General features: G+C 40.7%; 1 protein-coding gene across 1 annotated transcript; it reads left to right on the top strand.

Annotated features, from left to right (window-relative positions):
* Nucleotides 1–58,644: 58,644 nt before the first annotated feature.
* Nucleotides 58,645–111,273, top strand: LOC147623598 (zinc finger CCCH domain-containing protein ZFN-like). The gene is made up of 7 exons (XM_086820168.1): nt 58,645–59,003; nt 59,422–59,588; nt 59,708–59,770; nt 59,857–59,976; nt 78,182–78,487; nt 95,773–96,117; nt 110,353–111,273. The coding sequence occupies exons 1-7, from the start codon at nt 58,805–58,807 to the stop codon at nt 110,755–110,757; spliced, it is 1,605 nt and encodes a 534-aa protein (XP_086676294.1). The 5' UTR covers nt 58,645–58,804; the 3' UTR covers nt 110,758–111,273.
* The last annotated feature ends 32,906 nt before the right edge of the window (nt 111,274–144,179 follow it).

Raw genomic sequence — 144,179 nt, 5'->3', positions numbered from 1 at the left:
ACCTACATCTACATGCATACATCCACATCTCCATTCACATCTACCTCTATACATCTACATCTACATGTATACATCCACATCTCCATTCCACATCTATATCTATACATCTACATCTACATGTATACATCCACATCTCTATTCACATCTACATCTATACATCTACATCTACATGTATACATCCACATCTACATCTATACATCTACATCTACATGTATACCTCCACATCTCTATTCACATCTACATCTATACATCTACATCTACATGTATACATCCACATCTCCATTCTCACCTACACCTATACATCTACATCTACATGCATCCACCCACCTCCACATCCACATCTACATCTATACATCTACATCTACATGTATACATCCACATCTCTATTCACATCTACATCTATACATCTACATCTACATGTATACATCCATATCTCCATGCATAATAAAATTCTTTTAATTAATCTAGGATGATAGTTCCTAGAATATGGTAGGAAGTCCTCTTTTTATGCTTTGAATGAATTTATTTTATGCGTGATTTCTATAAAAATTTTGCCATAGCTCCGCTACTATGACTGATAAATCTCAATTTTTTTTTCTTTTTCTAAGGGATAAAGCTCATTATTAAAGAAATAATTAGAATGGTCTCTAATTGGATCATCAATCCATAATGGTCTCTAATTGGATCATTGAGAAAACAATTAGAATGGTCTCTAATTGGGTCATCAATCCGTAATGGATTGAATCATCAATGTGCATAAACTAAAAGCATAGAAAAAAGCCATTAATTTGGCCTCAAGCATAGCTTAATCTTGGATTAAGGAAAAGCTTTATGAAAAGCTTCATTTGGATTGAGAATGGGTCATGAGTATGACTATTTCTTGAGTGAGAGAGAGAAATTACATAAAAACCATTAGAATTTCAACATAAATGGAAATTAACTTCAATAGCATTTATTAAATTATGTAACTCTTCACTACTTTTCACCAATTAACTTCAATAGCATTTAAAAAACTATACCAATTAAACTTCTCAAGCTTGAGAGGGGTTGAGAAGAGAGAATCATTGAGTAATTATAGAAAGATCAAAATTCAATATACTTACCTTATAATTTGCTTGATTCTTTATTCACGGTAGAGGCCCCCAACCAATCAATTGGTTTAGTGTGTTGATGGAGCCACCAATGGGGATTGAAGAAAGAGAGAAGTATCAAAAACTAGTGAATTATTAAAGAATTCACAGTTCTTGGCTTAGGTAGAGTAGAGTAACAATGCCTAAGACACTCTATATTTTGGCTTAGGTGGAGTAGAGTAATAAAGCATAAGACACTCTATATTTTGGCTTAGGTGGAGTAGAGTAACAAAGCATAAGACACTATATATTTTGGCTTAGGAGGAGTAGAGTAACAAGGCATAAGACTCTATCTAATTTGGCTTAGGTGGAGTAGAGTAACAAGCATAAGAGACTATATATTTTTTTCAACAAGGGGAGGCTTCTATTTATAGGAAAATTTGAGCTCCTAACCAAACAAACTGTTTCTAGAATTTTCTAAGTCAGTTTGGTCACTTTTTGACCATTTTTAGGTCAGTTAAGCTAACTTTCTGGAACTAGACTTGAATGAGGAGAGAGGAGAGATGAAATATCTCAATTTTTATGAGTTTAAAACTCATTCAAGCATGTGAAATATGCACCTCCTTTAAAGAATTCCCCTTCCTTACATATGTGTCAAAATTGTATTGCAAACCTTGTACATTTTCAACTCTTCATCTTATTTGAAATATGCACCTCCTTTAAAGAACTCCTCTTCCTTACATATGTGTCATAGTTTTTTTACTAATAAGCCTTGTACATTTTCAACTCTTCATCTTATGTGAAATATGCACCTCCTTTAAAGAACTCCCCTTCCTTACATATGTGTTTATTTACTAATAAACCTTGTACATTTTCAACTCTTCATCTTATGTGAAATATGCACCTCCTTTAAAGAACTCCTCTTCCTTACATATGAGTTTATTTACTAATAAACCTTGTACATTTTCAACTCTTCATCTTATGTGAGCATTTACTCATTTTTGGGTATCTTCTTTTACAATTTGGATTTATCTCCTCCCTACACATGGATTGATGCTATTGGCCCATAGAAACCTTAATTGGACCATAGTCTAAAGATTTCTGAAAATCTAGGTCCTTAGACTAAGGTTCTTTATACCTATTTCTAATTAATTCCAATTGCACATTGGAAAATTCTTTTTGAATTTCTGATTCAGGGGAACTTATTTTAATAAGATGAGTTATTTTTCTATCCAAAAATATTCATAATCTGAATATTCTCTCTCTAGAATAATTTCTCTCTCTAGGTTAAAACAGTTAGAAACAAGGTCTTTATATTTCTGAAGAGGGATTGATTATGGGGGAAGATACTAGACATCAAAAAGGGGGTTGGGGGAGGAATCTTACATTCTACCCCACTTAAAAAACGCGAGATGTCCTCATCTCGCAACTTGGGATAATTTCGCAAGATGCACGAATATGAGACTTAGAGAAAATTTTTAATCAAGATTAACCACCAAGAAAAGTCTTAAAGAGAGTAAGATTCAAAATAAGAACAAGATTTAAACTTTATTCATTCACGGGACTTATACAGTAAAGATAGAAGAACTTTTTACACTTCCATAAGCCCATCCATCATATGGTCACAAAAGCAGTCCTCACAAGCTGCACAAGTATAGGGTAACTCATCTATGGGAATGATTCTGCTGGTTATTGCCGCACCTATCTCAGTGGTATGAGGTGATCTAACAAAAGGACCTCTGAGAGGCAAGCCAAAAACGGGGTAAAGGCATATCTTCTCATGAGGAAGAAAACATGCCAGTAAAAAGACCCGCTCAGAAAACCCAAGATGCCTTGATCTCATGACACAGTAGTATCGGGGACCCAAACCCAAAGCTTCAATAACCATGGCCAAGCGGACATTGTTACGAAAGTGTTGCTGACCCCAGGGTGTTACCCTAGTTATGTTTTGATAGGTCCGCCATTTGGTCTGCGCTACAGAAGTTCCTAGGTGAGGAAAAAGTGAGCGCTCATACTGTTCTATAAAGTCTTTCTTCACAGACTCTTGCGTCTTGAAGGTGAGAAATCATCAGGGATAAAACTAATTCCTGTTGCCAAGCCATGAAGGAGATTAAGAAAGAAAGGAGATTGATGGGAGTAAGATTACTGTGAGCGATAGTTAAAGGTTACGACTTAAATAAAGGAAGGAGCTAGCGTAACCTAGAAGCCAACAGTAACTTGCCACTGAAGTTTTACCGTCTTTCCATGATTCGTGTTTGACACATTTTTCTATAGAAGGCATTAATAATTTTGAGATGAGGAGATAAAAGAAGCTTGTAGGCTAAGTCACCTATTTTCATTGAATTCAGATATAAGGGTCACAATATTTGGGGGATAACTTCTTATACTCCCCAAGAGATAAAGAACTTCTTTTGGGCCGTACTCGAATGAAAACCAAAACCTTGGTATCCAAAACATCGATTCTCACTTCTGAACTCATTGTTCTAAATCCTTAAAACAGGTGGGACTCCTGAGAAGTATTCTAGGGAAAGGGTCTTCCTTTTTTTAAACAGAAACTTTCTTTTATTTTAGAGAGGGAATAATTATAAGATCAGAAAGGGAGATTCTTACTCCTGTATACCTCGAAGGCTGGGGAGGAATCTTACATTCTACCCCACTTAAAAAGTGCGAGATGTCCTCATCTCGCAAGGTAGAGGACAGCTCTTTTTCTTAAGATCCAATTTTATTCTGGGGTTCCTTATATTTTGGTCAACCCAACAGAACACTGGGATAAATATCCCTTATATAGAACTCATCATTAAATAACAATTCATTTAGGTCATATCATTCATATCTTTAACATGATAATGGTCCATTAGACCGAAAAGTTTCCTTCGGAACATTCCTCCACGGAAATTTTAGTCAAGTAAGTTCTCAATTTGACATCCCTTAACTTGATCTATCGGTCAAGTATTAACAGTAGCAATCTGACAGCACAACCCACTAATCTCATAGTGATTTGCTGAATTCCTTATCATCATTCTAGTTATGAATATCATCACAGGGACTCGTCCCATTCCCCCTCATTGTGGTTTCATTATATTTCAACTAATTTTTTAAAATCAACATTTTTCAATCAGCATTTTCAATCAGAATCCAAATCAATTCATCAATTCTCAAACAGAATTAAAAATCATATCAATCACATTCGAAATCATCATCTAGATAGCATTAACGCTTATAATTTCAAGTCTTAGATTTACTCGTATATACTGTCAGTAAAGAGCTGCAGTATACTCTCGGTATATACGCGTAGTCACGGCCCTTGGAATTATAAGGTAAATACTATCATGTCTAGGCCTCAAGCAAGTCAGGGATTCTATATAATTGCGGCACTTCCATCTGAAGACCCAATTACCAAATTACGAGTTTCAGTTTGAATATCAAATTGTATGAATTATATCACACAATTAAAACCTTTTTGTGTTTCTTGATAAATTTTTGATATATTTGTCTTCTCAGTTGATCTTTATTAACCAAATGCTCTGATACCAACTGTAAGATCCCTGTTCCCACCGAGCAACGGATTCGGGGTACTGGCAGCGGAAGTAGCGCTTCTCGCGCGGGACAGGGGTCCCACACTCGGGGCCTCGCCCACGGATATCCGGATAAGAGACTAATCCGTCGGTTGTTCCAAAACCGAACCCGGAAAAACTTCCTTTACCGGAAAGCACGGGCGATTCCACCAGGATAACTTTTTACTCTAACGTAGTCAAGATCATTTCTGATCGAGATGATCCGATTACATCTATAAGATACTTAGTCAGTTCAAGGAAGAAACTTGCACTTGGATCATTGGGATCAACGCTTTTTTCCCCATTCAAGAGGCACAGCCGTTGATTCCTATCCATAGAACAGTTACTGTCCGGGATTTATTTTATTTTTTTTTTCTATCGTAAAAACAAAAGTTTGAGTCTCGGTTTACGGATCCATCAGTCCAGCCTAACCCCATCCAGTCCCATGGGTTAGCCAACCGCCCAACCACTGTAGTGATGGGATCCAATTAAGAATTTGGTTAGGTTTTGTCCCGGGTACCAAGGAAAAGAGTTCCAAGGCCCCCTAGCCGGATGTTCATGCAAAATAAAACTAGTCACACCACTCACACACCCAATATGAAATTGCCTTTTTCAACCAGATTCAACCAGTTTAAAACAATCCTTTAATAAAACCATAGTATCATTGATCACCATCTTCCAATTTATCCAATTGATTCTTAATTTCCCATCATTCCTTCATCAGAGTATCTATGGCATCATTGGCAACTAGAACGCTCAGGAGCCGTTTCGATAGTTCCTAGCCCATAATACTTGGCAATATAATCACTTAACAAGATGGACTCTCGTTGAAGATCAGCAAGATCAACCAACAGATCCATATAAGGAGCCATGGACTCATCCATTGAAGACCAGCAAGGTCAATCAACCAGATCCATGCTCGATTTCAGAAAACAACTCCAACTCTGTTCCAATATCTTCCTCGACGCACGCGTGGGTATCCTAGGCGACCCAGAGCCCGAGCACCGTATGGTCAGCACCCTCTAGGATCCTTCGCAGGTAACCTAGCGCTTCACGCATAGGCCGCTTCCTTGGCCCCTCATCCACCGTACCGGAAGCTCACCATTTTAATCGCACCGAGGCTGGTCAAGACCTCGGCCGACCTTGCTACGCGAGACGTCCTTCATTGACTCCCCGTCAGCAGTTGCAACTTTCTCATCACGACCTTAATCACAAGACGGTCAAAATGCTCCCCCCAGCATTCTTGACATAAAACAATCATTTACAAACAGCATTTACAAACAGCATTTACAAACAGTTTACAATACAATTTCTATTTTAACTTCCATTTTTCCACATTATCCCTCCTCAATCTACATTACTTATTCCATATTCCATTTATATGTATACTCATCCCATCACATCATTTCCATCTCATCACTTCAGATTTCCTCACATCACAATCGTATATTCACATCCATACATCCACAACTATATGCGTACATTCACATCTACATGCATACATCTACATCCCTATGCATACATCCACATCCACATTCACATTCACCTCCATACATCTACATCTACATGCATACATCCACTCCACATTCACATCCACATCTATACATCTACATCTACATGCATACATCCACCTCTACATCCACATCTATGTCTATACACCTACATCTACATGCATACATCCACATCTCCATTCACATCTACCTCTATACATCTACATCTACATGTATACATCCACATCTCCATTCCACATCTATATCTATACATCTACATCTACATGTATACATCCACATCTCTATTCACATCTACATCTATACATCTACATCTACATGTATACATCCACATCTCCATTCCACATCTACATCTATACATCTACATCTACATGTATACCTCCACATCTCTATTCACATCTACATCTATACATCTACATCTACATGTATACATCCACATCTCCATTCTCACCTACACCTATACATCTACATCTACATGCATCCACCCACCTCCACATCCACATCTACATCTATACATCTACATCTACATGTATACATCCACATCTCTATTCACATCTACATCTATACATCTACATCTACATGTATACATCCACATCTCCATGCATAATAAAATTCTTTTAATTAATCTAGGATGATAGTTCCTAGAATATGGTAGGAAGTCCTCTTTTTATGCTTTGAATGAATTTATTTTATGCGTGATTTCTATAAAAATTTTGCCATAGCTCCGCTACTATGACTGATAAATCTCAATTTTTTTTTCTTTTTCTAAGGGATAAAGCTCATTATTAAAGAAATAATTAGAATGGTCTCTAATTGGATCATCAATCCATAATGGTCTCTAATTGGATCATTAAGAAAACAATTAGAATGGTCTCTAATTGGGTCATCAATCCATAATGGATTGAATCATCAATGTGCATAAACTAAAAGCATAGAAAAAAGCCATTAATTTGGCCTCAAGCATAGCTTAATCTTGGATTAAGGAAAAGCTTTATGAAAAGCTTCATTTGGATTGAGAATGGGTCATGAGTATGACTATTTCTTGAGTGAGAGAGAGAAATTACATAAAAACCATTAGAATTTCAACATAAATGGAAATTAACTTCAATAGCATTTATTAAATTATGTAACTCTTCACTACTTTTCACCAATTAACTTCAATAGCATTTAAAAAACTATACCAATTAAACTTCTCAAGCTTGAGAGGGGTTGAGAAGAGAGAATCATTGAGTAATTATAGAAAGATCAAAATTCAATATACTTACCTTATAATTTGCTTGATTCTTTATTCACGGTAGAGGCCCCCAACCAATCAATTGGTTTAGTGTGTTGATGGAGCCACCAATGGGGATTGAAGAAAGAGAGAAGTATCAAAAACTAGTGAATTATTAAAGAATTCACAGTTCTTGGCTTAGGTAGAGTAGAGTAACAATGCCTAAGACACTCTATATTTTGGCTTAGGTGGAGTAGAGTAATAAAGCATAAGACACTCTATATTTTGGCTTAGGTGGAGTAGAGTAACAAAGCATAAGACACTATATATTTTGGCTTAGGAGGAGTAGAGTAACAAGGCATAAGACTCTATCTAATTTGGCTTAGGTGGAGTAGAGTAACAAGCATAAGAGACTATATATTTTTTTCAACAAGGGGAGGCTTCTATTTATAGGAAAATTTGAGCTCCTAACCAAACAAACTGATTCTAGAATTTTCTAAGTCAGTTTGGTCACTTTTTGACCATTTTTAGGTCAGTTAAGCTAACTTTCTGGAACTAGACTTGAATGAGGAGAGAGGAGAGATGAAATATCTCAATTTTTATGAGTTTAAAACTCATTCAAGCATGTGAAATATGCACCTCCTTTAAAGAATTCCCCTTCCTTACATATGTGTCAAAATTGTATTGCTCATAGTTTTTTACTAATAAACCTTGTACATTTTCAACTCTTCATCTTATGTGAAATATGCACCTCCTTTAAAGAACTCCTCTTCCTTACATATGTGTCATAGTTTTTTTACTAATAAGCCTTGTACATTTTCAACTCTTCATCTTATGTGAAATATGCACCTCCTTTAAAGAACTCCCCTTCCTTACATATGTGTTTATTTACTAATAAACCTTGTACATTTTCAACTCTTCATCTTATGTGAAATATGCACCTCCTTTAAAGAACTCCTCTTCCTTACATATGAGTTTATTTACTAATAAACCTTGTACATTTTCAACTCTTCATCTTATGTGAGCATTTACTCATTTTTGGGTATCTTCTTTTACAATTTGGATTTATCTCCTCCCTACACATGGATTGATGCTATTGGCCCATAGAAACCTTAATTGGACCATAGTCTAAAGATTTCTGAAAATCTAGGTCCTTAGACTAAGGTTCTTTATACCTATTTCTAATTAATTCCAATTGCACATTGGAAAATTCTTTTTGAATTTCTGATTCAGGGGAACTTATTTTAATAAGATGAGTTATTTTTCTATCCAAAAATATTCATAATCTGAATATTCTCTCTCTAGAATATTTTCTCTCTCTAGGTTAAAACAGTTAGAAACAAGGTCTTTATATTTCTGAAGAGGGATTGATTATGGGGGAAGATACTAGACATCAAAAAGGGGGTTGGGGGAGGAATCTTACACATCCCAACACTTGGATTAATCTTATTGGTCCATAGGAACCTTAATTGGAGCATAATCCAAAATTTTGAGAAAATCTTGACCCTTAGGCTAAGGTCTTTTAAATCATTTTTAATTAATTTCAATTGCACCTTAGAAAATTTATTTTGATCTTCTGTTTTAGGGAAACATATTTTTGATATTTGTAGGATTTATATATCCAAAAATATCTCAATATTGAATTACCACTCTCTAGAAATTTTCATCTCACTAGGCAAAAACAAGGAAAATTGATATTTTCTTGTATTCAAAAATAGGGAATGATTATAGGGGATTGAAGTAAAGGCTTATTCATTATTCAAGCTGAGGAGAAATCTTACAGTACTTCCCAGATACAATAGGGTGGTCTTTACATAACTTTATACCCTCTTGATATTTATATTGAGGAGTCCCTCTCCCGCCAACAATTCACTTATGCTCTCTCCAAAATCCCCCTTTCCTCGATACCCTAAGCCTCATTCCCCATTTTTTCTTCCAAGGGCTGATCACTTTTCAACACCCTCATGACTTCTTTGAACTCCCCTTCCACCCCTACAAGCCACGCTAACCGTGCCTGGAGCCTATTACTACGCTATGGTTTCCCTACCTCAGCCTCATCTAACCTCATCGAGTTATCCTTACCAGATGGTGTCTGCCCCCCCTGCCCTTATCTCCCCCTCCTCTCAAGCTAGGTGCTGTTGTACCTCTGCACCGCTGGTTGGCACCTCATACATGACTCCTACCTCTCCCTCCTCAATGATCCTCTATCTCCCTACTCTGCACCCGGCCTCCTCATTCTCTACCACCATTGCTTCACCCAAATTAAGGTCATGGAGGCCACTGGAATATGCTAGTTTGATGAATCGCACATCGCCTTTCCATGGGATTTCAGCAAAGCCGAGATTGCCCTTGTAGTTACCTTCTTCTGCGCCCACGGTCCTCAGCATGCCGTTGTAGTTGGCCTTGCCTCGATGACAATGATGATGGCACAGATGGGCAGGGCAGCTTGCCACCTCCAAACCCACAAGGCTTTTCACCACCACCCCCTCCTCCACCATATCAAGACCCTCATTGACATCTCCTCAGACACAAACCCCCACCCCCACCACCCCCCTCGAGCACCTCCACACTTCTACTTTTTGGTGCCTCAACTTCTTCTCCCCCCCTTCACTTTCCCACTCCACCCCCCATCACCCACACCCCCCTTGCCACCTTCACTATACCTCGGGTACACTCAGCATTCAGGGATATTCCCTCCACCTCTGCTAGACCCCCATTGTTCCTCAACACGATCCTCACCACCCAACCTCTATCATTGACACCCCCTCCACCACTCAAAGAAGGGTAGATCCCACCACCACCAACATCTGAGCGTGAGGAAGTCGACTCTCTGCCAAACCCCTTGAATTGGCATGATCCTCTGTACTGCATGGAGTTCGAGCAAGCAATCACTATCCTGCTCGATCAACAGCTCCATGATCACCCCATCATCGACCGCCTTGATCTCCATGTCCTCCGCCCGTACCTGGATGCCAAGCACACAACATGTGGCATGATCACCCACCCCGAACCCGCAGCAGCTACCACCGGCCCCTCTCGCTCCTCGTCCCATCACCTTTGATCTCATGGGCAAGCAACCAGCCTGGCGATGACCCTTCCTCAGTAGGCCCTTTATTTGGGAGGTTTATTGCAACGCATCCCACGCATTGAGGATTAGCCCAAATTATCTCCCCGTCCACAGATAGTGGGCCCAGAAAACCTTCCATGCCAAATAGCAAAAGAACCTGAAGTTGCAATTCAACTTCCCTTGGTTCGCGCCCCCGTCGCCCCACAGCAAGACCCAATGTATAAAAGACACCATGTTCAGGCGCTTCCACGATTTCATCTGCCTCTATGACCAGGTCCCAGACCCAGCAGTGATTGTTGCAACAACCATCCATTTCTTCAAACTTATCACATCACTTTGCTGGAGACCTCCTCCCAACAAGGGACCACTACTTTGAGGGAGCCCAGGGCCTTGCACTCAACATCAACAAAGGGCCCACACTCAAGTAGCTGTTCAGCTACTTTGAGGGAGCCGAGGGCCCACACTCAAGTAGCTGTTCAGCTACTACGAACATATCATGTGGATGCCTGCTTGGCGGCTCCAAACTTTCGAAGACATGATGGAGACAATGTTCTGGATGAGCTATCGTGTCTTCCATAGAGCCCCTCCCGCCCCTACTTCAAGATGGGACTTCGTCTACACATACTCTATCTACTATAGATAGCTTTTTTTTACCAGTTCCGAGGATAAACCTGTATCGAGAGGGGGGTATGTTAACCACTCTGGTTAACATGACCTTTCATATGGTGACTACCACATTACTCTTGTAATCTATCTTTTTTGTAACACTAAGTGCCAATTATAAATGAGACAAGGGATGACCGAGCTTACGACTTGTGTAATGCCGGTCATGAAAGGAATTGATGTACATAGAGCTAGTTAAACTAGGAAGACTAGTTTTGGGCCCCCATTTAGAATTGGGCGGGCGGCCATTGTAAAAAGTGAGCTCATGTATATAAGACATTTTATGGAATATGAAAAGGGACAATCCCATTTGTCTCAATTGAGTTTTTCTTTCTCTCTCTCACTCTCTCTTGAGCTTATGGTAGTTTGCTTGCTTGTGATTGTTGGTGTATATGAATAGGAATGGTGTTGCTCTCCCTTCTCTCCTTCACTCCCTTCTCATTTCTCTCCACCTTGTCTTGTTTTAATATGATTGGCATGAGGGGTAAAGGTTGAGCTCTCCATAGCTCCTTACCTAGCTTGCTTGGATCTCTCTTTGGGTGACACAAAGAGGCTGTAGAGTGAGCCCCTAGCGGCCTCACATTCGGGGAGTTAACCCTAATAGGGTTGGCTAAGTGCAAATCACCAGATTCGACCCTTGCATCATGCAGTCTCTTCTTCTTCTTCCTTGTGCTTGTGAGGTAGCATGTTAAACCATTAGTAAATGTGCATTCAGATGTATGGGGTCCTTCAAAAACTACATCCATGGGTGGCTATACCTATTATGTAATATTCATTTGATGACCACACAAGGAAAGTGTGGGTGTATTTCATGAAGAAGAAGAGTGAAGTTTTCACTCATTTTCAAAATTTTAGAGAGGCTAAAAAGCATACAAAGAAGCATGTGAAGTGCCTAAGGTCAAATGGAGGGGGAGAGTACTTCTCCAATGAGTTCTTCGATTTCTTGCAAAAGAATGGCATTTAGAGACAGTTTACATGTAGATACACTCCACAGCAAACTGGAGTTGTTGAGCAAAAAAAAAGGCACATTGCAAAGATAGCACAAGCATTGATGAGACAGAGAAGAATATTTTGCATACCTATTAGGCTGAAGATGTTTCTACAATAGTTTATATCATGAACACGACTCCTATTGCAGCCATATATGATGTAACACGAGAGGAGAAATTCAGTGGTGGCAAGAAACCTGATTCAGTGGTGGCAAGAAACCTGATTCATCTCACTTGAAAGTTTTTGGATGTGTTGTGTAAGATTCCTCCCCAGCTCCTCAAGATGTCCAGTTTCTTCCCCTATAATCAATCCCCTTTTCAGAATCATGAAATGATCTTGTTTCTACCTATTTTGGCCTAGAGAGAGAAAATGTTCTAGAGATAGGTAATTCAGTTTTTAGAAATCTTTGGATGGAAAAATATCCCTTCTTATTAAAATAAATTCCCCCAAAACAGAAGTTTAAAAAGAAATTCTTAAGGTGCATTAGAAATAAATTATAATGTGCACAAAAGACCTTAGCCTAAGGGTCCAGATTTTCTGAAAATTTTGGATTAAGGTTCTTATGGACTAATAAGATTAATCCAAATGTAGGGAGGAGATAAATTGAAGAATAAAAGAAAAACCCCCCAAAATGAGTAAATGCTCACATAAGATGAAGAGTGGACTAAGGACCAAAGAAAAGAGTAAAAAATTTAAATTTTGACACCTTAGAGTGGGGATCTCCCCTCATGAACTAGGCACCTTTTTTCTCATCATTACCCCCAATTTTAAATCAATAAAATGAGATATTTCATCTCTCCTCTCTCCTATTTCAAAACTAAATCCCCAAAAAGTAAGCTGAACTGACCCAAAAATGGTCAAAAACTGACCAAACTGATCTAGAAAATTCTAGAATCAGATTGCTTGGTTAGAGGCTCACTTTTTCCTATAAATAGAAGCCTCCACCTTTGTAAAAGCTTAATGGTGTTTATGCACTATTACTCTACTCCTATCCGGAGGCATCTACATTGAATTTCCTAATAATTCAATTGTTTTTGGTCTAATCCTCTCCAAAAAGTGAATTGGTGGCCACTCTTGCTTCAAACAAGAGTAGAACCCTCAATCCCTCAAGCCAAAGGAGAGCTTACGAGCTTCATGTAAGCTAATTTTCTTACTTATTTACAAATTTTAAATCTATGGTTTTCTTGATTTTTATGTTTTACAGTTGATTGAATTAAATTCAAATGTTATGCCTTCATGAAAAGGCCACCCCCTTCTCTTCTTTACATTCCAGCCTTTCTTAATCCTAGAAAGATTAACTAAGAGATTAATTAAACTCTTCTTATTGTTTACTCTCTTGAATTTAGAAAATTGTGTAGATTAAAGTTCTATAAATCTAATTTGGGTTAATTTAAGTCAAATAAAGAATGATAAAAATGAGAAATGGTCAGCCATACAAAGGAGGTTATGGCAAAATTGTCTAAAATTTTGTGGAAAAGAAAGTTTATTTTTATGTTATTCCAAAAGAATAATTCCCACCATTTTTGCATCTAAAAGAAATATTCTAATTACTCCATGTACATATTCACATATGAATATGCATGGATATCACTGATATTAATTATTACAATTGATTTCTATGCATAGAAAGATGCATAATGGAATTTTTTTTATTATAAAAGTGTTATTCTTATTAAATTTTATTTCTATGCATAGAAAGATGCATAATGGAATTTTTTTTATTATAAAAGTGTTTTTCTTATTAAATTTAATTTCTATGCATAGAAAGATGCATAATGGTAATTTTTTTAATTATAAAAGTGTTATTTCTATCCACATCCATCTCATTCACATCCACATCCATTTACATCACATCACATCTCATCCACATCTCTTATCACATCCACTTTTAGTACTGTTTTTTATTTTCAATACCGATAGGACTTTTCTAAGTTTCTGCCAATTGCTTGGCCTTGTAAAAGGTACTTTTTCTCAATCCCATTGAATCTATGTGAGAGAGTATTGTTGAAGGTTTAAAAAGGAAAAATAAACCTTATCAGAATTGAATAGTAAAAATTTAGAAAGAGCATTTAAGTATTGTATTTTCATTCCTTAAGCTTCATTAATAAGAATTAATTCTAAACTTCCGTTTACTCATTAGATCCTCCCAGGGATTCCAGATTCTCTTTTCTGAATAAGAATTATCCAAGTTTTCTCAATAGATATTTTCATATTCTTTCTCAAATTTCTCAAGTAAACTATATTCAATATTCTTCTTTTCGAGTAAAAGATTCATGGGATTTACAAAAATCAATTCTACCCATATTTCCCAATAAAATTAATAATGCTCAAAATTTTGCTTTTGTTAAATACTCATAATTTGAATTATGCCAAAAATTCCTCTTTTACCATTTAATTACTTGGATCTCAAATATGATGGAAATGCCTCTTTTTGCATAAAAATAAATTTACCAAAAATTACTCTTTTCTCATAGTCAATTAATTATGCATAATTACAAAAAATTATTTCTCATGAATATGATGAAAATAATTCTTTTTGCATAGGATGTCCAATCCTAGAATATGGTAGGAAGTCCTCTTGTAGCATTATGCATAAAAATAAGATATGTATTATTTTCTGAAAGTTTTACCATAGCTTCACTGCTATTACTAATAATTCTCAATTTTTCCTAAAAGAGTAAAAGCTTGTAATGAAAATATGATAGTAGTTTCTCTTTTATGCTTAAAATCAACTATGAATTTAAATCATAATTTTAACCATAAAATTAAACATAACTATGATTATCCCACTAGATTGAGCTAATTTCAACATTGCTCTTTTCCCAATTTGTTAGGATAATCCATTTCTCATTTAGAATGAATTAGAGTAGTTTTCAACTACTCATAAACAATCTAAAAGAATTTACCATTATTTTAATAGCACAAAATCATGAAAATATCATTTTCTTAATCTCTAGCTTATCAAGCCTAGAGTTTAGCTTTGAATTAAGAGACTATATTGAGAAGCATCCTTTTCCAAGGGATTTAGCCATAAGATGGCTATTCTTTTAGAGAGAGAGAGATTTACTTAAAGAAAGCATTACAAATAAGCATAAAGATTAACTTTCTCTTAATTAAACATTAAGACTTTAAGGGAAAGCTTGATTTGAATTAAAACAATCATTTTGAAAGCTTCTCAAGCTTCAAGGGGATTGAGAAGAAGAAAGTTATTGAGAAAATTGGAAAAGACCATAAAATTTAATTTTACCTCCAAGTGTGGCTTGATTCTCTAATTGCAGTGAAGCCCCCGACCAATCAATTGGTCCACCAAGAGGAGAAGAGCAACTCCAAGAGTTGTTGTTGAGAGAGAGAGCTCCAAGCTCCCAAAGAGAGAGAAAAATTTAAGGGATAATAGAAAATATAACTATTTTTAATATAATACTAGCATGATATAGCTCCAATATTTTATCACAAATGACTGAGGGTCTATTTATAAGTGAGAAAGGCCACTAACCAAGTCCAACTGGGTTCTAGAATTTTCCAGATTCAGTTTGACCCAATTTGGACAAGATTTCGACCAGTTTGGCTTCCTTTTTTATTTGGTTTGATCTAGGAGAGAGGAGAGATAAAAATATCACAATTTTTTTAAATTAAAAATCCTTCCACACATGTGAAAGAGACGCCTACCTCAAGAGTCCCCCTTTCCTTACCAAGGTGTCAAAATGCATCATTATTCCAAAATATCTCATTTTTTTCGTAATATCTCATAATTTTTAACTAATAAACCTTGTACTCAGTCAACTCTTCATCTTATGTGAGCATTTACTCATTTTTGGGTATTTTCTTTTATTCTTTATGATTTATCTCATCCCAACACTTGGACTCATCCAATTGGCCCATTGGAACCTTAATTGGACCATAATCCAAAAATTTCTGAAAACGTAGACCCTTAGGCTAAGGTCCCTTATACCATTTTCAATTAATTCCTAATGCACATTGGAAAGTTTATTTTGAACTTCTGTTCCATAGGAATCCATTTTAGAACTAGGAGGATTTTTATATCCAAAGATATTTCAATTTTGGATTATCTCTCTCTAGATATTTTCTCTCTCTAGGCCAAAATAGGGTAAAACAAGATCTTTCTTCTATTTCAAAGAGGGGAATAATTACAAGAACAGAAGGGTAGGTTCTTACACCTTTACACCTCAAAAGCTAGAGGGAGGAATCTTACACGGAGTGATGATGAAGTAAAATCATGGATAAAAAAGGATATAAAAGCCATTGTCATCATTGGATTAAGTCTTGGGGATAATATTATTCACATCAACAACAACAGAAAGCCTGCCAAAGAAGGCTATAATGAGCTAGAGAAAGTATTTGGTGCCAAGCCAAACAATTCAGAAATAAATCTAAAAATACAGTTTTATATGGGCTTGATATGGATTTCAAAGACTCATTTGTGGAGAATTTAGGTAAGATAAAGAGAATTATGATGTAGCTTGCACGTATTAAGACACCCGTGGATGAGAAAGATACAATTACGGTCTTAATCAAGAGCATGCCTCAAGAGTTCTCTTCGGTGATAAACAACTCTTACTGATCTTCCAAATCTTGCTCTTGAAAGTGTTGAATCATCTTTGTTTGAAGAAGATAAGAAACTAAAAGGTACACAACAAAGCTCAACAAACAACAGGGATACTGCATTCTTTACAAATCCAATATCAAATGTATCCACCATTGTAGAAGGATGGGTCATGTAATGGCCCATCCTTCTACAAATCCAATATCCAATATCCACCATTGTAGAAGGATGGGTCATGTAATGGCCCAATGTCATCATCGAAACAAGCCTAAGCTTGTATGTGATGCATGTGGCAAGGTAGGCCACCTTAACAAGAACTACTGGTCAAAGGAGAAACAACAAAGCAACTAGATGGTGAAAGCAACTCATGAGGATGCTCCACAAGAACACATTTTCTAGGTGTAATCATTATGTGATATCATGTCTTATGTTGATGTCAACCTTGGGATTGGGAAACCCTTGGTGAATATGTGTCCATATGTATGTGGATGTGATGATGTCTATGTCCATGTCCATAATGTCATGTCATGTTGATGTAATCACCTCTAGCCCCACTGATGGCATAGGCTAAGTGATGTATGTGTGTGGTCTCCATTAAGGGGGGGGGAAATGTCATGTCTATAGATGTTACAATACCTTCTTGGGATGACACGCATTTAGGAACCAAGGGGGGGTATTGAAATATGGTACCCCCATCATGTCATGTATGGGGCACATGTATGTGGAAGCAAGGTAGATGGAGCTTAGGATGTCATAAAATTGGAATGGATGAAGACTAAGGTTATTAGGATATATGATTGGATGAATGTAAAAGGGATTCAATGGTCAAAAAGTAGGCACATGGAAAGTGCAAGGGTGCACAAGGCATGTGGGCATTTATGAACACATGGGGTGCATGGAGAAAAAATGTGAGCATATGATTAACCCAAATCCATATCTTGTTTATCTTCATTAGTGCCAACATTATGCTCTAAGTATGTCTTCTTCCATCTTCCATCCACCATAGCTCTCACCTTCATTAATTATGCACTCATATTCTCCTCAAATCCACTTCACTTAACAAGACCTTGGGCTGTATGCACTTTTGTTTGAGGGTAGAGGTATGGCAAGAGTCAAATGGAATCTTCATTTCTCAGCAAAAGTATGTAAGAGAAATTATGAAGGCATTTGGCATGGCTAAGTGCAAGTGAGTGGTTACACCCATGGAGGTTGATGTGAAGCTTTTTGTTGAAGATGCTTCTCCACCAGCGGATATAAAGTAGTATAGGAAGTTGGTGGGGAGTTTGATCTTCCTATGTAATACATGACCTAACATAGTAGCTTTACAGTTGGTGTCCTTAAGAGATTCTCAAATCAACCTCGAGAGAACCAATGAAAGGCAGGGATATGTGTGTTGAAATATATTAAAGGTACCATTAGGTATGGCAACACGTACAAATCAGGCTATTCCTTGACTAGATTTTTATGACTCGAATTGGGCGCAGGAGATTGTAAGCGAGAAATTAATTTTTGGTTATTGTTTTTTTATTAGGTCTGGAATTACATCCTAGTAAGAAGCAGCCCTATAGTGATACTTTCTTCTACAGAGGAAGCATCCTTTTCTTCATGGGAAGTAGTCTAGTTAAGGAGAATCTTAGGAGATATGGGTGTTGCTCAAAAGGGAGCGACAATGTTTCTATGTGACAAATCAAGATTACATGGCTACCTAGTATTTCATGCTTGTACAAAGTACATTGAGATTGAATATCATTATGTGTGTGATCTTATCATGGATGGAGAGGTGTAGCTTGTCTATTGCTAGATAATAATTGTGTAGATATCTTCACAAAGGCTCTTCTTGGGAGAGATTTACTAGATCACCATCTTCATCGACTTAACATTGGACCCAAGATATAGTTCACCTATGGGCGGACATTAAGGGGGGGTGTTGGAAAAGCATTTGCTCAATGCTCCACTCTCGTGATGTTTTTTATGGGTGAAAAATGTGCTCGTTTTTGTAAGGTCCCCTTTATGTGGAGTAGCCCTTATTGTGGTGAGCCCTCGCGTACCCGATATTTCCCAGTTTAGACATTGGATGGTGGCACCTGGTTAAGTGTGGCCAGATGGTTAGGAGATAGCTTATGTAGACTTGGAATGGAAATTCCCAGTTTAGACACTGGATTGTGGCATCTGGCCAAGTGTGGCTAGATGGTTAGGAGATAGTTTATGTACACTTGGCACTCTACCAAGTAGGATTGGATCTTGTGCAAACTAATTGACTGTATTATTTGGGCATTGGACAGCAAACCAAGGACACACTATTCTCGGGTTGCGAGGGGAGTTCATAGTGTTGGAATTAGGGTTGCAGGAAAGCACACAAAGCTTGGAGAAGAAGAAGCAAGAATGCACACAACACAAAGTGTATTAGATTGTGTCAATGTACAAAATATAAGTTAGCCCTAGAGTGATGGGCGTATATACAAGCCGGGGGAAAAAACCTCCTAAAGAGGGAAAAAGTGCCCCGGCGGTCCTAAGTGTGTTCACACACATCACTGCCTATATATATATATGGCAACAAATCTCCCCTGGGAGTGATGGTGTAAACGAGAGCTAGCACTCATGTATAGGGGAGTGCCATGCCCGAAGTAGATCAGTCCACAAAGGGGAGCAAGCCCAAAGCTTTGCGGAAAGCTTCGAACTTCTCACGAGGAAGCGCCTTTGTGAAAAGATCGGCGAGGTTGTCCTGTGTTGGCACATAGGCCAAGCTGATCTCTCCTACTGAGAGTCTCTCCCTGACATAGTGATAATGCACCTCAATGTGCTTTGTGCGAGCATGAAAAACTGGGTTTCTCGCAACTGCCAATGCGCTCTGACTATTAGTGAAGATAGAGGTGGCAGACTCCTGTCCAACACCCAAGTCAGCCATAAGCCATCTGAGCCACACACACTCAACCGTAGCTGTGAAAGCTGCCCTGTATACTCAGCTTCACAACTAGAAGTGGCCAAAGTAGGTTGCTTCTTGCTCAACCAAGATATGCATGAGCTACCGAGCATGAAACAAAAACCACTTGTGGACACTCTTGTGTCATAGCAACCAGCCCAATCTGAGTCCGAAAAAGCATGTAAATCTGGCAGCAATGATCCCCCCTTGGGATAAAACAACCCAAGATGTATTATGCCACTGAAGTAGCGAAAGATGCGTTTAACTGCCTTCCAATGCTGAGACCCTGGGCTATGCATAAACCTGCTCACCTGTGAGACTGCAAACTGAATGTCCGGCCTCATAATGCATACATAAATGAGGCAACCAACAGCTGTCTGATAGAGTGTGACATCAAAGTGATCTCCAACATCATGAAGACTCAACTTCAAACCTATCTCCATTGGAGTAGCAATAGGCTTGCAGTCTTCAAGGCCAAATCTCCGCAACAATGTCTCAATATACTTTGTCTGACACAAAGCAATACCTCCATCACACTGCTTAAATTGTATCCCCAAATAATGATGCAAATGCCCCAAATCTGACATCTCAAAAGAGGCATTCAAATCAGCCTTAAAATCAGCAATATGACTCTCATTTGGTCCTGTGAGCAGCATGTCATCGACATAGAGAGCAATGATTAGATGTACACCATCCACACGTTTAACATACAAAGTGCTTTCTGTTAGACTATTCTGAAACCCATGTGCAGTCAAATATGCATGTATCTTTTCATACCAAGCTCGTGGAGCTTGTTTTAAACCATATAAAGCCTTTTTCAACCTGCACACTTTGTTTTCCTGCCCTCTTTGAACAAAACCACGAGGCTGCAATACATACACCTCCTCATGCAAATCTCCATTCAAGAGCGCAGTCTTTATGTCCAGCTGATGTACATTCCAACCATTATGAGCTGCCAATGCACAAATGCTACGAATGGTAGTCATACGACAAGTGGGAGCAAAGGTCTCATCAAAATCAATGCCCTTTTCTTGAGCATAACTCTTTGCAACAAGTCTAGCCTTATAGCGATCAACACTGCCATCTGGCTTTCGTTTCAATTTAAAAACCCACTTACATCTAATGGCCTTTTTACCAATAGGCAAATCACACAAAGACCATGTACCATTCTTCATTATAGCATCGTATTCACTTTGCATTGCAGCCAACCAATTTTCTGAATTTTGTGCCTCATCAAATGAGAGAGGTTCTTCCTCTTCGCACATACTAGACACAGCCAAAGCATAACAATCTGATGCATAAGAGGCATGCTGAAAACCTGAACGAGTACGACTAGTCATAGGTGCATCAATCTTACTATCACGCAAGGTTTGCACCAACCATTTAGGCATACCTCTAGCCTGCTCATTTTCAGCCCTATCCTCATGAATTACATCCTGTAAATCTGCATCAGAAATAGGCTGATCTATGATGTCGTTTGAAATCTGCATAGGCTGAATATTTGCCTCATTAGGACTTACATTTGAATTCCCACCTGTAAACAGAGGCAACAATGTATCAAATACATCCCGTGAGCTCACACCTGTCTCTTTGGTACATGATAACAAAGGCTGCACAACATCTTCCACAAAAACAACATCTCGACTAATCAAGATACGCTTTGACTGCGGATGATACAATCTGTAACCCTTGCTCTCAGCATTGTAACCAACAAAAATGCATTTGACAGCCTTATCATCCAATTTTCTGCGTTGTTGCACAGGCACTAAAGCATAGGCCAAGCAACCAAAGACACGCAAGTGACCAATAGAAGGCTTCCTGCCATGCCAAGCTTCGTATGGAGTAATAGACTGCAAGGCCTTAGTGGGACATCTGTTGAGTACATATGCAGCACACATGACAGCCTCAAGCCAAAACGCATGTGGCAAAGCTTGGCTCTTGACCATACATCGTGCCATCTCCATAAGTGACCTATTTTTCCTCTCAGCAACACCATTTTGCTGAGGGGTATACGGCACTGTACATTGGTGTTTTATTCCACGACTAGCCAGAAATGCATCAAACTCTTTAGACATGTACTCCCCCCCTCGATCAAAACGGAGGGTGCCCACATTACAATTGGATACATTTTCAACCATAAGTAAAAACTGTTTGAAGCACAAAAACACTTCGGACTTTGCCTTCAGTGGATATACCCATGCATGCCTCGAGTAATCATCAATGAAAGTCACGAAGTACAAGTGTTTACCAAATGACAGAGTTTGCATAGGCCCACATACATCACTATGTACAAGTTGCAATTTGCGAGTGGCCCACACAGAACCATCCTTTGGAAACGCAGAACGCTGCATTTTGCCCAAAATACAACCTTCACAAACATGTTTCAATGGTGCCTCAAGAGGGGGCAATGAAGCAACCATATCAAATTTCTGCAAACGCAGCAAACTAGCAAAGTTCAGATGACCAAAACGAGCATGCCATAGTTTTGCATCTGAAACTGCCTTTTCATCAGAAATTGCATTTGCTGAATCTTCCACACACTTGTCATAAGAATTGAGCCTATATAGCCCACGAAACAAGGTGCCAGATGCAATAATCGTATCACCAGAAGTCAAATCATGAACAGTACATCTGTCATCCACAAATTTGACTACAAATCCAAGTCTAGCAAGCGCAGAGATAGACAATAGATTCTTCTTTATCCCTGGCACATACAAAGCATCTGAAAGTGTGAAAGCGCTGCCATTTGCAGTAGTAAGCATAATTTTACCAATGCCCTTCACTGGGTAAGAAGCATTATTGGCACATATGACAGTATTCCCATTAGGGACAGCCTCAAGAGAAGTGAACATATCACGATGCGAGGTAATGTGCTTTGTAGCACCACTGTCAAAATACCATACATAAGAGTCAACAGAAACTGCCAAACATGCATCATGTACAGATGGGTCATACTGGCAATACACGCTAAACGCCCATTCTGTATCCTGCATAACATTTACAGAATCTGCATTTGTTGAAGCATCCGCTATTGTGGCTGCATTTGACTCTTTCTTCTTTGCTTCTTTAGCCTTTAGCTTAGGGCAATTCTTAATGACATGATCATTTGCCTTACAATAGTTGCACTTGGTCTTTTTCTTGCCTTTATCAAGAGCCTTCTCAGACTTATTGTTGCTACCTGTGGAAGGAGAAGAAGTTGCAGACCTACTAATAGGAGAAGAAACAGTGGAAGGGGCTGCCTTACCACTTCTTCTCTGCTACTGGGCAGCAATAAATGCTTGATCAACTGAACGCTGCCTGGCCCTATTTTGCCTGGACTGCGCTTCTTGCAAGAGCTTGTTGACTAAAGTATCATACTTGACAGCATCAGGTCTGTCCTCATTAAGAAGTCTCCACGTGGAAGCAAAAGTCTGATATGTCTCAGGTAAAGCATCAAGAACAGTCTGCACAAGAGAATGATCAAGAATAATCACCTGTAGAAATCAACTGGTCTTTGAGATCTTTAATCTCAGCAAGAAAAACATTCATGTCATCATCTTCTTGCATAATCTTCAATTCTAGCTCTTTACGCAGGTAAGCGATTTTTGCCTCGTTACGACCTGCATACAAACCAGCTAGAATATCCCAAGCCTGTTTTGCTGTTTTAGCTGAATGAATATGTGGGGTGATGTTACGTTTGACAGAAAGTGCAATCAAGGCATGAGCCTGCGCATCTTTACCATCCCAACGAGCTTGTTCAGCGGTGGGTAAAATAGCAGCAACAATAGAGCTGCTAGAACCTACAACATTCTCAACAGATCCTACATCCACAGAACCTAGACGTACATCTGTACCCTGCACAATGTTCCACACTCCTTTTGCAACCAAAACATGCTGCATCATGTATGCCCAAAGTGGGTAGTTGCTGTCTCCATCCAGTTTGTCTTCAGTAGACAACATGCGAAATACATCATTGCTGTTATCAGCCATGGCCACTGACTGAAACTGATGCAAAAGCTACCTGTAATGAAGCAAAGATTGAACAGAAGACAACTTGTGCTATGTAGCACGGTCCACAATAGAACACGTATGCCTGTTTTGCAAAAAACTGCACTGTCGAAATTTCTACAGAAAATGACGAAAACACCTGTGTAGAACTTGAAATGCAAAAACGGAGCCCGAAACGACCTCAGATGCAAATTCTGAGAACGCAAAGTCCTACGGGCTAATTTGCAGAGTTCAGGGACCTGCAAGCGCTCGTGAAAACTCACCTCAATCGGAGAACATGAGTCGGAGGGTGCTAGCGGCGTAGCTTTGGGAGCCAATGCCTGCTCTGATACCAATTGTTGGAATTAGGGTTGCAGGAAAGCACACAAAGCTTGGAGAAGAAGAAGCAAGAATGCACACAACACAAAGTGTATTAGATTGTGTCAATGTACAAAAGATAAGTTAGCCCTAGAGTGATGGGTATATACAAGCCAGGGGAAAAAATCTCCTAAAGAGGGAAAAAGTGCCCTGGCGGTCCTAAGTGTGTTCACACACATCACTGCCTATATATATATGGCAACACATAGTTCAAACTAAGGACACACTATTATCACATTGCAAGGAGTTAATACTTTATACTGTATAGTTCATAGTACATATATCCCATCAACAAATACATGTGATCATTGGGGGTAGGGTCGATGATGAACTGACCTAGCATATGGGTACTATATATAAGGGGACTTGTGGAACTCCATAATCATCAAGTTCATTGTGTTCAAGCACTCTTGTAAGCAAGACATCCTCTGTCTAGATCACCATCAAAGATCCTTACCCCCAGAGCACACGGGTGGGCAAATGCCATCAGTTTGTAATCACAATTTTGCAAGTAGTAGTATTGTTTAGTCTCCACTTCTCTTTGTATCCAGCTCCACTCGTGTGTATTCTTACAAGATCCAAAGCTTAGATCTTATATCATCTTGAAGTAAGCTTTATTGAAAACTAGAATCTCAACAAGCTTGAAAATTGGTTATGAACTAACAAGGCTATTCTAACATTTGTGTTTGATCATGATTTAACAAAAGAAGAGCAACATTAAACTTGAAAACAAGGTTGATAAATTCCTTGAATAGGATTAGCAGCAATACGGTAATTTTTTCTCATTTTGATTTCAGTGGGTAAGGTTTCAAGAGAAGATTATTAGTAGATTATGGGTGATCACTAATTTGATTTGAGCTTCTAAACTAACTATGTGAAAGCATTTTAGTCAAACATCTAATGAAAGAGACCTTTTTATGTCTTCTTCGACTTATATATGCTTAATACATAAACATAATTAAAAGAAGATTATGATCTATGTGAAAGAGAACTTTAATCTTTAACTTTTAAGCTTAAGTCTTTTGGTACTTAACCAACCTTTATAAGCATGAGTACACTCATAAAGTTTTAAGCTTACTTGTTTATGCCATACTTATATGTAACAAAGATGCACACCGATTCCTAACATCTCATAACATGGCTATGTTATGATCACTTAAGCTTTAACAAGTGAGGGATTCACCATGTGGGCTAATCTGAAGCCAAAACTCTTTCATTACTTAGTCTAAGAAAACATATAACATGGCTATGTTATGATCACTTAAGCTTTAACAAGTGAGGGATTCACCATGTGGGCTAATCTGAAGCCAAAACTCTTTCATTACTTAGTCTAAGAAAACATATAAATAAAAGTGAGACAAAAGCTTGAGTACAACCCTAAGCAAGCTAAAAGACAACGCGTACAAGCTTATACATGGCTCTATTAAGCTTTAGAAGAAGAAAATCACACATGGAAAAGAGACAATGCTACCTTTATATTCAAAGAAAGAGAAAGCTTAAAGCCTTTCCTTAATCAAGATGTTAAACTTCTTAAACTTCTTCATCATCTTAATCTCATTAGTAAGCAAGCTGAAAATAAAGCATACACTCTAACATTGAGAACTCTTAGAAGCAACATGAAAAAAATGTAACCAAAACTTCATGTAATCACTTGAATAAGCCTTTCCTTAATCAAGACATTAAACATCTTAAACTTATCCATCATCTTAATCTCATTAATAAGAGTCTTGAAAAATAAGTCATACACCCTAACATTGAGAACTCTTGAAAGCAACATGAAAAAAACGTGAGCGACACTTCATGTAATCGCTTGAATAAGCCTTTCCTTATTAGTAAGAAAATGATTCAAAGAAGTAAGAGGGAAAAATGCGCCAACTTGCAACCTCACAAAGAAAAGTAGAAGACTTAATCAAAGTAAAACAAGAAGCTTAAGGTGATTGGCAAATAAGCAAATGAAGAGTTCATCCATGCCTTGATCAAAATGGAAGAGATCTTGAGCTTCAACAAGAGTAGTGAATTTCACCAAAAACAAGCTTATTGTATAAGAGAAAGGATTACGTGAACTTAAGAGAGACCTCCTTTTTATAAGCAAAAAATTAATGCTAGTTTTCCTCACTTCTTTATTTTGTCATGGGATCATTTACTTTTGTCATATATGCCATTATTTGAGCGTTGAGGCTTTTCAAATAAAGGCTTATTTATCTAAGGTTTCTAATACTGTCATTTTTCTTCAAGTTAGAAGGACTCATTGTGATTCTTTTATTTACCTAACCACACCTTTTTCACACAAGTTTTCTCACTTCTCTAAGGTCTACCATTCTGGAGAATTACTTATGAAGATTTTCTTTGGAGTATTTGATTTAAGTATATAAATTTATAGCCAAAACTCTTTCATTACTTAGTCTAAGAAAACATATAACATGGCTATGTTATGATCACTTAAGCTTTAACAAGTGAGGGATTCACCATGTGGGCTAATCTGAAGCCAAAACTCTTTCATTACTTAGTCTAAGAAAACATATAAATAAAAGTGAGACAAAAGCTTGAGTACAACCCTAAGCAAGCTAAAAGACAACGCGTACAAGCTTATACATGGCTCTATTAAGCTTTAGAAGAAGAAAATCACACATGGAAAAGAGACAATGCTACCTTTATATTCAAAGAAAGAGAAAGCTTAAAGCCTTTCCTTAATCAAGATGTTAAACTTCTTAAACTTCTTCATCATCTTAATCTCATTAGTAAGCAAGCTGAAAATAAAGCATACACTCTAACATTGAGAACTCTTAGAAGCAACATGAAAAAAATGTAACCAAAACTTCATGTAATCACTTGAATAAGCCTTTCCTTAATCAAGACATTAAACATCTTAAACTTATCCATCATCTTAATCTCATTAATAAGAGTCTTGAAAAATAAGTCATACACCCTAACATTGAGAACTCTTGAAAGCAACATGAAAAAAACGTGAGCGACACTTCATGTAATCGCTTGAATAAGCCTTTCTTTATTAATAAGAAAATGATTCAAAGAAGTAAGAGGGAAAAATGTGCCAACTTGCAACCTCACAAAGAAAAGTAGAAGACTTAATCAAAGTAAAACAAGAAGCTTAAGGTGATTGGCAAATAAGCAAATGAAGAGTTCATCCATGCCTTGATCAAAATGGAAGAGATCTTGAGCTTCAACAAGAGTAGTGAATTTCACCAAAAACAAGCTTATTGTATAAGAGAAAGGATTACGTGAACTTAAGAGAGACCTCTCTTTTTATAAGCAAAAAATTAATGCTAGTTTTCCTCACTTCTTTATTTTGTCATGGGATCATTTACTTTTGTCATATATGCCATTATTTGAGCGTTGAGGCTTTTCAAATAAAGGCTTATTTATCTAAGGTTTCTAATACTGTCATTTTTCTTCAAGTTATAAGGACTCATTGTGATTCTTTTATTTACCTAACCACACCTTTTTCACACAAGTTTTCTCACTTCTCTAAGGTCTACCATTCTGGAGAATTACTTATGAAGATTTTCTTTGGAGTATTTGATTTAAGTATATAAATTTATAGCCAAAACTCTTTCATTACTTAGTCTAAGAAAACATATAACATGGCTATGTTATGATCACTTAAGCTTTAACAAGTGAGGGATTCACCATGTGGGCTAATCTGAAGCCAAAACTCTTTCATTACTTAGTCTAAGAAAACATATAAATAAAAGTGAGACAAAAGCTTGAGTACAACCCTAAGCAAGCTAAAAGACAACGCGTACAAGCTTATACATGGCTCTATTAAGCTTTAGAAGAAGAAAATCACACATGGAAAAGAGACAATGCTACCTTTATATTCAAAGAAAGAGAAAGCTTAAAGCCTTTCCTTAATCAAGATGTTAAACTTCTTAAACTTCTTCATCATCTTAATCTCATTAGTAAGCAAGCTGAAAATAAAGCATACACTCTAACATTGAGAACTCTTAGAAGCAACATGAAAAAAATGTAACCAAAACTTCATGTAATCACTTGAATAAGCCTTTCCTTAATCAAGACATTAAACATCTTAAACTTATCCATCATCTTAATCTCATTAATAAGAGTCTTGAAAAATAAGTCATACACCCTAACATTGAGAACTCTTGAAAGCAACATGAAAAAAACGTGAGCGACACTTCATGTAATCGCTTGAATAAGCCTTTCCTTATTAGTAAGAAAATGATTCAAAGAAGTAAGAGGGAAAAATGCGCCAACTTGCAACCTCACAAAGAAAAGTAGAAGACTTAATCAAAGTAAAACAAGAAGCTTAAGGTGATTGGCAAATAAGCAAATGAAGAGTTCATCCATGCCTTGATCAAAATGGAAGAGATCTTGAGCTTCAACAAGAGTAGTGAATTTCACCAAAAACAAGCTTATTGTATAAGAGAAAGGATTACGTGAACTTAAGAGAGACCTCTCTTTTTATAAGCAAAAAATTAATGCTAGTTTTCCTCACTTCTTTATTTTGTCATGGGATCATTTACTTTTGTCATATATGCCATTATTTGAGCGTTGAGGCTTTTCAAATAAAGGCTTATTTATCTAAGGTTTCTAATACTGTCATTTTTCTTCAAGTTATAAGGACTCATTGTGATTCTTTTATTTACCTAACCACACCTTTTTCACACAAGTTTTCTCACTTCTCTAAGGTCTACCATTCTGGAGAATTACTTATGAAGATTTTCTTTGGAGTATTTGATTTAAGTATATAAATTTATAGCCAAAACTCTTTCATTACTTAGTCTAAGAAAACATATAACATGGCTATGTTATGATCACTTAAGCTTTAACAAGTGAGGGATTCACCATGTGGGCTAATCTGAAGCCAAAACTCTTTCATTACTTAGTCTAAGAAAACATATAAATAAAAGTGAGACAAAAGCTTGAGTACAACCCTAAGCAAGCTAAAAGACAACGCGTACAAGCTTATACATGGCTCTATTAAGCTTTAGAAGAAGAAAATCACACATGGAAAAGAGACAATGCTACCTTTATATTCAAAGAAAGAGAAAGCTTAAAGCCTTTCCTTAATCAAGATGTTAAACTTCTTAAACTTCTTCATCATCTTAATCTCATTAGTAAGCAAGCTGAAAATAAAGCATACACTCTAACATTGAGAACTCTTAGAAGCAACATGAAAAAAATGTAACCAAAACTTCATGTAATCACTTGAATAAGCCTTTCCTTAATCAAGACATTAAACATCTTAAACTTATCCATCATCTTAATCTCATTAATAAGAGTCTTGAAAAATAAGTCATACACCCTAACATTGAGAACTCTTGAAAGCAACATGAAAAAAACGTGAGCGACACTTCATGTAATCGCTTGAATAAGCCTTTCTTTATTAATAAGAAAATGATTCAAAGAAGTAAGAGGGAAAAATGCGCCAACTTGCAACCTCACAAAGAAAAGTAGAAGACTTAATCAAAGTAAAACAAGAAGCTTAAGGTGATTGGCAAATAAGCAAATGAAGAGTTCATCCATGCCTTGATCAAAATGGAAGAGATCTTGAGCTTCAACAAGAGTAGTGAATTTCACCAAAAACAAGCTTATTGTATAAGAGAAAGGATTACGTGAACTTAAGAGAGACCTCTCTTTTTATAAGCAAAAAATTAATGCTAGTTTTCCTCACTTCTTTATTTTGTCATGGGATCATTTACTTTTGTCATATATGCCATTATTTGAGCGTTGAGGCTTTTCAAATAAAGGCTTATTTATCTAAGGTTTCTAATACTGTCATTTTTCTTCAAGTTAGAAGGACTCATTGTGATTCTTTTATTTACCTAACCACACCTTTTTCACACAAGTTTTCTCACTTCTCTAAGGTCTACCATTCTGGAGAATTACTTATGAAGATTTTCTTTGGAGTATTTGATTTAAGTATATAAATTTATAGCCAAAACTCTTTCATTACTTAGTCTAAGAAAACATATAACATGGCTATGTTATGATCACTTAAGCTTTAACAAGTGAGGGATTCACCATGTGGGCTAATCTGAAGCCAAAACTCTTTCATTACTTAGTCTAAGAAAACATATAAATAAAAGTGAGACAAAAGCTTGAGTACAACCCTAAGCAAGCTAAAAGACAACGCGTACAAGCTTATACATGGCTCTATTAAGCTTTAGAAGAAGAAAATCACACATGGAAAAGAGACAATGCTACCTTTATATTCAAAGAAAGAGAAAGCTTAAAGCCTTTCCTTAATCAAGATGTTAAACTTCTTAAACTTCTTCATCATCTTAATCTCATTAGTAAGCAAGCTGAAAATAAAGCATACACTCTAACATTGAGAACTCTTAGAAGCAACATGAAAAAAATGTAACCAAAACTTCATGTAATCACTTGAATAAGCCTTTCCTTAATCAAGACATTAAACATCTTAAACTTATCCATCATCTTAATCTCATTAATAAGAGTCTTGAAAAATAAGTCATACACCCTAACATTGAGAACTCTTGAAAGCAACATGAAAAAAACGTGAGCGACACTTCATGTAATCGCTTGAATAAGCCTTTCTTTATTAATAAGAAAATGATTCAAAGAAGTAAGAGGGAAAAATGCGCCAACTTGCAACCTCACAAAGAAAAGTAGAAGACTTAATCAAAGTAAAACAAGAAGCTTAAGGTGATTGGCAAATAAGCAAATGAAGAGTTCATCCATGCCTTGATCAAAATGGAAGAGATCTTGAGCTTCAACAAGAGTAGTGAATTTCACCAAAAACAAGCTTATTGTATAAGAGAAAGGATTACGTGAACTTAAGAGAGACCTCTCTTTTTATAAGCAAAAAATTAATGCTAGTTTTCCTCACTTCTTTATTTTGTCATGGGATCATTTACTTTTGTCATATATGCCATTATTTGAGCGTTGAGGCTTTTCAAATAAAGGCTTATTTATCTAAGGTTTCTAATACTGTCATTTTTCTTCAAGTTATAAGGACTCATTGTGATTCTTTTATTTACCTAACCACACCTTTTTCACACAAGTTTTCTCACTTCTCTAAGGTCTACCATTCTGGAGAATTACTTATGAAGATTTTCTTTGGAGTATTTGATTTAAGTATATAAATTTATAGCCAAAACTCTTTCATTACTTAGTCTAAGAAAACATATAACATGGCTATGTTATGATCACTTAAGCTTTAACAAGTGAGGGATTCACCATGTGGGCTAATCTGAAGCCAAAACTCTTTCATTACTTAGTCTAAGAAAACATATAAATAAAAGTGAGACAAAAGCTTGAGTACAACCCTAAGCAAGCTAAAAGACAACGCGTACAAGCTTATACATGGCTCTATTAAGCTTTAGAAGAAGAAAATCACACATGGAAAAGAGACAATGCTACCTTTATATTCAAAGAAAGAGAAAGCTTAAAGCCTTTCCTTAATCAAGATGTTAAACTTCTTAAACTTCTTCATCATCTTAATCTCATTAGTAAGCAAGCTGAAAATAAAGCATACACTCTAACATTGAGAACTCTTAGAAGCAACATGAAAAAAATGTAACCAAAACTTCATGTAATCACTTGAATAAGCCTTTCCTTAATCAAGACATTAAACATCTTAAACTTATCCATCATCTTAATCTCATTAATAAGAGTCTTGAAAAATAAGTCATACACCCTAACATTGAGAACTCTTGAAAGCAACATGAAAAAAACGTGAGCGACACTTCATGTAATCGCTTGAATAAGCCTTTCTTTATTAATAAGAAAATGATTCAAAGAAGTAAGAGGGAAAAATGCGCCAACTTGCAACCTCACAAAGAAAAGTAGAAGACTTAATCAAAGTAAAACAAGAAGCTTAAGGTGATTGGCAAATAAGCAAATGAAGAGTTCATCCATGCCTTGATCAAAATGGAAGAGATCTTGAGCTTCAACAAGAGTAGTGAATTTCACCAAAAACAAGCTTATTGTATAAGAGAAAGGATTACGTGAACTTAAGAGAGACCTCCTTTTTATAAGCAAAAAATTAATGCTAGTTTTCCTCACTTCTTTATTTTGTCATGGGATCATTTACTTTTGTCATATATGCCATTATTTGAGCGTTGAGGCTTTTCAAAGAAAGGCTTATTTATCTAAGGTTTCTAATACTGTCATTTTTCTTCAAGTTATAAGGACTCATTGTGATTCTTTTATTTACCTAACCACACCTTTTTCACACAAGTTTTCTCACTTCTCTAAGGTCTACCATTCTGGAGAATTACTTATGAAGATTTTCTTTGGAGTATTTGATTTAAGTATATAAATTTATAGCCAAAACTCTTTCATTACTTAGTCTAAGAAAACATATAACATGGCTATGTTATGATCACTTAAGCTTTAACAAGTGAGGGATTCACCATGTGGGCTAATCTGAAGCCAAAACTCTTTCATTACTTAGTCTAAGAAAACATATAAATAAAAGTGAGACAAAAGCTTGAGTACAACCCTAAGCAAGCTAAAAGACAACGCGTACAAGCTTATACATGGCTCTATTAAGCTTTAGAAGAAGAAAATCACACATGGAAAAGAGACAATGCTACCTTTATATTCAAAGAAAGAGAAAGCTTAAAGCCTTTCCTTAATCAAGATGTTAAACTTCTTAAACTTCTTCATCATCTTAATCTCATTAGTAAGCAAGCTGAAAATAAAGCATACACTCTAACATTGAGAACTCTTAGAAGCAACATGAAAAAAATGTAACCAAAACTTCATGTAATCACTTGAATAAGCCTTTCCTTAATCAAGACATTAAACATCTTAAACTTATCCATCATCTTAATCTCATTAATAAGAGTCTTGAAAAATAAGTCATACACCCTAACATTGAGAACTCTTGAAAGCAACATGAAAAAAACGTGAGCGACACTTCATGTAATCGCTTGAATAAGCCTTTCCTTATTAGTAAGAAAATGATTCAAAGAAGTAAGAGGGAAAAATGCGCCAACTTGCAACCTCACAAAGAAAAGTAGAAGACTTAATCAAAGTAAAACAAGAAGCTTAAGGTGATTGGCAAATAAGCAAATGAAGAGTTCATCCATGCCTTGATCAAAATGGAAGAGATCTTGAGCTTCAACAAGAGTAGTGAATTTCACCAAAAACAAGCTTATTGTATAAGAGAAAGGATTACGTGAACTTAAGAGAGACCTCCTTTTTATAAGCAAAAAATTAATGCTAGTTTTCCTCACTTCTTTATTTTGTCATGGGATCATTTACTTTTGTCATATATGCCATTATTTGAGCGTTGAGGCTTTTCAAATAAAGGCTTATTTATCTAAGGTTTCTAATACTGTCATTTTTCTTCAAGTTATAAGGACTCATTGTGATTCTTTTATTTACCTAACCACACCTTTTTCACACAAGTTTTCTCACTTCTCTAAGGTCTACCATTCTGGAGAATTACTTATGAAGATTTTCTTTGGAGTATTTGATTTAAGTATATAAATTTATAGCCAAAACTCTTTCATTACTTAGTCTAAGAAAACATATAACATGGCTATGTTATGATCACTTAAGCTTTAACAAGTGAGGGATTCACCATGTGGGCTAATCTGAAGCCAAAACTCTTTCATTACTTAGTCTAAGAAAACATATAAATAAAAGTGAGACAAAAGCTTGAGTACAACCCTAAGCAAGCTAAAAGACAACGCGTACAAGCTTATACATGGCTCTATTAAGCTTTAGAAGAAGAAAATCACACATGGAAAAGAGACAATGCTACCTTTATATTCAAAGAAAGAGAAAGCTTAAAGCCTTTCCTTAATCAAGATGTTAAACTTCTTAAACTTCTTCATCATCTTAATCTCATTAGTAAGCAAGCTGAAAATAAAGCATACACTCTAACATTGAGAACTCTTAGAAGCAACATGAAAAAAATGTAACCAAAACTTCATGTAATCACTTGAATAAGCCTTTCCTTAATCAAGACATTAAACATCTTAAACTTATCCATCATCTTAATCTCATTAATAAGAGTCTTGAAAAATAAGTCATACACCCTAACATTGAGAACTCTTGAAAGCAACATGAAAAAAACGTGAGCGACACTTCATGTAATCGCTTGAATAAGCCTTTCCTTATTAGTAAGAAAATGATTCAAAGAAGTAAGAGGGAAAAATGCGCCAACTTGCAACCTCACAAAGAAAAGTAGAAGACTTAATCAAAGTAAAACAAGAAGCTTAAGGTGATTGGCAAATAAGCAAATGAAGAGTTCATCCATGCCTTGATCAAAATGGAAGAGATCTTGAGCTTCAACAAGAGTAGTGAATTTCACCAAAAACAAGCTTATTGTATAAGAGAAAGGATTACGTGAACTTAAGAGAGACCTCCTTTTTATAAGCAAAAAATTAATGCTAGTTTTCCTCACTTCTTTATTTTGTCATGGGATCATTTACTTTTGTCATATATGCCATTATTTGAGCGTTGAGGCTTTTCAAATAAAGGCTTATTTATCTAAGGTTTCTAATACTGTCATTTTTCTTCAAGTTATAAGGACTCATTGTGATTCTTTTATTTACCTAACCACACCTTTTTCACACAAGTTTTCTCACTTCTCTAAGGTCTACCATTCTGGAGAATTACTTATGAAGATTTTCTTTGGAGTATTTGATTTAAGTATATAAATTTATAGCCAAAACTCTTTCATTACTTAGTCTAAGAAAACATATAACATGGCTATGTTATGATCACTTAAGCTTTAACAAGTGAGGGATTCACCATGTGGGCTAATCTGAAGCCAAAACTCTTTCATTACTTAGTCTAAGAAAACATATAAATAAAAGTGAGACAAAAGCTTGAGTACAACCCTAAGCAAGCTAAAAGACAACGCGTACAAGCTTATACATGGCTCTATTAAGCTTTAGAAGAAGAAAATCACACATGGAAAAGAGACAATGCTACCTTTATATTCAAAGAAAGAGAAAGCTTAAAGCCTTTCCTTAATCAAGATGTTAAACTTCTTAAACTTCTTCATCATCTTAATCTCATTAGTAAGCAAGCTGAAAATAAAGCATACACTCTAACATTGAGAACTCTTAGAAGCAACATGAAAAAAATGTAACCAAAACTTCATGTAATCACTTGAATAAGCCTTTCCTTAATCAAGACATTAAACATCTTAAACTTATCCATCATCTTAATCTCATTAATAAGAGTCTTGAAAAATAAGTCATACACCCTAACATTGAGAACTCTTGAAAGCAACATGAAAAAAACGTGAGCGACACTTCATGTAATCGCTTGAATAAGCCTTTCTTTATTAATAAGAAAATGATTCAAAGAAGTAAGAGGGAAAAATGCGCCAACTTGCAACCTCACAAAGAAAAGTAGAAGACTTAATCAAAGTAAAACAAGAAGCTTAAGGTGATTGGCAAATAAGCAAATGAAGAGTTCATCCATGCCTTGATCAAAATGGAAGAGATCTTGAGCTTCAACAAGAGTAGTGAATTTCACCAAAAACAAGCTTATTGTATAAGAGAAAGGATTACGTGAACTTAAGAGAGACCTCTCTTTTTATAAGCAAAAAATTAATGCTAGTTTTCCTCACTTCTTTATTTTGTCATGGGATCATTTACTTTTGTCATATATGCCATTATTTGAGCGTTGAGGCTTTTCAAATAAAGGCTTATTTATCTAAGGTTTCTAATACTGTCATTTTTCTTCAAGTTATAAGGACTCATTGTGATTCTTTTATTTACCTAACCACACCTTTTTCACACAAGTTTTCTCACTTCTCTAAGGTCTACCATTCTAGAGAATTACTTATGAAGATTTTCTTTGGAGTATTTGATTTAAGTATATAAATTTATAGCCAAAACTCTTTCATTACTTAGTCTAAGAAAACATATAACATGGCTATGTTATGATCACTTAAGCTTTAACAAGTGAGGGATTCACCATGTGGGCTAATCTGAAGCCAAAACTCTTTCATTACTTAGTCTAAGAAAACATATAAATAAAAGTGAGACAAAAGCTTGAGTACAACCCTAAGCAAGCTAAAAGACAACGCGTACAAGCTTATACATGGCTCTATTAAGCTTTAGAAGAAGAAAATCACACATGGAAAAGAGACAATGCTACCTTTATATTCAAAGAAAGAGAAAGCTTAAAGCCTTTCCTTAATCAAGATGTTAAACTTCTTAAACTTCTTCATCATCTTAATCTCATTAGTAAGCAAGCTGAAAATAAAGCATACACTCTAACATTGAGAACTCTTAGAAGCAACATGAAAAAAATGTAACCAAAACTTCATGTAATCACTTGAATAAGCCTTTCCTTAATCAAGACATTAAACATCTTAAACTTATCCATCATCTTAATCTCATTAATAAGAGTCTTGAAAAATAAGTCATACACCCTAACATTGAGAACTCTTGAAAGCAACATGAAAAAAACGTGAGCGACACTTCATGTAATCGCTTGAATAAGCCTTTCCTTATTAATAAGAAAATGATTCAAAGAAGTAAGAGGGAAAAATGCGCCAACTTGCAACCTCACAAAGAAAAGTAGAAGACTTAATCAAAGTAAAACAAGAAGCTTAAGGTGATTGGCAAATAAGCAAATGAAGAGTTTCATCCATAAAATGGGAGAGATCTTGAGCTTCAAAGAGAGTAGTGAATTTTACCAAAAACAAGAAAATAAACTAAGCTTAGCAATAAGCAAATGAAGACTTCATCCATGCCTTGATCAAAATGGAAGAGATCTTGAGCTTCAACAAGAGTAGTGAATTTCACCAAAAACAAGCTTATTGTATAAGAGAAAGGATTACGTGAACTTAAGAGAGACCTCCTTTTTATAAGCAAAAAATTAATGCTAGTTTTCCTCACTTCTTTATTTTGTCATGGGATCATTTACTTTTGTCATATATGCCATTATTTGAGCGTTGAGGCTTTTCAAATAAAGGCTTATTTATCTAAGGTTTCTAATACTGTCATTTTTCTTCAAGTTATAAGGACTCATTGTGATTCTTTTATTTACCTAACCACACCTTTTTCACACAAGTTTTCTCACTTCTCTAAGGTCTACCATTCTGGAGAATTACTTATGAAGATTTTCTTTGGAGTATTTGATTTAAGTATATAAATTTATAGATTTTATAGTGAGAAGAAGACCTTAAGTTTATAGAGTGAAGACATGACCTTAGAGTTATAGAGTCACGAGTGATAGTGAAGACAACCTTAAGTGTTTATAGTTTAGAGAGAGACACACATTTCAAAGCTTGAGAGTTACATCTCTACATTCTAGAGAAAGACAACATACAATAATTACATCCTTTACATCCCAATCCTAAAGTTTAGTATGCCCTTCTCAAATCTCTAAAATTATTATGTTTACGTTTCTATCAATGGAGTATCAATGTTGTGCTTCCTACCTCACAAGCCATATCTCAATTGAATGAAATAGCCAATGAGTACTTCTTCAATTCCATGAGTTTGTAACACACTCAATTCAATTGCATGAAATAGTTAATGAGTACTTCTTTAATTCCATGATTTTGTAACACAACCACGCAAAGCAACCCAATAACTTTCTTTACATAGGTTTCTTTCAGCAAACACTTATTTTATGTTGTTTCTTCTAATAGCATGCTAAATAATCACTTTAAGTGGAGACTATGTTAATTTATAAATGTTTTGATTGCTTGGAAAAATATCTCTCAATTTTTTGCCTTGATGTCTACTCAAAAAGTGATAATCTTCACTAAACTAGCTGGTACTCATCTATGTCCTTTATTTGGCTAAATTTAAAAAAAAACTATTAACAATATTTAGAGAGAATAGCTAAAATTCCCACTCTTGTAATATATGGTAACATAAGGGACTCGATGGGCTACCAAAAATGTGGCTTTTCAAAGGGAGTATATATATGTTCTATATACAAAAATAAGAAAGAAGAGGAGAGAGGCATGGGGGAAGGGGACTAAAAAAAGGGAAATGATTGCAACCTTTTGCTCCAAGTTTCAAGTTCCCAAAAAAAGACCATGCCTCATGACCATCATGCTTTTTTGACTTTACTACCGTGATCATTTACTTAATCACTTATTTCAACAAGTTAGTTGGTAAGTCCATCTAAAATATAACACATAATAGTCATAAAGAATGATAAGGCTATGAAATTCAACTTGAAGATAGTAACTATTTAAGGAAAGTTATACAAACCTTTGATTCGTGAACATATAATGTAAGGTTTGTAATAGCTAACATGGGAAGACTAGGCTTCAATCATTTTTTAAAAGATTAGAGGTCACATCAATTTTAATTTGAAGGAATATGGATTCCTCTAAATGTGGCTTGGATTTGCACTCCAAATCCTTTTGTAAAGAAGATAACTTTCTTCAAAAAAAAAACCTTAGGGTCACCTTGGAAAATACGTCTACCCTATGTAATTTTTTGACTTGTATGTTCAAGGGTTAAGCCATGTACTTTCCACACCATCCTTAAGCTCATTGAAGTATTTTTCTACAATGTTCATGATTTTGTTCCTTCGATATGGGCCCAATTACATGTAGCGATATTGACATGACTGATTATAGTATCTTTTGTATTCAAAGGTGAGAATACTTGGATAGTGAGCTAGAGGAACCCCCTTGTCCCCTATGTGCTATGCAAAAGCCCCCCTCCTATGCACTACTATCCTCTTTTCAATGGACAGATGCCTCTAAGATCTTCTGGCCCTTCCACACCCTCGGTGGACTTAGCCCATCACCACCCCTCCAAAACCCCCTTGTTCCTCTAGTCAGATCCCCCAACCCTCGACTACCCCCTAGCGTCTCCCTCCTCTCCCGATGCCCCCCTGGCTCCAGTTATGTCAAAGAGACATTTGAAGCACTTATCTCAATATCCTCCCAATGGTGATGGGACCCAATGTAAGCCCCTCTTTTTGGAGACCTTTAACTCATTGTGATTCTCTTTTCAATGTCCAGATGCCTCTAAGATCTTTTGGCCCTTCCACGCCCCAATGGACTCGGCCCCTCCACCGAGTCGTCGTTGCCACCCCCTCATCCCCCTAAGGTTCCCCTAGTTCCTTTAGTTAGATATCCCCACCCTCGTCTTCCCCCTAGCCTCCCCCTCCTCCCCAAATGCCCCCCCCCCCCCCCCCCCCCCGGCGGACGCTGTTGATTTTAACCCCCCCATCCACCTCTCCTGAGCATGCCATCAAGAGAGGAGACAACAGACCAGCTTGGTGTGCTAAATGATTCACTGTTTTATTGAGCACACTATCAAGATGACCAAAGCCGCCAGGTGCCACCCCCCCCCAAAAAAAAACGTGTTAGCCTATGTATTACAGTTTCTTTTGATGCCTTCTTGAGTGGAAGCCAGTAATTTTGAGGAGATGGTGGCTCCCATCCACATTTGAGTGGTTCTACGTCCCTCCAAGCCTTCCACCTCAGAGAGTAGTGTGATGATCTTCTCCCAGGGACAGTATGGAGAGTACGAAGTTTGTGTCTGCCCACGATTCATGGGCAAGCAGTAGAGCTCTCACACCCTTTATAGGACTTGTGGATTACTGACATGCTCACTCATTTTTGGCCACTCTAGCATGCATATGAAATTCGGTGGCTCTGGCCCATAAGGATCAAGGTGAGGAGTTGGTGTCCTCCAGCCTAGAGGTGCTCTTTTTTGTATTTCTTCATGTCTCGATGGTAGTACCCCTCCCCCCTCCTACAAATACCTTCATTGTGATAGTAGATGGAGTCCAGTGTACGCTTGCTCCAAGGCTCAACTAGAGTGGTTTCATATGGAGGATATTATTGGTGACCATCTGTTGCACTAGGATAGATTGTGATTACTCTCACCATCTAAATCCACACCCAAGACTCTTAGAGTGGAGGGCAGCTCTCACAATTCCACTGTTGCCATATATATATAGGCAGTGATGTGTGTGAACACACTTAGGACCACCGGGGCACTTTTTCCCTCCTTAGGAGGTTTTTTCCCTCGGCTTGTATATACGCCCATCCTTCTAGGGCTAACTTATCTTTGTACATTGACACAATTTAATACGCTGTGTCTTGTGTGCATTCTTGCTTCTTCTTCTCCAAGCTTTGTGTGCTTTCTTGCAACCCTAATTCCAACAATTGGTATCAGAGCAGGCATCGGCTCCAAGGGTACGCCGCTAGCACCCTTCGACTCACGTTCTTTGATTGAGGTGAGCTTTCACGAGCGCTTGCAGGTCCCTATACTCTGCAGATCTGCCCATAGGGCTTTGCGTTCTGAGAAATTGCATGTGAGGTCGTTTCGGACTCCGTTTTTGCATTACAAGTTTTGTACAGGTGTTTTCGTCATTTTGTGCAAAAATTTCGACAGTGCAGTTTTCTGCAAAACAGGCATACGTATTCTATTGTGGACCGTGCTACATAGCACGAGTTGTTTTCTGTTCAGTCTTTGCTTCATTACAAGTAGCTTTTGCATCAGTTTCAGTCAGTGGCCATGGGTGATAACAGCAATGATGTATTTCGCATAATGTCTGCTGATGACAAATTGGATGGAGACAGCACCCAACTACTCACTTTGGGCATACATGATGCAGCATGTTTTGGTTGCAAAAGGAGTGTGGAACATTGTGTAGGGTATGGATGTACATCCAGGTTGTTCTGTGGATGTAGGATTTGTTGAGGATGTTGCAGGTTTTAGCAGCTCTACTATTGCTGCTGTTTTACCCACTGCTGAAGAAGCTCGTTTGGGATGGTAAAGATGCACAAGCTCATGCCTTGATTGCACTTTCTGTCAAACGTAACATCACTCCACATATTCGTTCAGCTAAAACAGCAAAACAGGTTTGGGATATTCTAGCTGGTTTGTATGCAGGTCGTAACGAGGTAAAAATCTCTTACCTGCGTAAAGAGATAGAATCGAAGATTATGCAAGAAGATGATGACATGAATGTTTTTCTTGCTGAGATTAAAGATCTCAAGGAGCAGTTGATTTCTGTAGGTGAGATTATTCCTGATCATTCTCTTGTGCAGACTGTTCTTGATGCTTTACCTGAGTCATATCAGACTTTTACTTCCATGTGGAGACTTGTTACTGTTGAGGACAGACCTGATAACACCATATTGGGAAATATGGGAATTTTCCATAAGTTGGGACACGTGGTCAAATCTTTGGATTAATCATAACTTGAACACCATTACTCCAAATTGAGCGCTCTATAGCTCACTAGATTCCATTTTCCAAGCGCTTTCCAACAATAGGTCACATGATATGGTTTTGAAAAACTTATAGGCATGTTATCGAGGTCCCACCTTTTTAGTATTCAAAAAATGGAAGTTAGGAAATTCCCAAACTCACGAATATATTGTTTGATGTTGTCAAGTATGATACTTTAATCAACAAGCTCTTGCAAGAAGCGCAGTCCAGGCAAAACAGGGCTAGGCAACATGCAGTTGATCAGGCATTTGTTGCTGCCCAACAGAGAAGAAGTGGTAAGGCAATCCCTTCCACTGTTTCTTCTCCTATTAGTAGATCTGCAACTTCTTCTCCTTCCACAGGTAGCAACAATAGGTCTGAGAAGGCTCTTGATAAAGGCAAGAAAAAAATCAGGTGCAACTATTGTAAGACAACTGATCATGTCATTAAGAATAGCCCTAAGCTAAAGGCTAAAGAGGCAAAGAAGAAAGAGTCAAATGCAGCCACAATAGCGGATGCTTCTACAAATGCAGATTCTGCAAATGTTGTGCAGGATGCAGAATGGGCATTTAGCGCGTATTGCCAGTATGACCCATCTGTACATGATGCATGTTTGGCAGTTGCTGTGTTGACTCTGATGTATGGTATTTTGATAGTGGTGCTACAACAGTGGTGCTACAATGCACATTACCTCGCATCATGATATGTTCACTTGTCTTGAGGCTGTCCCTAATGGGAATACTGTCACATGTGCCAATAATGCTTCTTACCCTGTGAAGGGCGTTGGTAAAATTATGCTTACTTCTCTAAATGGCAGTACTTTCACACTTTCAGATGCTTTGTATGTGCCAGGGATAAAGAAGAATCTATTGTCTGTCTCTGCGCTTGCTAGACTTGGACTTGTAGTCAAATTTGTGGATGACAGATGCACTGTTCATGATTTGACTTCTGGTGATACGATTATTGCATCTGGCACCTTGTTTCGTGGGCTGTATAGGCTTAATTCTTATGACAAGTGTGTGGAAGATTCAGCAAATGCAGTTTCAGATAAAAAGGCAGTTTTAGATGCAAAACTATGGCATGCTCGTTTTGGTCATCTGAACTTTGCTAGTTTGCTGCATTTGCAGAATTTATTTGATATGGTTGCTTCATTGCCCCCTCTTGAGGCACCATTAAAACATGTTTGTGAAGGCTGTATTTTGAGCAAAATGCAGCGTTCTGCGTTTCCAAAGGATGGTTCTGTGCAGGCCACTCGCAAATTGCAACTTGTATATGTGGGCCTATGCAAACTCCGTCATTTGGTAAACACTTGTACTTCGTGACTTTCATTGATGATTACTCAAGGCATGCATGGGTATATCCACTGAAGGCAAAGTCCGAAGTGTTTTTGTGATTCAAACAGTTTTTGCTTATGGTTGAAAATGTATCCAATTGTACTGTGGGCAACCTCCGTTCTGATCGAGGGGGGGAGTACATGTCTAAAGAGTTTGATGCATTTCTGGCTAGTCGGGGATAAAACATCAATGTATAGTGCCGTATACCCCTCAACAAAATGGTGTTGCTGAGAGGAAAAACAAGTCACTTATGGAGATAGCACGATGTATAGTCAAGAGCCAAGCTTTGCCATATGCGTTTTGGCTTGAGGCTGTCATGTGTGCTGCATATGTACTCAACAGGTGTCCCACTAAGGCCTTGCAATCTGTTACTCCATATGAAGCTTGGCATGGCAGGAAGCCTTCTATCGGTCACTTGCGTGTCTTTGGTTGCTTGGCCTATGCTTTAGTGCATGTGCAACAACGTAGAAATTTGATGATAAGACTGTCAAATGCATTTTTGTTGGTTACAGTGCTGAGAGCAAGGGTTACAGATTGTATCATCCGAGTCAAAGCGTATCTTGATTAGTCGAGATGTTTTTTTTGTGGAAGATGCTGTGCAGCCTTTGTTATCATGTACCAAAGAGACAGGTGGTGTGAGCTCACGGGATGTATTTGATACGTTGTTGCCTTTGTTTACAGGTGGGAATTCAAATGTAAGTCCTAATGAGGCAAATATTCAACCTATGCAGATTTCAAACGACATCATAGATCAGCCTATTTCTGATGCAGATTTATAGGATGTAATTTATGAGGATAGGGCCGAAAATGAGCAAGCTAGAGATATGCCTAAATGGCTCGTGCAAACCTTGCGTGATAGTAAAATTGATGCACCTATTTCTAGTCGTACTCATTCAGGTTTTCAGCGTGCCTCTTATGCATCAGATTGTTATGCTTTGGCTGTGTCTAGTATGTGTGAAGAGGAAGAACCTCTTTTATTTGATGAGGCACAAAAATCAAAAAACTGGTTGGCTGCAATGCAAAGTGAATATGATGCAATAATGAAGAATGGTACATGGTCTTTGTGTGATTTGCCTATTGGTAAAAAGGTCATTGGATGTAAGTGGGTTTTTAAGTTGAAACGAAAGCCAGATGGCAGTGTTGATCGCTATAAGGCTAGACTTGTTGCAAAGGGTTATGCTCAAGAACATGGCATTGATTTTGATGAGACCTTTGCTCCCACTTGTCGTATGACTACCATTTGTAGCATTTGTGCATTGGGACCAAATGAGAGTCATATTGCTGATTTTAAGACTGATTTGAATGCCTCTTTTGAGATGTCAGATCTGGGGCATTTGTATCATTATTTGGGGATACAATTTAAGCAGTGTGATGGAGATATTGCTTTGTGTCAGACAAAGTATATTGAGACATAGTTGCGGAGATTTGGCCTTGAAGTTTGGCCTTGAAGTTTGGCCTTAAAGATGGCCTTGAAGACTGCAAGCCTATTGCTACTCCAATGGAGACACGTTTGAAGTTGAGTCTTCATGATGCTGGAGATCACTTTGATGTCACACTCTATCTGTTGGTTGCCTCATTTATGTATGCATTACAAGGCCGGACATTCAGTTTGCAGTCTCACAGGTGAGCAGGTTTATGCATAGCCCAGGATCTCAACATTGAAAGGTAGTTAAACGCATCTTTCGCTACTACTTGAGTGGCACCATACATCTTGGGTTGTTTTATCCCAAGGGGGGATCGTTGCCGCCAGATTTACATGCTTTTTCGGACTCAGATTGGGCTGATTGCTATGACACAAGAGTGTCCACAAGTGGTTTTTGTTTCATGCTCGGTAGCTCATGCATATCTTGGTTGAGCAAGAAGCAACCTACTATGGCCACTTCTAGTTGTGAAGCTAAGTACAGGGCAACTTTCACAGCTACGGTTGAGTGTGTGTGGCTCAGACGGCTTATGGGTGGCTAACTTGGGTGTTGGACAGGAGTCTGCCACCTCTATCTTGTTACCATATTATAGTAGTGATGTGTGTGAACACACTTAGGACCGCCGGGGCACTTTTTCCCTCACTAGGAGGTTTTTTCCCCCGTGCATTGTATATACGCCCATTATCTTCTAGGGCTTGTTATCTTTCATTTTTGGCACTCATAATACACTACTGTGTTGTGCTCAAGCTTCCTCATCTTCTTGAAGTTGTGTGTGCATTCCTGCAACCCTAATTCCAACAATTGGTATCAGAGCAGGCTTCCTCCTCCCGGGCAGCATCACCGGCACCTGCCGCTTCATCTCCTCCGATTGCGACGAGATTTCACGAGCGTCTGCAGGTTAGTATATGCCGTGGGAGAGCCCATAGGGCTTGGTCATTTCAGAATTTTGATCTGAAGTCATTTCGCCCTCCGTTTTTGCATTCCAAGTACTGCGCAGGCAAAATCGTCCTACTGTGCAGATTTTCTGTCAAGATTGAAATCTGCAGGACAGGTGCCCATTCGTCTGTTTTGGGCTGTGCTACATAGCACAGGTCGATTTTATACAGGTTTTCCTCTTGCAGACAGCATTTACATCTAGTAGTACAGTCATTGGCCATGGCTGACAACAATGATGTATTCCGCATGTTGGCTGCTGAGGATAAGTTGGATGGCACCAACTATCCATTGTGGGCATATATGATGCGACATGTATTGGTAGCAAAGGGGTTATGGAACATTGTGCAGGGAATTGATGCACGTCCTATTGTGGCTGGGAATGCTGCAAACACATCAGAAACAGGTACTGTTGATGATGGTGCAGGCACAAGTGCTGTAGCAGCTGTTCGAGAACCACCACTTTCAGCAGAGCAGATTCGTTGGGATGGTAGAGATGCGCAGGCTCATGCCTTGATTGCGCTGTCTGTCAAACGTACCATTATCCCACATATTCGCTCCTGCAGGACTTCTAAGGATGCTTGGGATGTACTTGCCACATTGTATCAGGCAAGAAATGAGGCTCGTGTTGCTTACCTCCGAAAACAGTTGGAGAGTGAGCATATGAACGAAGGTGATTCTATGGATAGCTTTTTGACAAAGATCAAGGATTTCAAAGAGCAGCTCATTTCTGCAGATGAAATCCTGTCAGACAGTTCACTTGTGCAGACTGTTTTGAATGGTCTACCAGATTCTTATCAGGGTTTTGCTTCCACTCTTCGCTTGATGATGAAAGGCAATCCCAATGCCTTATCATTTGAGGAGTTAGTTTCTGTTTTGCTGCAAGAAGACCAGTCAAGGCAAAACAGGAATATTATGCGTGTCGCAGATCAAGCTTTCGTTGCTAGTCAGAGAAGCGGGAAAGGTAAAGCTGGCTTTTCTTCTAGTAAGCAGAAATCTGCAAATGCTGCGCAACCAAAGAAGGAAGACAAAGATGAGAAGAAGGGTGACAAACAGAAGACATTTTGCAAGTACTGTAAGGGAAATGATCATGTCATCAAAGCGTGTCCTAAGCTGGCTGCGAAAGAGGCTAAGAAGAAAGAGGCTGGTATGGCTGTTGCAGATGCCTCTCCTTCTAACAATGAATCTGCTAATGTTGTGCTAGATACAGAATGGGCATTCAATGCGCAGTGCAGTTATGACCCATCTTTGCATGACACATGTATGTCTGCAGTAGATTCAGATGTATGGTACTTTGACAGTGGTGCCACTAAGCATATCACCTCGCAGCGCAGTTTATTCACTTTCCTTGAGTCTGCTCCCACAGGGAATACTGTCACTTGTGCCAATAACTCCTCTTATCCCGTTGAAGGAGTTGGACAGATTGTGCTGAATGTTGCAAATGGCAACACCTTTACACTTTTTGATGCATTGTATGTGCCAGGGATCAAAAAGAATCTGCTGTCAGTCTCCGCATTTGCCAAAACAGGTTTGGTTGTAAAATTTGTGGATGACAGATGTACTGTTCATGATCTCTCTTGTGGTGACATCATTGTAGCATCTGGTTCACTATGTCGAGGGCTGTATAAGCTCAATATGGATGGCAAATGTGTAGAGGATTCAGCATGTGCTATTATGGATACGCAGGCTATTTCAAATGCAAAACTGTGGCATGCACGTTTTGGTCATCTGAATTTTGCAAGTTTGCTGCGCCTGCAGAAATCTGAAATGGTGTCTTCTTTGCCTAAGCTTGAGGCACCTGTCAAGCATGTTTGTGAGGGCTGCATATTGGGTAAAATGCAGCGTGCTTCCTTTCCCAAAGATGGATCAGTGAGAGCTGAACGCAGATTGCAGCTTGTTCACAGTGATGTTTGTGGTCCCATGCAAACTCCATCATTTGGAAACTACCTTTACTTCGTGACTTTCATTGATGATTTTACCAGGCATGCATGGGTATATCCTTTGAAGGCAAAGTCCGAAGTGTTTTTGTGCTTCAAACAGTTTTTGGTTATGGCTGAAAATGTGTCAGAAAGTAAGATGGGCACCCTCCGTTCAGATCGAGGGGGGGAGTATATGTCTTCAGAATTTAATGCATTTCTGGCTGAGCGTGGGATAAAACACCAATGTACAGTGCCGTATACACCACAGCAAAATGGTGTGGCTGAGAGAAAAAACAGGTCTCTCATGGAAATGGCAAGATGTATGGTTAAGAGTCAAAGTCTACCACATGGTTTTTGGCTTGAGGCTGTCATGTGTGCCACTTATGTACTAAACAGGTGTCCCACCAAAGCATTACAGGTTGTCACTCCATATGAGGCTTGGCATAGCCGCAAGCCATCTGTTGGCCATTTACGTGTTTTTGGTTGCCTGGCATATGCATTAGTGCCTGTGCAACATCGCAGAAAATTGGATGACAAAGCTGTCAAATGTATTTTTGTTGGCTATAGTGCTGAGAGCAAAGGCTATCGTTTGTATCATCCACAGACAAAGCGCATTTTGGTTAGCCGTGATGTTGTATTTGTGGAAGATGCAGTTCAGCCCTTGGTTTCATGTACTAAGGAGACAGATATCAGCTCACGTGATGTCTATGATACATTGTTGCCTCTTTTCAGTGGTGCACAGTCAAGTGCAATACCTCATGAGGCAGTTTTTCAGCCTATGCAGGTTTTAAATGATGGCACAGATCAGCCTATATCTGATGCAGATGTGCATGATGCACTTGAGGATGAGAGACAAGAGATTGAGGGCTCTAGGAATATGCCTAGATGGCTGGTGCAGACTTTGCGTGACAGCAAGTTGGATGCCCCTTTGTCTAGTCGCACTCGTTCTGGCTCTCATGGTGCCTCTTATGCGTCAGATTGTTATGCATTGGCTGTTTCTAGTATGTGCGATGAAAGTGAGCCTGTTTCATTTGATGAGGCACAAAGTTCAAAAAATTGGATGGCTGCTATGCAAGCAGAATACGATGCTATTATGAAGAATGGTACATGGTCTTTATGTGACTTGCCCCCTGGCAAGAAGGCCATTGGCACTAAGTGGGTATACAAATTGAAGCGTAAGCCTGATGGCACAGTGGATCGCCATAAGGCTAGGCTTGTTGCAAAAGGTTATGCTCAAGAGAAGGGCATTGATTTTGATGAGACTTTTGCTCCCACATGTCGTATGACCACTGTTCGTAGCATCTGTGCATTAGCAGCTCATAATGGTTGGAATGTACATCAGCTGGACATAAAAACTGCGTTCTTAAATGGAGATTTGCATGAGGAGGTGTATGTATCGCAGCCTCGTGGTTTTGTTCAAAGAGGGCAGGAAAACAAAGTGTGCAGGTTAAAAAAGGCTTTATATGGTTTAAAGCAAGCTCCACGAGCTTGGTATGAAAAAATACATGCATATTTGACTGCACATGGGTTTCAGAATAGTCCAACAGAAAGCACTTTGTATGCTAAACGTGTGGATGGTGTACATCTAATCATTGCTCTCTATGTCGATGACATGCTGCTCACAGGACCAAATGAGAGTCATATTGCTGATTTTAAGGCTGATTTGAATGCCTCTTTTGAGATGTCAGATTTGGGGCATTTGCATCATTATTTGGGGATACAATTTAAGCAGTGTGATGGAGGTATTGCTTTGTGTCAAACAAAGTATATTGAAACATTGTTGCGGAGATTTGGCCTTGAAGACTGCAAGCCTATTGCTACTCCAATGGAGACAGGTTTGAAGTTGAGTCTTCATGATGCTGGAGATCACTTTGATGTCACACTCTATCAGACAGCTGTTGGTTGCCTCATTTATGTATGCATTACGAGGCCAGACATTCAGTTTGCAGTCTCACAGGTGAGCAGATTTATGCATAGCCCAGGCATTAAGCATTGGCAGGCAGTGAAGCGTATCTTTCGCTATTTGAGTGGTACTCGGCATCTTGGGTTGTTTTATCCCAAGGGGGGATCATTGCCGCCAGATTTACATGCTTTTTCAGATTCTGACTGGGCTGGTTGTTATGACACACGCGTGTCCACGAGTGGTTTTTGCTTCATGCTTGGAAGCTCATGCATATCATGGTTGAGCAAGAAGCAGCCTACTGTGGCCACTTCTAGTTGTGAAGCTGAGTACAGGGCAGCTTTCACAGCTACGGTTGAGTGTGTGTGGCTCAGACGCCTTATGGCTGATTTGGATGTTGGGCAGCCATCTGCCACCACCATCTTCACTGACAGTCAGAGCGCATTGGCAGTTGCGCGGAACCCAGTGTTCCATGCTCGTACGAAGCACATTGAGGTGCACTACCATTATGTCAGGGAGAGACTCTCTGCAGGAGAGATCAGTTTGGCTTATGTGCCAACACAGGATAACCTTGCAGACCTTTTCACAAAGGCTCTGCCTCGTGAGAAGTTCGAAGCTTTTCGCAAAGCTTTGGGCTTACTCCCTTTTGTGGATTCGTCCACATAGCTAGACACTTCCCTATACATGAGTGCTAGCTCTTGTTCACCGCATCACTCCAGGGGGGATTTGTTACCATATTATAGTAGTGATGTGTGTGAACACACTTAGGACCGCCGGGGCACTTTTTCCCTCACTAGGAGGTTTTTTCCCCCGTGCATTGTATATACGCCCATTATCTTCTAGGGCTTGTTATCTTTCATTTTTGGCACTCATAATACACTACTGTGTTGTGCTCAAGCTTCCTCATCTTCTTGAAGTTGTGTGTGCATTCCTGCAACCCTAATTCCAACATATCTACACTAACAGTCAGAGCGCATTGGCAGTTGTGAGAAACCCAATTTTTCATGCTCGCACAAAGCACATTGAGGTGCATTATCACTATGTCAGGGAGAGACTCTCAGTAGGAGAGATTAGTTTAGTATATGTGCCAACACAGGACAACCTCTCCGATCTTTTCACAAAGGCGCTTCCTCATGAGAAGTTTGAAGCTTTCCGGAAAGCTTTGGGCTTGCTCCCCTTTGTGGACTAATCTACTTCGGGCATGGCACTTCCCTATACATGAGTGCCAACTCTTGTTCACACCATCACTCCCAGGGGGGATTTGTTGTCATATATATATATAGGCAGTGATGTGTGTGAACACACTTAGGACCGTCGGGGCACTTTTTCCCTCCTTAAGAGGTTTTGTCCCCCGCCGGTTTGTATATATGCCCATCCTTCTAGGGCTAACTTTGACACAATTTAATACACTGTGTGTTGTGTGCATTCTTGCTTCTTCTTCTCCAAGCTTTGAGTGCTTTCCTGCAACCCTAATTCCAACATCCACTCCCACCACTCTTACATGTGCAAATTGTCCCATATAACATTCAGGGTTTAGGTGGACCACACCCCTCTATGGACAATAGGGGAAGCTTTAGGGTGGCTCTGAATGCATGTAGAAGAGTCATGAGGCCTTCCTACTACAGACTTGACATCACGACCCATTTCTCACTGACGGTGGTGTGGTGAGATCACTTGGCATAAACAATTGGTGTGGTCTCCCACCCCAATTGTATGAGGTAGCCTCCTCACCCTAGAGTGGCTAGCCTGGAAAGAAGAGCACCCCCCTGCCCCCCCCCCTTTTTATCATTTTGATTATCGCTCCCTCTATGTAGTTGAGTATGTACTTAGCCTACATGGCTGTTCTTTTGGTAACTAATAGAAGGATCTCTTTTTCGGGGAAAAAAAGTGAGAATACTTGTTGCTTATTTTGCTAATGCCATCTCTTCTTCTTTAACTCCATGTCTCCCCATCAAGTTCAACATTAGCCATAATAATTTTACCAAAATATGTCCAATCCACAATAAGCCTGGACTTATGTCAATTGCTCTCTGTTGAGGATGCTTATGTCTCCCATGCAAATTGCAAATGCTTAACCTCCTTGTTTATAGTAGGAGGATATACCAAATGCCTATAAAACCTCCTTGTTTAGTAGGAGGTTATACTAAATGCCCATGACACCTCCTTATTTAGTAGGAGGATATACTTTGTGAGAAATTTCATGTCTCCCATTCAAACACCTTCGCAAATGCCTATGAAACCTCCTTGTGTGTAGCAGGATATACTAAATGCCTATGAATCCTCCTTGTTTAGTAGGCATATATAGTAAATGCCCACCATGATGCCTCCTTGTGTAGTAGGAGGATATAATTTGTGAGGAAGTTCATGTCTCCCGTGCAAATGCCTATAACACTTGTTTGGTAGTGCATAGTTTGTACGGTAGGAGGATAAGCTCCTAATAAAACTCTTTGTAGATAGGACAGGTCTATTTTTTTTCCCTTTGCATGGTTTGGAGCAAGTAAAAACTAACTCCCAATCACCATTTCATATAACTTATCTTTAGACAACTAATTTTTATAAAAGGGACAAAAAGCAGGCCACCTTATCGTCGTGATGCTTCCACCCACATGTATGTATGTAAAGAAAAGAAGTTATCTAGACATACGTGGGTGGAAGCAAAAAAAGCAAGCGACCTTATCGTGCTCCCACCACCCACATGTATGCACATAGGCGAGTTGGTAAGGGTATCAAGTTCTCTAGCGAGTTCTCTAGCGGAGGTGCCATGTTCAATTCCTATTCATTGTAATTAGTCGCACATCAAAGAAAAGAAAATAGTGTAGGGGGTGGTCCTGTGCATGTATGTGTGCATGTATGATTTAAAAATCTCAAAAAAAAGAGGAAATTCTTGTGCACATCCATTACTTATTTATGAATACTATCATTGTGCTATTAGCATGCTATTAGAAGAAAAACGCCCTAACATGGGGAGGTCATGTGCAAAGGTGTGTGCATGTATGATTAGAAGTCTCCACAAAAAAAAAAAAGGAATTCTTGTACGCATTGTTTATGATAATTGTCCTTATGCTAAAATTTATGCTAGAGTCAATGATAAATACAAAGCAAGCTTGATCACACATCAAGCTTGATAAGTGTCCTTATGCTAAAATTTATACTAGACTAAATGATAAACATAAAGACTAAATGATAAGTGTCCTTATGCTAAAATTTATACTAGACTAAATGATAAACATAAAGCAAGTTTGATCACACATCAAGATCTTAGCAAGTTCTAATAACAAAACAAAGACATCACTTAAGAGATTGACAAATGCAAAGCAAGGTTAAAGCACATGTCATCCTCCATCATCCTCCTGGCAAAGTCAAGCACAACCACAAGTTAGTTAGCCTGTCACTTTATTCACCATGTTTCTTCTGCTTTGCAATGAGGAAGGGTTGAACACAGGAGCTCCATGTTTGGATTTCCTCATAACCACTCGGCCTCACGATGGGGCGACACTATCTCCTTCTTTTCAAAGGTACAAAATTCCTACTTTGAGTTTCCTTTTTAACACTAACAAATGAAAAACTTTTCATATAGCGATCAACCCCATTCCGGTATTATACAATAAAATCTGAGCTAAACTAATCATGTCATTAGTATGGGCATTGACAAAAGCGTCAATATGGAACCATTGTTGTATATTGACTAATGCTAATACCGACACTTATGCCAAATAAATACTATTTGGGTAGAATGGGATAGATCAAGGTTGATATCCCCAATCTATCCCATTTTGCCCATTGTACCCTTTACAAGTACTTGTATATTTTTAACATGGGACAAGTTATCACTGCTATCCCTAATCTATCTCATTCTTCCCATTGTACTGTTACAAGTACTTAGATAGTTTTAATTCCACTAATATAGTTTAAAGATACTTAGAAAATAAAAAAACATCTAGATAAGATGGCCCGGCTCCTTTGAGGCAAATTTGTGCATCCTTGCATTGCTAGTGCTATGTTGTTGGCATTAATGTGTTGAGAGAATTGTGTAACTTACGACCTCCCCATGTAAGGTTTGCAACTTACAAACTACTCAAAGAGCAAGAAAATAGAACCAAAGGTTCATTATATATAATATACATTGACAATGCATGAAAGAACATGTGACTGAATTGCTAAAACTTAGTTTTGAGAATATGCTCGTGCCCATAATCAATATAAAGTGTCACATTCACTTAATAACTTGATTTAATGATTCCCCATGACATCACAAAGTTATTCAACAATCTTATTTTATGTTAAGTTTACATAGTCACAAGTAAACAATACACACACGAGCGCGCGCACACACACACAAAACAAAGCCATGACATCGCATTTTTCTGTACCATTTCCATATCAAATAAACCATGTTTTGAGAAATGTTCTTTATCTTTCTCTAGTATAGTGGATGGATGATTAATGTGGGTCATTATGTTTACATTTTTCTTTTAAGTGGATTAGTGGAAACATGTGCATTGGCCCCCTTTTGGATGCATTTTTTATGTAAGAGATCAAAAGATGGCATATAAGAGTTGAAACTCATAAAGACCTTGGTGATTATCTTTATTATAATAACTGGACATTATTCCCAAGCATGATGCCATATTAAATTTGAGAACTAAATATATATTTAATAAAATAACACGTGAATCTGCATAACATTTAGGGGGGAGAAGGAGAACAAGGCAACTTGCTCTATCTTCGTGTAGGTTATATATAAACTTGTAAGTTATTACGATGTATGCCTCTAGTTAGCTTTGATGTCATCTAAAATATATTTTGTCATACATTTATTATCACCTTTGCTCACTCCATATGCTAGTGTGTTTCAAATTTCAAGAGAATTCAAAGTTCATCAATGCGAGGTATAGGGTACTTATTTTTAACAGTGCATTAGTTAAGGCCTTGATAGTTTACACATAATCTAAGGGAACCATCTTTCTTCTTCTGAAATAAAATAGGAGTTCCCCATGGAGATACATTGGTTAATGCCTCGATAATCTACACATAATCTAAGGGAACCATCTTTCTTCTTCTAAAGTAAAATAGGAGCACCCGTGGAGATACACTAGGTCATATAAATCCTTGGTCTATGAGTTGTTTTAGTTGGTTTTTTAATTTAATTGCTTTAGGCATAGATATTTGATTGCTTTAGGCATAGATATTTTGTAAGCTCGTTTTGCTACAGGGCTAGCACACCTAGGTTAAGACTAATTTCATACGGTGAGGTGGAAGAGCAATGAGTTCATCTAGAGATACATGGGATTTTCACCCCAATATTAAGAGACTATCACATTCATGGGGATGGAAGAGGGGGTAGTAGGACTTGGATTTAAGAATACCTAAAGCTTTTGCAAAGATTAAAATTGTCATAAAGATCAACATTTGTGTAGTAGGACTTGGATATAAGAAAACCCAAAACTTTTGCAAAGATTAAAATTGTCATAAAGATCAATGTTTGGGTAGTAAGGCTTGGCCATAAGAAAACAAAAAACTTTTGCAAAGATTAAAATTGTCCTAGAGATTAACATTTGTGATCATATGCTATACGATGTAACAATCAAGACATGAATAAATCTACTTTGAACACACTTTCATAAACTTTGGAATGAAAGAAAATGTTCAAGACTTGTTGAGTTCTCTCCATATTGAAATGTTTATGCGAATACCAAGAAGGTAATTGAGTCAAAGCAATATTTGGTCACTTATCTCTTTTTATGATTTTCATAAAATTCTTAGTTTGGCCACTTATCTCTTTTTACAATTTTCATAAAACCCTCATGAGAGTGAAAAAAAACCCTCATGAGCATCAAAATAATGCACATATTCTCAGTGATATGTGAAATGGTATAGGAAGCACACGTTCAAGTAATAATAAGCTTGCCATTTACATGCATGGAATGATGCTTCAAGGTGCATGTGAATGCAATTTTATGATGTCTTATCAAAAAGGTCTCTAAACATCAATAAGTTTCTTATCAAGAAGGTATGTGAACATAAAAAATTATGCTTTCTTATTAAAAAAATATGTGAACATAAAAACAAGTTACACTTTCTAATCAAAATGGTATGTGAACATCAACCAGTTACATTCCTTTTATTGAGAAAATGCACAAATCAGTGCACAAGTGTGTATGAGGCCATACTCAAAAGAGATATTTAATGCTATTTTTCTATGCTATTTGTTGGTAACAATCCCCTAGATGAGTCTCTTTAAAATGACTTGCTATCAATATCTCCAAAAAACCACTAAATTATAATTATCTTATTTCATAAAGTCAAACTAGCACTAATGATTATTTTATGAGGTAAGGGCCATGCAAGCTAGTCATGCTTAAAATCCTAAACAAATATATAATGTTGCTTGTTCCAAACCATGATGGGTGTAGCCGCATTTCTCTACAAGCGAACATATTGCCATGTTTGCCAATTTATATGAATACATGACATTACATCTAGACACCTTTTTAAAAGACATTGTTAAACATGTAGATGCTTTTCTAGGACAAAACATGTGCAACTAAGAAGGTAGAATAAGTTTACGATTTCTTCAAGACATTTGGAGATTGTGAGCAAAGAGAGCACTCAAGGAATGTGACGATATAGGAAGTAATAAAACCAATATCACATTGTTAAGTTTGTAGAATGAGAGGAAAATGTAGCATGGTATATTTACATTAATGGCATGCATGAGGGACCTTATTAAAATTCCCCCATATGAAGAGAAAAATTCCAAGGCTTTTCACCATTCAACTTTGTTTGTTCTTTGAAGTGAGCCATTTTAGGTTAGCAAACATTGCTTTCTTAGAGTAGAATTTATTATTACAACCCCATGCCTTATAAACCTTAGGTTTAAAGATGCTCTACAACATCTCATGGCCATGCTTACATATATCAATGAATCAATCCATACTAAGCTAGCAAACATGAGTCAAAAGTCATGCCTATGTAATCAAACTACATCACCCAATTCAAAGCATTGGGGACAAGGTCTCAAGGAGGGGAAAACATAGCAACATGAAGATGCATTGTCCATCTTTTTGCCTGTGGATCTGCAAGGGCTAACAATTATAATCACACATGTACCTTACATAGGAAAATGGCTACATTTTTTTGTAAACACATGTATCTTTTTTAGGAAAATGGGTACATTTTTTTTGCTACGTTACAAGTTTCTAACAAACTTAGATATTATGTTGTTTTTAGAAGCCTATTGAAGAAACGTTCAAACTTAGAACATTATGTTGTTCTTAGATATTATGTTGTTTTTAGAAGCCTATTGAAGAAACGTTCAAACTTTTTTCACTTGGACCATTCTTTAGTGATGATTAGCCTATGATTTTTTTCATGAGGCTGTTGCGAGCTTCCCTTAAGGTCTCGATTGCAATAGCTATGATCCAATGCCAAACTTCTAGAGCAAGTTTCAACTTTCGAGTGTAGCCCAATAATGCTTGTTTCCTATTGAAGGTTTCTTGGGTTCTTGCTCTTTTGAGCTAATTCTTGGGGGATACCATTCTTCGGGTAAAAACCTCTTAGCATCGAGCTTAACGAAGTTGTTAATGCTCTAAAAAGTGGTATTTCTTTCTTCACAACACTATTGCAAACTCCACTCTTTCTCTTCTTTCTTTTTTTGGCTCTAAATTTACCTTAAAACAAAATTTTCTTTACATACTGCCACTACATAACTACATTTTTTTTTAATAAAGGGGGGGGGATCTATGGCATGCCTAGGTGTAGATTTAGCTAAAGGGCCTTTGTTTAGCCCCTCTAAGAAACAATACTTGACAAGGAAAGAAAAAATCTTTGGCAGCATTGTCAAGCTCTAAAATAGAACTTTTTAATAAAAACACATTTAAAATAAATAATATAGTATTGTAAGCACAACAACTTCTCAAAGAATTATTACCATTTTTGGTGCAAAGGAGTACAACAAATACAAGCTTATTATTAATAAGCTTGGGGTCTGGCATGATGACCATCTCTCTCCCTTCCATTATTTTTGGAAATCTAAATTTTCTCGAAACATTATTGATTGTATGGTTGAATAGAATATTATTATTTTAAATAACTCATCAATTCGAGCTACTGTTTGAAAGTTATGACTATTTCTTTTACCATGATCATTTTTCCAAAGGATCCTTGGAGGAGTTAAAAATTCCATTTTTTTAAAAACTGCATGGTTGGATACAACACAAAAATAGTCTGCCTTTTTCTTTTTGTAGCTCGTTAATCTAAGCTACCGTCTTGACCAATTTTTGACCACCATCATGTTGATTTTGCATGGTCTTAATCGTCATCATATTGTCTCCAAGGACCCTTTCGCCTCTAGCGAAAGAGTCCTAGGACCTCAGATTGGCTGTAATCTACCAGTACCCATAGGCTATGGTATAGCTGGATCGGACTTTTGCCCATTATCCAATATTCCCCATGCCTCAATTTGTTTAATTCCTTGACCCTCTACTTGTTTAATCAGTCCATTGAAAGGGTTCAGACGTGTGTATGTGAGATCATATGTGAAAGTCTCCCGCATAGAACTCGTGTCTCCTAGGATCCTTTCGCTAGAGAAAGGATTCTTGGAGATATGATGATGGTCAAAACCATGCAAAATCAACATGATGGTGGTTAAAAATTGGCATAACTCTCAAACCATTGCTCGATGGATTGATGAGTTGTTAAAAGAAAAAATGGGATATTTTTGGGTGGTCTATACTTATAACTCTAAAATTGTAGCTTGGATTGACAATCTATAGAAAGAAAAAAATGACATATTTTTCATACTCTATCCAATCATATAATCAAAATGTTTTTCTGATTTGTGTAGAAGATGATGATACTTTTCTTTCCAAATACATTAGAAAATATATACTTTTCATTCCAAATATATTAGAAAATGATGGGTTTTTAATTTTGCATAATGCTATAAAGAAAATGATGATGATTAAAGAAAATTTTGCATGATTAAGTGAAAAGAAAAAGAAGATTTTCCTTTCCAAATATGTTTGAGTGCTCTTGCCCAATTTGTTTTTAAACGTGGCAATAGCCTCCCAATGATAGATTGCATAATCGTGTAATGAGTTCACTTGGAAAAAGCTGCTTGGCACTTTTTGCGCGGTAAATTTACATAAGGGAAAAACATATGAATGTTTGTCCACTTTCCTATTTGGTTACTTGTTTCATTTTCTGTGGGAGCTTACAATGCATGAGTCTCCAAATAAGCAAGTTGAAGCATGCCATAGAAAATGGGTAGTTAAGTTAATTACATCCACTAGTTTATGAGGTTGGAAAGAAGTGACAATAATATACTGATCATTATGGGTAAGAGAGGTAAGAATTTGATAATCACTCATTTCGTGCCCAAATTGAAACCTTGAGAATGTGTGTGCTCTAGTAGAAGACTAGAAATGTTGATGCAATAACCACTCTAATGGTTGATATGGCCGTCTTCTCCACTCATGAAGTAGGCGAGTTACAATTCTCCGTCATTGGAGCCCACCCAACCAGGGTTCGGGAAAAGACGGGTTCGGTTTAGCCTAGAACTTGTTCAACTTCAGGAAAATCCTTCTCAAATTCTTGCGAGAAGGAAATAAAACCCTTTCAAATTTTACAAGTTTTAGTTATATTTTCTAAGTTCACATAGAAAATACCATCTCAAAAATAGCAATTTCCTTCTCATTTAGTGGTGAAAAAGATTTAGTTCCTTTTCCCTAAAATTGTTTTCCGAACCCTGCACCCAACACCCCTTAACCCACCATCCTACACATCCCATGCCCCCCCTATTGTGCAAATGGTCGTTTAGATGGTGCGTGTGTTTAAAAGACAACTTTCTAATTAGCTGGCAGGTCATTATTGACTTGTGCTTTGTTTTTATTTAATTAAATGCACAAAAAGATTTTGGGTGCATAATATAGAGAGACGCGACTCTGCGTTTAAAAAATTGCCCAAAAAAAAAACAAAAAAGCGGGAGCAAGCCTACGTACGCCAGATGGCATGGCGGGGACCCACAGCATGTCCGAAGGAGGAGAAGTCCTACGTGGCTTAAAATGTTTGGCTGCGAGGTGGAATTTGCGCGGACATGGAAGGTGACGTGGAGTCGTCATTGTCACTCCCTCAACCACACTTTCGTCCTCACCCTCCCTCTCTCCCCTTCTCTTGCTTCTGATTTTCTCAACCCGCCCCCCATCCCATCGCCATAGCCGAGCTTTCAAACCCTATATTATCCTCGCAGTTCTCTCATCTGGATTGATTGCAGTATGATCCATGGAACACCAGTTTGCTTCTGCCAAGCGCCCCGGCTCTCATCGCCTCGCCTTAAACGCGCCCCCTCTCCCGCGCCCTTATTGGGCCCTTGAAGATTGGCATTTGCACAACTCGCCGCAGCATCATAATCTTCAGCATCACCATGCAGCGATCCCTTCTTCTGCTTCAGGCTTTGCTGGCGTCTCCTCAAATCTCGAAGGTACTTGGGCTCCCTTTTGCGTATGTCTTTCTCTGTGTATGTGTGTGTGTGTGTGTGTGTGTGTGTGTATGAGAGAGAGAGAGAGAGAGAGAGAGAGAGAGGAGTGCAGTGCAGTGCAGTGCGGGTGCTTGTGCGTTTCTCACATGGTTGCTCTTTGGGATGCTTCTCGGACAATGTTCTCTTGCTTTTGATCCTGGAATCGCAAAGAATGTCCATAGTGCCTGTGTCCTTTGCATTTCCATGGCTCCGCATACTGAGAGTCTCGCCTGTAGCTTCACATTGTCCAAGGATACAATCCAGGCTCACTCTTTAACATGTTTTATGCATGCCTATTCCCCCATAAACCCTTTGGAGTCAGCCAGGTGCTGCCTCATAATTTCCTCAAGGGGATTCAGTTCTGATAAATTCTCTATTGCAGAAGCAATGTGGCACAGGATGACATCACAGTCACCAGGGGAAGCATACTTTGGTGCAGGCCCTTTTCCGCAACGGCCTGGTGAGCCTGGCTGTGTCTACTACATTCGCACAGGCCAATGTGCCTTTGGTATGAGCTGCCGTTACAATCATCCTCCTAACAGAAAGCTGGTATGTCGTCTTCACATCGGTCTATATTTCCCTCACATACATTCTCAACTGTCAACCTACATAATAATTATACCCCATGAAAATGGTAGTAAAAGACAGTACATTTGTTGGCATTCCAGGCTGCAGCACTAGCAAGAGATAATGGAGAATATCCAGAGCGGGTTGGACATCCCGAATGTCAGGTTTGGCATAATCACTTATATCAACACTAATTGGAGCTTCTTGTAGCAAGTTGTAGCACTCCTTGACTCAATGTGTTCCGCTGCAGTACTATTTGAAGACTGGAACCTGCAAGTTTGGCTCAACATGTAAATTTCATCATCCAAGGGAAAGGGCCGGATTTGTGGACAGGGTATCAGTAAATATACTCGGCTTTCCATTGCGTTTGGTGTGCACATTTTTCCATGCTTAAAACTTTCCACCATTCTCTTACATAGTTTGTCACATTCTATATGGTCTTCCTCTGTGTTTGTGCTTGTTCATGCATGTGCGTGTGTGCACGCATGCGCCATCATTCTTCCTTCTCAATTTGTGTGTATCTTTGTTGGTATCTGATGATTCACTTTTACACGGTAAATTAATGGGTGGGTATTTCTTGAGGTCCTGATGTTTGTACCCTTTCTCATGTTAAAGTATGGCAAAGTATAAACTATTTTTGTGCTAGGAACCTTGACACGGAGGAGGACTGAATTCAAAACCTTTGAGGCAGTAAAGGGATGGGTGATATCCTCAAAACAGCAACAACATCAGAAACCCCACCCCTTTTGGAATATTGTATGAAAATTTAATGGTGATGAAGATGGATGAGAAACAAGCTCGGGCTGTAGTAATGTCATGTGCATGCATATGGACATGCTAATCCCTGAAGCGCAGCACATAAACAAACCATTTAGGGCATGAGCAGGGCACAGGAGGACACCAGAAGGGATCAGGACCAGGTTGGTCTGGTGTGCAAGCCTCAAGGCATTCTGGGCGGTCAGCAGCTTTAATGGATTTTATGTCCATTGGAGCTGGCTGACAGCGGTTGGCCAGCATGAGCGGGTGTCCAAAAGGCTATATAAGGCTTAGCCAAGAAATCTTTTCATTCATGTGACTCCTCACTTGTAGAGGACCTTAGGGGATGGACCTTGCAGAGGGTGAGGGTGATTGGTTTTCACACATGCGTGGCACATCGACCCTCCACCGGCCAAGGTGGCCAGAGAGAGACTGGCGGCTATGGATGTAAGAGGGCCGGCTATTATGAGCCTCCAGTGGGACTTGGGAGAGTGGACATGGTAGGATCCAGAGGATAGAGAGGAGTCGCTTGGTACCCCCTTCTTTGCTTACACGGCATGGCTGGGCCACAAGATTCAGGTGTCAGAGGTGGAGGGCACTCCAACACCAACAGCACATTGGCAGTCCTAGGGTCTCCCCCGTTGCATTTTCTCGCAGATTTCTGGAAGCGGATGTGGGATAGCTTTCGGCTGTGGAAGATCACTCTTTTCCTATGGCAGTTGCCACATAGGAACTTAGCAGTTGGCACTCACTCGTCGTGGCATATCAACCATAATCTCACCAACCATGCTAATGGTATAATTAGGGAAGCTATCAACCAAGTGGGTTATCAATGTCCACTCACCACTGTAGCACTAGTTGAGCTCGATATCTCAATAGTAGCCACTCTGTGACTATGATGGCGACTACTCGCACAGTGACCACTCTACAACTACGACTAATCTTAGAGTGACCACTCTACTACGACTAACCTTAGAGTGACCACTCTATGACTACTTGTTAGCAAAGGTGATGCTAACACTTGGCCATCACGACGCCACGAGAAGCTTCAATCTTCTCCTTGCCCACAAGCTCTTGATTAGAAGTCTAATGCCTAATCCATCAATATGTCAGAGGTGTGTCCATCCCCATGACTCTTAGTGACACTATCTTTGGGATTGCCCAAAGGCTCAACAGGTCTGGTAGAGGATCCTACGCATCTTCACTATGGATCGGGCTCTGGCCTGTATTGTTACTTGGGGCATTGTTGCTTTGGCCACTGAGGCCGCGATCATCATGCTGTATGAGGAGGAAGGTGGGGGACTAGCCCTTCAGGTGTCTCACCTTTGTATTTCTACTATGCCAGTTCCAGTTTCGCCTACTGGTCGTTGGACCCCAGGTTCTAGCCAAAGATAGGAGATTTGCAGTAGTATAGCCGCATTGTATATACGGAGAGCTCGATGCATCGAAGGCACCCTCACCTTGCTAGCGGAGTATATTTGGAGCATGTGGCTCGATATCATTCATACTCTACAAGGTCAGTGGAGGTAGCTTCAGGGCGGCTTAGACTGCATGAGGAAGCGTTGGGGGCCCTTCCTTGGGATCTGGTGGCAAGGTCCCTTTCTTACAGATAGTGGTGGCGAGTCCACTTGGCATTACAAACCACCAGTGTGGTTATTTCCCCCCCACAAATTGTATGAGATACCCGTCTCCTCCTAGAGCGGCGAGCTAGAGGAGAAGTGCATCCTCTTTGTTCATCTTGACTCGCATTTCCCTTTGGAGATGGATTTGTAATTAGCCACTTTTGACTGTTTTTCTCGATAACTAATAGAACGATCTTTTTCTCGGGGAAAAAAAAAGACCGAACACAGGCTGAACCATATGTTGAACCAATAGCATTGTAGAAGATTCTATGAAGCTACTTATGCAAATCTAGAAGTGCTGAGGATATGCACATATGCTGGCTGAAGATGAGAGGATCTTCTATGCTGTCTTGGAGTGAAGCACTGAGTGCTTGAGGCTGATTGTATGCTCTAAGAACCCTTGGGGTACTCGAGCACACATGTTCTCTTGAACTGCATTGCTGAATTCTAATCAATGAAATGATTTATGCAAGGGGTTATGGGCTGCTTATATATGAGTGAAATTATGTTGGTCGGTGCATATATGTTGCTGTTGGCCAGTTCTTACAGCCTATGACTTGTGTGATTTTTAGCATTAAATGCTATGCTTGCTACCCGACATGACATGAGATGTTGGGCAATTGACATCTAGTGCTGGCCGACTGGCTGTATATGGCCTATAAATGTTGCCGACTAGGAGTTATGTGGGGCTACAATGCCTTAAGCATCAACCAAGGCAAAGCCCCATGTGGGCTGCCTTATGGGGTGGCCTAGGGCTGGCCCATAAGCTATATGCTTGTGCTAAGATACTTGTGATGCCAGACCTAATGCTAGGTTGACTTCTACATGCTTCTATATGATGGTAGCTGCTGAAATCTCGAACTGGGTTAAGGGGTTGACTCTGACACCTATGGCTTAGGAGATTGACCTACGTAGCTTGTGCCTGACATGTCCCGAACTAGGGCTCACAATGGGGCTATGTATTAATATTGTATGATGTTACATAAAATGCTAAGCTAGTGTGTTACATAGCACCACAATGTAGGGTGCATGTGACACATGACGCAAGATGTTCATCAGTATGTACAGTTTTGCCAGGTCTGTCAGAAGTCAAAACCAGACATCAAGAAAGCTGCCGGTAAGCTTCACCCATTGCTAGTTCCAAAGTTGCCATGGGAGGACATTTCTATGGACTTTGTGGTTGGATTGCCGAAGAGCCGGAGGTTCCAGAATGATTGTATTCTTATAGTTGTTGATTGGTCGAGTGATCGTCTTAGAGAGGGATGCAAAATTCACTGGAGATTTTTGGAGGGCCTTGCTTCATGGTTTGGGGACGAAGTTACAGTTCAGTTTTGCCTGTCATGTCCAGACAGATGGCCAAATTGAGAGCATGAACAAGACTCTGATCATGAAGTTACAGTTCAGTACTGCCTGTCATGTCCAGACAGATGGCCATATTGTGCAGTATTATTGTTAAGAGCATCAAACTCTTTGGTGCAAGAAAGCAAAAGACCCGCTCATGACATGGAGTAGATAACATGGGTGTAGTCACGAACTTCATCTCTAAGGGAGAAGAACACCATAGAAGCTTGGGCATAAGAGCTCCAAGAAAAGTAAAGTCAAATGATCAAAAGGTTACAATGTCCATAAGCCCTATGTGTAATATAGCCCAAGGTCCCTAAAAAGTACACATGTAAATGACCCTAAGCCCAAGTGCCTAGGCCCCATCCCCCATGTGCATGTGCAACCAAATCTACTTCATTACATTTGGGAAGAGTTCTTCCCAGTGGTGGAGCATGCCATCAATGATACAATGCAGGCATTGACCAAGAAGACTCCCTTTGAGGTGGTATATGGCCTTCCGGTTATTAACCCGATGACCCTAGCTCTTGACATTTCCACAGGGAACTATTGTGGAGACCAGGTGGTTTTGGATTGGACCACCTTTTATGACAAGTTTCGGAAGAAATATGGAAGGCGCACACAAAGCAAGTCCGCAAGGCTGCATAGTCACATGAAAACGCGTTTCTGGAGTGAGAAACCCCGAAATCCCGAAACGCAAGAAACGTTTCGAAATGTTTCAGAAACTCCTAATTTTTTTGGTTTCTCAAAAAAAAAAAAGTTTCTCAAAATGTTAAAAGTTCCTATTGTTTGGAATTTTAGCAATGCAAAATTATATAGAAAAAAAACCGAAACCTTGGCGTTTCTTAGCCAAAGGCTGAAACTTTTTGCCCCGAAACCCCAAAAACCCCGAAACATCAAAAACCCCGAAACGTTTCTGGTGACTATGCAAGGCTGTCAAATATTATCAGGATAGTATCTTCAAAGAAGGAGATTGACTTTATTTGAACATCATGAAGTAGAGGCTCAAAACAGTTCATGGAAGTTGTTTCCAAACTAGCTCCAAGGAAGAAAGGCCTGTGCTGTTGCTGTTCATGGGCGACACTCCCCCACTAGATTGTGCTCACCCATTGGGCCCTTAACAATTCCTGGGTTAGCATGATCCTTGCATGATTGTTGCGAGTGAGGGCTGACCTTCTGCAGCAGGCAAGTGGCCAAACTTGTGTGCATGCGTGCTGTAGTGCTCCTTTTTTTGTACCAACAAGTGGGAATTTTGGCTGTTATTGCCTCTGCATCCATGATGAACAACCAGAAAGAGATCAGTGAGAGAACCCAAAAAGTGCTCTTCCCAAATCTGAGCTTTATGCATTGCCAATAGCAGTCAACACACATTGGTACTAGAAAAGGAAAATTTTCAAGTTCCTTTGGATCAGATACCATAAAAGTCACTAAATGTGTTCAAATTGGGCTGAAATGGTGGGTTTGCACATGCTTAGGCTGCCAAAAACTGTGAGTAGCTACTTGCAGCGATGTGGTGTAGTGTGAGTCTCAGTGGCACTACTTGGGAACTACCCACTAGCACAACATGTGGTTTGGCACATGGTTAATGTTGGTGTTTATGTAGTGTCTTAGCAGTTCTTGCTTCATCACGAGGATGCTCCTCAGTGCCATCCACATATAGCCATACATTCTTGGCAACCAATACATGACGCATCATATAAGCCCACATAGGGTAGCTATCCCCATTGAGCTTGTCCTCTTGAGAGAGCATTCCAAAGAGGTCATTATTACAGTTGGCCATGATAACACAGCAAATCTGTCACAAGTCACCATGAGTAGGCAATGCCCAACAAAACCGTAAGAATGTGGGAGATAAATAGCAGAATAATCAATGGACTGAAAGGGAACTCCTTCACCACGAGAAATATATATGCATGTTCCAAATCTGCAAGTTTACTGCACGATGATGCCAATCTGTCAAACTGTCCACAATGGCATACATATACTGCAACAAACCACAAATGAATACATGTGTCATGAAAAACACGATCAGCTGATACCTTTAAGAGCTGCAAGTGCTCAAATCTTGCCAAAATCAAGGGTAAATTGGTCGAATGTTGCAAAAATGGGCTCAATGTCGATAGGCTCTAATTTTTAGGCAGCCAATTAGACCAAATCTAAACTGGATTTGCACTTGTAAATTTGCCAAAGCAATTGTCACCTGCATCAAATGTTGTAATGCTCCAAAAAATTGGGGGAAATGCCCCAATGCCAAGTAAATGTCCCTGTAACACTCGAAATGCCTACAAATAGTGCCAATTTCTGCAAAATAGTGCCAATTTTTGTAAAATTCCCAAATCTTTAGTGCAATTATACACCAAATCTGTTGAAATCAATGCCCAATGTGTGTCAATGTTGCAATTGCAAGCTCAATGGTGAAAAGCCCCAAAAATAATTTAGGTAATGCCCAGCAAAATCGTAAGAATGTGGGAGATAAATAGCAGGATAATCAATGGACTGAAAGGGAACTCCTTCACCATGAGAAATACATATGCATGTCCCAAATCTGTAAGTTTACTGCACGATGATGCAAATCTGTCAAAGTGTCCGCAATGGCATACATATACTGCAGCACAAACCACAAATGTATACATGTGCCGTGAAAAACACGATCAGTTGACACCTTTAAGAGCTACAAGTGCTCAAATCTTGGAAAAATCAAAGGTAACTTTATTGAATGTTGCAAAAATGGGCTCAATGTAGAAAAGCCCTAATGTTTAGGCAGCCAATTAGACCAAATCAAAACTGGATCTGCACCTGTAAATTTGCCAAAGCAATTGTCACTTGTACCAAATGTTGTAATGCTCCAAAAAATTGGGGGAAATGCCCCAATGCCAAGTAAATGTGCGTGTAACATCCAAAATGTCTGCAAATAATGCCAATTTCTGCAAAATAGTGCCAATTTTTACAAAATCCCCAAATCTCTAGTGCAATTATGCACCAAATCTGTTGAAATCAATGCCAATGTGTGCCAATGTTGCTATTGCAGGCTCAATGGTGAAAAGCCCCAAAAATAATGCAGTTAATTTGCTAATTTTCTAGCAATTTTTGAATTTTTGAAAAAATTGCTAAAAAAGATCAGTAAGAAAATTACTGAGCTTGCATTGGGCGGCTTCAACAAGCAGAATTTTGTTCACTTTGGTACGAGGAGATCAATTACTCATTGGTTGCTTGATACATTTCACAATTGCTTTAGCAATTGGTTGCTATACACTTTGGAGAAGAGGGCTATGTGATTGGATTGATGAATTATGCCTAATTGAGCTAGGAATGAGCTGATTAAACAGGCTGTCCACTGGTTGCAGAGAAACAGAGCAATTTTAATTGAGCAATTAATCTTTGGTCTTATACAATTGGACAAATTCCTCTTACATGGAGTTGATGGACACTATTGCTAAGCTAATGAATGCCTGGTTGCTCAATTTGGACAAATATTGAAGAAACTAGAGCCAAATTACTACTGGTTTTTCTGGTTTTTTCCAAAACAGAGAAAGGGGTTTTCAAAAATTGATATGTACACATGTCAGATGGTGTTGATACTCTACATTGAGGTTGTTTAGGTGTCAATACAAGTTGTCCATACTTGATTGCACCACTACGTTGTGATTTGGAGCCGTGAAAGCGCATCAAAATGTCTTCGAAGGTGGCTGGCCTAAACAAGTTGCAGGCTCTTTAGCAGGAGGTTCTTCATGCTGGGAAGGAGATATCTTTAGAGGACATGGCCATCACTTTATTGTCTCATTTGCCCTCTCAGTACTCAGCATTTTACTCCTCTTTGATCACCAGTGGTAGGCTCAGCACCATCACTTGGGAGGAGCTTGTGCCTATGGTCTTGGACTAGGAAGAGCGTTTTACGAACCCTCCCCACAGGGCGGAGGTTCTGCGGCCTTGATTAGCCAGCGGTCAAAAGGCCGTAACAACAACAACAATAAGGGCAAAGGGAAGCCTTTCATCGGAGAAGTTTTTTGAGAAGAAGCCCGACTCAGACCGTGACAAATTGAAGGTCGAATGGACCTGTAATAGCGATTGTGGCGAGAAAGGCCACTATTGGAGAAAATGTCCTAAGCGGTGTATTGCGAAGAGTGCTGATTCTTCAGCTTCAGCTGCAAAGACTCCAGCCTTTGTGCACTTGGAGATTTTGGACACAGATGCTTCATCTTCTTCGAGCGGGGAGGCAGTTGGTTTCACCGCTAGGGATACTCGGGAGTGGATTCTCGATAGTGGTGCCTCCAGGCACATGACTCCTTTCCAAGTGTTTTTACAGGATCTTAAACGGCAGTCAGGTCGCATTTTCATTGGTGACAATTCCACTATACCGATTCACAGTGAGGGTAGGAAGGAGATCATTCCTGATGGCAAAGGGGGGAAGTATTCCTCTTGTGTTCTTTATGTCCCCGCGCTTGGTTTTCATCTATTGTCAGTGCATGAGGTTTGCAAGATTGGCTTTCGGGTGGAGTTTGAGGAGCATTCTGATGCTCTACGGGACAGAGAAATAGGCCAGGTTGTATGGGAAGGCGCCACTTGAATGTGGATGCGATGCGGCGGGCTTTTCGGGACCTATTGGTGGATGGCTTGCTAGATGTTGGTAGTAGATATGGACGCTGTAGTTCTTGCATTCGTGGTCAGCAACACAGGGAATCTTTTCCGAAGCAGGCTTCTAGGCGGGCTTTGAAACCTTTGGAGTTGGTACACACTGACTTATGTGGACCTATGCAGACACCATCCTTGGGACGTTCTTTGTACTTTATGTTGCTTCTTGATGATTGTAGCAGATTCACATGGGTTTATTTCCTTTCCTAGAAGGACCAAGCTTTTGCTTGGTTCAAGGAGTGGCATGTTATGGTGGAGAAGGAGTTTGGATTGCAGATAAAGACTCTTCGGGCTGACAAAGGAGGAGAGTTCTCTTCCAATGCGTTTGTGTTGTTTTGTGCGGAGCATGGCATCAAGAGGGAGGTGGCCAATACAGGTTCACCTTCAGAGAATGGAGTGGTTGAGCGAAAGAACCGGACTGTGGTGGAGATGGCGAGGACGATGTTGGATCATCGTGATCTTCCTCGTCCACTTTAGGGAGAGGTTGTGGCTATGCCTGTCCATATCCTTAACCGATCTTCGACGACTTCAATACCAAAGATGACTCCATTTGAGCCTTATTTTGGCAGGAAACCAGATGTCTTCCATTTCCGTGTGTTTGGGAGTGATGCCTATATTCACATTCCAAAGGGAAGCTTGACTCGAAGTCCCAGAAGCTTGTATTTGTGGGATATAATTCTCTTTCCAAAGGCTACAGGTTGTATGACCCTGAGTGGAACGAGATTGTTGTTAGCAGAGATGTTGTCTTTGATGAGCATGTTCTAGCTTCCACTGTTGATGAGCTGCCACTTCTTGGAGACCCAGATGAGTCTGAGGATGATTCCCAGTCTATTGTTCTAGCTAGATAGCCTTGGTCAGTTGTGGAGGTTGAGCCCGTAGCTGGAGATGAGCCCTAGCAGCAAAACAGGAGGCTCCGTGATCTGTTTAAGTATCGAGGTGGTTGTTAGACACCCTTCAGGAGTCAGGTGTTACGGAGCTTCCCTTCAAGTGGACCATAGAGGACAGACCTCGAAGATCGCACAGAGTTCGTGACAAAAGCCATTCAGCCGAGCTCTTACAGGTAAACTATGCTTTGATGTCTCGTATCATGCGGAACAAAGAGCCCACTTCCGTGAAGGAAGATCTTTCTCAGGAGATTTGGAGGAAAGCCATGCAAGTGGAACTGGATGCCATAGAGAAGAATAAAACTTGGGAGTTGGTTTCTAGGCCGTCAAAACAGTCGGTCGTTGGTGTCAAGTGGGTCTTTAAGACCAAGTATACATCTGATGGGTCGGTGGACAAGCACAAAGCCAGATTTGTGGCTAAAGGTTATGCTCAGCGGCCTGGCATCTACAATGAGGATACCTTTGCATTGATAGCGAGGATGACCACGATTCAGACCGTTCTTGCCCTTGCCTCTTCTCAACGGTGGCTCGTATATCAGATGGATGTAAAATCTATGTTCCTTAATAGTGACTTGGAGGAGATGTATGTTGAGCAGCCTCCAGGCTTTGAGGTTCTAGGATCAAAGGGGATGGTTTATAGGTTGCGGAAGGCCTTGTATGGTCTTAAGCAGGCTCCAAGGGTTTGGAATCAAAAGATTGATTCCTTCTTTCTACGGATAGGATTTCAGAGATTAGTTGCAGATCCTAACTTGTATCTCTTTCGGAAACGCGGTTTGGTCACGTTGATTATCCTTTATGTGGATGATCTCATTCTCACTGGCGATCATGTGGAGCACGTAGCAGTGACGAAGGTTGCCTTGTCAAAGGAGTTTGAGATGACCGACTTAGGCTTACTCCACTTCTTCTTGGGATTGGAGATTTGGCAGACCCAGAGGGGTTGCTTTGTCTCTCCGTAGCGATATGTTCATTAGTTTCTTGAGGCCTTTGGGATGGAGAACTGCAAGCCTATCACTTCACCGATGGACTCGAACACTAAGCTTACAATGAATGATCCTTGTGAGCTGGTTGATGCCTTTCTGTATCGGAAGCTTGTTGGTTCATTGATTTGGTTGTTGAACACCAGATTGGACTTGAGCTTTCCTGTGGGGCTGTTGAGCTCGTTTATGCAGATGCCTTTGAAGACTCATTGGGATGCAGGATTGCGGATCTTGCGGTATCTGTAGGTACGAAGGATCTTGGACTCTTCTATGACACTAGAGGGGGAACGACGGATGGAGTCCGACTCCAAGGTTGGAGTGACTCAGATTGGGGAGGAGATCTAGACACGAGGAGATCTACATCAAGCTATGGTTTTACCCTCTGCTTAGGAGCTATTTCATGGAGCAGCAAGAGGCAGCCAACTATTGCCTTGTCGTCTAGAGAGGCAGAGTACCGGGCTGCTTGTGGTGCTGTGTGGTTGCGGAGGTTGCTTGGCAAGAATGGGTTGCCACAGATGGAGCCCATTGTCATCTAGTGCGATAACCAGAGCTGTATCGCTGTTGCTCAGAACCCGGTCTTCCATGCCCAGACCAAGCACATAGAGATACAATATCACTTTGTTTGTGAGAAGATTTTGGCTGGTGATAACTTGCTTGTTTATTGTTCGACAGAGGACAATGCGGCAGATCTCTTCAAGAAGTCTCTACCTCAGGCTATGCTCCGGTAGCACTCTAGCTCACTGGGGTTGGTTCCACATCCAGGAGCTGAGAGGGGGTGTTAGCACTCATCTCCTGTCCCTACATTACACACTAGGGCCTCTGTTGTGGGTGTGCCCGCCCAGTTAGGTGTATCTCCGTTTTTTCCTATTTTTCCATATATATTTTCCCCTATTTCTGTGGTCTTGGGGCTATAGTGTGCCGGCTGACTGATTTCAGACTTGGTCGACTAGATTATGTCCTGGCCGACCTGCATTTCCTGGTCGATTTGCTGATTTTCTTGGTCGTGAGCAGTTGGGGCTGCTGTTAGCCTGTTTTGGGCTGGCCGACTAGCAGCCTAGGGCCATATATATAGATGGCCTTGCCCCCACACCTTTTGTATTGTGTGTATCGGATCTACTGTATATAGCAAAGTTTACACAAGTTCTCTCTCTCTCTCTCTCTCTCTCTCTCTCTCTGTGTGTGTGTTTTCAGAGCCCTGCCATCCCTCCCCCACCCCTGCATTTTCAGCCCCCGAAGTGGAATGTAATCACATGGATGTATCTGATTAGTCCTATAGGTCAGATGTGGCCTCTAAAGGACGTTTCTTTCTTCTCTCTCTCTCTCTCTCTCTCTCTCTCTCTCTCTCTCTCTCTCTCTCTCTCTCTCTCTCTCTCTCTCTCTCTCTCTCTGTGTTCGCCATTGCTCGCCCCTGCTCGCCCGCCCTCTCTCCCGCCTCTCTCCATGTTCGCTGTTCGCCCTCGCTCGCTGCCCTCTCTTTGTTTCGCTTCCGCCGTTCCCTGTTCGCTGTTCGCCCTTGCTCGTGCTCTCGCCTCTCTCCCTCTGTTCGCTTCCGCCGCCCTCGCTCTCTCTCTCTCTCTCTCTCTCTCTCTCTCTCTCCCTCTCTTCGCTGTTTGCCCGCCTCTCTCCTGCCTGGGCTGGCCCGTCCCTCTGCCTCCCTCTTCCCACCCACCCTTCCTTAGGCCCCCAAGGCAGCAACAGAACTGCTGTTTCGCGCTGCGCGCAGATGTCATGGATTAATTTCGAGTCCATTGGTTGTGGGAAGTACTGCAAAAAGTCTTGGCCAAGACCGGAGTTAAAGAGGAGCTCGTGAAGGTGGAGGACAAGCTCAGCACAATTATCAAAGAAAACAAGAAGATGGTCGACTCTTCCGTTACCGCAATCATAAACCGCCTCTCCAAACTCAAGAAGGGATTTGACAAAATCCAAGAGCTCGAAGAGAGAACATCCAAGCAAGAGGTTGAGATTTCAGCCTTAAAGGAGGAACTAGTGGAGGCCAAATTGCATGCTAAAAGTCAAGCGGTTGAAATCTCAGCCCTCAAAAAGGAGTTGGAGCCACTTCACAAGGCAAGCTTGAGGATGGAAAATTTCAGCCCTCCTTTATTGAAGAGCTGAATACTATCAAGGAACAAATGAGGATCATTCGAGAGGAGGAGGAGCAACATAAAGAGAAGACATCTTCATGGGTGGAGGTGATCACAGAGACACAAAAGAAGATGGACGAGGCGGAGAAATGGATCGAGGTCGCCAAGAAAGGGAAAGGTAAAGAATCGCCAGCCATGACATTTGGGAGTTCTCCAGGGATGGTGACATCATTCTCCTGGGGGACTTCAATCCAAGACTGCCCATAACCAGACAGTATTTTATGATACCTCAGAGGAGATGTTGAGGGAGCTTGATGTTAGGGATATGGGCCTATCTAGACTCTCACAGGATGAGGAACATACAATGTATGGGCGGTATTTGATAGACATGGGGACTGCACATGGATTGGCCATCCTAAATGGCCTTCAGAGATTCCCGACAGTGGGGGGTTTCACTAGCTTTCCACATTGGCATGGTGCTAGTACAGTGGACTATGTCCCCCCATTGGTAGTAGAGGCACTCACTCGATCAGTCTCCTTTATACATAGCACTTGGGTTCTCCCTAGAGACAGATATGCTTGCTTAGCCCTGGAGTCTTCACGACAGTTGGCATCACAGGGAGACGGATCATGTTGGTATGCACAGATCACAGCTTGGTTCCAACTGCATGGCTTTAGTATGGACAGGCTACCTCCATTTCAGTACTCCTTGGATGCACCCTCCCTCTCTCTCACACGGGCAGAGATTACCAGACTTATCAGGCAGGACTTGACTCAGCTGGACACTAGGAGGACATGGATACAGCCGACACACGAGCTTGGTACGAAGATGGCTTTCTATAGAGATCATCGTCTCCAGCTCACGGAGGATGGGTTTGTGATTAGACCCAGCTACATGGATACTCATCTTTCTCATGGGGTACAGTGTGCTATTGGTCAGATGCACACATCCTCACACCAGCTAGAGATTGAGACTGGCAGATTCAGAGGAATACCAGCTGAGGCTAGGATTTGTCAGTTGTGCCAGATGGAGCCAGAGACAGAGTTACATTACATATGTCACTGTCTAGTATATTATGAGATACGAGGCCGTTTTCACTGCCTGTTCAGAGAGGGTTTCGGACCACTTTCCAGAGTCATGAGATACCAGGATCAGAGATGCCTCGGATTATACTTGCTGGAGTTGTGTAGACATAGAGAGGGTCTCTTGAGAGGGAGGGGATCATAGAGGGAGAGACACCTACAGAGGCAGATTACAGACTTCTTTCGACCAGAGATTGAGCAGTCAGGCCAGCAGGCATTGCAGCTAGCCCCAAAGTATAGCCGCACCAGAGGTACACTGATTGATCGGGCTATAGAGCTGGGGTGGTCCAGGCGCCCCAAGATGAGAGGCCCATCCCGACACCGGCGGAGACTACAACAGAGGATCGGGACCATACTAGCACGGCATGGGAGACGTCCAGTCAGAGTACTCACCATGGAGGACATTGAGGATATCCGCCATCGACCGATGAGAGACATCTTTGGATAGTGATGTATATGATGCTTACCTTTGTTACTGGAGTTTTCCTTCCCAGATGTTATCCATTAGGAGCTCCTAGTACCTTACTTTTCCTCATAGTTGTTTCAGTTTCAGTTAGTTGTTTAGTTGTTTTAGCTTTTCTTACACAGACATTGTATCAGATCCACCAATTGTTGTAACCTTTTTGGTCTCATAGGTCATTTTGGCCTTTTGAGGACGTTAATATATCATTTCATTTCATTTCATTTTATTTTGGCATGGAAGATGTTTTAGGAGAGACAGCTTGGTACTCCGATTACTGCACCTGAGGCATGGCATACTTATGCTAGAGAGCTATATGATGCACCAGGACAGCGCCCCACCCCCTCTCCACTGGGAGCTAGACCGGCTAGCAGCACCTTTTTTACTATGCGGATGGTGTCAGATGCGATAGACAGGTTACAGAATGGAAATGCACAGGATCATGATGGGCTAGTTGGAGAGCACTTCTCATATGCACGAGACACTTTGGCTCCGCTCATCGTACATGTGTTTAATCGTGCTATTTGTGAGGGTTTCCCGACAAGCTGGACAGAGCATATCATTGTACCACTCTTTAAGAGTGGGGACCCCATGGTACCAGGCAACGACAGGACGATCATGATTGGTCATTACTTGGCCAAATTATATGGCTCTATATTGGAGTCAGAGCTGAGCCGATGGGCAGAGGCATGGTCATCGAGCACATGGACAGGCTGGCTTCAGGAGAGGATTTACTACCTTGGATCACATACTGACACTTCGGGCACTTATTGAAGAGGGCAGGGTACAGAAGAGAAGGATATACTCCTGCTTTGTGGACTTCCGCAAAGCCTTCGATTCTGTACCACGTGCTAGGCTTATGCACAGATTGCCTGACATTGAGGTACCCGAGGATACGCAGTGGGGGATATATGCTTTGTATGAGTCTGTGACAGGCAGAGTCCGAGCTCCAGGCGGACTATCTGTAGGGTGACCAGCACGATAGGGGTGAAGCAGGGATGCCCGCTATCGCCCACCCTCTTTGGAGTGTACATTGATGCGGTCTCTGATTATGTAGACAAATTGGGAGGCCCAGGGGCATGCCTGGTAGGGGTGTTGATACCCATCTTGTTATATGTTGATGATATTGTTCTAATCTCAGACTCTCCGGAGGGATTACAGAGACACCTGGATGCATTACAGGCTTTCTGTGGGGATAGAGATCTGACAGTGAACCTTGGGAAAACCAAGGTTATGGTGTTTAACACCACACAGGCATGGGTGACGAGATCAGAGCCTTAGTTCACTTTTCGAGGGGAGCCGGTAGAGTACGTCAGGTCATATGTCTACTTGGGAGTTACTTTCACAGGACCGCGTTTCTCCCTGAAGGAGACAACAGCAGCTAGATTAGCTCGAGGGCATGCAGCCTTGGGGGCACTTGAGAGGCAGTGTGCACATACAGTTTCAGGAGCCATGCACCAAATTGTGGCTATTTGATACGCTTGTCACACCGACCCTCCTGTACGGAGCTCCAATTTGGGGACCCAGTATACATCATAGATCTCAGAGAGGGACATATGAGGGATGGAGGCAAATGGAGAGACCACTGATTATGATTTGCCTGCATGATTCGGAGCAAATCATCAGTACCACATGAGATTGTTCGGGCTGAGTTGGGTGCCCCACCGGTAGTAACTGAGGCCCTATTCCAGGCAGTTACCTTTTTACAGCGGCTATGGGAGCTTCCTCAGCAGAGGTACTCCCGATTGGCATTGACCTCATCCATACAGCTGGTAGAGGATGGAGATACTCATTGTTGGTACGCTCAGATGAGATCATGGTTTGACCTACATGGTTTGCGGATAGAGGCACTACCACCCTTTCAATACAGTCTGGATTGTCCATTTTTGGATCTCACCTGCTCAGAGCAAAACCGCGTGATTAGGATGGATATCATCAGAGTGGACACAGAGAGGACATGGACTAGCCCCCTTGAGCCCTTGGGCACGAAAATGGCTCATTACAAGAGCCATTTTCTACACCTCTCACCGGATGATTTTATCACCCGCCCGGCGTACATGGATGTACACCTATCACATGGGATACGTTGTGCCATTGGACAGATCCAGACCTCATCACACCAGCTGCGGATTGAGACAGGGCGATACGTGCATTAGATCGTGGATGATCGCATTTGTCAGCTATGCTACGAGGAGGTAGAGACAGAGGAACACTACATGTGCCGATGTACAGTCTATTATGAGATCCGAGGGAGATATCACTGCCTCTTCCGAGAGGGTTTTGGGCCGTTACGCAAGGTCATGGAGTTTGAGGATTAGAGATGCCTGGGATTGTTTCTACTTGAGCTCAGGAGACACAGAGAGACCCTCTTGGCAGACAGGAGGCCGAGCCATGATGTACCTAGATAGAGGACCCTGACAGATTTCTTCGGCACCAGCACCAGCACCAGCACCAACACCAGCAACCCAGCCCACACACCTCCTGATACCTCCTCCATTGGGCCATCAAGGCACCGACCACATTCCCAGGAGTCACCACTGATAGAGCAGTTATCTTATGTCGTGCCCGTCGGCCACGCCCACCACACCATGGCATCCTCACCATCGCCAGATCAGAGCCATTATTACTTGGCATCGGAGGCGCCTACCTCGCTTCTACGACCTCTCCATTCTAGACAGCCCCATGGCGGAGATACTTGATCTAAGGAGAGGGCAACACTTCAACTGATCAGCATACATGGATCTACCTGATATACATTTTTCAGCATTTTCCAATATTTTCTACTCAGTATCATCTCGGAGTCTTACAGGTCTGTTCTTATAACTGGAGGACAATCAGTTTATTGTACTTTTTAGTCTCATTTAGTTGTTCTCTTTGATGAGACACCAACTTCAGATGTACTCTCAGTTTTTGTCTCATAGGCCACTATGGCCTCTTAGAGACGTTAATATATCATTTCATTTCATCTCTCTCTCTCTCTCTCTCTCTCTCTCTCTCTCTCTATTCTGCGTTTTGCTCTCTACAGCAATTGTCTTTCATTTTTGCTGTGCATTCTGACAGGCCCTTCAGTGGGTAATTCGGGACCCCATCTGGTGTTGTCTCTACTACATCTCTTTCAGATTCATGTATGCTGTTTTAAAGGATTGCTAAAGACTCACTAAACTCAGGTTTAAAGAAAGGCTTCGTTGTTTCACATGGACCTAGCTCGGCGCATGCTAGAGACTAGGTTGGCATCATTTTCTTACAAGTGTATGCATGCTACAATATCTTGTATACATTTTCGAAGCAAACAAACAACCAACAGCACCCTAGGGATTAGTTCAAACATTAGATCTCTACTATTGGGCACTGATGACGTTAGTGGGGAATCGGAGATGTCATAGTATCTAGTCCATACTATGCATGATGGAGTTGATGTGTTATCGTCTTGTGGATGACTACCACGAGGTTATAAATTGCACTTTCTTATAAGGTGAATTTGGGCATGCTCCTGGATTCATCTAGGTATATCTTTATGCTATATTAGCGGACATGCAAATTTCACATCGTGAAGTTTTCGTCCAAGTTGCAGCCAGTTGATATTGTGTTAATTCTTTCCATCTTTAGTGGTGCATATGCCCTATCAACTACCTTTTTGTTGCAATAATTCTTTCTATTTGTTATTGGGCACTGATGACGTTTGTGGGGATGTCGTAGTTTCTAGTCCATACTATGCATGATGGAGTTGATGGTTTATTGTCTTGTGGATGACTACCATGAGGTTATAAATTGCACTTTCTTATAAGGTGAATTTGGGCATGTTCCTGGATTCATATATATATATATATATATATATATATATATATATATATATATATATATGTATATGTATATGTATATGTACATATGTATGTATGTATGTATGTATGTACATATACATATACATATACATATACATATACATATATATATATATATATATATATATATATATATATATATATATATATATATATATATATATATATATATATATATATATATATATATATATATATATATATATATATATATATATATATATATATATATATATATATATATATATGATCCCTTAGGCATAGGAATTTTGTTAGGGCAGGTTTTTCCTTGCATAGTGCTTATTCGCATCAAATAGGATCTACAATGAGGCCATAATTATCATGTGGCAAGACAATGCTTAACTGATTAAATGATGAGATACATCAAGCTTTTGATTGGGCTGAAGCACTAGTTAACCACTCAGAAGTGTGCGCCCGATGTAGTGGTGTGCGAACCCTAATCCTTAGTGATCTCTCAACAGCCCTGTCCCTTCATAGATGAGGGCTCACAATGGTGTCTCTCCTACAACTACCTCAGGATACATGCATCTGAGGTGTGACACAAAAGTCTAGAGCACATCTAAAGGCAACAAGAACTTAAGAGAAGGATTGGCACCTGAAACGACAAAAAATTGTGAATGGCACAAGTTTTTGGAATATTTATATCTGCTGTTTATGAAAAGATTATATGCTTCCGTTCATGTATATGTATGTTCAGGTGTCTATGTGTGCATTTTGCCATGATTCAAAAAAATGTTACATAACAGTTGGCATCCTTTGTGTTGGACATGGTTATGATGAGATTTTTCATCTTGGTCACAGCCATGAGCCATGAGCCATGAGCCATTGCAACCAGCAGAGTTCCTTGAAGAGGCTAACTAGTCATGCCGTTTGGTTGTGCAGGGTGAAAAAGATTGTGCGTACTATATGCAAACTGGGTCATGTAAATTTGGAGCAACATGTAAATTTAACCATCCCCAACCTGCAGCAGTTAGGGCTCCAGTTGCAATGTCGGGATCTTCAATGTATGCTTCGAATGGTTCTCCAGCAACACCTTCACCACAACCATTTCCCACAGGAATGCCATCATGGTCGATAACCAGAGCACCGTATATGCCAAGATCTCGTTTCCAAAGTCCCTCCACTTTCGCTCCTTTGATTGTACCACCCCAAAACCTACTTTCTGTGCCTGGGTGGAGCACATATCAAGTAAGCATCACAGCCAATACTGCAAGGTGTAAGGGATTATCACAAAATTGTCTTGCCTTTGGTTTTAGCTTTGGGCTTCACTCTTTGCACATCATAGTGTGATATTGCATATGTAATTGTTCGCATTTGGCTAGTGTTTTCAAATGACTATTCTTATGAAAACATTTGTAACGAGCACTTGTATTAATGATAACATGCAACACCCTTGTATTGATGGCTGTTTTATGCTGTGAAATCAGGCACCACTTAGCCAATTTAGTTTGTAGTATAAAACATGTGAATTTGGAAATTGTGATGTGAAGTGGAACCACATGGTCAAGCATAAAGGTTGCAGTTTTTTTAAGTCTTGAGCTACCTAACAGCCTCCAGGTAGGTCTTGAATATGGGCTTCTACAGTCCATCAAGACTTTGGGGATGGGTGCAAGACTGTGCCTGAGATTAAGTTTAGCAGTACAGCCAGCTGGTGCTCCGTCCTCCGCTCTGAGCTTCCTTCTCTGTAGAGAACTACAGGGTCTTCTCAAAGGAATGTACTTCCGGCAGGATAACTTGCCAGTGGTTTTCTTCTAGTAGTATTGGGGGCTCATGCAGGATGAGCTTAGGTCCACCTTCAATGAGATCATGGAAACTGGAGGGTGAACGGGAAGAGTCTCAACATTGGCGATCCATCATCCTCCTATGCATCACATATAAGACCTCCCATCTATTAAGAAAAGAGCGGTTAGCCTTTCCACCATCCATTGCTCCCATCTATTGAGAAAAGATCCATTCAAAATGAAAAGATTTATGGAACCCACACACTCACACAGGCCCATTACTCATGAGAAAATTGAATTTTTGAGTACTCAAATAATATGAAAAATCACATCAAAATTGGAGAAATTGTGCTGTTAAATTCTCTAAACATGTAGTAGAAGCTAAATAGATTCCCATATGATGATTAGACCTGATGATTAGCTCCCAAACAAGTAAATAAATGAAAATACTAGAGAGAGAAAATAGACAACAATTTGCCCCAAATTGACTCTAATCACTTGCTAATTATTGGGCACATAATATAGTGATTTCTCAGCTTAATCACACCCCAAATCTCAGTTAAACACTCTCCTATGGCTGCAAATTTCCCACGCTTGCTTCTTCCTCTCTCTGGCCTTATTTTTCTCATACTTTGCTATTTTGCACACTACTTTGGCGGGCTTCTATGCATGATTTGTTGACCACCTAAATCTCCTTATTTTACTCTGTAAATGCACTCTAAGGTTTCCCACATACTCCATGACAAATATTTTAATTATTCTCTACTCTATACTTGCCCGCAGGCTCCCGGGCATGACACTTGACAACTTTCGTAACACTATCTGGCCAACTGGACAACACATGAATTTGCTTCTGCTTTCTCATCACTCCCTCTCAGAAAATAATTCATGTCTTCATCTCCAAGTTCACATCTGAATCTCTTATGTTTCTCCTTGCTCAATGCTTTTGTCATAAGATCTGCAATCTGATCATGTGTATAACATTCAAAACACATCAATTGGCTTCTCAACCTCAAATCCCAAACTATCAAGTAATGTCAGCATCCACGAAACTTCACATGCAGCCTGAATTAACGCCTTGTACTTAGCTTCTGTACTGCTTAAAGCCACTGTTGGTTGTTTCTTAGAAAGCCAAGAAACAAATGCATTTCCCAAAGAACATGCTATTCAAGTAACACTTCTTCTAGTGTTCGGGATCTTCTACCCAATCCGAATCACTGTATACCTGTAGTCTCAGCTGCTTGTCCCTTTCATAAAACAAACCATGATTCACTGTAGCTTTCACATCTCATGATTCTCTTCACTGCATCATAATGAGGTTTTCTAGGCTCTTGCATGACCAACTACACCAACACTATATGCAATATCGGGTCTGGTGATAGTTAGATAAATAAGCTTGCCCACTAGCATGCGATAAAAAGTGACATCTGCAAACAAATCTCTGGACTCTGCTCTTAGCTTTTGTTTTTGTTGGTGGCTATTGGCTTGCAATCTTGCATGCTGAACTCTTCAAGAAAATCCAATACATATTGCCTTTGGCTTTAGCATATGCCATTATCTGTCCTCTTTTTTTTTCCCCGCCCCCCCCCTCCAAAGAAAGATCCTTCTTTTAGTTATAAAGAAAAAACCAGCCATTCGGCTGAATACAACACTGAAAAAAAGGAGTACAAATATACATATGAGATAAGGAAGGGTAGACTCCCTCCTCGGCTTGCTGCTCTATCGGAGGGAGGCTACAACTGGCAAGGTGGAGATTCTGGGCCTGTAGTGCCAAGAAACTCCACTGTACTCCCTGGATAGAAAGGGTTCGGGGGTCCAGGCACAGAGAAGAAATCCTTGCACTGCTGCTGCATGTGCTGACTTACCGGCCAAGCGCTCAAAGTGGCCGTGCAGGGTATATTTGAGAGGGAGGGGGGGGGGGGGGGGGGGCTCTATTGCGAGCTAGTGTGTGACTGTGGAGTCGGGGGCTGTATTGGAATTGCTGTCTACAGTCGTCAAAGAGATGCGTATGTGAGTGAGACTCAAAGCAAGGCTGCGTCCATCATCCTCGTAAAGTAAGCCTGTGCAACCCAAGCAACAACCCCCCATGTGATAGGACGGGTAGTTCTTGAATAGACTGAGGATGTGCTGCCAAACCTGCTGTGCCTTGGGGCATTCACACAGGCAATGTCTCTGACTCTCCTGAGGGCTGCCGCAGTGGCAGCAACTCACTGGTTTGTGTTGTTAGACATCATCCCCTACTTGCTGGCTTCCTATTTGGTGTCCTATTTTAGCCTCTAGGGCTGACCATGTTAGTCAGAGGGGCTGGTCACCCCCCACTCATATTTTACCCATATTTATTCCCCATTTTATGGTTTTGGGATTTTCCCCAGTCGTGGAGGTATTTATCCCTAGTCGGCTGCCTTCATGTAGAGGTATATATAGCCGGCATGCCTCCCTTATATTTTACTGCTTGCATTGCTTCCCTAGCTTGTCTAGCTGCAGTCCCTCACTTACGAGGTTCTCCCCTCTTGCTCGGGACATGTATTCCTTTTGATGATGATATTGAGAGCAGGTTCTTACCTGTGTTTCCTCTCCATCTTTCTCTCTCTCTCTCTCCCTCCTGTGTTTCCACTTTCCCTTCTTCTGCTGCACATTCTATCATGGTATCAGAGCGCCGGTGATTTTCAGCGTTGGATGCTCCCTCCTATACCTCTTCATATCTGCGTTTTTTCTGCCCCTGGACAGACCTGCGTTTTCGCGTTTTCAGCAAGGGCAGCAGCACATAGGTTGCTGCGTTTTTCTTCAGGTGGCCGTCTACAGCAGTTTTCAGCAATTCTCAGCGCTCATACCCCCCTTAGTGCTGGTCGCATGTTTTGTACAGGCCAGTAGCAGCATATTTGCTGCGTTTTTTTCTTCTACAGGTTTCTGATGCTGATTTGCTGATCTGAGGCTTGGGTGTACCTATTTCTTCAACGTTTCCATATTCAGCCCCTTATACCTCTGCGTTTTCAGATTTGCAGCCATGGTTGCTGCGTTTTTTCTGAACCGATCTTGCTGGTAGCTCTACCTTCAACTGGGCTTCATCTGTTGGACCCGAAGGTACCTTCTCTTCAGCGTTTTTCCTCATAGGAGGTGTGGACACTGGTTGGCCTGAATTTTCAGGTTTGCAGCCCTTGTTTGGCTGCGTTTTCTTCTCCAGTGGACACAGATCACTTGCAGAGGGGGTTTCTTGATTGGATTGTGGCTTTGGAGGCAGTTTGGTACTTGAGGAGGATTCTGAATTTCTGATTTCTGTCAGTGTTTTGCTGATTTTGGAGCATCTATACCTGTGTTTTGTTCCTGGCCTACACAGTTTCCCGGTTTCTACATGTTCCTTGCCTTCTGTTGGCGGTGGAGTGCTATTTGCTGGATAGCAGTGTTTTGGTTGCGTTTTGCTTCCCAAGGGAGTTTTCTACACTTAGCGGGGGCCTTTCTCCAGCTACTTCACTTGAGGATCAGCTTCGGGAGCTGTGTTGTATCTGTGGAGACATTCTTTTTTGACAGGAGTTTACAGTTATTTGGAGGAGAGCAGTGATCTTTTCAGAGATCCTGAGCAGAGTTTATTTTGTCTGAGCTTGTGTTCTTTGCTGTATTTGCAGAACAAGGAGGGTGTTTTGCCCTTTTGCGGTGTGATCCTTTCACATGGATCTTTTATCTGTTGCTGATTCTTGGGATTTGGTTCTACTTCTGGAACAGTCTTCTGCTATCTGTGATGCTTTTGAGGACTTTGTTGCCACTGCAGTTTATATTCTTGCTTCCCTTCCTCATTGTGAGGAGCCTACCTCTGCCTCTCTTTGTGATGCTTCTGAGGATGCCCCTCCCCCCAGCTCTGATGGCTTTTGAGGACTTTGTTGCCACTGCAGTTTATATTCCTGCTTCCCTTCCTCATTGTGAGGAGCCTACCTTTGCCTCTCTTTGTGATGCTTCTGAGGATGCCCCTCCCCCCAGCTCTGATGGCTTGTTGTTTTGGAGGATGGTTTTTTGGACCCGGTGGGATGCTTTGGATCTGTGGTTGCTAACCGTGCCTGGGGCACAGTGGTACTTCCAGAGTTTTTTGGATTTGGATCAGAATCAGGTTGGGCTTGTACCAGTCCGACGATATCATTTTTCAGAGGGGGATGTAGAGTCCTTTCATCTTGCGATGCCCTCCTCAGTGGCGTGTACTTATGTACAGCATTGGGCAACTCATGTTATGGAGTTTGAGCAGATGGACCCCATATTTTCTACAGAGTCTTTACATCTTGCGATGCCGATCTTTTCAGAGGATGCTTTTATACAGCATTTGGCTACTCTTGGTACAGAGTTGGAGCAGATTGACTCTATTTCTTTTGAGGGTTCCAGTGAGGAGCAGTTTGCTTCTCCCAGGATTGGTTATATACAGGATCTGATCTTGGTTGGTTATGAGGTTTTTCATACTTTCTCCAGGCTGGATATACGACATTCGACTTCGAGGAGTGTTCTTACACTTGGGTTTGGAACCATTATTTGGAGCAGCACGTCGCAGCCTATATGGTTGTCTTCTTCCAGAGGAACGGTGTACCTGGCAGCTTGTTCTATTGCTTTTGCCGCTGAGTTGCTGAGGAGATTGCTTGTGGAGCTTTCTTGGTACCTGTTTTTGCAGTCTTTCATCTTTGATCGAGGATGGCGTCTCTGGCTTCTTGGAGTTTGCTCAGCATCTGGTGCTGAGAGGGGGTGTTAGACATCATCCCCTACTTGCTGGCTTCCTATTTGGTGTCCTATTTTAGCCTCTAGGGCTGACCATGTTAGTCAGAGGGGCTGGTCACCCCTCACTCATATTTTACCCATATTTATTTCCCATTTTATGGTTTTGGGATTTTCCCCAGTCGTGGAGGTATTTATCCCTAGTCGGCTGCCTTCATGTAGAGGTATATATAGCCGGCATGCCTCCCTCATATTTTACTGCTTGCATTGCTTCCCTAGCTTGTCTAGCTGCAGTCCCTCACTTACGAGGTTCTCCCCTCTTGCTCGGGACATGTATTCCTTTTGATGATGATATTGAGAGCAGGTTCTTACCTGTGTTTCCTCTCCATCTTTCTCTCTCTCTCCCTCCTGTGTTTCCACTTTCCCTTCTTCCGTTGCACATTCTATCATGTGTGTGATCGCGAGCCATGTGCCCACAGCTAAGCTTCCGATGGGCAAAGAGCCAGAGAAAGAAGATCTTCTAGGGATGGGAGCTTCTCCAGAGTCTTTGCCAAATATCCTGGAGGAAGGTCACCGGAACTCCTTATGCCTGCCGATGCTGCTCCATTATTGGGGTGCCATCTGTGGCCTTGAGGAGGATCCGATGGCCGAACTGCGTAGAGTAATCAAGGAAGCCGATGGCTTCCTCCCACGCGGACCTGCTAAGGGAGGAAGGGAAGGTCATTGTGCTAATCTGCCACTGCGATGCCTTACGGAGGCCACCCTGTCTGATCCTAGGAGTGTTGATGATGCTGTCCCTTGAAAAACCAATAACGACCAGGGGTGTAAGCCCAGCGGGGTGTGCAGTGACAGACTCAACCACGTGTCCAAGAGAAAAAAATATAAAGAGAGAGAGAGGAGAGAGAAAAGGGAATGGGGATCTTGCACAGTACACCACATTGAGCGGGGAAAAGGCCCCGCCCCCTTTCAAGAATTTATTTAGGAACAATCCACGGGCATGTTGGCTAGGATCAATACAATCAATGAATACAAAACAAACAAATATGCTGATGAAGGATATCCAAGTCGATGTTGATGTTGACGCACAAGATCTCTGATGTTAAGCACACCACGGGGATGACCCACAAGTATCTCTCACCGGGCTAGTACCAGATCCAATATCCAAATCCAGTGGATCCCAAGTCCAATGAATCCAAATCCAAGTCCAAGTCCAAGTCCAAGTCCAAGTCCAAATCCCAATCCAAAATCCAAGCTCCATGTCTAAGCTCTATGTTTCATGTTCATGTCCAAGTCCGAGTTCTTCATGTCTATGCTCAAGTTCAGGCTTCCATGTCCAAGCTTCATGTTCCATGTCCAAGCTCTATGTCCATGTTCCATGTCCAAGCTCTAAATCCACTCGCTCATCCCATGAATAATCTCCACAATTCCTATAGCCTTGTTGATGATGAAAACCCTAGAGAAGCTCTTTCTGGCAAGAAAACTGATATAAAACCTGTTTTAATGGTTTTCGAGTAATAAAAACCTCAAAAAAGTAGTTTTTAGGGTTTTTTGAGCAGTTTTAGGGTTTCTGAAAATTTGTCCATACAGTCGCACGGAAAGATGGTGACGTGGAATTGTGGTTGCTGGAGGCACTTTGAAATCAGCGGGTAGCGATGAAAAACTCCATGATTTGGTTCATAGATGATGATGATGATTTGGTTCATAGATGATGGCGCGTAGGTGGGCGCTTTTTCAGGATATGTGTTTGCAGCAGCAGCCTTGGGTATTTATGGCTCGTGACTTGATTGAGTTGGAGGGATTGAAGATGGCAACACGATGAAGGGGTTCTTCTTCAACTTGATGCTCAAGAGAGGCTCATGCTTGTTTTATACTTGGGGAAGCCTTGCTTTTTGCCAAGAAGTAATGCTTTTGCTTTGCTTTTGTCTTTTTATTAAATATTATTAATAATAGTCAAAGTTCTTGATTTGTGCTTTTACAACTTTAGGGCTTGCTTTTTGGCCCTAGAGTTGCTTTTTGAGAAAGTGGCTTTTAGCTTTTTGGTCCAGCTTAGTCTCCTCTTTCCAATGGTGCCCTTGGCTCGTGGTCAACCCTGTTTGACTTTTTGCTTTTTCTTGCTTTTTGACAAGAATGGTGCTTGTGATTGCATTATTAGGGATATCTCTTGGAGAAGGTTCTTGTGTGTATTTAGAAAAACATTGGGTGTGGTCGTGTAGATCACAGTGTTCTTGAGTGAATCTCTCTCTCATATTTGAGAGTTTCACATACTTTCTTGAAGGAACAAACTAGAGAAGCTGCCAGGATCCTCTCACATGTATTGTGAAGTATGGGTTATTGTTTCTTGTCTCTCTTATCATTAAAATTTCAAGATTTGTTTGTGAAGAAAGGTGCTAGGTGTGCTGGGACACTTCAATGATTTCAATTATTATCAGGAGAGTCTCTCTCGCATCATTGAGAGATTCATATATTTTTTTGACGGTGGTTGTGCTACCACTATATAACCATTTGCCAGGAAAGTGTTGTGACCACATCACGATTCTATCCTTAGTACTGGGTCTTGAAATCACACAAGTTGCATGTCTTGGGTTTCCGTTCTCACTAATATTATCCTATCATACTTACTATGAGTGGTTTATCTTGTTACGTGTACCTGCAACATTGCAAATCACCCAAGTCAAGTCCAACTTACCCAAGGTCATCTATCACGTAGAAACCTGTGATGATGAGGATACTTTATGAATTCCTTCCATTGTAATAATCTACCCTCATAATCCATCCATATAATAAGATTATCCTTTTTAAATCACTCAGTATTATAGTATTGTGTATGTGTTGTATCTTCAATACAATTGGGGTCCGGTTAACTCAAGAAATTGGTGTTTTAAATCTTGTGAATGCACGGTTAAGAGAAGAAAGACATGCTATAGAGGATATCTGTGGTCCAAGTTTTTATAACAACGGGTCGGAGAAGCTGCTAGTAGGTGTGGAAGAGGCTTGCTGCAAACCGTCGGTCCTCCAAGCCAATGCTGAGATTGCAGAGGTGGGCCTCCGAGAAGATCCATTGAATCCTTGGTCTCTAGGGGTCTTCGTGGGTGGGTAGGCATGAGGAAATGCGGCTGATCAGGAAATCCTCTAGGGCTCCTCCCGAGGCTACAATGTACGCAGAATCAACTTGCCCAAAAGCGCTCTGCTCTAGGTCACAGGATCTATCAAGTCTAGGCCTCCTTGAGCCTGAGGTTGGAGGACAACTTCGCCCAAGTTGGGCGACCACCTCCTCCAGACCAAAGAAAGTTCCAGATCAAACATTGCACTTGTCCAATGCAAGAATGGTGGAAGGCCCAGCATGAGGTGATGTACCACATGGTAGCCAGAAGAACCTGGTTGGCTTTCTTCACTTGCCCTACATAGTGATAATCGGGTAGAGCTCCAAATCTTCGTCTGAGTGGGGTATCTACTACTTTGCTGAAATATCAATGCCCACCTGGCATCCAAGATATCGCACAGCCATGCCGTGAGGTATCCAACTGAACTTGTCCACTCGTTGCCAAGCCGGGCTGGGAGTGCCACTTTTTTTTTCTTGGAAAAGAGATCCTTAGCAAAACAACCGTAATGGCTTAGTACAAACTCAGCTCCATAGAGGGGAGCAAGAGTCGAGAAACTGAAAAGGGGGAAGAATGCTCCTCTCCGACCGGCCACTCTAGGTGGAGAAGGCTATCTCATACAAGAGGGGGAGGGGGGGGGGAGCAACCACATAGGTGGTCTATAGTGCCCAGAGGGTTTTTTTTTTCCCCGGGAAAAAGATCCTTCAATTAGTTAAAGGAAAAAAAAAGCCGCAAAGGCTAAGTACAACCACGAAGGGCTAGATACAAACTCGCTTCATATAAGGGTGGGAAACGAATGATCAAAGGGGAAGAGATGCTTCTCCTCCGGCTAGCCGCTCTGTGAGGAGAGGGCTATCTCATACAAGGGAGGGGGGGAAACAACCATATAGGTGGTCCGTAATACCAAATAGGAGCACCGCCTCTATCTATGAGGAAAGGGCTAGGCCTCCAAAGTCTCAAGAAGGCTTCCTGCCGCTTCCGCATGCGGTCAGAACCTCCTTGCAGCTTCCCCTATTGACCGCAAAGGGTGTGAATGATATCGAGCCATATGCTCTTGATGGTCTCAGGCGGTGGAGTGTGGGTACCCTTGATGGCCTCGTTGCATCTAGCACGCCAGATGTGCCAGGTTGTGATGCTATTGCAAATATCCCATCTTTTGCATGAGCGCTGTGATTGGTACTGCCGCAATACGATGGTGGGAGACCTGAAGGGCTAGTCCTCCCCCATCCTCCTCATAAGTCCTGACCACTCTAGCCTCGGTGGCCCAAGTGACAGTACCCCAAGTGATGATCCGAGTCGATGCCGTGTCCATAGCGAGGATGCGGAGAATCCGTTGCCAAATTTGTTGAGCCTTTGGGCAATCCGAAAGGCAATGTCGCTGAGACTCCTAGGGTTGGCTGCACCTCGGGCAAGCTGTTGACCGACCTCCGACTGTCAGCCAAGTATCGACCGCCAAACTCCTGTGTGCCATCAACCAAAGAAAGAGAGTGATCTTCCTTGGCTGATAGCTGTTCCAAAGCCTCTTCCAAAAATCTGAAAGGAAGTGTTGTGATAGGCCCTGAGACTGTCAGTGTGCGCGGCTGCTGACAGTGTGCCATCTATCTAAGGCATCTGGATCCTGCGGCCAAGCCTCGCTGTGTATGCAAAGAAGGGGGCATCCAGAGTCTCCTCCCGATCTACAGGATCATGCCAAGTCCACTCACCAAGGTCCCACTGGAGCCACGTGAGAGGTTGACTCTCCCAAATCCATAGCCGCCATAGTCTCTCCCTGGCTACCTTGGTCTCAGTGTTGGATCTATGTGCCCTTCTCGTGCCTGAAAACCAACCCTCACCCTTTGTAAGGTGCACCCTTTGAAATCCTCCAAGGGGTGCTCTGATCTCTCTAGTCTGCCATGGGATTCAATAGAAAAAGTGAGCAGACCACTGTCCTCATCTGCTCCATGGACCGCCACAAGGATATCGTGTTTGGTAAACACACCTAACCATATCGGGTGGTTCAGGTTGGGAATAGGAGTCAGCCACTCCGGAGGAATAGCTGAGTCAATGTCGATGCTGAGCCTGTCTCAACCCCGGATCCCTGTCAAGCCTCTCTGCTGCTCCTCCTGAGGTAACTACCTATGTGCAATCCAATCTCCGAGAGATCTGGCTGGTCCCATGCTCAAGGTGCCCCAAGATATATGCGGTCGGGCCCCTAGCATGTGGCCACTAGGTAAACGGATGAGGGGGTTCCAGACCAAAGGCTGCCGAAGCTGCTCCTTTGAGGCCACTAGAACAATTTGTCTGAGGGCTCGCCTGAGATGATCCCAAGCATGAAGTAGTCTGACTGCGAATCTGTCCTCAAAGACGGGGCTAAAACCATGGGCTCGCATCTCTGTGAAGATCCATCTAGTACTTTGCGGCCATGGGCCTCCAAGGCTCGGAGTGCGGTCTGAAATCTGGGCCAAGAGGAGGGTCCCTTCCCATAGAAACCTCAACTAATCTCTCCAGACTAGCAATCCTTTCTGGCGAGGAAGGTGGCTGCTGCTGTACATAAGTGCAACTGCGTACAACATGCCATACCTATGAAAAAGATGAATGATGCTCACATAAACAACGTAGCGACTCCAAGAGTTCACTCTTGAAGGTGGTGAAACTCAATTCGTTCACCATCTGCATATGGCTTAACACATCTGCTACTATGTAAACATTACGGCCAAAAGTTTAGAAAAAAGGGCCATGTAAGGAAAGTGGTTAACACACTAATCGGAATTCAACTAGTTAGAATAAAGGCATATCCAAGGGCTGAATTTGGCGGTGTCATCATTAAATTTGGTGGTGTCGTCATTAAATAGTGTGCTAGTTAGTTATTCATCAAATCTTCTTTGCATTAAATTTATATTTTTAGAAAATGTACGAAAAAACGTTCCAAGTGCTGTAGACATGCATGAGAGTGGAACTCCAACTTGTAATACCACAATCTTCTTTGCCTGTGCGTAAAAATGTTGAGCATCAAACAGAGCTTGTGCCCGGTGTAACTACGGTCAATAGACCTCCATACTGGATGAGTTTGGTGGAGGAGAACGAGGTGTCGAAAGTGATTGAGGAGTACCTAGCGAAAAGACTCACTCACCCCAGTTTCTCACCGTTTGCTTCTTCGGTTTTGCTAGTTAAGAAGAAAGATGGTTCTTATCAAATGTGTATCGATTATAGAGCCTTAAATAAACTTACTGTAAAACATCGATATCCAATGCCAAGGATCGATGCTTTGATAGGTCTTCAGTAAGATAGATTTAAAAAGTGGATATCAGCAGATTCATATTAATGACAAAGATGTATCTAAGACTACCTTTTCGTGCTCGTTTTGGTTATTATGAATACCTTGTAATGCCATTTAGGCTTGCTAATGCACTAGGCACATTTATGATGTTAATGAATGATGTCTTAGGCCATTCATGGGTAAATTTGTGGTGGACTTTATTGATGATATTTTGGTTTATAGTAAATCTTTACTGAAGCACGAACCACACTTGTTTAAAGTATTTGGCATACTCAGAAAAAATGTGTTGTATGCCAATAAACAAAAGAATTTCCTATGTCAAGAGGAAGTTGAATATTTGGGACACATTATATCCGTGCTAGGCATAAAGATGGATCCGAAGAAAGTAGTAGTAATCTTCGCTTGGCCTGTTCCACATGACATTATTGCGCTCAGATCTTTCTCAAGACTATCTGGTTTTTATAGAAAGTTTATTGTTTTCTATTCTGAAACAGCAACGCCATTGACTGACTTGTTGCAAGTTACCGTTGTTTATGTCTGGACCGACATTCAACAGCAAAGTTTTGACAAATTAAAGCACACGGTTGCAACTGCACCTGTGTTGAAGATCGTGGATCCGTCATTACCTTTTGTCATTGAGACAAATGCTAGTAGCATTGCCATAGGAGCTATGTTGAGTGGCACTTGAGCCAAGAAGGCCGACCAATGGCTTTTGAGAGTAAGAAACTCAATAGTTTGCAATGCAAGTAGCCCACACATGAGCTTGAATTGTATGCAGTTATATATGCACTCAAGGTGTAGAGGCATTACTTGTATGGAGCTGAGTTTAAGGTATACACGGATCATGATACACTGAAGTATTTTTGTAACCAGTCGGATTTAAGAGATGGGACATGTACACATTGATACGCAAAATTTACACGCTAGTAATACGTGGGACATGTGGGCATTGTGTGGGAAAACCAATGGTAGCATACTATTGCACATCACCTCTTATATTAATAAGTGCGAATGGGTAATGTTCCACCACTAAAACCTTATCCATTTTTGTTTGTTGCCGAGGCCATGAGTAGTTTTCTCTCTGCTCAGGAGATAGGGCTACATCTTCCCATCCACACATTGGAGGAGTTGCTTGATTCAAAGTTTGGCGATGACACAGCAACCGGAGATGAGGGGAATCTCCAAAGATTCGCTCAGGCGATAGAAATCTTATGACATGCATCCGGAGCACAGATCAACTCGCACAAGTCGTGTGGATTCTGGGTTGGCTCATCGCCCGCCTTGACTTGGAGGCCAATTGAGGCTTTTTGGTGGATCCCGAGTGGCACTCTAGTTTGTTATCTTGGATGCCAGGTTGGTATCGATATTTCCCCAGAGTAGCAGCTATCCCCTCTTCTTTTGAAAATTCGGAAGAAGCTGCTATACTGGACGCTTTCCTTAGTTGGCCGAGTCGTGGTGGTGAACCAGTTTCTTCTCACCACCATGTGGTACATCACCTCTTGTTGGGCCTTCTCTTGGGCTTGCATTGGTCAAGTTCATCAGTTGATCCGAAACTTTCCATGGGCTAGTAGCGACGGGAGGCCTGCTCGGGCCAAGGTAGGCTAGAGAGTGATCATTCAGCCGCGACACCGGGGGGGGGGGGGGGGGGGGGGGGGGGCATCATCGACCCCTCTATTCCAAGCCGTGCCTTTTTCGACAAGTTGATAGTTCATGACCTTCCTCCTTGCCAAGATCTCCGCCCATGCCTTGGTTTTGGGAGGTCGATAGCCCCAAAGTACGAGATGGATTTTCACCAAGATGCAGACTTGTAGCTTTAGCCCTGCTTGGGGACAGATTTGCAGCCAGCCTCTTGCGCGCTTGGGATCACCTAAGGCCGGCCCTTCAGCAATCCACTCCAGTTGCATCCAAGGAGCGCCTCCGTCAACCTTTGATTTGGAACCCCTTGGACCGTTTGCCAAGTGATCATATGTTGGGGGCTCGATCGTGGGAAGATTTGAGCATGGGCCCCGCTCGGTAACTCGGAGATTGACTTATTTTCAGACCACTACCCTAGAGGCCCAAGAGAGGAGATTCATTGGGATATGGAGTAGGGACAGACTTAGCCTTGACATCAACTCTTCAATCCCCCCGGAGTGACTAGGCCCAATCCGGGAGACTATGGGACAGTTTCTCTCAGATTTTTGGAAGAGGCTATGGGACAGTTTTCAGCCGCAAACGATCACTCTCTTTCTCTGGCAGCTAGCACATCAGAGCCTAGCGGTTGGCACTTGGCTGGCCATAGGAGGTGTGGCCATCTCCAAGAGTCCTAGCATCATTACCTTTGGGGTTGCCCAAAGGCTCAACAGATTTATTAGCGAATTATCCACATTTTCAATATCTCCTCATCTGTGACACAAAATTCTGAATTAACATATCCTTAAATTTCTCCCGAGTCCCAAGTTTTTTGAATTGCCTTGTTCTTTTGAATTTCCCTCCACCAACGATGAGCCACATCTTGTAAATTATATGCAGCATGCTGGATTCTAATGTGCTCATCTGTGATATCACATAAAGTAAAGCATTGTTTCCACTTAGAAAGCCATTGATCTACTGCATTAGCTGTGCGAGAAGATAGAGTGCCAGTGTACTTTGTTGGTTTCAATCCTTTAATGCAAGTTTTGGCTTTAATCCCTTTTGGGGTGTACCCTCGCGATTACCCAAGGGATGGGTATCCGAAGTCGGTGGTTGAGGTACTATAGGTGTTATCCTAGTGTGGATATCATTCATAAATAAATTCATTTGCTCTCGCAAATCATGCATTTGTTGGTGAAGAGGGACAGATTCCGGTGATTGTGGGGCAGAGTGATCGGATTCCATTTTCAACCAATAATTGCAAGAAGCACTAAATGACAGAAAATGAAAGGAGAAGGGATAAATGAGCCCCCTAGTTGAGGATGTCGAAGCCGATGAAGACAGAAGATGTGTAGAATTACTACTTCGTAGATGGTGCCGAGTGCTTGGATCAACGGATCACCAGAAGGAGATTCTTTTTGCCGAGATGCACCGCGCGTGAACCCCCTCTAAATACCTTTTGAGTGAAGAACCTTAGGGCTTTTGATTTTTAATAAGCTTTAAAAAAAATTCAAAATTGTGGGCTTTGTTTTTTTTTTTTCTCTGTTGAAAACGGCGACAGAGGTTGGTCGACGGCGATGGTTCGTGTAGCAGGGTCGCGAGAGAGGGTGAGTGTCTTGGCTTGTGAAGTAGCACAAATGTGCTTGTGGCTTAGCTTAACCACCCAATCATTATATATACCAATGACCGTGGGCGTCCAATGTGTACCTTACTGGCCACACACCATACTCACGTGTCAGGTGCGTCCTTGTTGATGCTCCCATGCTACACATCACTGGGTCTTTGGCCTACAACCATCATCCACGAATATTACCCGTTCACACTTATTAATATAAGCGGTGATGTGCAATAGTATGCCACCATTGGTTTTCCCATGCAATGCCCACATGTGCCACGCATTGCTGGCATGTAAATTCCGTGTATCAACGTGTACGCGTCCCACGTATTGCCACGTGTAAGTCAGCCTTCCAAAATCGGAGTGCGGGTGGAGATCCTAGCGAGGAGAAAGTCCTTCCTGGACTCACCACCCGGAAGGCGGCCTTGAACAATCAACTTGCCCAATAGGGTAGGGCTATGAATGGAGGGGTCGATGATACCCAGGACCCCTTTGTGTTGCGGGTTGAATGATCACTCTCCAGGCCACCTTGGCCCAAGCAAGCCTCCTGTCACTGCCAACCCACAGGAAGTTGCGGATCAACCGTTGAACCCGACCAATACAAGGCCAGGAGAAAGCCCAGAAAGAGGTGATGTGCCACATGGTGGTGAGAAGAACTTGGTTCTCCACCACGACCCAGCCATCTAAAGAAAGCCTTGTTGAACTCCAAGATAGCAGCTTCTTCTAAATGCTGAGAAGAAGAGGGGCTAGCTGTTGCACAGGGGAGATATCAGTGCCCACCTGGCATCCAAGATAGGAACTGGAGTGTCCCGCGGGATCCACTGGAAAATCTCAAGTGGACACCAAGTTGGGGTGGGCGATGAGCCAACCCAAAATCCACACTTGTGCTAGTTGATTTGCGCTCTAGATGCACAACATAAGATCTCTATTGCCTCGGCGAATCTTTTAGAGGCTCCTCTTGTCCTGAGATAGGTATGCTGTTGTGTCATCGACGAACTCGGAATCAAGTATCCTCCTGCGTGCGGATGCGAATCTGCAGTCCTTGGAGCCTGGTCTCCTGGGCAGAGAGAAAACTACTCATGGCCTCGATGACAAATAGGAGGTGCTAGAGGGCAGCCTTGCCGGACCAAGCGAGAAAGCGAAAATCTATCACCTCTGGCTCCCTAAATAAGAACTTGGTTGTGTGAAGCCGAGTAGAGTCCCGAAACACCTCGGACCCACTCCGAAAATCCCATCTTGCACATTGTTCCTTCCCAAAAGCCCCAATCTACTCTCTCGTTCGCTTTCTCGAAATCAAGAAGAACAATGAGATCCTGCTTACGCATCCTGGTTGAAGTGGCCGCCTCCCAAAAAGTGAAGATGTTGTCGAGAATGCTCTGAAACCCGTTTGTGTACCATGTATTAGGTCAGGGAGAAAGGGCTACAGTCGCCGGCTGAAAGTCTTGGCTAGAAATTTGCAGGCGGTCCCTTGGAGAATGATGGGTCTCCATTGCTGAATCTCAAATCTGTCACCACCCTCCTTGGGAATCAAGTGGGTCAATCCCTCTGACAACCTCTCTGGCATGGCTCCTGTAACCATCATCTCATTTATATGAAGGTAGTGTTGAGGCCGCCTTCCATGAGATCCTAGTGTCAGAGAAATAAGGAGAGTGGAAGTCCATCCTCTCGCAGGCATTTGCCCCTAGGTAATGTTGTCATCGCTTCCACCAGCTGGGGGTTTAGTAGGAAGGTCTGAGAGTGTGAGGGACCACCTCTTTCGTATGTCGCCAAACCTGCTCATGCGCATTCAGCATGTGGGAGGGCATGGGGGTATTCGTGAGAAGAGAGCTGAAGAAATCTGTGGCAATGGCTCTCACATGGGGGAGGTCTATAACAATGGATCCATCTTGGCCCTGCGACCTGCGGATACCATCTCTCCCGCCTGTGTGGGCCTGCAATCTCAAAGAAATCCCCAATGACCTTGTCTCCTGCCAGTGTCCAAACGGAGGCTTTGGCATGGTATCTATACTCCACCCTCCGCTCCTCTATGGATCTGACCTCTGTACGGGCGGCAGCCGACTGACTCTCAATCCATTGGCTATGTGGTCGCTCTCCTGAAGCCGCTAGGGAAGCTAGGCCCCGATGGATGCTCCTCTCCTGCTAGCCAATCCGCTTAGTGTCCCATTAGTCCTAGTTGTTAAAACTGTATGCAATGGTCTTGGTCATAGTTCATGTTTTCAGATTTTGTATTTAGAGAATGTCTACAGAAAGGTGATCTTTTTAAAGATGTGCACGTGTATGTGCGTGTGGTTGTGGGGGGAAGAGGGTGTGCACATAAAATACACACATATATATATTCACTGTACCAGCAAACTCTTTCAATGCATGTCAAAACTCAAATGGGGCACATGGATGCATGCATTATGTTTTCATGTATGTGCATGCAGGTGCATATTTACATGTGAAATGTTCATATTACCGACAATCTCTTTCAATGCATGTCAAAACAGGCTCGAATGGGGACTATGGCATCCTTGGATGTTCAACAGCCAGCACTGGGAGGAGCAAGCTTTATGTATGGAGCTTCCACTTCCAATGAAGCACCCTCTGTTCACACAACAAACAACCCTTACCTGCCAGGTTCTTCTGCTACAGGGCTACACTCAGTCATGCAGTCAACAGTTGTGTCTAAAGACTCTCCTTTTCCAGAGCGGCCTGGGCAGCCGGATTGCCAGTACTACATGAAAACTGGGGACTGCAAATTTGGGATGTCCTGCCGATACCATCATCCCAGAGAGAGAGTCTCATCATCACCGAATTGTATCCTTAGCCCCATTGGCCTTCCATTGAGACAAGTAAGAAGTTTCATTTCTCTACCTTATAAGCCTTGAAATCTTTGAAAATTTACAAAGATTGGTAAATAAGTAAATAAATAAATGAGTAAATAAATAAATAAATGTACATATGTTCATACATACATGTATGCATGTGTGCTGCATGCATACATGGATATATGTATGTTGGATGAATGCACACACACACACACACACACTCTTTTTAACCACTGTTGAATTAATCACTCAAGGTATGGTACAAGCATAGCTGCCCATAAGGAAGGACAAACTAGAAATAGTGGAAAAACACATCTAATTGCCTAGTAGTGATCTCACCCAAGGCATAAGAGTCTTGGAGAGATTCATGCAAAGAACATCTGAAATAAGTATAGGTATCAACTGATCGGTCGGTAAAGACTCGCTGATTTCTATCATGCCATAGAGTCCATAGTGCCCAGAGTCTTGTCCATGCAAGAAACTATGAGTAGTTTGATAATTCATTGGAATGTCCGCCAAAAAGCCATAATTGCTTGGAAAAATGATGCTGAGGAAAACGAGCCTTCAATTATCCAGAAAGCATATCAAGAAGAGCACGAGAAGACGGAGAGTGCTAAAGCAAATGAGGTACCATTTCTCGTGCATGATAGCACCTGTAACAATATGGTGAGGCAATGTGTCTCTTGGCCAGTAGTATACCTAGAAGAAGCACTCCAACCAGGCATCTCCACAGGATGACTTTCTGTTTTAAAGGGAGTTTATTTTTCCAAATTCTATTAAGGCACCAACGCAATGGTTTAGATATCTACCAAAGTTGATTAGCATGCTCAGCAATCCATGGGGGAGGAATAATCAGCTTATATGTTGTAGTTGTAGTCAACTGATCAAATGAAATAGGCTTATAACCAGGCATGTTTCTATCTTACTTCCAATCATAGTTGTTTCTCGCACCGATACGAATGGGTTCGTACGGTACGATATCGTACGGTACGATTTTTTTTCTCCCCCCCCCCAAAAAAAATATTTTTCCTTGAAATTTTTTTTTCCAAATGCTTCAAAAAAATATAGAAACCCTGCTTTACGAAGATCCCAAATGCTCGCAATACTTCGCAACTTTTGTGTCCACTCAGTATTCCATATGGGGTTGTTGAGAAGCCTAAAAAATCTGGCGAGGTAGACTGGTAGTGTACACTTGATTGGTAGGATGAGAGAATCTTGCTACATCACTTGGGGATCCCTGGTATAGATAGGCTAGACAATTAGATTCTCAAGTTATGTACGAGGGAGAAGATTTGGACATGGCCATTTTGATCTAGAGAGGAGTCCCTAAACTTATCACCCTAGATGCACTCCTCGTATTTGTGCAAGGACGGTCCCTTAAGTCATAAACGCTACACTGGGAGACCTTTGGTATTGCATTACCTATCCAGGTTCTTTTTTGGAGACAATCGGGAGATCCAACTGGGAGAGACACATACCCATGTTCTGGTTTCTCAAGCACTGTAGACTCCTCCCCTCCCAACCTTCCCTCACATTCAAGCTTGAAGCTCCATAGGTTGTAAGTGTAAAAAATAAAAACTGTATTTTATCGTACGGTATCCGAAAATTTCATATCGTACCAAAAATTCCCGTACGGTATCGGTATCGTATTTTCGTACCGTGACAACCATGCTTCCAATCCATTAGCTTGTTTTGTGCATTAAAGGCAGAACAGGCTGTAAAGATTGCATTATCCGCATAATCTCTTGCCATATTGGTTTGTGATGCATGCCCAAATTAGTGTATACTTTCCATTGTCCAAAGCTAGAGACTTTCTGTTTTAAAGGGAGTTTATTTTTCCAAATTCTATTAAGGCACCAACGCAATGGTTTAGATATCTACCAAAGTTGATTAGCATGCTCAGCAATCCATGGGGGAGGAATAATCAGCTTATATGCTGTAGTTGTAGTCAACTGATCAAATGAAATAGGCTTATTATAACCAGGCATGTTTCTATCTTACTTTCAATCCATCAGCCTGTTTTGTGCATTAAAGGCAGAACAGGCTGTAAAGATTGCATTATCCGCATAATCTCTTGCCATATTGGTTTGTGATGCATGCCCAAATCAGTGTATACTTTCCATTGTCCAAAGCTAGAGAGTTTCCAGTGTCGGCATTCCTACCAGAACAATGCAAGTGTGAGAGGATGTGTTTCCAATCTTGAATAAGCCTAGTGGAATATGGACAGCAAGGTATTTTAAAAAGTCCAAGAACAATGTCTGAGTGTGTCGGGATCTAGTTGCCAAATTCCAAGGTTTGCATATTTGCACATAAGGTGGCTAGCATAATTGCCCATGGCTACAAAAAATCAGCAATCTTAGTGGCTTTTTTGGCCAACACATGATAATGTAATTTGAGAATATTCAAACCACCATGCATCTTAGGTGTACAAACAAGTTCATATTTCAATAGCTTGAGCGCCTTTTTATCAGTTGTGGTTCTCCATAGACATTCCAAAGCTCTTGACATGAAACTGTCAATATCTTTTTGGGTCCAGGCTAAAAGAGGCAAGTAGAACTGAACATAGGCCATAAGAATGAATTGAACAATCCGGAGACTAACATGCAAAGGCCATGTGGAAAGCTTCCAATAATCCAATTTGTGATTTAATTTCTTGAAAACCGAGCATGTCTCATCCTTGAGAGAAACCAACCAACATATGGGATATCCCAGATGTCTATTAATTTGATCTGGGGATAAGATTTGTCTTGGCCACAATATGTCATGCCAAGAGTATGCATTCAACGGAAGCAGTTTAGATTTTGCAAAGTTAACATGTAATCTTGCAGCCAAGCTAAAAAGAGACAATGCATCCATGGAGTCATCGGCATAGGCTTGTGCGAAAAACTATGTGCCACCACACATTGCTAGGCCATGGAGATTGCCATCTACAACCAGCTTGTCCATATACGAGAGCATAGGATGGGTAGCATTGCATATAACAATGAACTAAGTGGGCAGCCTTGACGTACTGATTTTCCTAGTTTTGAGGAGAGATCTCCTCCTAGTATGCATTTTGTCGATCCTTTAGTATACAACTAGTAAATAACATGTCGCATCTTTGGTCTGAAGTCCATTTTGCTCATCACTTGTGCAATGTAGTCCAAATGTACCGCATCAAAGACTTAAGCAATATTTACCTGCATTATTCAATGCCAATATATGCATTTGCAATGTTATCATTTATATGCCTTTGTGGTACAAAACCATACTATGCGGGATTGCACATACTATGTGGGATGCAATCCTTTATGTAATATGCATTTGACTCGAGTGACTAGCATTTTTGTGATAAGTTTGTATATCACAGGCATTAAAGTAACATGGTGCCAATCAGAAATCATTTCACACAATTGTTTTTTAGGCACAAGTTTGACAAGTCCTTCCTTCCAAGAAGTCGGCAGCATCCCTATATACCAACAATGATTTATCATGGAGAGGATAGTGCCTTTCATAAGATCCCAAAATGCATGAAAAAATTCTACAGTAAGACCATCCCATCTTGGAGATCTCCATCTGCCCAATGCTTTCAGTGTATCATTAAGCTCATCTTCAGCGAATGGTGTTTCAAAGTACTCAGCTTCTTGATGTGCCATTATACTTGTCAAAGTGTCCAATAGAGTTTGACGGGCTGCACAAACTTGTGTAGTAACAGTATGTAGAGACGCCTGGCAATCGTGCAGAGAGTCGACGAAAAGCTAAAACTCCCTCCCAAAAAGTCTGCTCAGAAATCGTGCTCGTAGGTGCCTTGACAATTTATCCAGGAGGGCTCGAGAGTGGGAGCAATACCACATAAGATGGGGCACTGTCTCATGTAGGTGAGAGCATCGCCTACATGAGGTATCGCCTGCGACTCCCTTTGCCTTCGAAGCTGCGACTCTACTCGCCTGCGACCCAGGTCGCCTGTTCGACTGCTCGTAGTTCGCCTATCGCCTGCAACCCAACTCGCCTATTGCTTGCGACCTTGTTCGCCTCTTCGCCTGCGACTCCTTTTGCTTCGAAGCTGCAAGTCTACTCGCCTAAATTTCAAAGCCTCCTGTATACAGCATACAGCTTTCAAAAAAAAAAAAAAAGAGTTGTTTTGCAGTGTTGTACAGACTTTACTCTTGCAATTATGTCTGAGACTGTTGTGACCTATGCTCGCCGGGATAATGCTGCAGACAGTAACAAGAGGCAGCATGCTGCAATTGAATCTGTCACCATGATCAAGCAAGATTCGTCGGATGCACAGTTTGTATATGAAGCTTTATGTGAGGACTTTGTAGACAGTCGTGTCAAATGGAAGGACCCGCCTCCTTCTTTCAGTTATAAGATTAAATTGCCGACGATTGTGTCTCCTCTGCGTAGATACTCAGAGAAAGGGATTATTCTCTTCTTTCCAGGTAAAATGCCTTCTGCGCAAGAAGTAGCTCAATGGATTCAGTCCATTCTAGGTGGACCCTTTGTAGATGGAGTTCACTTTGCAGCAAGGGGTTTTTATGATGTATTACTGTCTGATGGTCAATATAAGCAGCAGATGCTTGAATCTTCTCCCCTTATGTTTGGTGTACAGTTGGTACATGTGTTACCTTGGTCCCCGACCAAGGACTATCAGTCCTTGATTAGGCATCGTTGTCCTGTTTGGGTCGAGGTCGTGGATTTTCCAGAATATTTGAGGGAACATTTGCCAGGTATAGCAGCCACTCTGGGCAAAGTGGTTTGTGCACCTCGTCCTACAGGAAACAAAAACAGATTTTGCATCTTGTGGGATACAGACCATGAGCAACCACCAGCAATTGCTGTTGAAGTAGAAAATGTGCGTGGCATGGGTGCACGTTACTTCAAATTAAATTGGGGAGTCTTTGCAGGTGCTTGTTTCACTTGTCATAAGTTTGGGCATATGGCTTCTGAATGTCCTTCTCTGCTGCATCCTCCGCCGTTATCTGCTGTACCTCCCATCTCAGCGAATGAGCAGCCAACTCAAATTAAGGAGATACCAACAACTCAAGCCACTCGAAATACTCAAAAGGAGAAAGAGAAAGGAAAAGCTAAAGTTTTTCCACAAGCTGTTTCTTCTTTGGCAGTGCCTAATCAACCCAAGGATAAAGGAAAAGATAAAATATCTTCGGCTGAATGGAAAACTCCGAAAAAAGCTACTATGGTTCGTTGTGCTCCCGTTCCTTCACGTAATTGGACTGCATCTGCCACTATTACACAGTCTTCCACTTCATCGACTATGCTTTCTAGAATATGGTCAGATGTAGTTCGAGGTGCTTCCTCGAGTATGGATGCCGATGTAAATGCTTTGGATATGTGTGTTGATACGAATATGCATGAGTCTCTCTTGATTCAGGGCGAGGGCTCTCTCCCTGATTCAGTTGTTGTTATGCAGCATTGATTTTGCTGGCTGTTCACTGTATATACCTTTGTACAGATTTGATGTTTGATGCTCCAATAAAATGTCTTTCGTACAATATTAGAGGACTTTGTGATCCAAGTAAATTTAGGTTGTTTTGGCACTATGTACATAAAATGCAGCCTCATCTGGTGTGTGTGCAAGAACACAATCAGCATACCTTAGTGGGTCAATCGGGTCACTTTGCTGGTTATGATATATTTTATGCGGGCACTCAGCATTACTCGGGAGTTTTTATGCTTGTTAAGCATGATCTACAACCAATGTTGGCCTACAATGATTCTGCTGGCAGATGGATGGTCATTCAATGTTTATTGTATGGACAAATTTATGAATTTGCTGCAGTTTATGTACCACAAAGCTCAGCTGACAGGGCAAATATATGGTCACAAATGTTGGCTTATCCCTGGCTCCATAATGCATTCCTTTGTGGAGATTTTAATAATGCTCCATCTCCTGAATTTAATTCCACTGGAAGAACTCATATGCTTGGAGCTGAACGCAGAACATGGAATGATTTGCTCTCTTCTTGCAATATTTTGGACCTATGGCAACATGTATTCCCTCATCTGCAAGGGTTTACTTTTAACCACAATGCTTTTCCACATATCTGGACACGTCTGGATCGCTGGTACTTGTTACATGCTGACCAATATGATGATTTTGTTTGCAAACTATGGATTGATCGTTCCATGTTACTCTCTGATCATTCTCCTTTATGGTTAGGCCTTTATTTCGACATGCCACAAGATCTCTCTATTCTTCAGAAACACAGGCTGTTGCTTTTAAACAACAGTTATCTTGTGCATGCTGATTTCAAGGAAATGGTTTTGCAAGCCATTGAGCCCTTGTCCCTTCAAATGCATGAGGACATTGACATTGCTTGGTTTCAATTTGTTCAGCGCATGCAGGCTGTGATCTGTGATTATGGTCGTTATTACATGGCTGACTTGAGGGATCAGATCTTGCAAGCTAAAGAAACATGTCAATCCATGGCTGATCTTGCTCAGTATAGGATTTTAAATACTAATGAACAAGAATCTTTAATGCAGGCTAAGCATTTCCTCATGCTAAATGATCAGAGAAAATTGCAAAAATGGTTGACACGTTCGCGACATCGAGCTATCATAGATAAGGGTTGCTCTTCCAAAGATTTTTTCAAAAATCTACATGCTTCAAGACAAAAGGAATGCATCAGAAGGGTGAAAAAATCTGATGGTCAATGGACTCATTCTTTATCGGAGCTCTCATATATTGCTAGTCAGCATTTTGCAGCTCTTTTTGCTAAACCGCCAACTACTTCATCTGACATACTTAATGCTCGTTATGCTTTATTGCATCATGTTCAGCCCATTATTTCTCCACAGGATGCATTGGAATTAGAATCTGCGTTCACTGATATTGAACTTAAAGATGCTTTACGTTCAATGGGTCGATGGAAATCTCCCGGATGGGATGGATTGACAGTGGAATTTTTCCATGCTTTTTGGCCTCTGCTGGAACAATCATTGCTGTATATGATCAATGAAGCTTGGGCAAATGATGTACTACCGTCTTCTTGGAAAGAAGGATTGGTTAAGCTTTTCCCTAAACGGGATCTTTGTGAAGTTTTCTCTGATTGGAGGCCCATTACTCTTATGCCTGTCATCTATAAGCTTCTGACTAAGATGTTGGCAAATCGTATTAAAGGATTTTTACATGATGGTTTGCATCCTGCGCAATATGGTTTTGTGCCTCGGAGGCAAATCAATGATAATTTAGCCAATGCTTATATTGCCATTGAATATGCCAAATACACTAAGCAGGATGTACTCATTTTGCAGGTTGATATTGAGAAAGCTTTTGATTCTGTGCATTGGGACTATATAGCTATGACTATGAGTTCTCTTGGTTTCGGTGCAAAGTGGCAAAATATTGTGTATTGGCTCTATAATGACAGTGATGCTTCTTTGATTTTGAGCTCTTCTGTATCAGATTCTTGGAAATTGGGACGTTCAGTTCGCCAGGGTTGTCCGCTTAGTTCCTTGTTGTTTGCTATTGCCACACATCCTTTTCTTTGCTATTTGGATTTTTTGCAAGCCATTGATGAAGTGCATGGCTTACAGCTTCCTGCTGGGCATACTTTCCTGGCTCAGGCTTATGCTGATGATTCTTTTTTTATGCCCAAGAATACGCAACAAGATCTTCAGAGATTAATGAAGGCTTTGGAACTTTTTGGTCTGGCTGTTGGTTTGAAAATAAACTTCCGTAAGTCTACCTTGCTTGCGCTTAGTGTACAGCAATGGCATCATGTATTATGGCCCGGTGGAATACCTCCTGCTGGACATATCGTTCGTCATTTGGGTTACCCTTTGGGTTGGCAGCTGTCATCTTCACAAATGATTCAATGGGTTATGCTAAAATTGAATCGCAAAATTGATTATTGGCAGCTTTCCACTTGGCCTCTTCATGTACGTCTCAGGATAGTGCAGGCTATTGTGATGGCTTACATACAGTTCTTTCTTCCATTGATTATGTGGAGGAAAGCTGATATAGTGATGTGTTGTCCAAAGTTACATGGTGGCTTGAACATATTGAATATTCATTTTCATGTGCTTGCTCGTAAATCCACTTTGCTGTTGGAATTTGTACAACAGTGCCAGCCATGGGCTATTATGTTGGGTCATATGTGTATGTCTATGTCTTCACCTGCTTTTGGAAAGTGGAGTGTTACGTATTGGGATGCAATTTTCAGCCATTTCAATGGAAAGATTGTCGGCTGCCCTCTTTCATCTAAGTTAATTTTTGCCTGGAAACAGATTACGCAATATCTTTTTTGGAATCCGAGGCTTAATGCGCAATCTTCTTCGCTTCGCCTTGAGAGTATTCATTGGTCGAAGGCTTTTGATGTACCCCTGGCTCTACGTGAGCCTAGGAAGGCATATTTCCTTTCAAAGAAAGGAGTTTATCTTATTGATGATGTTTTGGATGCTGCTGGCCATGTGCTTTCTTTTGTGGTTGCCGCCAGGAAATTTGGTCTGGGGATGCATTATAGATCAATCTGGCAGCTTATTCGAGAGCTTCTTGCTCCTTTTGAACCAATTGCAGATTTGGATCGTTCTGATCGTTTGGTTGATTGGAGCCTTAAAAGAGAACAACCTGCACGAGGCCCTTTATCAATGGCTAAACTTTCGGTTCATTCGATATATCATTTCTTGTTGCCTGCCTCTTGGGTTCAAGAACATGCAAATCAGATTTGGCATCTTCATAAAAGTCAGGCTTGGTGGAAACAGCGGCTTCATTCTCTTTGGAAATGCAGTCTTCCTTTGAAAAGTAAACTTTTTTTATGGAGATGCTTGATTGGAGTCTTGCCAGTCGGCCTTTTCTTGGCTAGGCGACTTTTGGCACCTTCAACTTGTCATAGTTGTGGTGCTTCTCAAGAGACAGTCTTTCATCTTTTATGGAGTTGTCCTCTCACCAGGACTTTATTGGATCGGATTGCTACACGTTTGAGAGCCCGCTTCCGACAGGCACCCTTTGGGAAATACTTTTGGATCTTCGGTCTTCTCCCTTCACCCCTTAGATCCTATAAAGTCTTCTTTGATTGGGTTCGCTATTGGGCTTTATGGACTACGTGGGAGTCTCGCAACAGGATAGTTTTTGCTGGGCCTCATTTGGATGCTTACTCATTCTTCCGTTCCTCTCTTCAGCAATCTTTATATGACTGTCTCTCTCTTCATGAGATAGACTCATCTCTGTATGCTCTTTTTACAGATTGTTTTTAGATGTTTCACTATGTTCACACTGAACATAGTGAACACTCTAGTAGTTTCCCTTGTATATGGTCTTTTTGGTGGGTTTTCCTCGTTTTGAGGTTTCCCACCTGTAATTAATGACATGAAGCTTTACAAAAAAAAAAAAGTGTGTGTGCGTGTGTGTGTGTGTAATTTGTGTGAGCATCTCATGGATTGGAGGCCCATCACATTGATGCCTGTTGTTTACAAACTCTTTGCTAAAATGCTGGTGCACCGTCTTCACCAAGTGCTTTATGAGGGTCTGCATCCCTTGCAATATGGCTTTGTTCCTAGGCGGCAGATCCATGATAATATTGGCAATGCTCTCATGGCTATTGAATATGCAAAATATTCTGACCAGGATGTTTTTATTATGCAAGTGGACTTTGCTAAAGCTTTTGACACGGTCAACTGGGATTTTATCTCACAGACAATGGCTCAAATGGGATTCGGGCCAAAAATGGCTAATGTTATCTATTGCTTGTATGCTGACTCTACAGCCCAATGCATCCTTGGCAATCATCTTTCTCAATCTTGGTCCTTGGGTCGTTCGGTCAGACAAGGGTGTCCACTCAGTGCCCTCTTATATGCCATTGCCACTCACCCACTTCTTAGATACTTGGATCATCTTACCGTGCAGGACCTTCTCATTGGTCTTCAGATTCCTGGAGCCCCTCCCTTTATGGCTCAGGCATATGCAGATGACTCCTTCTTTATGCAGCATAATTCTCCACAGCAGTTGAAGACTCTTATGGACACTCTCTCTATATATAGCATGGCTGCTGGCCTGCATGTCAATTTTGACAAATCCAGTCTCATACCTCTGCATTTATATGATTGGCATGTTCTTTTATGGCCCGGACACATTATGGAGCCCTATGATGTGGTCCGCCATCTTGGTTACCCTATTGGCTGGTACATCACGAGGAAACAACAGTTAAAGTGGATTTTTGACAAACTTCATGCCAAGCTCCATTACTGGAAGCTCTCCACCTGGCCACTCCATGTTAGGCTCCGGATTGTCCAGTCGATTATCATGGCCTATGTTCAGTACTATTTGCCTTTGATACATTGGACCTCTCAGGACACTTCTGCTTTCATGTCTCAAGCTATGGAGCTGTTATGGAAAACAAAGTCTTCTGCTAAAGCTTTAAGACTTATGCGGATGGCAAAAGTTTGTTCCCCGAGGATGCATGGCGGATTGAATGTGCTGAATATTGTGCATCATGTCTTGGCAAGGAAAATTCCTCTCCTACTCACCTTTTTTCGTCAGACGCAGCCATGGACTCATATGCTTGCAACCATGTGCACGGCCTTACGCACTTCTGCACATGGTGGATGGATCACTGATCACTGGGAGGTCATTTTGGGCAGATTTGTAGGTTCTATTCTGGGCTGCCCTTTTGCCACTTCACTTATTTGCGATTGGAAATAGGTCCTTTCGCATGCTCATTGGGCACCCTTCCTTTTGTCTCATGCCAATTCCCTTCGACAGGAAAGCATTTATTGGAGTGCTGTTTTTGATTCTCCATTGGCCCTGTAAGAGCCGATTCGGGCATACAATCTCAGCAAATTGGGGATTAGGTGCATAAATGATGTTGTTGATGCTACTGGTCAAATGCTTTCCTTGCCTCAGGCTATGGCTTCCTATCCACTAGCCATGCATCACAGGTTCATTTGGAAGAAAATTGCTGACTTGCTGCAGCCTTTTCTTCCCATCCCTCCTTTATCTAACAGGGACAGATTACAGGATTGGCAGTTACACCCGGTGGGCTCAAATTCTCGTCCTGTTATTCTTTCTGACCTAACGGTTAGGACGACATACTCTTTCCTCCAGCCATCACCATGGATTCATTCACATGCTAATTCTCTTTGGCATATGACAAAATCACTTGCTTGGTGGCGAAAGAATCTTCGCAATTTATGGAGGAGTCAAGCAAAAGCTTTTCCTATGGCGTTGTCTTACAGGTTCCTTATCTGTGGGGGTCACTCTTGCTAAACGAAGGATTGCATCTGCTTCTTGTCTTCGATGCATGGCCCCTTCTGAAACGGTGCCTCATTTGTTTTGGACGTGCTCCAGCACTAAGGCCTTCATCCGCAAAATTTCCATGTTACTTCACCTTCGTTTCCCTAACTCTTTTTTTGGGAAACACTTTTGGCTTTTTGGCAGACTCCCTACAACCACGGTCCATTACTCTTTACTTTTGTACTGGGTCAGATATTGGGCTTTCTGGACCATATGGCAGGATCACAACATGAGATATTTTGGGAAACCGTTTTTGCAATCTTATCAGTATTTTAGAAGCTCCTTATGGCAATCTGTTTATGATGCTTGCCACCAAGGAGATCTTCATCAGTCATGCCTGGAAATAGTTTCTCTTTGCTTCTGATTTCCCGTTGAGGCTCTCCGTTTTGGAGACTCTCATGTAAATTTCATTGATAATATACTGTTCATGGATTTACCAAAAAAAAAGTGTGTGTGTGTGTGTGTGTAACCTTGGGACTGGATCGATGGTATATGCTGCATGCAATGCAATTTGATGCTTTCACTTGTGAGATGAACTTGGATTTTAGTTTGCGGTTATCGAATCATTTTCCGCTTTGTATGAATTTGTTTTTTGGTCTCCGAGTGCATGATGTACCACTGCCATGCAAACGCTTGTTATTGGTCAATGACAGTTACATCAAACATCAGGCCTTTAAAGCTTTGGTGGTTGGGCTTAATCGTCTTGCATTACATGCCTCAATGGATGTAGATTGGGCATGGGACCGTTTTACTGTGGGCATGCAGGATGTCATTCGAGATTATGGAAAATGGTATATGGGAGACTTGGGTCGACATGTCGCAAATGCTAAGAATCAAATTCAATCTCTCACGGATATTTCTCAGCATCGCTCTTTGTCTTCTGATGAGCACTCTTACTTTCAGGCTGCCTATCAGTGTCTAGCTGACAATGATTGTCGTAAGCTCTGCAAATGGCAATTGCGTGAGAAAGCCATGAAGGACACGGGGTGCTCCTCTAAGGCTTTTTTTAAAAGCCTTCATACCTCCCGTCGGATGCACTCACTTCATCGGGTCCGAAGGCCAGACGGTTCCTGGACAGAAAATAAGTAACAGCTTGATGATATTGTTCACAATTATTATACTGACTTATTTGTTGCCCTTGGTCCTTTTTCTTCTGCTAAGATGGATGCCAGAAATGTATTATAAATTGGGCAGGTTCAACCCATTTTATCTTTGGATGAGGCACATGATTTTGAGTTGCTATTTAAAGAGGATGAGTTGTCTGCTGCATTGGCACGAGGCACAATTGGGATGCTCTAAATCCCTTGGATGGGATGGTATGACAGTAGGATTCCTCGCTGAATTTTGGGCTCAGTTGTGCCCTGTTCTGCTGCATATGATCAATCATGCATGGATCTCTGGTTCTTTGCCCTCTTTGTGGAAACAAGGTTTGCTGCGATTGATCCCCAAACACATCTTCTTCATCGTGCGTTGCATCCAGCTTAGTATGGGTTTGTCCTACGCAGGCAAATCATGGATAATATTTCCAATGCTTTTATAGGCATTGAATAATTCTATTGTTCAATTGATATTATGCTTATTCTTTCTATCTTTGGTGGTGCATTTGCCCTATCAACTACTTATTTGTTGTACTAATTTTTTCTATTTGCTACTTACCTTAGTGCTAGGCTTCATTATGGCTGAGTTTGCCTTGCATCTCCAGAGGTTTAACAGAAAACTCAATATGAAGGCCTTTGTGTGAATATATGCTCTTATGTGATGGTGGAAGCAAAATTTTCATAAGATCTGGGACAAATTTACCTTGAAGCAAAAAAATTTCATGGGGAGATGTATTGTTGGATTATTCCCTGTTGGAGAATTTTCGGAAAACAGGAATATTGCATCTGATAAATGCCCTTCTTGTCAGCGAACGAATTAGTGCGGCATTTATTTTGGTATTGTTCAGACAGTAGATCTTTTTTGCGAAGACTTTCTAGATTACTTGTGGTAAGATTTCTTGGGATCACTTTTTCCAGGAACTTTTGGATGTTTGGAAAATATGCACAATGAATGGATAAATATGCTCTTTGTTACCTGGCTGCGATTTTGGGCACTATGGACTATATGGGTTGCTCGCAATCAGATGGTTTTCCATTCGTCAAAGATTGATAACTTCAGTCAATCTTTACGACAATCTTGGCATGACAACTATCAGCTACAACATATTGATCAAGATCAGTTTGAATTGTTTTTCCACTGTTTTTAGATGTATATCATCGTGAAGATCCTTCTTTCCGGGCCTCACTCTGTACATTTATATAGACAGTGTTTTTACCCAAAAAAAAAGTGTGTATATGTTTATATACATATTTTGGAAATAGTTACAATTCAAGCTTACATCACTTTACTGACTTTGAGTATCTTTGCGTAAGTGCACCAAATTATTTTCTTGTTTCTACACCGCAGAAACCTTAGAATGGTCAAGTATCTAGCAAGCATGATCACATTTACATGCAGTGATGGCTTCAAGACACTGAAAAGGTTTCTCACCCTTCTCATTGGGATGTGGGATGAGCAACTGTTTGCAAAAGAGTAGTAAGTTGTTCATTCTTGTTGGGTTTTTAGGAAAAATTCTCTCTATGCCTCTACATCTTTCACTAAGGCCTTGAGCTTTGGTCTCATACCCGTAGACTGTCCGTGGTAGTAATGCACATGCAAGGATGCCACTTGGATGGACACATGGATATGCAAGTGAGCACTCTTTTGGGAAACCTCTCATCATTTGGTACTCCAGCCAATCAGTCAACTTTGAACTCATGGAGGACTTTTGAAGTAATAGCGTGTGATGAAAAAGTGATCTTCAAAATTGAAGGATTTGGGGCACAATTTTCTTGATGTCAAATGGAAAAACACCAATCAAGGACATTACTATCTCTTTTCTCTACCATGCATGCTCTGACCTTATTTGAAAGTAAGGTGGGATTGGACAGCTCTTTATAGTCTTGTGATGTTGATTATTAATGCAATCTTTGCTTGTCTTATTGCAGGGCGTTCCCCAGTGTGCATTCTACATGCAGTATGGAATGTGCAAATTTGGACCCACTTGCAAGTTTGACCATCCCATAAATACCCTCACATACAGTCCCTCGGCCTCGTCGCTTACAGATATGCCCGTAGCCCCTTATCCAATGGGATTTACAGTGGGAACTCATATGCCTTTGTCTTCTGAAACAGCCATCAAGGGGCCTAAATTGATCTTTAAAGGAGTGGAAAATGCAGAAGATATGCAGCAGGGATACGAGGATTCTTATCTTGGTAGCAGTAGCGCAGGTGAAACTGCTGTGTCAAGCAATGCTAGATTGGGAACTGCAGGTTCGAACAGGTCATCTATTGCAGATTCAGTTGAGTCGAGGGGTGACTCTAACCAAGTTGTTTTGAATTCTTCTTCATAAGAGGGTTGCACAAGTGAAGAACAAATCATGGTCTTCTCATAGGGCCATAATGAGTAGAGTCTGAACGCCTGGACTCTCTCCCCTTGAGAAAGTGATCAGGTGCTCATTCAGAGTGCTAACCACCTCAGCTGCAGTACGGGGTTCATGCACATGGGCATTTTTCTCTTCACTTTTATGTACAGACCCACCATTTGGCCTTACAATTCAACATTGATTTGGTTCCAATTTCACAGTCTCTGCTCATGAAGGCAGTGAGCTGCTCCAAATTTGCTGAGGATGAGTTTGGCCTTTGGCTAACGAAATAAGATACTTTTGTGTTCTAATCGTGACAAGACACGAAAAAGAGTTGTTCATATGTATATCCAAAGTCTTAGAGGATAAGGCTATAGATAGCCTGTTTATTAAATAATATCCATTGCATGAATGATGAAGTGATGGCTTCACACTTTATTTCAGGATTTTTATTATCAGTACAGTAATAAAATGTCTCTCATATTAACGTGGGAGAGCTCTTCTTACTCAAAGTGCTAAAAATGTCTCCCTACTTACTAATAAGAGAACCTAAAAAGTTAGACCAAGGTGAACCCTTGTTACTAAGTGAACCTTAGGAAAGTTAAGTCAGTCACAGTAAGGTGCACCCTTAGTAATCAATAGTTGCACAGAACTCATAACCTTGGGAGAAAAGAAAGGTATAGAAGGAACCAAAACAGTTAAAATAAAACTTGGTATCAAGAACCTTACTAAGTTGTATCTTGCTTTTTTGAATTGCAGGGCTGCTCCCACATAACTATTAAGCATGGAGAGGGCACCTTTCTCTTTTGTGGATGTCAATATTTGTCATGATACGTGTGCCTTAAGCTATTTGTTACATATGATAATGGAAGTGTGTGTTGAGAGTATAAACAAATTTGTCACAGAAGTTAAAAACAATTAATGATAGTGTAAGCTAGTTGTAATGAAGTACATTTGGTATGCACATGCACATGGAGGACTGCGTTTAGGCACTTGGGCTTATTATATGTGTACTTTTGAGGCCTTGGGCGATATTAGGCATAAGGCTTATGGATATTATAATCTTTTTTTAATCTTTTTATGATATAAACATCTATGTCTTCTTGGAGCACATGTCCAAGCGTTCATGGTGACTTTAATCCATGTTTAGACTTTTATGTAGATGATGTCTCATGTCTCTTGACTTTACGTTAATGAGTTTTTCTCTTTTCTCTCTTCTTTCATTGGTATCAGTAGTTTAGATTTTTTTAATCTTAGATTAGTTAAATCTTAAATTTTATGTTTTCTTGTAGTTCTTTGTCAAATTTAGGAGTTTCAATCATTTTATGGATTGTTTCTTGATTTTGATCTTGATGTGATTAGAGAGTGATTAGAGTCTTAATCATTTTTAAAATTGATTTTTACAAAGTTTTTAGATTTGTTAATTTTTTGATTTGAGAAGATTAGCAATGAAATTTGTGTTAATTATTTTTGAATTTGTATCAATCACTATTTTCAGAAATCCTAATTTATTTTATTGCTTGTTTTTTTTTAAATTTCTTAATCTTCTTGATCTTTTGAATTTTTTTTTTAATTCTCAAAATTAAGATTTACAGAAATAGTGTTGAGTGATTTCTTGTTTTATCTTACTTAGGGAGCATAATTTTTCAAAGATTAATTCTTAGAGTCCTTATTTCTTTAAGATTGGAATTTTTTAAGTTCTTGAAGGAATACATTCAAGTGCAGAATTAAAGATTTGTTTTAGTTTTAAGAACGTGTACATAATATAGTTGCAAAATATAGTTATCGTGTAGTTTCGTGTAGAGTTGAAGAATAGTGAAGATCTGTTTCAAGATTGTGCATCATTAAAGATTCAAGTGCAGAGAGTAAGATTGGTGCAAAGGTTCATAGTTAGTACGGCTTTGCGAGGGCCTATATACCACAAGGTCCATATAATCAAAGCAAACAAGCTGCCAAGACTTCAAGCAGCATAATAAGGCAAGAGCAATAAAATAAAGCAAGATTATGCATCACTATGAGAATTGCAAGCACATTATTGAATATGTGTGCAAGGAGAGACGGATTTAAGTTTGATTAAGGGTTGAAAGGTTTGAAGAAGGTCTTTAAACATAGAACAAGGGTTGTTTGCAAAGAACAAAGAAACCTACTCTCTTAAAGCTATCAAGCTTATAGAGGATTAAAGTGTACATCTTCAAAGGTGTCACACCAAGGCAGCTGGACCACTATGTGAGTGCAACAAGGGTCTTTCAGATGGATGAGTGCAGTAGAACCATCATTTGTTAGTTTACGACATAGCAATAGCTTTGCAAGAATTTGATACTATGGTCAGCTGTCCTCCTCTTAAGAAGCTCTACCGTCTTACAACCGTATGAGTGAGCACACTGAGCAGGGATAAGACTTTGTGATACATCTTCAAACGCAGATAGTCTTGTACCTACTTCCATCAAGACAGACACATCGTAAGCAAACAACTTGGTCGTTGTTGGTGGTCTTCAAATGTAGATAGCCCAGTACATTCTTCCATCAAGATAGGCCCATCGTAAGCAGAGATAACTTGGTTGTTGGGTGGTGGTCTGATCAAACAACAGAGCGAGCAGCACCTTTAGCATGCGAATGCTTTGCTTCCAGATCTAGTGGCGACTACTGAATGGGTGAGGTTGCTTCCAAAGGCTTCATCATCGCCTTGAGGAAGGCTCAGCCCACACCTCGCACATCAAGCAGTGCCTTTAGCAATGATAGCTTTGCTTATAGATCTTGCTTTGATCATTCTTTTGCTTTGGAGGACCACACATATGCAAAAGGTTTCACACATGAGGGCATGTTGCATATTTTGGATCGTGCCTATACACACATTGATGCAGTGGATCATGCCTTAGATAATTCAAGCTATGTTATAGTGGTTGACGGCATTGGTTCACATGAGTTCCTATACAATGCCAACTTTGAGATGTGTTTCTTGGCTTTCATGATTGTCTACACGATCCTAGTTTCTTTGGAGCCGAGACGATTACATGTTGATTACATGGCATACCATTTAGATGCACTCGTGGTGTCTCTTGGTCTTGATCTACATGGACCATTCGACATTCTTGCTAGGAGTTTTGTTTCTATTTTATGGATAACCTGGATGTCAGTTCTATGTTATTATCGCGAGGATGGGATTATGAGCTATTCTTCAGACTTGAACTTTCCTTTTGACTATTGTTACATTGGATTCAAGGATCCATGATGCATGCTACATTTATCCATTTGACCCAGGAGGACTCATAATGAGCCTCATCATTGGCGTTGGTTTCTTGTATCTTCCATTTGACCTTGGGGGATATTCGGCTATCTTCATCACCGACAGTGGTCTCTCACACATTCCCTTTGATCCAGGTGGTAGGAGATTGCTTAGCTTCATCATCAATGGGAGTCCCTCTTCCTTTCCATTTGACCTTGGGGATCATACTACTCATGTTATGGTATTTGGGTCTTGTCATGATTTTTGGCTTTTGTATATAACCTTTATATTTTGCTTTTGTGCATGACCACTTTGATTTTGAGAAAAAAATCATTGTATAGAAGGAGATGGTTTGTAATGAAGTAGATTTGGTATACACATGCACATGGGGGATGGGGCCTAGGCACTTGGGCTTAGGGTTATTTACATGTCTACTTTTCGATATATTAACGACCTCAAAAGGCCAAAGTGACCTATGAGACCAAAATAATTACATCAAGTCCATGTGATACAATGTTTGAGCTACATAAAAATGGAAATGCTAGGAACTAAAAAGAGAATTTGGGGCACAAAAGGAGAGGAATATTGGAGGCTAGGTTAAAAGGGGTTAAGAAGGGAGGAAGCATAAGGTAGTGTTTGAAAAACTATTTTTTACAAATCTTACATGAATCCTTTCACAATAAAATAAGAAAATCATAAGTCTGAACAAGAATTTTCTCCATACTTTCACTATAATAAAACTAAAATTTTGAAGTTCGCATTTCCTTTTTCTTTTTCGTTACACACATTGTCCTACCCCCATTCCACGTTTTCACTCACAACCCCCCCATGAGTCTAGTGAGAGAGAATCCAACTCAAACTCGGTCTTGGTGGTCTACTACACTATAATGCTTGTGGTTGTTGGGTTAGGAAGCTCTCAGCATTAAAGCATGCACATGTGCATGCGCGCACACACACACTGAAGAAACACAGAGAATCTGGAACGTTATCTCCTTGATATTTGTGAATCTGGAACGTTATCTCCTTGATATGAGTGAATCCAAATGAATGTATAATGATATTCCTCAGTACTAAGTACCACCACAGTAGGGTGTGATCGCACAGGCAAAAAACCTCTAGCCAGCACTAGAGTAAAGAGTGCCCATGTATAGGGAATGTTCACACCAGAACCCCGAGAGGGACACTGTAAGTGTAACAAATCTCCCTAGAGTGAATGATGTGAATATAAATAGGGATCTACCATATCAATCCTATAATGGAAATAAGCCTAAAGCTTGGCAAAAGGCTTCACACATCTCTCTGGTAAGAGGCTTTATAAAACAATTTGCCACATTGTCATGCGTAGGCACATATTGTTAAGATTCTAGAAATGGGATTGGTCATGGTGAAGGACATAGATTAAGCATAAGAATTAAGGTGGATTAAACCACACTAAAAACTCCATGACTAGAGAGAGAGAGAGAGATTGCACACTCAACACTATTCCCTTGTATTCACATATCACAATGAACCATACAATGATATAGGCTCTCAAGCCTTATCCCACTTTACACATCATCATCCATGTGGCAACTCCTTTTCTACTTCTTTTGGTCAACTCTCACACACCATGCAATATTACATGTGGCATTTCTATCTTGCCACAATATCTTGCACTTCTAGAGTGCTTTCCCACATACACACATACACACAATATCTTGCACCTCTAGGGTGCTTTCCCACATACACACAACACCGCGATTATATCTCTCAACACCCCCTCTTAATCGAGGTGTTCCACAACTCACCCATCATCCATCATCCATACAATGTAGCATTGCACAAACGCAATTGCTATCTCTCAACACTCCCCCTCAATGATACATTGGAGTGTCCATTATCCAAACATGTGTGCCCGTGTCTACCATCTTAGACACCTAGTCCATTTTGAGTCGACTCATCGCTCACAGCGGAACCACTGAGTCCGATTTGAACATGGAAGTTCGGGAGGGATCCAACCCATGCGCATGCACCTCACACGTGCATCGCTCTTGCACACATCACGCAACAACCGTTTCGAGCTTCTAGGTGAGCTCGGGTAGGGCGACCCTCATACCATGGATGATTACAAAAATTTTTGTTTTGAGCACGTAGGCTTGTGGACGATTGCCCATCATCAATTGTGGGTGAAAAATAAAATTACAAACCATTTTGGTCGCAATCGGGCAGGGGACCCTCAATGTGTGTGTGAACATCTTCTTAAAAACTTTAAAATTGGTGTGTTCTCATATAATGCCTTTTACAGGCATGTGAACAAGGTATATACCTTGGTGGTGTGAATGCACCCTTAATGAAGTGATTTCTAAAGGTCCTTTAAAGACTTTTAAGAAAATATTATTTATTTATTTACTGCACTGCAATATGTGCTGCCTCCTCTGAAAATTGCGCTACCGCCAGACTTGCACATTGAAAGCACTTGCCACTTGAACATGGATTCTACTACACACCACACACTCCTACAACATGCTCGATTGAGCTCGTGGCCCACATCAAGCGATTGCCATCTGCAAAATGAGATGCGACGATCCCGATTTCTTCCTCTGCTTTAGGGACCCATGCATCTTCTTCTTGGAGCTTTCTCTAAGCTTCAATGGTGACCTTAGACTCAGCATCCACACCATACAGTGTTTTGGGCACTATCACTCTGCCCGAAAACAGTAACCAGCTACCCAGAATGGGCCAACCCCTTGGCCCAGGCGGCGCTGTCAGCCTTTTGCCACCGTAAAACCACCAAGAAACTGCCATTGTGTGCACTCTTCACTACTGAAGCTGTCACTTCCTCTTTACAGGCTATGCTACCTCTCGGACGAGCACATTTCCACCCCTTTGTTATGTGCTACCCATGGCCAGTGTTGCTTGTGCCCAGCGCTCCATGTGTGCTTTCAATGCCGAGCCTTCTCTTGCCTTGCAGCCGCCTTTTTGCTATGCCTTCCCCTTTGGCATGCATTGCATAGCATAGTGTTGCTTTGGTTGTCCCCTTTGGGCTTTGCCAACCCTACAGTGTGGTCATCTGTGGGTTCCTCCTGAATGGCCAGCTTCTTGCTGTGCTGATCTGTGTCCCTTGAGTTGTTGCTTCTATAAATTTCCACTCCACAAGCTACCCAACTTGTGTCCATCATGCTACATTGGCTCTTTGCCAGCTTAACACCCAAGTTGAAAACCTTGTTGTAAGGTTTCCATGACAACCATCAACATGGTCATTGAGCTCCCCATTGAGCTTCAAATCTGCATGCTTTCTTTCAATGCATACATCCATTCAAGGGTGCTTTTCCATTTTGGTTTCTCTCAAGAAACCAAGGTGCAAACCAATGTGAAAACTCCAAAAGCTTCCACCAAACATTGCCCATCTTCTATGAGCAAAACCATGAGCATCACTCTTTCCAATGTGCTCAACCATGGACTTCTTCTAAGCCCATAACCGCTTGTCCCTTCTTAGACAAGCATTGCACCTCTTACACTCTTTGCTTGGAAGCAAAGAACCTTGGGATTCTTCCATCCCATCAAGCAACCCTTATACATTGAGCATTTTTCCATGCTCAAAAACAAAACTTTGAGGCAAAACTTCACAAAACCAACCTTCTTGAGGCATAATCAGCAGCATATCTTCTCTTGGCAGCTTCTCCTTGATGATGATGAAGACTCCATAGCCTTCATAATGCTGAAATCTCCATTTTTAGCTTCCTTGATGATGAGCAAGCTTTTCATGTTGCAAAACTCCATTTGCAACTCTCTTGGGCAGCTTCTATGCAACCTCCTTGTTGCAAATCTCCTCTCAAACTTGAGAATGGTAGCTCCAAATCTCTCTCAAATCCTCACAAATGCAAATCTCCTCTCAAATCTCATCACAAATGCAAATCCAAATGATAATATGAGTGTGCATAATTTTTTCATAATAAGCTGAAAATATAATGCTTAATCAAACAAACACATAATCAAACTAATATACATAATAATCACCCATGACCAAGAGCCCATTTGGCTCTGATACCATGTTAAGATTCTAGAAATGGGATTGGTCATGGTGAAGGACATAGATTAAGCATAAGAATTAAGGTGGATTAAACCACACTAAAAACTCCATGACTAGAGAGAGAGAGAGATTGCACACTCAACACTATTCCCTTGTATTCACATATCACAATGAACCATACAATGATATAGGCTCTCAAGCCTTATCCCACTTTACACATCATCATCCATGTGGCAACTCCTTTTCTACTTCTTTTGATCAACTCTCACACACCATGCAATATTACATGTGGCATTTCTATCTTGCCACAATATCTTGCACTTCTAGAGTGCTTTCCCACATACACACATACACACAATATCTTGCACCTCTAGGGTGCTTTCCCACATACACACAACACCGCGATTATATCTCTCAACACATATGCCAAGTCAATCTCTCTAGCATGGAGCCTCTCTTTGACATAATGATAATGCACCTCAATTTTCTTTGTGCAAGCATGAAAGATGGGGCTTCTCACAATTGCCAATGTACTCTGATTGTGCTGTCACACAGTGAGAATGGTAGTAGGATACTATTGTCTCATATGGCTCTCCAGCATCATCCAAGTGAAAACCTTAACCCACTTTCTACGAGAGTAGAAATAGGTTTGCAATCAACCATTTGAAATAGCTGAAGAACTGGAGTAGAAACAAACAACTTTGCAGTCACCTAACTAAAACCGCTGAAGTAACTGTTCAAGTACATGGACAAGATCAACAACATCAAAAGAGCCCCCTCAACATGAGAAAACTATATGCCAAGGCAATACTTCACATGGCCAAGATCAGTGACATCAAAAGAGAGCTTAAAATCAGCCTTAAAGGCTTAAATATGCTCCTCATTAGGTCCAGTCAAAACCATATCATCAATATAAAGAAGCAAGATCATCAAATCATCTCCATTTCTGCAAACATAGAGTGTGCTTTCTATCGGGCTATTGTCTTTTCATACCATGCCCGAGGTGCCTACTTCAAACCATCGAGGGCTTTTAGCAAACGACATACTTTGCTCTTTGACCCTTCCTAAACAAAACCTAGAGGTTATGTAACATACAATTCCTCATGAAATGACCATTCAAGAAAGCGGTTTTGACATCCAACTGATGCACATGCCAAACATGATGAGCTGCTAAAGCAACAAAAGTACGAATGGTAGTCATACGTGAAGTAGGTTAAAAAGTTTCTTCATAGACAATCCCTTTGTGTTGGTGGGCATACCCTTTTGCAACAAGCCGAGCCTTGTAGAGTGGCCAATGCTACCATCATACTTTCTTTTAAGCTTGTAGACCTACTTAATACCAAACGCTTGCCAGGTGGCAAGTCACATAACTCCCATTATTGTTTTTATGGATAGAATCCAACTCTCAATGCATAGCAACAATACAATGCTCATCATCAAGAGCATCAACATAAGAAAGTGGCTCTTCATTGCATGCAGTGGCAATGAGAGCATGCTTCACAATATGAGCCAATGCATGGTGAGAGCATGCACGTGTGACGAGGCATAGGTGTAGACATTGTGTTATCTCACAAAGTTTGTAATACTGCCATTTTGGACCTCTTTTTGCCTCCTTGATAAACAGTAGTCTCATCCGCCAATGCATCACGTATGGTGCCTTGATCAATGGGCATCCCAACAGGATGTACATCAAGATGTATTGGTGGCTAATTTTGCTAATTTTAGCATGTATCAAGTGCTAATTTTGATAATTTTCAGCATATGAACGAGCCATGAAAGGCTTCATATCATTTGAGCCACTTTGGAATAAAGGTAGCAAAGTATCAGCTATCCTCCTAATGCCTCCATGTGCCAACTTCAGCCTACTACAACTTCAGCCTAGCTTTTGATTCCTTCAACTCTCTGTCTTTTTCTGCGAAACGGTGCTCTAGAGATCCAACACTTGGCGGTCATCATTTGCATTGGAGAGCTTGGTTTAGAGATCCAGCACTTGGTTATGCACCTTAGGCTGTAGCTCTGCTAGTTTGGCTTTGTGCTTTTCTTTGAGGCCTTCCTCTTGTGTTTACAATTGTGTGTTGTGGGACTTTTCTTACATGGCTTCTTGCTTTTGGGATTTGAGCTAATGGAGAAACTCTTGCATCTATTGATTGAGAGAGGTGTTAACCTTTAATGTTCCTTTTTGCCTCTCCTACACTTCTTTTGTGATTTGATCCATCTCCACCATCAGTTGCGCATTCAATTGTGTAGTGACACATGTTTTTTCAATAATTGATTAGCAGAAACCTACATGTGAAAGTTGCACTACTCCAGAGAGGATATTGGGGTCAGAAACATAGGACTCTATCTTATAGCCCTCGTGCTCCCATTGCTTCATGTACTCTTCTACATGGGTGTACTTTGGCTTTAAACAATGTAAAATTCCCTTCTCTAATTCATGAACTTCCATTTCTTTAGGCTGCCAAACAAAGGGGCTTGTAGAGGGAGCTTCATTGCTTTGGGAGGTCTCTCATTTCTGTCGCTTGCTGTAGTCTCTGCATCCTCTCTAGAGCTCACTGGAATGGTCTCTCTTGCATGCTTGTTGGAAGAGGAAGGTTTGAGAGAGGCGTGGGTTTGGACTCTTTCAATCAATTCCTCTAGTTTGAACGGGTCTCTGCCAGCTCTTGATGTGGACAAACGGAATCAGGTGGTGGGGGAGAGATATGCTTGGGGGTTGGCTTTGGGCTTCATCTATTGTGGTAGACTTTGAAAAGAGAATAGAGGGATACAAAACAATTGTTTCACTTATTTCATTAACACACACAAGGTAGAGAAGCACCATAGCTTTGCTTCATTTCACTCCGCAAAACTCATCACATTTTCCTAAATGATAAGTTCACACTAAAATAACCTAAGGCTAATGTCCACACACTTGGTCAGCTTTGGACACATGGCCATTATTGTCCACACACACACTGCTAAACTGCTGTCCACATGCTACCACTATCTACTAGATCTCGATGAGCTTGTATTCTCAACACTCCCCCTCAAGCTCACCATACCCATCTCAGGTACTCCAAGCTTGTCTTTGAAGTACTCAAACTTCTCTTTGCCAAGTGGTTTGGTAAAGATATCTACAACGTGCTCTTCAGTCTTCAAATATGTTAACTTTAATTGTCCATCCACCAACACTTTCTCCCTGATGAAATGATAGTGGACCTCTACGTGTTTGGTTCTCGCATGATAGACCGGATTGCTTGATAATTGTATGCTGCTCATGTTGTCACAATGTATGACAACTTTCCCATAACATTGTTGTCCCAAATCTTTGAGTAGCTTTTTTAGCCATACCACCTCACATGCAACCCGGTAGCTGCTCTTCTATACTCTGCCTCTATGCTAGATAAAACAATTGTGGGTTGCTTTATTATACTCCAACTCATCATTGCACTTCCCAATGTGCAATAATAGCCACTAGTAGATCTTCTTTCATAAGAACTACTTGCCTAATCTTTGTCTGTATATCCATGAACATCTATAGCTTTTCTATACCCATAAAGGAGTCCCTAATGTGTTGTGAAATGATAGCCACTAGTAGATCTTCTGTCATAAGAACTACCTGCCTAATCTATGTCTGTATATCCATGAACATCCATAGCTTTGCTATACTCATAAAGGAGTCCCTAATATTAAAAGACTAAGGTCATGTAAAAGGGTAGGAGAAGGGGGTGTGTGTGAAGGGACTTAAGGTCCACTAGCTCACCTATTTAAAGGTGAAGCTAGGAGGCATTTTGTATTGAGCAAGGCCTAGTTGTATTCATAAACAACTTAATAAGCAAGATATTTTTCTTGTATTTTGTGAGTCCCTCACCTCCACACACTTGATCTAGCATGAGCACCACGAATTCTAACATGGTATCTAGAGCTTTGGTTGAGTAGGTCACATTTGTGGTGTAGAATAGGTCAAAATCCTCATCTTCTCTTGTGTGGAGCTCAACCCCCTATACTGGTGGAGGACTTCTAGCCAGTCGTAGAGGCCATATCTTGAGGAGTTTTCAACTAGGGAAGTGAAGTAGACTCGTAGGCACACACATTCGTACGGCCGGTTGCTGGATTCATCTGCTCCTCGCCGCGGCATTGCGCTATTTGCAGGCCGGCGCATATTTTGGCTGTAGGCATGGTCGTACAGAAATACGCCGCCTACAGTTGATCATAAGCTCCATAGCCTTAGGGCTTTTGAAGCCCACTCTCTCCCCTATCTACAGCTCAATTTTCAGCTGCAATGGTGGAGGCGTGAATCGGCCGTGGGAATGAAAAAACCAGTCGACTGCAGTTTTCTCCATGGAAGCTCTCCATTAAAGCTTCAAATTTACCTTTTTTCTTGCTGTAATCCTTCCCTCTTTGCTCTAATCACCCAAGTGATAGTGTGTGAGCTTGTTTGTTGATCCATCTCTTGATTTTGAAGCGGTGGCCAACCACATGAGGCATTCATAAGTCTCATTCAAAACGTCATCAAGCTTCCTCATCATCTTCAAGTTCTCAAAGCTCTTCAAAGTGTGCTTATGAGCACAAATAGTGTTGATTAACACTAATGAAGCTTCTAATCCAGCAAAGGGGAGTTATTCCAAAGTGTTTTAAACACTAAGAGTGTTATTAAACACTAATGGTGAATTTAATCACCAATACAAGTGTCATTAGATGCTAGAAATGTGCTCTTAAGTATTAATCATATTTTTAAACACTAATGGTGATCTTAATCATCAAACAAAGTGTTGCTTAACACTAATGTGGTCTTAACCATCAAAGGAGGAGGTCTTTAACACTAAGGAGGCTCTTCTTCATCAACATTGGAGTTCGGGCACACACCATAAGCGCCACATTATAAGTCTTCATCGTCAACTCGCTTCTATGCTTATCTTGGCAAGCTTCCAAGGAGAAATGGTGCAACCATAAGCTGTTGTCTTCATCCCATAAGCTAAAGAATTGAAGATTTCTGGTTTTTCATCAACAAACTCAGTTTTTGAGTGGTTTAAAGTTGGGCACATGTACACTAAGTGTTCATCTTCAATGTTGTTATGTATCACCCTTGAGGCTCTTGTTTGTAAGAGGCATAGGCATGTCATAAGCCATATGCTCTCATTTCCCAAGCCCAAGGCATGTTATTCCACTGTATATTCACCATTTTCATCGTCTAAGATGAGTTATAAGGTTGATCATAGCATCACTAAGTGCTCTACCTTGTTGTTTGTCATGTTTTTAAGCATCTCTTGGCATTGTCTTTGTAAGAGGCATAGGCAACATTATGAGCCATGCCCTCTCCTTCTTGAGCCAAGAACGATGTACCTTATTGGTTTGAGCATTTATCTCAACCACTTACTCACTTTCATTAAGCTTGTACCTTCAAACCCCAATGGGTATCATGTAATCAACATGCACAAAAGTTTTTGTTGTAATTGTGGAGTAGGCACTGCCCTTGACCAATCCATAATGCAAGTGGTAAGACCGTCCCTTTCCCTTTCCCATATAAATCTACCTCATAACCATTACTCTAAGAAGGAAGGCCCTCATTGCCCATGGAGGAGGTATGGTATTCAAGGAATCATCAAGCATGTTGAAGGAACATCTATGAGCAAACCACTTAAGCAAGGGTGGCAGCCTTGTTTTGATCATTGTGTGAAAATGGTCAAGATGGAAAGCATGTGGAAGCAATGGCATGTATGTCTAAAGCATGTCAAATACAAGAGGTCAAGCAAGCACAAAGAGTGGGGTGCACCATCATTAAGGTGTACATCTTCATCGACATCAAATAAAGACTTAGATGGCATCATTGTATTAGCCTCTAAGGCTCTAGAAACATAGTTGTAAGTCCTAGATAACCACACCACCGTGACATCCTTGTACGCCTAATGTTATAAAGGCAACCTATGTCCAATACCACCTATTCCAATTCTTTCATAGTTGGTATTATTGAGGGAGGGTATTAAAAGACTAAGGTCATGTAAAAGGGTAGGGGGTGTGTGTGAAGGGACTTAAGGTCCACTAGCTCACCTATTTAAAGGTGAAGCTAGGAGGCATTTTGTATTGAGCAAGGCCTAGTTGTATTCATAAACAACTTAATAAGCAAGATATTTTTCTTGTATTTTGTGAGTCCCTCACCTCCACACACTTGATCTAGCATGAGCACCACGAATTCTAACACCTAATGTGTTGTAGCTTTCACATATCTCAAGATTCTTCTCACTGCATCCAAATGTGGTTTTCTTGGCTTTGCATAAACTGACTCACAAGCCTGCATATCATACATTCGGCCGATCTTGTGATAGCCATGTATATCAAACTTCTAACTATCTTTCTATACACCTCAATCTCTTCACCATAATCAATCCTTAACTTCACATTTTGCTCCCGGATTATGGTCCAATCAAGGTTCCTATGGGCCAATAAGATCAATCCATGTGTGGGGAGGAGATAAATCCAATTTATAAAAGAAAAATACCCAAAAATGAGTAAATGCCCACATAAGATGAAGAGTTGACTATGTACAAGGTTTATTAGTAAAAAACTATGAGTATTACTAAAACAAAATGAGATATTTTGGGTATAATGATTCTATTTTGACACATGTGTAAGGAAGGGGAGTCCCTTCAAGGAGGCGCCTACTTCACATGCTTGAATGAGTTTTAAACTCAAAAATAATGTGATATTTTTATCTCTTCTCTCTCTTGGATCAAACCAAATCAAAAGGGAACCAAACTAGGTCCAAATCTTGTCCAAATTCAACTAAAGTGAACCTGGAAAATTCTAGAAATTAGTTGGACTTGGTTAGAGGCCTCCCTCTTCTATTTATAAGAGAGGCCTCCCTCTCCTATAAATAGATCCTTAGCTCTTTGTAAAAAAAATAGGAGAACTATACTATGCCAGTATTATACTGAAATAATGATAATTTTTACTATTCTCTAAAAATCTCTCCAAATTGAAGAAATTGAAGCTTCTCTCTTTCTTCAATCTCCATTGGTGGCTCCATCAACATACCAAACCAATTGATTGGGGGGGGGGCCTCTACCGTGATCAAAGAATCAAGCAATTTGTAAGGTAAGGGGTGAATTTTGATCTTTTTCTATAATTTCTCAATGTTTCTCTCTTCTCAACCCCTCTCAAGCTTGAGAAGCTTAATTGGAATGGCTTTTTAATGCTATTGAAGTTAATTGACGAATGGTAGTAAGGAAATACATAAATTTCCATTTATGCTTAATTTTAATGGTTTTTATGTAATTTCTCTCTCTCACTCAAAGAATGGTCATTCCCATGACCTATTCTCAATCCAAATGAAGCTTCTCATGAAGCTTTTCCCTAATCCAAGAATAAATTCTATGCTTGTTTAATTGGAGGCCAAATTAATGGCTTTTTTATGCTTTTAAATTAGTTATTTCATGAAAATTTATGATTCAATCCATAATGGGTTAATGATCCAATTAGGGATCATTCTAATCATATCCATAATGTTAAAGTTCATTCTTTTAGAATAAATTGAGATTTATCAGTAATAGTAGCGGACCTATGGCGAAATTTCTGTAAAAATTACACAAAACATTTTCATTCAAAGTATGAAAAGAGGACTTCCTACCATATTCTAGGAATTATCATCCTAGATAAACTGATTGATTCTCATTGTAATCATAGAAATATTGATTTTTAGGTTTATGCATAATTAATGAATTTTTAGATAAATTTATTTATCTATGAGAAATAATTAAATATTAAAAGAGGAATTCCTAGTCTCTGCTGGTGGCTCTAGTCTCCCCTCAAAGGCCCTGAAACACCGGGCTCTCCAGGAACCAAATGGTGAGGCTGCTGTGAGGAGCTCCCATCGTAGATCCCTCTCCTGTGTCCAGCCGGCGGATGAGAAATCTAGTGAAGGAATGAGACGAGGCTGGCCCCTAATGAATCTGATGGCCTGGTTGTCCTGCTCCGTCTCGTAGCCCATAGCAGGCCCTGATGAAGTCGACCAAGCAGCGGCACCCCACGTATACATGCCCTCTGGAGAGAGGGGGGCCAGAATAATGCACAGCATCCGCAGCCAAATCTGCTGCACAGGACAGTCCCATAGGCAATGATTCTGTGTCTCCAAAGGGTGGCCGCATCGGACGCAGGCCGCCGGAAGACCGTTGTAGACAAGCTAGGTGCCAACCCTGCAGAGCCCCTATGGGCGACCAGCCACCACTGGAAAGTCGAGATCCTGCGTGCCTGTCGACTAGCCCAGAGCCTGGTCCACCAGGAACTCCTGTGTGAGAGTCCCTGTATAGCCGCCAATGCTCCGATGCAGTTGGAGAGACCATCCTCCTCACTGTCAAAATATGTCTCCCCAACCGAACAGTGTACTGGAAAAAGGTGATCTCTGTGGCCTCGGGGGATGCATAAGGATCATGCCACTCGTACTCGCAAGGGTCCCACTGGAGCCGGGCCAAGGGGTGCACTGCATATGCCCATATGCGCCAATCAAAGTCCACATCTGCAGGGTTTAGATCAATATGCCACTTTCGGGAAGCGGCAGCCACTACCCGTATCCTCTGAAAGATGCACTCTGCAACCAAAGGCGATTGCGCCTCCACTCTCTGAAGTCTGCCCTCATCTTGGATCTCATAGTAGAGGCATCTACCATCCTCAGTGCAAGCTCTGACAGCAATCGGGATCTCCAACTGTGTAAAGGCTCCCATCCACCGTGGGGCCACTGGCTCGAGAGGCGTGAACCACTCCTCTGTGAGTGCCTCCTGAATGTCATTCCATTAAATTTGGAATTCCATCATTGGATGGGAAAAAGAGAATTTCCTATCATATTGGAATCATGGGATAATTAATTTAATTTTAAAAATAAATTGTTAGATAAATTTATTTATCTATGAGAAATAATTAAATGTTAAAAGAGGAATTCCCATTACATTTGGAATTCCATCATTGGATGGGAAAAAGAGAATTTTCTATCATATTGGAATTATGGGGTAATTCATTTAAACTCAAAGATGAATTTTTAGATAAATTTATTTATCTATGAGAAATAATTAAATGTTAAAAGAGAAATTCCTATTGCATTTGGAATTCCATGATTTAGATGGACAAAGAGAAATTTCTAGCATATTGAAATAATGGATATTTTAAATAAATTTATTTTATAAGAAATATTTGATGGGAAAAGAGGAATTCCCATGGTAATTGGGATCCTAGAAATTAAATGGGAAGAAGAGGAATTTTTTGGTATAAATTTGATTTATGATTATTTTACCATAAGAGGAAATATGAGTAAAATTGATTTCTACAAATCCCATGAATTCTTTTATTCAAAAGAAGAATATTGAATATAATTCAATTGAGGAATTGAGAAGGAATACGGAACTAGTTGTCAGAAAAAGAATCTTTAATTAGGCCAAGCAATTGGCTGAAATTTAGAAAAAGTCCTATTATCGGTATCAATCTAGAAAAAGCTATTAAATGGTAATGTATGTGACTGGATGTGATAAGAAGAAAATAGAATTTGATAAGATGTGTATGGGCCGTGATAGGATGAGAATGGATGTGTGTATGGGATGCAATAGGATGTGAATGAATGTGATAAGATGAAAATAGGATGTGATAAGATGTGATGTAATGGAAATAAATGTAAATGTGAATAATGAGATGAGAAAAGGGTTGAGAGGATATGTGAAAGGGTGAGATGGGAAGTACACAGATGTGAATACGGATGTATATATGAAAGAAGAGATATGCATGTGTATGTGGATGTATAGATGTGGATATGGATGTGGATGTGGAAATGGATGTAGGGATGTGGATGTGGATGTGGATGTATGAATGTGGATGTGGAAATGGATGCATGGATGTAGATGTGGATGTGGATGTATGGATGTGGATGTGGATGTATGGATGTAGATGTGGATATGGATGTATGGATGTGGATGTGGATGTGTATGTATAGATGTGGATGTGGATGTGGATGTATGAATTGTGATGTGAAAATGGATGTATGGATGTAGATGTGGATGTGGATGTATGGATGTGGATGTGGATGTATGGATGCGGATGTATGGATGCAGATGTGTGGATGTGGATGTATGAATGTGGATGTGGATGTATGGATGTGGATGTGGATGTGAAAATGGATGTATGGATGTAGATGTGGATGTGGATGTATGAATGTGGATGTGGATGTATGAATGTGGATGTGGATGTGGATATGGATGTATGGATGTGGATGTGGAAATGGATGTATGGATGTGGATGTGGATGTATGGATGTGGATGTGGATGTGGATGTATGAATGTGGACGTGGATGTGTATGTATGGATGTGGATGTGGATGTGGATGTGGTAATGGATGTATGGATGTAGATGTGGATGTGGATGTATGAATGCGGATGTGGATGTAGATATGAATGTGGATGTGGATGTGGATGTGGATGTATGGATGTGGATGTGGATGTGGATGTGGAAATGGATGTATGGATGTGGATGTGGATGTGGATGTATGAATGTGGATGTGGATATGGATGTATGGATGTGGATGTATGGATGTGGATGTGGAAATGGATGTATGGATGTAGATGTGGATGTGGATGTGGATGTGAATGTATGAATGTGAATGTGGATGTGGATGTATGAATGTGGGTGTGGATATGGATGTGGATGTGGATGTATGAATGTGGATGTGGAAATGGATGTATGGATGTAGATGTGGATGTGGATGTATGGATGTGGATGTGGATGTATGAATGTGGATGTGGATGTGGATGTATGGATGCAGATGTATGGATGTGGATGTGGATGTATGAATGTGGATGTGGATATGGATGTATGGATGTGGATGTGGATGTGTGAATGTGGATGTGGATATGGATGTATGGATGTGGATGTGGATGTGGATGTGGATGTGGATGTATGAATGTGGATGTGGAAATGGATGTATGGATGGATGTGGATGTATGAATGTGGATGTGGATGTATGAATGTGGATATGGATGTGGATGTACGAATGTGGAGGTGTAGGTGGAATAATGAATGCGAATGTGTATGTGAAAGGATGTGACGTCGATATGAGTGAATGGATGAGATGTGATGACATGTGAATCAGGACGTGAATGAATGATATGGGATGTGAATGAATGATATGTGATGTGAATGAATCTGATGTGATGAGATGGAAAATGATGTGATTGGATGAGAATGGGTACACATATGAATTGAATGTGGAATAAGTAATGTGGATTGATGAGGGATAATGTGGAAAGACGAGAGTTCATTATAGAAACTGTATTTGTGACCTGTTTGTAAATGATTGTTTTATGTCAAGAATGTTGGGGAAGTATTTTGACCGTCCTGTGAATAAGGTCGTGGAGACTTAACTGATAAAGTTACAACAGCTGACGGAGAGTCAACGGAGGACGTCTCGCGTAGCAAGGTCGGCCGAGGTCTTGACCAGCCTCAGTTCGATTTAAATGGTGAGCTTCCGGTACGGTGGATGAGGGACCAAGGAAGCGGCCTATGAGTGAAGTGCTAGGTGACCTGTGAAGGATCCTAGAGGGTGCTGACCATACAGTGCTTGGACTCTGGGGGGTTGCCGAAGATACCCATGCGTGCGTCGTGGAAGATATTGGAACAAGGAGTAAGAGTTGTTTTCTGAAACTGGGCATGGATCTGGTTGACTGACCTTGCAACGGATGAGTCCATGGCTTTTTTTTATATGGATTTGTTGGTTGATCTTGCTGATCTTCAACGGAGATTCCATCTTGATTTTTATAATTGAATATATTGCCGGGTACTATGAGCTAGGAACTATTGAAAAGGCCCCTGAGTGGACAGGTGGTGAGCGTTCTGGTTGCCAATGATGCCATAGATACTCCGATGAAGAAATGATTAGAAATTAAGATTCAACAAGATATTTTGGAGGATTGTGATCAGTGATACTATGGTTTCATTAAATGATTGTTTTAAAGATAGCTGAATCTGTGAAAAAGGCAATTTCATATTGGGTGTGTAAGTGGCATGACTAGTGCTAAATTTGCATGAATATCTGGCTAGGGGGCCTGGGAACACTTTTCCCTGGTACCCGGGACAAAACCTAACCAAATTCTAAATTGGATCCCATCACTACAGCTGGATGGGGTTAGGCTGGACTGATGGATCCGTAAAATGAGACTCAATTCTGTTATAATACGATAGATGAAGTAAATCCTGGATAGTAATTGTTCTGTGGATAAGAATCAACGACTGTGCCTCTCAATGGGGAAAAAAGCGTTGATCTCTATGATCCAAGTGCAAGTTTCTTCTTTGATCTGACCGAGTGTCTCTATAGGTTCGGTCGGATCAGTTTGATTAGTAATGACCTTGACTACGTTAGAGCAAAAATATCTTGGAGGAATCGCCCGTGCTTTCCGGGTAAGGGAAGTTTTTTTCCGGGTTTGGTTTTGGAAGAACCGAGGGATTAGTCTCTTGTCCGGATATTCGTGGGCGAGGCCCCGAGTGAGAGGACCATGCACCATGCAAGGAGTGCTACTTCCGCTCTGGTAGCACCCCCGAATCCGTTGCACGGAGGGGGCAGGGATCTTTCAGCTGGTATCAGAGCAAATTGGCTAATGAGGATCAATTGAGAAGCCAAAAATGTCAAAAATTTATGAAGTAACAGTAAAAGGTTGGAATTGTGTGATGAAATTCATACAAATTGGTATTCATACTGAAATTCGTAAGTTAGTAATTGGGTCTTCAGATGGAAAAACCGCAATTGCAGGGAATCCCTCACTTGCTTGAGGCCTAGATTGGATGGTATTTACTTTATAGTTCCAAGGACCGTGACTACCCGTATATACCGAGGGTATAACTGCAGCTCTTTACTGGCAGTATATATGAGTAAATCTAAGACCTTGAAATTATAATGCTATCCAGATGATGAATTCGAATGTGGTTGATATGATTTTAAAATTCTGGTTGAGAATTAATGAGTTGATTTGGATTCTGATTGGAAAAAGATGATTCCTGAATTTTGGTTAAAAAGCATTAAGCTGAGCAAAAAACCACAATGAGAATGAATAGGACAAGTCCCTGTGATAATGTTCGTAACTGGAATGATGATAATGACTTCAGCAAATTACTATGAGATTAGTGGATTGTGCTGTCAGATTGCTATTGTTAACACTTGACCTGGTGGATCAAGTCAATTGGATGACAAATTGAGGACTTGCTTGACTTAAATTCCCGTGGAGGAATGTTCAAAAAGAGATTTTTCGGTCTAAAGGACCATTATTGTGTTAAAGATATGAATGATATGTTCTGAATGAATTGTTATCTGATGATGAGTTCTATATAAGGGATCTTTATCCTAGGATTCTGTTGGGTTGACCAAAATATAAGGAACCCTAGAATCAATTGGATCTTAAGGGAAAGAGTTGTCCTCTAGTTGCGAGATGAGGACATCTCACGTTTTTTAAGTGGGGTAGGATGTAAGATTCCTCCCTCCAGCTTTTTGAGGTGTGCAGGTGTAAGAACCTCCCCTTCCGATCTTATAATTATTCCCTTCTCTAAAATAAAAGAAAGATTCTGTTTTACCCTGTTTTAACCTAGAGAAAGAAAATGTCTAGAGGGAGGTAGTCCAAAATTGAGATATTTTTGGATATAGAAATCCTCCTAGTGTCTAAAATGAATTCCCATGACATATTCTCAATCCAAATGAAGATTATCATGAAGCTTTTCCCTAATCCAAGAATAAATTCTATGCTTGTTTAATTGGAGGCCAAATTAATGGCTTTTTTATGCTTTTAAGTTAGTTATTTCATGAAAATTTATGATTCAATCCATAATGGGTTAATGATCCATTTAGGGATCATTCTAATCATATCCATAATGTTAAAGTTCATTCTTTTAGAATAAATTGAGATTTATCAGTAATAGTAGCGGAGTTATGGCGATTTTTTTGTAAAAATTACACATAAAACATTTTTCATTCGAAGTATGAAAAGAGGACTTCCTACCATGTTCTAGGAATTATCATACTACATGAACTGATTGATTCTCATTGTAATCATAGAAATATTGATTTTTAGGTTTATGCATAATTAATGAATGTTTAGATAAATTTATTTATCTATGAGAAATAATTAAATGTTAAAAGAGGAATTCCCATTACATTTGGAATTCCATGATTGGATGGGAAAAGAGAATTTCCTATCATATTGGAATTATGGGATAATTCATTTGATTTCAAAAATGAATTTTTATATAAATTTATTTATCTATGAGAAATAATTAAATGTTAAAAGAGGAATTCCCATTACATTTGGAATTCCATGATTGGATGGGAAAAAGAGAATTTCCTATCATATTGGAATTATGGGATATTCATTTAATTTCAAAAATAAAATTTTAGATAAATTTATTTATCTATGAGAAATAATTAAATGTTAAAAGAGGAATTCCCATTACATTTGGAATTCCATCATTGGATGTGAACAAGAGAATTTCCTATCATATTGGAATTATGGGATAATTCATTTAATTTTAAAAATGAATTTTTAGATAAATTTATTTATCTATGAGAAATAATCAAATGTTAAAAGAGGAATTTCCATTACATTTGGAATTCCATCATTGGATGGGAAAAAGAGAATTTGCTATCATATTGGAATTATGGGATAATTTCCCTCTTTGAGTTCCAAAGCTGAAAAATTCAATTTTGAGTGAGATCTTGGAATTCTTACCACGAGCTCCATAGAGCTTATCAAGCTCATCCCATTTCTCCTTTGCAGTCGGAAGCTGGTCCACATGGTGAATGAGAGCCTCATCAAGATGAAGCATGATGATGGCTTGTGCCCTCTCATCATCTTCAATATCTTCAGCCTTAGTTCGATCAATAACCTTAGTGCCGGAGATGAATGGCCAAAAACCTTTGGACATCATCTTGTACTTGACAAGGACTTGCCAAGTGTGGAAGCCCCTCTCCTAAGAACTTCTTAATTTGAGTGTTATCCTTTGACATTGGGTATTGAAGGAGATTACTAGAGAGTAATGGACTGATTTATGAAGAAGAAAAAATCAAAAAATTTTGATGTTTTGGCTTAAGTAGAAAGAGAAAGGCTTATGAGAGTGCAACAACCCTTAATCAAGCCAAGGATGTTGCATAAAAAAGGAGATTAAGATGGTGAAGATTTTGGTTTAGCACTTAGGGTTTGTGCCCAACGACTAATTCTGATGGAGAAAGCTTTGCACTTGTCCTAGTCCCCTCATCTAGAGAAGTATACTTAATGGATTGTTTTTAAGAAGATTAATTGCAAGTGCATGTCTCCATGTGTGTCGTGAGGTGCAAGATGTGAAGTTTTTTAAACTCCCTTGGTGAATTATGTAGGTGACGTGTATGGGCAATGGGGGGAAGGTATGTCTTGTGTGTGTACTCCTCCAATCTCGAAGATTTCCTTGGGGGGGAAGGGGAGGGCGTCACTCATAAATATGTAAGCGTACCATGTGGGCTCCATGTGGGTTCAACACTCGGGGGGGTCACTATATGTAAATCCTCTATATCACGTGCGTTCAAGGCCTATTTAAAAAGTCCCTTATCTGTGAATTTTTTAGTGAATATAATGTATCCCTTCCTATTCAAATCTGTAAATTTTTTTTAAATACAATAAATAAATCCCCTCTGTAAATATATTTCTGTAAGTTTTAAATATTTAAAATGTCCTTCTGTTGAACCCACGTGATACTTACATATTTATACGAGTGACCCCCCCCCCCCCCCCCCCCCCCGAGGTTCAACAAAAGGAGTTTCTAAATTCTCTTTTTTTTTACATATTTTTTACATACAGAAGGGTACCATTTAAACAGGGTATTTACAGATGAAATAGACACAGGGTGTGTTTTAATCATGAAAAATTTACAGATAAGGGGTTTTAAAATTAGGCCTTGAACACACATGATATAGAGGGTTTACAGACCCCCCCGAGAAGATTTCTCCAACTTAACTTCTTTCTTTGCTATTTAATTCACATTTACTCAGCATCCCTTTTCTTGGAGTGTCAAGGTAGTGAGATGACACTCTTGGCTATTTAATCAACATTTACTCGGCATCCCTTTTCTTGGAGTGTCAAGGTAGTGATATGTTGATGCATGGTAGTGGAATTTTTCCAAAGCTTTAATAGAGTTTGGACGACCTCTCTCTTACTCGATTGAAATGACATTATGGAGCATGTATGATAGAGGCAATCTGGATACATGATTTGTGTGGTTGAACAAGAGGTCACAAGAGGTTCTTGCTGAATTAAGGAGGATCAAGGTGATGGGTTGTACCATGGGCCATGCTTGCACCCGCCATAGTCCCCCCCATCCAAAATGTACCTGGAAATGGTTATCAACAATGAGGCCTAGTGCAATTGCCAGTGCCAGTGCTTATTCCTACTAGATGTGTCTACTAAATGAAGACGAGCCCATGTATATATTATAGGTGTTTTGCATGGCAATTGGGCAAAATGTGTGCCTATGTAGAAGCTCCTTCTTGTGAAAACTACACTACACCACTATCTTTGACTCTTATTTTTTTGCTTTCTTTCACTAGTACACATAGTTTGGGATACGAAATTGAGTATTGATGTGTATAACAAGGTTGGTTGATAAGGTGGTGGTTTCAAAATGAGGCTAGGTTGTCCATGATAATGGACAACCTATATGGCATGTACTTGGTTACGAGAGTCCATGAGGGAATGGGTTGTACCATGCGGCTCTTATTGGCTTGGATTTGGTTAACCAAGAGATGTGGGTGTCTTGCTAGACATGGCGGGGGCCAAATGGATCTGAGCGATTCTTGAGCCTATATTTTGAAGTGCTAGTGGCTAATTGGCCCTTTGGTGATGTTGACAAAATGAAGTAAGCATGAAGTGCTGACGTGGGTTTGGGGTGAAATTACTGATATAGAATGCCAACTATAGGCATGTAGCTTTAGTTTGACCTTGTGGGCATCTCAAGGAGTTTCTTGGCTAGCATGGTTGTAGGCAATTTTTGTGCCATGGAGGGAGATGTGGGCTTGAGTGATTGATGAATAAACTCTTTGTGTGAAGATCTCCATTTTGGTGCATAGATCGAAAGGCTCCATACACCATAATTTGGATGCCCATTTTCTTAGGGAAAGATAAAGGATTTTATGATGGTGGGACATATTCATGAAGTCCATGTGTGTTGTGTATGTGTGGAAGGCAAGTAGCTCTTGCAACTGCACAAAAGCTCAAATTGTAATTTATGGCTAGAAAGAGGGATTAGCAACTAGAACAAGACTCCATGAAGAAGCATGAAGAAGAAAAAATGAGACAACTAGTTTAAAGGCAAGCATAAAAAGTGTTGGCATTGGGGATTGATGTGGCCTACTGCAACAAGAAGGGAATACGATGTCAAAGTGTTTAGATCAAGGTTTGGTTGAGACCATTGGGCACTATCATGCATGGATGCATTGAATGGCTTTTCACATAGTTGGATAGACTACTAGTGGTGATATGATGTGTTGGTAAGTGGAAGCTGATTTGGATAATGCTCTACCCTCGGTAAGGAGCTAAAATAAGTAGTAAAATGAGTGTTTAGGAGTTCCAATTATACAAACCTATTTGTTGATATGCTGGTGGTTCATGGACTGATTTTGTTAATTGTGTCACATAGAGGATTAGGTTTGTAGTCTTTGTGGTCGGAGGGAATTGATGGAAAAAATTCCTTGCTTTCTTTTTCTATTTTCTTCCAAGGTTACTATTATCATGGCTACTAGTTGGTTCTTGGGATTTTGCTAGCTTTGTTTGCATTGCTGGTTCTTTCTCCTCTTCGCCGGTCTCCTACCTTCTTGGTTACATGTGATGTCGTGCCTTGTTTCTAGTGCCTTTGACTGATTCTTCTTTTTGGGCCAAGCCTTCTCTCTTCATCCCCAACATTGATTTTTGTTGGGTTTTCTCCTTGCTAGGTTGCTTGTGCTTTGGGTGAGTGGAGGGGAAAGGTAGCACATGGCAGGTGGCCCTTGCAAGTGTAGCTCTAGGCACCTCCTTGATCATCATGCTAGGATCTTCAAGACTTAGCTCCTCAAGCCTTTATTGCAAGCCTTTCTCTTTGGCCATGGCCAAAGGCCTTGGCAATGGCCATGGATTGGCCTTGGCCATGTCTGAAGATGGTGGTGGGAAGTACCTTGCATCGATGATGCGGGCCACTTCCCATCATCTTTCCCATGGTCAAGGCCTTGGGAGAGGCCAAAGAGAAAATGGAAGCATATGGAGAGAGGCCTATGCATTGAATTCTCTATTAAATCCTTAGAGCTCCATTCAGAGATTGTCTATCAAAACTCAAAGCCTTGTCCATGACATTCTATCCATTTAATCAATCCTTGGCCGCCCTCCTATGCATTGATTTCTCTATTAAATCCAAGGCCAAGCCATTTAAAATGCCTTTAAATTGATACCATCTATATTTTTTCACTCACTCAATGCTGTAACGTTGCTAAAATGCCATATGTGATAATATTGATGATGAATTATTTTATTTGGTGATGATAACCATGTTTTGTCAATGATTTGTTATTATGTATGAAGTCTCTTTTAAGGTCTTATGTAATAGCTTAATGTTATGTTGTTGTAGTTGTTTTGATGCAACTGATGGGATACATGTTCTCCATGCATGATTGTTTGGTATTTTTAATTTTGTGTTCACAGAATGGAGAGAAAAACTATAGACTCATAGAGTGTGGGGAAACAAAAAGAATAAAGAGCATCAAGTTTTTCTCAAGGAACACAACAAATTTTTTTTGGAGAAAGTTAGTCCTCCAACAATTGCCAAGTTGAATGAGGTTGATGGTGGACATGGGAGTGGGATGGATGAAGCAAGGTAGGAAAAGCAACTTAATGAGACTCAAATTGCAATGGAGGCTTCCCTGCAAATCTTTCCATATATATCCACCTCTATGAATGAGACATGTGCCAGTGTGGGGAAGGTGACATCACTATGATTCATGGTGAAGACATCATAAGGAGGACAAAGATTATGAGCTCTACAATCTGCCCACTTGTCCCTTTATGTCATTTGATTCCACATGCCAAAGTCTGTGGACTCCAAGATGATGTTTCTTCTCTTAAGGCATCCTTTCAACATGAGGGTTACATGGAGGAGAAAGGGGTTTTTATAGTGTCCTTGTGTACATCACATGGGGAGGAGAGCATGGTCAATGAAGACATTGAGCAGAGTTGGGATGAGAACTGGAGGGAAGAGTTTGAAAATGACATCACGCATAGCAACTGTCTAAAAATCTTATTTGGACACATATTTTATGTCTGCGAGGAAAATCATAGGACAGTGGCATTGTCATCAATCATAACAGAGAAGTTCCTTGACACAAAGAGTCAGCATGAGAGTGTTTTGCACAATCATTGATCCTAGGAAGGTCAGTGAGCTTGTGTTGTTGATGAGACTTCAAAGAATGAATATGTAAGTGTTTTGTATTTCTTAATATTTTGAGAGTGTGGTCTATTTTGGGTTGCTTTTCTAGAATTTTACCTTCTCATTTTGTTTTTATTGTGTAGTCTCTCAGTGTATGCCCTTATGGTGCCCTCCCTCAGAGATGAGACTATCAACACTACAAATAATTGCATGGCCAACTCTCAAGATAACTCTTAGGAGTGGGTAGATGTGGACTAGTCATTGTAGTCTAGCTGTAGAATCTCTCTAGCAAAGATATGTTGGTGCCAGCTACCAAACCCGCCAGTGATATAAATGTCGAACAGTCATGCAGGCACCTTGTGAGTGTTAGCTCATGTTGAGCTTGACATCTCAACACTCCCCCTCAAGCTCAACTCCAGCTCATGAACATATTCTTGGAAATATGGAGAGCTTCTCAGCTCCCCAAAGGCCTTCATGAAGATGTCAGCAACTTGATCTTGTGTGCTGATGTAGGCCAAGTCGATGTCGCCTGCTAAGACTCTCTCCCTGAGGAAGTGATGATGTACCTCAATGTGTTTCATCTATGCATGGAAAATTGGGTTTGTGCCTAACTGTATAATTGTCACAATATATGACAACCTTTCTCTACACATGCAACCCCAAATCAGCAAGTATCTTGTGTAACCAAGCTACCTTACACACTACCACAGTAGCTCCTCTGTACTCTGCCTCTATGCTCGAGAAACTGTGGGCTGCTTCTTGCTGCTCCATGTCACAACAACACTCCCCAATGAAAACATATATCCATTGGTAGATCTCCTGTCTGAGATGCTACCTGCCCAATTTGTATCTGTGTACCCATATAGCTCCAATGGTACACCTGCTGCATAAAACAATGCATAATCAACAGTGGTCCTAAAATACCGAAGTGCGCGTCACACACTATCAAGATGTGGTTTGCGCGGAACCTGCATAAATTGGCTCTCTAAGCCAACAGTGTAGCTCAAATGTGGCCTATTGATTATGAGATAGATCAAACTCCCCACAATTTTCCTGTACATAGTGGGATCCTCCACAACACGTAACCTGCATCTGCACTAAGCTTGCCATTTTGATCTAATGCCACCGAGATTGGATTACAATCAACTATCCCATAATTGGACAATGTCAAATGCATACTCTCTCTGTGAGAGCCAAAAACCTTGAGGTGTGCGAATGACTTCAATTCCCAAAAAGTAGTGCAGATCTCCCAAATCCTTCATCTCAAACTTCTGTTTGAGAACACTTTTCACATGCTCAATCTCATCCAAGTTGTCACCCCCCCAACAATAAGATCACCTACATATATGGTGATGATCATAATACCCTAATCACTCTTGCATACATACAAAGAGTGATCTACATATGCCCATATGAAAACCAATAGTGACAAGATACTCAGTAATCTTATCATGCCATGCTCATAGAGCTTGCTTCAGCCCATACAAGGCCTTACGAAGCTTACACACATACTCTTGGGTGACCTGTATCCTCAAAACCTGGTGGCTGATCCATATATACCTCTTCTTGTAAGCCACCATGCCAGAATGCATTTTTTACATCCATATGATGTAAAAACCAGCCTTTAGCTAATGACAACTCTCACAGTTTCCATCTTTGCAATTGGGGCAAAAGTCTCCTCATAATCAATCCCATGTGTCTGTGCATATCCTTTTGCTCTACGAATCTAGCGTTGTATTTGCCATATACGCATAGTGATGTGCCACATAACCATTATAAGTCAACCTCTGTATAGGATTTTTGACTCTTCCAGATCTTTGTAACTTTGCATTCATGCTTCCATAGCCTTCTTCACACTAGGTGTTCTCATTGCTGGAATCCCAAGCTCCTCATTAAGGCTCATCTCCGAGAGTCACTATAATCTCCATCAACAAGAGAATGCCCTATAGAAATAGCAGGCAACCAAGGGGCTCAACCACTTTCTCTTTGCCTTTATGTGATGCAACTACATTTTCAGGACTGGTATTATGACGCAGCTTGCCACTCCATGGTCTATCAATAGAATCGCTAGATGAGGACTCTTGTTGGTCCACTCAAGTGATTGTTGACTTACATTTTGTGCAACTACATTTCCACTTACATCATCTCCAACAGCATCTTTTTTAGTAGCATACCAGCTACTCATCTCATCAAAATACAACATCCCTGCTTACCCTCAATTCATGTGTATCAGGATTATAACATCTATATTCCTTTTTCTCAAGGGAATACCCAATAAATACACATTTTTCTACTTTTGGATCCAGCTTAGTACATAACTCATCTGGCACATGCACATATGCAATACATCCAAAAAAATTCAAGTGAGACAAATCACGATTCTTGCCAGTAAACTTCTCCTGTGGCATTACATCATGTATGGTTGTAATATGAGTCATGTTCATGATATAAACTTTTGTAAACACAGGCTCATCCCAATAACTATGTGGCATATTCTTCTCTACCAATCAATGCTCGTGCTATCTCTACAATGTACTCGTGCTATCTCTACAATGTACTTGTTTTCTCGCTCAGCAACTCTATTTTGCGGAGTGTATCTACATGTAAATTATCTCTGAATGCCATTCTTTTCAAGACAAGAATTCAGAGAACTCATTGGAGCAGTATTATCACCCTCCATTTGACCTTAGGCACTTCACATGCTTTCTTGTCTATTTTTGAGCCATACCTCTAAATTCTGAAAATGAGTGAACACTTCACTCTTCTCCTTCATGAATTACACCCACACTTTCCTTGTGTGGTCATCAATGAATGTTACGTAGTACCTGTAGCCACCCACCATAGACATAGTCTTTGCAGGACCCCATACATCTGAATGCACAACATCTAGCATATTCCTGCTCACATTTCTGTCATGTGAAAATACATGTTTTGTTTGCTTTCCAAATTGACATGCTTCACAAACTTTTGAATACCTTAAACTTTAAACTTAGGCAGCCTTGTCACAATTTCTTTAGTCTGCATAGACTTTATTCTTTGCACATTTACATGCCTAATTCTCTTATGCCAAATGTCTATAACTGCAACATCTCTTGAACCATTTACATGCCTAATTCTCTTATGCCAAATGTCTATAACTGTAACATCTCTTGAAGCATTTGCAAACATTGCAGCACTTAGTTCAAGCATATTTACATTCAATGTAAATATTCTACCCACTTTGTTGCCTTTTGCAACCAACTTGTACTTATCTTTAAAGTCTTTTACATAACATCCATCTGGATTAAATCGGACCTGCAAAACCTGCTCAATTATCTGGCCAATTAAAAGCAGATTCTTTGTAATGTTCTGAACAAGAAGTACATTTGCAAGGTACTTCACCTTACCATCCTGCATAGACAATGGCACATCTCCAACATGGGTGATCGGATGAGTAGTGTCATTCTCTGTTTTGACAAAACCTGGTCTTTCAAGACTCTTCATTTTCTTGAACCACTCACCATGACTTGATTTTGAAGCACCTGAATCAACATACTATATATCATCCTTACATGCTGCTACATCATTTCCAGACACTCCATTAACCACATGTTGCATAACAATCTCTCATTATCCTGATGCTAGAGGATGCATAGTTGTTTTGCTGCACTTTTCCATTTCACATGTCACTCTATTTCTTATAGCAATCTGCCTACACATGTCCAAGCTTACCACAATAAAAACACCCTATGTATCATTATGTTGCCTTTGTCAATTACCATGAGCCCTTTGACTCCCCCTACCTCTAAATTGACCTCTTCTACTTGTATATTGTTGTTGTGAATTCTGGGAACGTTGCTGCTGCTAACCATAATTTTGATTACCTGTTTGGCCACCACCTTGGCCACATCCATGACCTCTACCTCATCCTCTACCTGAACTTGTGTAGAAGGCCTCCTGCTCTCAATTATTTTTGTTTTGTGAAGACTGTTAATCTTCACCCAAGTTCTTCTCTTCAATGATTAGCATTGGCACCAAATCTGTGAAGTTGGGAATGTTGTCCTCCCGAGTTTGAATAGACATTTTGAACGCCTTGTATTGTGGCCCAAGACCATGCAGACACTTCCACCTTATTATTGTCATCAAGAAACACCAATTGATGGAAGGGATTCCATAATGCTCTTGATCTTCAAAGCATAATCATTCATAGACATATTCTTCTTCTCCACAGTATGAAGCTCATTCTTCAAACTGAATCTTTCGTGCCTTTGGTGTTGGTTTCATACTGCTTCACCAAGGTGTTCCATGTCTCTTGAGGTGACTTGGCATCCTATATATGCCCAATCATAGTGTCTTGTATGCTGATAGAAAGCCAATACATGACTTTACTTGATCCTTGATTCTAATCCTTGAACTCTTTTATATTTGCAGCAGTTGGTGCCTCCTCATGTTCACTTTCAATGTAGTCCCATAACCTTTTCCCATTAGGAAATTTGTCAATCTAAACCTCCAAGCATGGAAGTTGTTCTTGTCAAGATTCTCTGCCAATTTGGTTTATTCCATCATTTGACATCTTTTCTACAACACAAATTTACCAACAACAGCACTCTTGCTTGACCTACACAAACTACTGTATTCTCTGTAGGAGCGGTACTATACTGCACCCAAATTGTCACAACAAGTGACCTCAATTTGCATACATATACCCAATGAAGACGTTGAAACCTATTTGCAGTACACACACAGTGTCTGAACAACCACCCCAATCTCCCTTCCTGCAGTTCCAAAAATAGAGTTCTGCAGAGAATCGAAACTTAACCCGCAGTGCTCGTGAATGCTTACGAACTGAAAAACGGAGCTCCAGATGCTTGAATTGCCTTTTCGGCCTAAAAAACTATATTGATAATATAGTTGCCATGTAGCTCTCCTCCCGCGAAGAAAGTTTCTCAAGTGGAGTTCATTTGCAGGTGCCTCCCGAAGAGCTCCCGACAAGGGTGTAGTAGCCAACACAAAGGGGAAAGAGGAGATGGAGCTCTTACCTTCGTACCGCTTCCTATGCTTCTCTTGCTTGCTGCTTGGCCCTGAGCATGAGCCAGGCTCTGATACCATGAAAAGATGTAGGAGAGAAGAGAGCTTGAGCTCTTGCAAGACACACACTCATACAAACCCTAGAAGAGAACACACAAGGTGAGAGGTTGAAAATTCTTCTTCTTCTTCACACAACAAAAGAGGTCTACAAAGAAGATAAAGTGACTAACACACATAATAGAGTATATACAAACGATCCATGATGTGAACACACTAAGAGGATTGGGTAGATGTGGACTAGTCAGTGTAGTCTAGCTATAGAATCTCTGGCAAAGATATGTCAGTGCCAGCTACCAAACCAACCAGTGATATAAATGTCGAACAGTCATGCAGGTGCCTCGTGAGGAGTGCCAGCTCATGTTGAGCTTGAAATCTCAACATATCACCCTAGAGTTGAAGATTTCTTTGGCTTTGATAGATCTTGAATATTTTGGATCCAAAGTTAAGTGATGAATGGAAGAAGATAGTACTCTCTTTGAAATGGAGCGAGGATAGTTTTCTTATTGGAGAAGCTTAATTTACTATCTTTGTGTGATGTGAGCAAGGATGCGAGGTTGTGATGGCTTTCACTTTTTAAAGAGAAAAAAACTATAAAAGATACGTTTGCTCTTCTCAAGGGAGACCACGAGTATAGAATGTGATCTTCCAACTTCATTTGCTCTATGGGTTGTTTCTTTTCATGATTTATTGTTGCATATTAGCTTGATGTGTTTTGGTGTGTTGTCCTCACATGGCTCCCAAAAGAACTTGTTCTAGACAAAATCTAAAAACATTCCCTAGGGATTTTAGTGGATTATGTGTCCATCCCAGAGGGCATTGTGTTGCCATCTGATTATGCACTCCAAGATTACTATATGAGGAAGTGAAGATAGAAGCACAGAGATACATGTTTCCATCGGTAAGAAATACTAAGTTCCGTTTAAGAGACAAGAAGGTGAAGACTTTGAAGAAAGTGGATATGGTGCACATGGCTACACATCTAGTGTTCAGGTACATAAAACCTAGCCTCTCCCTTTGGAGCCCGCTTTGCATGGATTTGTATATTGGTTGTGTTTTGGTCGAGTTTTGCATGCAACTTGAATTTGCATTGTTTTCTCAAAAGATATTGACTCTGTTTGAAGGAGAGCCATTTTTGGGTGGTTTTCTTATCTGGACAAGGTAGTGGATCTCTATGGCTAATGTGGAAACCACCATGTATCCCCAAAATTTCCATTCGCCCACAGCCACCTGGGAGTTGGATAATTGTCCATGGTGGTTGGATATGGAGAAAGCCTCACATCCTAGAGAGAGAGAGAGAGAGAGAGAGAGAGAGAGAGAGAGAGAGAGAGAGAGAGAGATGCATTCTCAAGACTCATTCTATGATAAAAAAGGATGCATCAGATGATGACATCACACGATTCGTTGAGTAATTTTTGAAAACATATAATGAGAAGTATGTTATTTGTTATTCCTAAGTTTGTTTGGGGGCTTAGAGGTGAAACAAAAAAAACGTGAGCAGCCAGTGTTGTTGAGTCGCATTTGGACCATATTGATGATGACTTGTCCTGCCAATGAGAATGATTTGGCTCGTATTGGTGAGTGGGTGGCTTCCTACACTCGTAATTGTTGTGAACATTGCATTTTGGTGTTTATGTGATGGCTTTTCATTGTTTTGTGCTCTTGTGTAGAGTCTCTTCCTTCGTCTACATCTACTTTGAAGCTTTGGCAAACCTTC

This window comes from Cibotium barometz, chromosome 26 (assembly GCF_041138505.1).
Source record: "Cibotium barometz isolate CiBa-2024 chromosome 26, ASM4113850v1, whole genome shotgun sequence".
Taxonomy (NCBI): Eukaryota; Viridiplantae; Streptophyta; class Polypodiopsida; order Cyatheales; family Cibotiaceae; genus Cibotium; species Cibotium barometz.
The sequence above is the reverse complement of the archived record's forward strand: the minus strand, read 5'-3'. Positions and strand labels throughout refer to the sequence as shown.

What these genes read in the sequence shown, in the direction of transcription:
- LOC147623598 (XM_086820168.1), top strand. Translation starts at nt 58,805, where the DNA reads ATGGAACACCAGTTTGCTTCTGCCAAGCGCCCCGGCTCTCATCGCCTC. An exon ending in TCGGCTTTCCATTGCGTTTG is followed by an intron (nt 59,977 to 78,181) that starts GTGTGCACATTT and finishes TTGGTTGTGCAG; the next exon opens with GGTGAAAAAGATTGTGCGTA. An exon ending in TTGGCCTTCCATTGAGACAA is followed by an intron (nt 96,118 to 110,352) that starts GTAAGAAGTTTC and finishes GTCTTATTGCAG; the next exon opens with GGCGTTCCCCAGTGTGCATT.